Source organism: Bubalus kerabau, chromosome 8, assembly GCF_029407905.1.
Source record: "Bubalus kerabau isolate K-KA32 ecotype Philippines breed swamp buffalo chromosome 8, PCC_UOA_SB_1v2, whole genome shotgun sequence".
Classification (NCBI taxonomy): domain Eukaryota; kingdom Metazoa; phylum Chordata; class Mammalia; order Artiodactyla; family Bovidae; genus Bubalus; species Bubalus kerabau.
In genome coordinates this window covers 37,842,808-37,986,986 of record NC_073631.1, presented here as the reverse complement: position 1 = coordinate 37,986,986, position 144,179 = coordinate 37,842,808, and the positions used below count along the sequence as shown (strand labels likewise).

Genomic DNA, 144,179 nt, shown 5'->3' with positions numbered 1-144,179 from the left:
ACTTCCAGATGTTCAAGCTGGATTTAGAAAAGTCAGAGGAACCAGAGATCAAATTACCAACATCTGCTGGATCATAGAAAAAGCAAGAGAATTCCAGAAAAGCATCTACTTCTGCTTCATTGACTATGCTAAAAGCCCTTGACTATGTGGATCACAGCAAACTGGAAAATTCTTCAAGGAATGGGAATTCCAGACCACCTTATCTGTCTCCTGTGAAACCTGTGAGCAGGTCAAGAAGCAACAATTAGAATCGGACATGAAACAATGGACTGGTTGCAAATTGGGAAAAGAGTATGTCAGGGCTATTTATTGTCACCCTGTTTGTTTATCTTTTATGCAGAATACGTCATGTGAAATACCAGGCTGGATGATTTACAAGCTGTAGTCAGGATTGCTGGGGAAAAAAAAATCAATAACCTCAAATATACAGATGGCACCACCCTAACAGCACAAAACAAAGAGGTATTAATGAGCCTCTTGATGAAGATGAAAGAGGAGGGTGAAAATGTTGGCTTAAACTCAACATTTTAAAAACAAAGATCTGGCATCTGGTCCCATCACTTCGTGGCAAATAGATAGGATAACAATGGAAACAATGACAGACTATTTTCTTGGGCTCCAAAATCACTGCAGATGGTGACTGCAGTCATGAAATTAAAAGATGCTTGCTCCTTGGAACAAAAGCTATGACAAATGTAGACAGCATATTACAAATCAGACACATTATTTGACAACAAAGGTCCATATAGTCAAAGCTATGTTTCTTCTAGTAGTCACATACAGATGTGAGGGCTGGACAATAAAAAAGGCTGAGTGCTGAAGAATTGATGCCTTCAAACTGTGGTGCTGAAGAAGACTCCTGAGAGTCTCTTGGACAGCAAGAAGATCAAACCAGTCAATCCCAAAGGAAATAAGTCCTGAATATTCATTGGAAGGACTGATGCTGAAGCTGAAGCTCCAATACTTTGGCCATTGAAGCAAAGAGCTGACTCATTAAAAAATACCCTGATGCTGGGAAAAGTTGAAGGCAGAAGTAGGGGCAACAGAGGACAAGATGGCTGGATGGCATCACCAACTCAGTGGAGATGAGTTTGAGCAAACTCCTGGAAATAGTGAAGGGCAGGGAAGCCCTGCGTGCTGCAGTCCATGGGGTCACCAAGAGTCAGACACGACTGAGCAACTGAACAACAAGAACAAATTGTTCTATTATAACAATATATCAGAAGATGTTAAAAATGATCTCTCTGATATGTATTTATATGTATTTTATAAATTTCATTTATTTTGTATATGAATAAGACTCAGTTCAGTTCAGTCACTCAGTCATGTCTGACTCTTTGGGCCCTCATGACATGCAGAATGCCAGGCCTCCCTGTCCATCACCATCTCCTGGAGTTCACTCAAACTCATGTCCATCTAGTTGGTGATGCCATCCAGCCATCTTATCCTCTGTTGTCCCCTTTTCCTCCTGCCCCCAACCCCTCCCAGCATCAGAGTCTTTTCCAATGAGTCAACTCTTCACATGAGGTGGCCAAAGTACTGGAGTTTCAGCTTTAGCATCATTCCTTCCAAAGAACACCCAGGGCTGATCTCCTTCAGAATGGACTGGTTGGATCTCCTTGCAGTCCAAGGGACTCTCAAGATTATATTCATATAAAATATACTGTGGGAGAGGTTTTTAATTTTTTTTATTCGGTTGTAAATAAAGGTAAACTTTAAGTCCTTTCTCTTGTAATCACAAGACAATTTTACCTTAACAGAAAAAGAATTAATCTTTTTGATGATGTTAAAATGACCCTATCATTAAAACTAAATCGTAAGAAACACTGAAAGAAAGTACATGAAAATAATTAAATGCTGTATAAGTCAGTAAGTTTTAATAGGGGTAATGGTCTCAACAGAGTTTTTGAGGACTTAATGATCTCTTTTTATATCAATTGACATAATAAGAGATAGTATTAAAATTGATAACTGCTATTGTTGAAAACTTCAAAAGTTGAATATCTATATGCAAGCAAAAGTGAAAGTGTTAGTCAGTCAGTCGTGCCGACTATATGATCTCATAGGCTCCAGCCCACCAGGCTCCTTTGTCTATGGGATTTTACAGGCAAGGATTCTGCAGTGGTTTACCATTTCCTTCTCCAGAGGATCTTTCCCACACAGGGATGGAACCTGGGTCTCCTGCACTGCAAGCAGATTCTTTACCAACTGAGCTAGCAGGGAAATCAATGCAAGGCTGTAGTTAAAACTGAATGTTCCTGTATATCAAATTTACTTGTCCTTTATCCATTTACAAAAGTTAGCATTTGTAAACAGATTCTTCAACTTTGGCTCTCAATTTTTTTTCATTAGCATAGGATTAACGCTATTTCAAAATGTTTTTTCCTGACCATGTATATTGGCAATGTGATGTGCTAGGTGAACTTCTAACAGTTGGCTGCTTTCAAGCCTTGCCTAATGTGCTGTTTTTGAAAGTGCAGTTCAGTTCAGTTGCTCAGTCGTGTCCGACTCTGCGACCCCATGAATCGCAGCACGCCAGGCCTCCCTGTCCATCACCATCTCCTGGAGTTCACTCAAACTCACGTCCATCGAGTCGGTGATGCCATCCAGCCATCTCATCCTCTGTCGTCCCCTTCTCCTCCTGCCCCCAATCCCTCCCAGTATCAGGGTCTTTTCCAATGAGTCAACTCTTTGCATGAGGTGGCCAAAGTATTGGAGTTTCAGCTTTAGCATCAGTCCTTCCAAAGAATACCCAGGACTGATCTCCTCTAGAATGGACTGGTTGGATCTCCTTGCAGTCCAAGGGACTCTCAAGAGTCTTCTCCAACACCACAGTTCAAAAGCATCAATTCTTTGGTGCCCAGCTTTCTTCACAGCCCAACTCTCACATCCATACATGACCACTGGAAAAACCATAGCCTTGACTAGATGGACCTTTGTTGGCAAAGTAATGTCTCTGCTTTTGAATATGCTGTCTAGGTTGGTCATAACTTTCCTTCCAAGGAGTAAGTGTCTTTTAATTTCATGGCTGCAATCACCATCTGCAGTGATTTTGGAGCCCCCCAAAATAAAGTCTGACACTGTTTCCCCATCTATTTCCCATAAAGTGATGGGACCAGATGCCATGATCTTCGTTTTCTGAATGTTGAGCTTTAAGCCAACTTTTTCACTCTCCACTTTCACTTTCATCAAGAAGCTTTTTAGTTCCTCTTCACTTTCTTCCGTAAGAGTGGTGTCATCTGCATATCTGAGGTTATTGATATTTCTCCCAGCAATCTTGATTCCAGCTTGTGCTTCTTCCAGCCCAGCACTTCTCATGATGTCCTCTGCATAGAAGTTAAATAAGCAGGGTGACAATATACAGCAGTACTGCAAAATTTTGATCTTTGTTGATTTACCTAGTTATAATAGGTAGCTAATCTTAAAAAGGTGGCTGTTATTTACTGTGATGTTTATATTCTTTTAAGATGTTCAGTATTACATTACAGTCTTCTTAAATGCACTCAGATAAACTCCAACAACTTCAAAAGAAAAAAAAAAAAGGCAAAAAAACTCTGAAGTTTTCACGCAGAGTAGTGTGCAATAATCTTGGCTGTTTTTCCAGTAGTATGTTTGTTTCTAACTACTTATAAAACAGCTCTCTTCCTGTGCTCTAAGGGAATTTGATCTTTCACTGAGGTAAGTATTGCCGGAAGGGTTTAGAGAAGATTGAAAGAATTTAGAAACCTCAAAGTTGGCTTCCATGAACACCTGGTCAATTATTTGAGACAATAAATGGGAAGTATGGCAACTTATAAAATACTTAATTCATTTCCAGATTACCCATGTATATGTGCTTTTGCTTGTTTTCCTGCTTGAATACTTGGAATGACTTTATGGAAGATGTTCCTGCAGACTCTGGCTTGATTATCTAATTTTACATTAGAAAGAATATGATTATTTACCAATCTTTAAACCATATACCTGAAAAGCTACCAGATAATTATGGTTAAAAGTCAAAGTACTTGGAGAGTTAGGGAGAATTTGGAGAACTCCTCTTTGAAATTAATCTTATGAATTCCTTTAACTTTGCGTATATATGTGATTTTTTTAGTGCTGTGGAAATACATTTGGCTTTGGGCCTCAGCTAAATCTCTGTATTTTAGCTGTTATTGTGGTTATTTTTGTTCAGTGAGAGATTAGTATAACTGTCCTTTTGTCTTTCACAGTAAAATTAATAATCATGAATAAAATGGATAAAATATGCTATTTTATGATATTAATCTTTCCAAAAACATGCTGATTTTACCATCATCATCATCATTATTATTACTACAATTTTACTGATTAGAAAGTTTAGGCTTACAGTAGTCAAACAATTAGTTGTCCAGGGTGACTCAGTTTGCTGGTAGCAAAAATAGAATTCAAAGTCCAATGTGATTACTTCAGATTTTGAATTCTATATATTGAATAATTTTTCTATATTAAGAGATCCTATCTCACAATTATTTTTGCAATTTATGCACAGTCAAAAACAAAAACACTCCAGTGGAAAAAATATGAGTTCTCTTTTTCTGTATTATGGCCTCTTTCCTTTGTGCTTGCTAAGACTTTCCTGAAAAGTAAAAGGCTTATTTTAGGAGGGTATTTCCAATAAACTGGAGAGATTTGTATATGTTACATTATTACTAACAGAGAGCTCAGTGATGTGCAAGGCTTCACATATTGAGATATTTAGTTTCCACTTGGTAAATAGTTCATAGTTTGTTTCCAAATACTCATGAGACTTGAAAATGGGTCTTATCCATGGGAAAAAATAAGTAAGTTCTTATATATAAAATTGATTTCAGAGGTTCCAAGAGAGAGATTCTGCACCTTCCTTCCCTCTTCAAACTCCCTACTCCCCCATTATCAAATGCTGTACCCTCTCATGAAAATCTGAACTACCAGGATGGACAAATCCTCAGTGGGGAAAATGTTGATAGATGGAGGAGACTGTAGGTTTGGAACTTGAATTGATTCTCTCTCTACCCCTATCCACAGAGTATGGGAGAGGACTGTCATTCACTAAGTTAAGTTTATAACAAAGGAGAAAATAAAACTACTATGATATTCTTTCATCAATATCATTTTAGAATCTCATAATGAGCTCGATGAACATTAAAAATCTAGCCTGACCATCTGCATATTATTTTAAGAATAATATTCAATGTCCTACATTAATTTTTTGTTTTAAATTCTCAAGAAAATTCAAAAAATATGTATTTTTAATACTGTTATTATAAATTCTCTACTTTTATTTTGCCTCCATTCCAAAAACATATCCAAGTAATTCATATGGTAAATTACAAAAGAAGCCACAATTTTTACTTTCTGTATAGACTTACTTTTCAATATCACTTTTTCTCAAATTGTAATAAGAACATTTAACATGGTATCTACCTTTTTAAGAAAAGTTTTAAGTATACAATATTGTGTTGTTAACATAGGCACTACGCTGTACATCAGATTTCCAAAACACATTTGTCTTGCAAAACTGAAACTTTATGTAAGTTGAAACACAGTATCTCATTTCCCCCTTTTTTCCAGACCCTGGCTGCTGCTGCTAAGTCTCTTCAGTCGCATCCGACTCTGTGCGACCCCAGAGACGGCAGCCCACCAGCCTCCCCCAACCCTGGGATTCTCAAGTACTACTAATTCCTGCTTCTTTTGGTTTGACTCTTAAATATCTCATGTAAGTACAATCATGTACTTGTCCTTCTGTGATTGGCTTATTTCACTTATGTCTTCTAGGTTCATCCATGTTGTTACATATGACAGGATTTCCTTTAAGACTGAAAGATATTCTACTGAATATGCTGTTCAGTTCAGTTCAGTTCAGTTGCTCAGTCGTGTTCAACTCTTTGCAACCCCATGAATTGCAGCACGCCAGGTCTCCCTGTCCATCACCAGCTCCCAGAGTTCACCCAAACTCATGTCCATCGAGTCGGTGATGCCATCCAACCATCTCATCCTCTGTTGTCCCCTTCTCCTTTTGCCCCCAATCCCTCCCAGCATCAGGGTCTTTTCCAATGAGTCAACTCTTCGCATGAGGTGGCCAAAGTATTGGAGTTTCAGCTTCAGCATCAGTCCTTCCAATGAACACCCAGGACTGATCTCCTTTAGAATGGACTAGCTGGATCTTCTTGCAGTCCAAGGGACTCTCAAGAGTCTTCTCCAACACCACAGTTCAAAAGCATCAATTCTTTGGATCCCAGCTTTCTTCACAGTCCAACTCTCACATCCATACATGACCACTGGAAAAACCATAGCCTTGACTAGACGGACCTTTGTTGGCAAAGTAAGCTCTCTACTTTTGAATACGCTATCTAGGTTGCTCATAACTTTCCTTCCAAGGAGTAAGTGTCTTTTAATTTCATGGCTTCAATCACCATCTGCAGTGATTTTGGAGCCCCCCAATATAAATATAATAAATATTCTTTATTCATCTGTCATTGGACATTTAGGTTGTATACATATCTTAAATATTGTGAATAATGTAATAAAGATGGTAGTGGAAATTAATCTTTTAAACCTTCATTTCAATTCTTTTGGATATATACTCAAAAGTGGGATTGCTTAGTTGTATATCAGCTTTAATTTTTTGAAGAACCCACATACTGTTTTTTACAATGACTGTCAGTCAGTTCAGTCACTCAGTTTTGTCCAACTCTTTGTGAACCCATGGACTGCAGCACACCAGGCTTCCCTGTCCATCACCAACTCCCACAGCTTGCTCAAATTCATGTCTATCAAGTCGGTGATGCCATCCAACAATCTCCTCTGTCATCCCCTTCTCCTGCCTTCAATCTTCCCCAGCATCAGGATCTTTTCCATTTAGTCTGCTCAGTTGTGTCCGACTCTTTTTGACCCCATGGACTGCAGCATGCAGGGCTTCCCTGCCCGTCACTATTTCCAGAAGTTTGCTCAAACTCATCTCCACTGAGTTGGTGATGCCATCCAACCATCTTGTCCTCTGTTGTCCCATACTTCTGCCTTCAACTTTTCCCAGCACCGGGGTATTTTCTAATGAGTCGGCTCTTTGCATCAGGTGGCCAAAGTATTGGAGCTTCAGCATCAGTCCTTCCAATGAACATTCAGGACTGATTTCCTTTGGGATTGACTGGTTTGATCTTGCAGTCCAAGGGACTCTCAAGAGTCTTCTTCAACACCACAGTTGCAAAGTATCAATTCTTTGGTGCTCAGCTTTCTTTATGGTCCAACTCTCACATCCATACATGACTATTGGAAAAACCAAAACTTTGATTAGATGGAACTTAGTTGGCAAACTAATGTCTTTGCTTTTTAATATCCTGTCTGGGTTGGTCATAGCTTTTCTTCCAAGGAGCAAGCATCTTTTAATTTCATGGCTGCAGTCACCATCTGCAGTAATTTTGGAGCCTAAGAAAATAAAGTCTGTTACTGTTTCCTCTGTTTCCCCATCTATTTGCCATGAAATGATGGGACCAGATGCCATGATCTTAGCTTTCTGAATGTTGAGTTTTAAGCCAGGTTTTTCACCCTCCTCTTTAATTTTCATCAAGAGGCTCTTTAGTTTCTCTTCACTTTCTGCCTTAAGGGTGGTGTCATCTGCATATCTGAGGTTATTGGTATTTCTTGCGGCAATTTTGATTCCAGTTTGTGCTTCATCCAGTCTGGCATTTCACATGATGTACTGTGCATATAAGATAAACAAGCAGGGTGACAGTATACAACCTTGATGTATTACTTTCCAAATTTTGAACCAGTCTGTTGTTCCATGTCTGGTGCTAACTGTTGTTTCTTGACCTGCACACAGGTTTCTTAAGAGGCAGGTAAGGTGATCTGGTATTCCCATCACTTTAAGAATTTTACAGTTTGTTGTGATCCACACAATCAAAAGTTTTAGTGTAGTCAATGAAGAAAAAGTAGATATTTTTCTGGAATCCTCTTGCTTTTTGTATGATCCAATGGATGTTGGCAATGAACACTGGTTTGTCTGCCTTTTCAAAATCAAGCTTGAACATTTGGAAGTTTTCAGTTCACATACTGTTGAAGCCTAGCTTGGAGAGTTTTGGGCATTACTTTACTAGAATGTGAGATGAGTGCAATTGTGCAGTAGTTTGAACATTCTTTGGCATTGCCTTTCTATGGGCATTGGGATTGGAATGATAACTGAACTTTTCCAGTCTGGTGGCAACTATTGAGTTTTCCAAATTTGCTGGCATATTGAGTGCAGCACTTTCACAGCATCATCTTTTAGCATTTGAAATATTTAGCATTTGAAATTCCAGTGTAACTGGAATTCCATCATCTCCACTAGCTTTGCTCATAGTGATGCTTTCTAAGACACACTTGACTTTGCACTCCAGGATGTCTGGCTCCAGGTGAGTGATCACACCATCATGGTCATCTGGGTCATTAGATCTTTTTAGCATGGTTCTTCTGTGTATTATTGCCACCTCTTCTTAATCTCTTCTGCTTCTGTTAGGTTCATACTGTTTCTGTCCTTTATTGTGCCCATATATGCCTGAAGTATTCCTTTTTTATCTCTCATTTCCTTGAATGGATCTCTAGTCTTTCCCATTCTGTTGATTTGTCTATTTTTTTTTTTTGCATTGATCACTTAGGAAGACTTTCTTATCTCTCCTTTGGAATTCTGCATTCCGATTGGTATATCTTTCCTTTGCCTTTTGTTTCTTTTCTCAGCTATTTGTAAGGCCTCCTTAGACACCATTTTGCCTTTTTGCATTCCTTTTTCTTGGGGATGGTTTGGATCACAGCCTCCTGTACAATGTTATGAACCTCCACCCATAGTTCTTCAGGTGCTCTATCAGATCTAATCCCTTGAATATATTTATCATTTCCACTGTATAATCATAAGGGATTTAATTTAGGTCATACCTGAATGGTCTAGTGGTTTTCCCTACTTTCTTCAATTTAAGTCTAAATTTTGCAATAAGTCAAAAATTTTGCAATTTTGCTTATGATTTGAGCCACAGTCAGCTCCCGGTCTTGTTTTTGCTAACTGTATAGAGCTTCTCCATCTTCGGCTGTAAAGAATGTAATCAATCTGATTTTGGTATTGACCATTTGGTGATGTCCATATGTAGAGTCGTCTCTTGTATTGTTGGAAGAGGGTGTTTGCTATGGCCAGTGCGTTCTCTTGGAAAAATTCTGTTAGCCTTTGCCCTGCTTCTTTTTGTACTCGAAGATCAAACTTGCCTGTTATTCCAGATATCTCTTGACTTTCTACTTTTGCATTCCAGTCCCCTATGATGAAAAGGACATCTTTTATTTGGTGTTAGCTCTAGAAAGTCTTGTATGTCTTCATAGAGCCGTTCAACTTCAGCTTCTTTGGCATTAGTGGTTGGGGCATAGACTTGGATTACTGTGATATTGAAAGGTTAGCCTTGGAAACAGAGGTTATTCTGTTGTTTCTGAAATTTCACCCAAGTACTGCATTTTGGACTCTTTTGTTGACTATGAGGGCTACTCCATTTCTTCTAAGGGATTCTTGCCCACAGTAGTAGATATAACGGTCATCTGAATTAAATTTGCCCATTCCCATTTTAGTTCATTGCTCCCTAAAATGTTAATGTTCATTGTTGCCATCTTCTATTTGACCACTTCCAATTTACCTTGATACATGGACCTAACATTCCAAATTCTTATGCAAGATTGTTCTTTACAGTACTGGACTTTACTTCCATCACCAGTCATTTCCATATCTGGTTGTTGCTTTTACTTAGGCTCAACCTCTTCATTCTTTCCTGAGCTATTTCTCCTCTCTTTTCCAGTAGTATATTGGGCACCTACCGACCTGGGGAGTTCATCTTTCAGTGTCATATCATTTTGCCTTTTTACTGTTCATGGGGTTCTCAAGGCAAGAATCGTGAAGTGGTATGCCCTTCTCTTCCTCAGTGGGCCATGTTTTGTCAGAACTCTCCACTATGTCCCGTCCATCCTGGGTGGCCTTACAGGGCATGTCCCATAGTTTCATTGAGTTAGACAAGGCTATGTTCCATGTGATCAGTTTGGTACATAATTAGTGTACCAATTGCATTCTCACCGGAAGCATACAAACATTTAATTTCTCCACACACTTCACCTATATTTACCTGTTTTGTGCTTTTTTGATAATAACCATTATAACAAGTGTAAGATGATATTTGATATTGGGCACCTTTTCCTACTTCTGTTGGCTTTTTGTATGTCATCTTTTGAGATATGTCTGTTAAATTCCTTTGCCCATTTTAATATCTTGTTTTTGTTATTTTATTATTATTAAATTGCAGATGTTCTTTATATATTTTTGAGATTAACCTTCCATCAAATTTAGGGCTTGCAAATGTTTTCTCCTGTTCTAGTTAGTTTCTTCTTTCTGTGGTTTCCTTTCCTTTCCTTCCTGTGGAAGCTTTTTAGTAAGATGTAGTCCAGTGTCTGTTGTTGGGTTTGAGGCCTGTGCTTCTGTGTGGTAGCCAAGATATCATTGCCAAGATCTGCATCAAAAAGCTTTTCCCTTGTATTTTCTTCCAAGACTTTTACAGTGTCAGGAACGGTGATAGACTTGTACACTTAAAACTATAAACCATTGATTAAAAGAAATAAAGAAGACAAATAAATAGAAAAATATCCTATTAGATCATAATACTTCATATTGTTAAAATGTGTATACTAGCCAAAGTGATATTTAAATTCAATGCTCTCCCTATCAAAACCCTGATGGTATTTTTTATAGAAATAGGAAACAATCCTAAAATTAATCAGATCAGATCAGTCACTCAGTCGTGTCCGACTCTTTGCGACCCCATAAATATGAAACCACAAAAGATTCCAAATAATTAAAGCAATCTTGAGAATGCTTTAACTAATGACAATGGTTTCAAAATCTATTACAAAACCACAGTAATCAAAGCAGAGTGGTACAGACATAAAGACAGACATACAGAAAAATTAAACAAAATAGAAAGTCCAGGAATAAATTCACATATATTCTGTCAACTGATCTTCAAAAAGGGTGACAGGGATACACATTGAGAAAAAGGTAGGCTGTTCAACAAAAGATATTGGAAAAACTGGATCCACATGCAAAAAAATGAAATTGGACCTTACTTTACACCATAAAAATCAACTCAAAATGCAATGTTAAATCTCTCCTAATTTGCAATTCTTCTATTAAGGGAGTCAGTTTTCCATCCTTTGATTCTTGCTTTGTTCATATGACTTGCTTTGAGCAATGCGATATTAGCAAATGTGATACAAATAAACACTTGGAAACTATTTAGTCACTGGATCTTGCTCTCTTGCTGTTCTTTGGAATCCTGGTACCACCATGTGCCAGAAGATGAAGGTAGCCCAAATCTTCCCTGAATGAGGACTCGGTAGATCAACCAACTTCGTAACTGTCAGACGTGAGTGAGACTGTTCTAATACAATTATGTAAAGTTCAAAAATAAAATAAAATTAAAAAAAAAAAAATAAATCCTCAAGCTTTGCTTAAATATGCCTAGAGAGGAAGAACTACCTAAGCAATATAAAGAACTGTGAGAAGTAATAAATGTTTATTGTTTTAAGCCAAAAAATTTTAGGGTAGCTTGTTATACTGCAAACACTACTTGGTATGTCACTTAGTTTTCTTTGGTGGTTGTTGTAGATATAGATCTTATAGAAAGCCTAGCTAGTACCTCCTGGTATAAAGAAAATATCTGGGAATGTAAAAATATTCACACTATTCCGTTATTCTAGGAAAGAATCTAATAGCTCTGTTTAGAAACACAATGAATGTCACCGCTGTGTTCACAGTGGAAAGCTAGTTCTCATTGTGTTGGAATACTGTATTTGAGGAAAACGAGAAGTACAGTTATGTTTATGTTGACATGTCTTCATTTCAAGGTTAAGCATTTGATTTGTTTATACTTTACCCCATTTCCCTGGTTCAGCTGCACTGTCTGGGTTTTAACAAGCTTCAGTATCCCCTCATTTGGTAAGACAGTGTCTGAGTTAAGGATTAACATTTGTATAATGAAACATAAATGCTCATGAATTGTATATAATATTTTAGCAAAAGCTTATTTAGTTTTACCACTTTCACAAATTTTTGGTTTAGCAAGCAGCCTTTTCTTATTGCCTTAGAAGTTCAATCTGATGGATGCTGGAAATGCAATAAGAAAAGTGGAGGGTTTTTTTTTTTTTCCCTTGGTGAGTGAATATAATAGATAGCTGGTCTGTCCTATAATTGAAGAAAACAACTTTCAAATTTTACTTTATTTTTTCTGACTTTCCCCTATCCTTTCCAACTGCTGCCTTAACAAATGAATCTAAAAGGCATTTTTAATACTATATTGAAATAAGTGTATAACCTGACCAGATTAAGTAAAAAAGTGCTTGAAAAGTTTTTTTTAAAAAGACACATAAAATTCTATATGACTATAACACTATTTTGATACCTTGTATATGTAAGTTAGATTTTAAAATCGTGTGTTGTTCTATTTTTCCCTTCTCCTAGTCTCCTGAAGATCTCCCCAGCCCCAGGATTCCAATGATTTTTAAGATATTTAAATGTCAAATATATACATTAACTATATTAATATATTTAAAATATTTATATTAGAGCCGGAAGAAAATTTGAAGTAATCTAGAATCTTTGTTTTGAATATATTTTACTCCTATTCAGAGTTAGACATACATGTAAATGTATGTTCATCTATAGACATATAAACTTTAAGCAAATTTCTTAAATTATTTATTCTTAATATACCTATACCTTCAATTCTATTTTACTCCATTTCCATTCTCTTCTATTATGGTCTCTTCCTGTTTGGGTTTTCTTTCTTTTTTTTTATTTTAATCTTGGTCACTGCTTACTAAATTGATTTCACCTTTTATACTTGACTTTTCACCTACTAGTGGGAAAACTCCATCGTAAACTAGAAGAGAGAAAATATTTTACAGCTTATAATGCCTATTATTGTTGTAATTCTTCTCCTTTTTCTCTGCTTTCTCCTTGCAAAGCAGAACTCTCTTCTAACCCCTCCTGGAGCCAAAGGAGTTTCTGTCCCTGCAGACCATGGCCAGAGGCATCCCCTAAGTCTTCTGTCCTACATCTTTTTTTCTATGATTTCATGTTTATCACTTTTGACTTCTGAATTGATTTACAGGTTGTTTCATCTTTTCCAAAGTACTATCTCTGTCATTCCTTAACACCCCTAAGAACATACATCATTTTCCACCAACTTTTCAGTTTTCTTTCCTAGATTCATTTTTCTATTTCAGATGACCCTGCCTCATTCACTTGCTCTTGGACATGACTCCTCATGATCAAAGACCTTATCATTGTAATTTTGTGGGGCCCCAAACTCTAAAAGCAATGATTAGAATTACTGGGATCTTGTAAGAACAGCAAAAATGACTTTCAAAGAGGAAGAAGTTAAAAAAAAAAAAAAAAAAAAAAAGGCATGAGAAATGGGTCCCTCTACTGGTCTAAGAAAATAATGAAGATTTTATTAACTAACTTCTGCCCTTAAATAGTTTCGTCACTTTTAAATAAATATTGGACAGTTAAGTTTCATTTTCACTTCAAGTAAATAACTTAAAGTTTGAGAACATTTCCTCATTGAGAAGCAAGTCATTATTCTCATATTTAACCTGGAGACCACTCACCCATGCTTCCTAGAGCCATGGCTGTAAAGGGCAGCTCTTCCTGCTTCTAGGTCTGCTCACTTAGACACCCTTATGGTTATGGACTTTCCTAGCTTCCACTCTCTGTTGTGTTTCTCACACCAGATTTTCCAATTAATCATTCCCCTCACTTATCTCTTCCACTACTTTTTTTTTTTAATTTTATTTTATTTTTAAACTTTACATAATTGTATTAGTTTTGCCAAATATCAGAAAGAATCCACCACAGGTATACATGTGTTCCCCATCCTGAACCCTCCTCCCTCCTCCCTCCCCATACCATCCCTCTGGGTCGTCCCAGTGCACCAGCCCCAAGCATCCAGTATTGTGCAACGAACCTGGACTGGCAACTCATTTCATACATGATATTTTACATGTTTCAATGCCATTCTCCCAAATCTTCCCACCCTCTCCCTCTCCAACAGAGTCCATAAGACTGTTCTATACATCAGTGTCTCTTTTGCTGTCTCGTACACAGGGTTATTGTTACCATCTTTCTAAATTCCATATATATGCGTTAGTATACTGTATTGGTGTTTTTCTTTCTGGCTTACTTCACTCTGTATAATAGGCTCCAGTTTCATCCACCTCATTAGAACTGATTCAAATGTATTCTTTTTAATGGCTGAGTAATACTCCATTGTGTATATATTTATTATTGATACTTTCACACCAAAAAGTAACAATCCTTGCCAGACATATTAATTTAATGTAGGGTACGTACTGGTAGAAGCACAAACTGGAATCAAGATTGCCGGGAGAAATATCAATAACCTCAGATATGCAGATGACACCACCCTTATGGCAGAAAGTGAAGAGGAACTAAAAAGCTTCTTGTTGAAAGAGAAGTGTGAAAAAGTTGGCTTAAAGTTCAACATTCAGAAAACTAAGATCATGGCATCTGGTCCCATCACTTCATGGGAAATAGATGGGGAAACAGGGTAAACAGTGGCTGACTTTTTATTTTGGGGGGCTCCAAAATCACTGCAGATGGTGATTGCAGCCATGAAATTAAAAGACACTTACTCTTTGGAAGGAAAGTTATGACCAACCTAGATAGCATAATAAAAAGCAGAGACATTACTTTGCCAACAAAGGTCCGTCTAGTCAAGGCTATGGTTTTTCCAGTGGTCATGTATGGATGTGAGAGTTGGACTGTGAAGAAAGCTGGGAGCCAAAGAATTGATGCTTTTGAACTGTGGTGTTGGAGAAGACTCTTGAGAGTCCCTTGGACTGCAAGAAGATCCAGCTAGTCCATTCTAAAGGAGATCAGTCCTGGGTGTTCATTGGAAGGACTGATGCTGAAGCTGAAACTCCAATACTTTGGCCACCTCATGCGAAGAGTTGACTCATTGGAAAAGACCCTGATGCTGGGAGGGATTGGGGGCAAAAGAAGAAGGGGACAACAGAGGATGAGATGGTTGGATGGCATCACCGACTCGATGGACATGAGTTTGGGTGAACTCCGGGAGTTGGTGATGGACAGGGAGGCCTGGTGTGCTTCAGTTCATGGGGTCACAGAGTTGAACACGACTAAGCAATTGAACTGAACTGAACAGGTGCTTTCCACCATGACTTACAGAACTAGTTGTAAGATAGGGTTATATTCATACTACACAAAGCCATCACTGGGGTATTTGATCTGTCTCTGTCCTTCTCTGAGGATCCAAATCATCTCCTGTTACTTTTTCTTTTCCTCCTCACAGCCTGAATTTCCAGGTGCTCAGTGTATGTTGATCTCAACTAGGTGTACATAGGAAGCAAAGTACAGAGTCAAAGATCTGTGTTGGAGGTCTTAGAGGAGTATATAGTTACTTATATTTCTAATTGGTGGGTTTCAATGGGGAGGCAAGTAATCCAACCTGTTGTGAAAAAATATGTGAGGGACAATAATCTTACTTGACATTTGATAGTCACCACATGTCCTCTCTATATTACCTTTTTGTTAGGCTGATTGAGCTTTGACTTTTTTTATCACTTTGTTTTATAGCAGAATGAATCACTTGGTAATCTGTTATTTCTCCCTAATATATGAGTGTCTTTGTGTGTGTGTGTGTGTCTGTTTTAATCTTCTTATCCTGGGAACTAGCTGAAAATTTTAATGTGAGGGGGAAAAGCAAAAAGTAGAATCTGCTCTTGAATAGAAGAGTAACTGAATATTCTTTAGTCTGTAAGATTTCAACCAATGGAAATAGACATTGAAGATGACAAAAGCAGTCTAAATACAAATGTTGCCAGATAACATTTTCTAGACAAGATTTGTAAGGACCAGTATATCCAGTGCAAAATTAAAGAGAGGGTCCATGTTTACAAAGTATTTGAAATTTCAATATGGCAATAGGAGAGCATTAAATTAAGTTCACACACTTCTATTATATATATATATATGTGTGTGTGTGTGTGTGTGTGTGTGTAGGGCTTCCTTGTTAACTCAGGGAAAGACTTCTAATAAAGAATTCACCTGCCAATGCAGGAGACCCAGGTTCAAACCCTGGGTCAGGAAGATCCCCTGGAGAAGGAAATGGCAACCCACTCTGATATTCTTGCTTGGGAAATCCCATTGACAGGGGAGTCTGGTGGTCTACAGTCCTTGGGGTCACAAAAGAGTCAGATACAGCTTAGCAACTAAACAGCAATAACAATGTATGTATCCCACATTTTCTTGTCCATTTTTCTATTGATAAACACTTAGATTGTTTCTATGTCTTGGCTATCATAAATAATGCTGCTATGAACATAGACGGCATAAATCTTTGAATTAACATTTTCATAGTCTTTGGATAAACACCCAGAAGTGGGACAGCTAGATGTATGACACTTCTACTCTTAAGATTTTGAGGATTTCTGTACTGTTTTCCATTCCCTGCACCAATTTATGTTCTCGTCAACAGTGTACTAGGGTCCTCTTTTGTCTCCATCTTTGCCAACACATTATTTCTTGCCTTTTTGATAACAGTCATTCTAAAAGATGTGAGGAGATATCTCATTGTAATTTCGAGTTACATTTTCCTAATAATTAGTGATGTTGGACTTTTTTTCATGTGCCGGTTGGCCATCTGTTTGCCTTCTTTGAAAAATGTGTATTCTGGTCCTATATCCATTGTTTTATTTGAAGTATAGTTGATATATAATACTATATAAGTTCAGTTCAGTTCAGTCACTTAGTCATGTCCAATTCTTTGTGACCCCATGAATCATGCACGCCAAGCCTCACTGTCCATCACCAACTCCCAGGAGTTCACTCAAACTCACGTCAATCAAGTTGGTGATGCCATCCAGCCATCTCATCCTCTGTCGTCCCCTTTCCCCCTGCCCCCAATCCCTCCCAGCATCAGAGTCTTTTCCAATAAGTCAACTCTTTGCATGAGGTGTCCAAAGTACTGAAGTTTCAGTTATAGGTATACAATATAGTGATATTCTGATCCTTTATCCATTTTTTTATTTGCAGTATAATTGATGTATAATATTATAGAAGTCTTATATTATATATGAGAAGACTCTACACATGGACATCACCAGATAGTCAACACCAAAATCAGATTGATTATATTCTTTGCAGCCAAAGATGGAAAAGCTCTATACAGTCAGCAAAAACAAGACCAGGAGCTGACTGTGGCTCAGATCATGAACTCCTTATTTCCAAATTCAGATTTAAATTGAAGAAAGTGGGGAAAACCACTAGACCATTCAGGTATGACCTAAATCGAATCCCTTATGATTATACAGTGGAAGTGAGAAATAGATTTAAGGGACTAGATCTGATAGACAGAGTGCCTGATGAACTATGGACGGAGGTTCATGACATTGTACAGGAGACAGGGATCAAGACCATCCCCATGGAAAAGAAATGCAAAAAAGCAAAAAGGCTGCTGGGGAGGCCTTACAAATAGCTGTGAAAACAAGAGAAGTGAAAAGCAAAGGAGAAAAGGAAAGATATAAGCATCTGAATGCAGAGTTCCAAAGAATAGCAAGGGGAGATAAGAAAGACTTCCTTAGTGATCAATGCAAAGAAATAGAGGAAAACAACAGAATGGGAAAGACTAGAGATCTCTTCAAGAAAATTAGAGATACCAGGGGAACATTTCATGCAAAGATGGGCTCGATAAAGGACAGAAATGGTATGGACTTAACAGAAACAGAAGATATTAAGAAGAGGTGGCAAGAATACACAGAAGAACTGTACAAAAAAGATCTTCACGACCCAGATAATCACAATGGTGTGATCACTCACCTAGAGCCAGATATCCTGGAATGTGAAGTCAAGTGGGCCTTAGAAAACATCACTACGAACAAAGCTAGCAGAGGTGATGGAATTCCAGTTGAACTATTTCAAATCCTGACAGATGATGCTGTGAAAGTGATGGACTCTATATGCCAGCAAATTTGGAAAACTCAGCAGTGGCCACAGGACTGGAAAAGGTCAGTTTTCATTCCAATCCCAAAGAAAGGCAATGCCAAGGAATGCTCAAACTACCGCACATTGCACTCATCTCACACGCTAGTAAAGAAATGCTCAAAATTCTCCAAGCCAGGCTTCAGCAATATGTGAACCGTGAACTTCCAGATATTCAAGCTGGTTTTAGAAAAGGCAGAGGAACCAGAGGTCAAATTGCGAACATCCACTGGATCATGGAAAAAGCAAGAGAGTTCCAGAAAAACATCTATTTCTGCTTTATTAACTATGCCAAAGCCTTTGACTGTGTGGATCACAATAAACTGTGGAAAATTCTTCAAGAGATGGGAATACCAGACCACCTGACCTGCCTCTTGAGAAACCTATATGCAGGTCAGGAAGCAATAATTAGAAGTGGACATGGAACAATGGACTGGTTCCAAATAGGAAAAGGAGTACGTCAAGGCTGTATATTGTCACTCTGCTTATTTAACTTCTATGCAGAGTACATCATGAGAAACGCGGGACTGGAAGAAGCACAAGCTGGAATCAAGATTGCCGGGAGAAATATCAATAACCTCAGATATGGAGATGACACCACCCTTATGGCAGAAAGTGAAGAGGAACTAAAAAGCCTCTTGATGAAAGTGAAAGAGGAGAGTGAAAAAGTTGGCTTAAAGCTCAACATTCAGAAAACGAAGATCATGGCATCTGGTCCCATCACTTCTTGGGAAATAGATGGGGAAACAGTGTCAGACTTTATGTTTTTTTGTTCCAAAATCACTGCAGATGATGATTGCAGCCATGAAATTAAAGGATGCTTACTCTTTGGAAGGAAAGTTATGACCAACCTAGATAGCATATTGAAAAGCAAAGATATTACCTTGCCAACAAAGGTCCATCTAGTCAAGGCTATGGGTTTTCCAGTGGTCATGTATGGATGTGAGAGTTGGACTGTGAAGAAAGCTGAGGACTGAAGAATTGATGCTTTTGAACTGTGGTGTTGGAGAAGACTCCTGAGAGTCCCTTGGATTGCAATGAGATCCAACCAGTCCATCCTAAAGGAGATCAGTCCTAGGTGTTAATTGGAAGGACTGATGCTGAAGCTGACACTCCAATACTTTGGCCACCTCATGTGAAGTGTGGACTCATTGGAAAAGACCCTGATGCTGGGAGGGATTGGGGGCAGGAGGAGAAGGGGACGACAGAGGATGAAATGGCTGGATGCCATCACCAACTCGATGGACATGAGTTTGAGTGAACTCTGGGAGTTGGTGATGGACAGAGAGGCCTGGCATGCTGTGATTCATGGGGTCGCAAAGAGTCAGACATGACTGAGTCACTGAACTGAACTGATTATGTAAGTTACAGGTATACAATATGCTGCTGCTGCTAAGTCACTTCAATAGTGTCCGACTCTCTGTGACCCCATAGACGGCAGCCCACCAGGCTCCCCCGTCCGTGGGATTCTCCAGGCAAGAACACTGGAATGGCTTGCCATTTCCTTCTCCAATTCATGAAAGTGAAAAGTGAAAGTGAAGTTGCTCAGTCGTGTATGACTCATAGGGACCCCCATGGACTGCAGCCTACCAGGCTCCACCATCCATGGGATTTTCCAGGCAAGAGTACTGGAGTGGGGTGCCATTGCCTTCTCCTCAGGTATACAATATAGTTATTTATAATTTTTAAAAGTTATTGTTTGTAATTATTTAAATTTATTATACAATGTTGTCTATATTCCCCCATGTTGTACAAGATATCCTTGTATGATGTAATTTTTCATGCTGTTAATACTGTTCATGAGGTTCTCAAGGCAAGAATACTGCAGTGGTTTGCCATTCCTTTCTCCAGTAGACCACATTTTGTCAGAACTCTCCATCATGACCCGGCCATTTGGGTGGCCCTAGATGGCATGGCTCATAGTTTTATTGAGCTAGACAGGACTGTGATCTAGTCATTAGTTTGGTTAGCTTTCTGTAATTGTGATTTCCATTCTGCATGCTCTCTTGGATAAGGATGGATAAGGATGGATAAGGATAAGAGGCTCGTGGGAGCTTCTGATGGAAAGAACTGGCTGTTCGGGGAATCTGGATCTTGTGCTGATGGGCGGGGCCATGCTCAGTAAATCTTTAGTCCAATTTTCTGTTGATGGATGGGGCTTTGTTCCATCCCTGTAGTTTGGCCTGAGGTGACCTCTTTCAAAAGGACTTATGTCAGGACTGCTGTATTCAATGCCCCTGATCCCACAGCAGGCCACTGTTGACCCACACCTCTGCCAGAAACCCTGGATACTCACAGGCAGGTCTGGTTCAGTCTATTGTAGGGTCAGTTCTCTTTCTCCTGAGTCCTGATGCACACAAGGTCTTGTTTGTGCCCTTCAAGAGTCTGTTTCCCCAGTCCTGTGGAAGTTCTGTAATCAAATCCCACTGGCTACCAAAGTCAAATTCCCTGGGGGTTCTCAGTCCCTTTGTCAGATCCCTGGGTTGTGAAATATGTTGTGAGCCCTAGAACTTTCACAACAGTGTGAGAACTTATTTGGGATAATTATTCTTCAACTTGTGGTTGTCTGCTTTGTGGCTCTATAGTGGGACTCACATGCTGTGCCTCCCAGGTCTGCTTCAGCAAGAGCCCCTGGCCCCACTGGAGCCCCTGGCCCCATGCAGGCCAGTGCTGACCCATTCCTTCACAGAAGACACTCAAAAACTCAAAGGCAGGTCTGGCTCAGTCTCTTGTGGGGTCCCTGGGTCCTGGTATGCACAAAGTTTTGTTTGAGCCCTCCAAGCATCTCTGGCAGGTATGGGATTTGATTCTAAATGTGATTTTGCCCCTCCTACCATCTTGTTGGGGCTTCTCCTTTGCCCTTGGACATAGGATATCTTTTATGGTGGGATCCAACATTTTCCTGTCGATGACTGTTCAGCTGCTGCTGCTGCTGCTAAGTCACTTCAGTCATGTTCAACTCAGTGCAACCAGTTAGATGCAATTCTGGAGTGCTCACAGGAGATGAGTGTATGTCTTTCTACTCTGCCATTTTGTGGGAACCTCATGAACAGTATGAAAAGGCAAAATGATATGACACTGAAAGACGAACTCCCCAAGTTAATAGGTGCCTAATATGTTACTGGAGAAAAGTGGAGAAATAGCTCAGGAAAGAATGAAGAAGGCTGAGCCAAAGCAAATACAGCACCCAGTTGCATACGTGACTGGTGATGGACATAAAGTCTGATGCTGTAAAGAACAATATAGCATAGGAACCTGGAATGATAGGTCCATGAATCAAGGTAAATGGAAGTGATCAAACAGAAGATAGCAAGAGTGAACATAGATATTTTAGGAATCAATGAACTAAAGTGGACCAGAATGGGCAAATTTAATTCAGATGACCGTTATATCAACTACTGTTGGCAAGAAACCCTTAGAAGAAATGGAGTAGCCCTCATAGTCAACAAAAGAGTCTAAAATGCAGTACTTGGGTGCAATCTCAAAAACAACAGAATAGCCTCTGTTTCCAAGGTAAACCATTCAATATCACAGTAATCCAAGTCTATGCCCCAACCACTAATGCCAAAGATGCTCAAGGTGAATGGCTCTCTGAAGACCTACAAGACCTTCTAGAACTAACACCAAAAAAAAAAAAAAAAAAAAAGATGTCCTTTTCATCATAGGGAATAAGAATGCTAAAGTAGGAAGTCAAGAGATATCTGGAATAACAGGCAAGTTTGGCCTCAGAGTACAAAATGAAGCAGGGCAAAGGCTAGCAGAATTTTTCCAAGGGAATGCACTGGTCATAGCAAACACCCTCTTTGAACAACACATAAAACAACTGTACAAATGGACATCACTAGATGGTCAATACTGAAATCAGATTGATTATATTCTTTGCAGCTAAAGATGGAGAAGCTCTATAAAGTCAGCAAAAACAAGACCAGGAGCTGACTGTGGCTCAGATCGTGAATTCTTTATTGCCAAATTCAGACTTAAATTGAAGAAAGTAGGTAAAACCACTAGACCATTCAGGTATGACCTGAATCAAATCCCTTATGATTATACAGTGGAAGTGACAAATAGATTCAAGGAATTCGATCTGATAGATAAAGTGCCTGAAGAACTATGGGCAGAGGTTTGTAAAATTGTACAGGAGGCGGTGTTTAAAACCACCTCCCAAAAGAAGAAATGCAAAAAGGCAAAATGGTTGTCTGAGGACGCCTTACAAATTACTGAGAAGAGGAAAGAACAAAAGGCAAAGGAGAAAAGGAAATATAGACCCATTTGAATGCAGAGTTCCAAAGAAGAGCAAGGAGAGATAAGAAAGCCTTCCTAAGTGATCAATACAAAGGATAAATGAAAACAATGCAGTGGGAAAGACTAGGAATCTCTTCAAAGAAATTAGAGAAACAAAGGGAACATTTCATGCAAAGATGGGCATAATAACTGACAGAAACGATATGGACTTCACAGAGGCAGAAGATATTAAGAAGAGGTGGCAAGAATACATAGAACAATACAAAAAAGATCTTAATGACCCAGATAACCACAATGGTGTGATCACTCAGCTAGAGCCAGACATCTTGGAAAGCAAAGTCAAGTGGGCCTTAGGAAACATCACTAAGAACAAGGCTAGTGGAAGTGATGGAATTCCAGTTCAGCTATCTCAAATCCGGAAAGATGATGCTGTGAAAGTGCTGCACTCAATATGCCAGCAAATTTGGAAAACTCAGCAGTGGCCACAGGACTGTAAAAGGTCAGTTTTCATTCCAATCCCCAAAATGGCAATGCCAAAGAATGTTCAAACTACCGCACAATTGCACTCATCTCATGTGCTAGCAAAGTAATGCTCAAAATTCTCCAAGCTAGGCTTCTACAGTACCTGAGCCAAGAACTTCCAGATGTTCCAGCTGGATTTCAAAAAAGCAGAGGAGCAAGAGATCAAATTACCAACATACATTGCATTATAGAAAAAGCAAGAGAATTTCAGAAAAACATCTACTTTTTATTCATTGACTACACTAAAGCCTTTGACTGTGTGGATCACAACAAACTGTGGAAAATTCTTAAAGTGATGGGAATACCAGACCATCTTAGCAGACTCCTGAGAAACCTGTATGCAGGTCAAGAAGCAACAATAAGAGCCAGACATGGAACAATGGACTGGTTCCAAATTGGTAGAGGAGAAACAATGGAAACTGTGACAGACTTAATTTTCTTGGCCTCCAAAATCATTGCAGATGGTGACTGCAGCCATGAAATTTAAAGACACTTGTTCCTTGGAAGAAAGGCTATGACAAACCTAGATAGCATGTTAAAAAGCAAAGACATTAATTTGTCTGCTGACAAATGTCGTTGTAGTCAAAGCTATGGTTTTTCCAGTAGTCATTTATGGATGTAAGAGTTGGACAATAAAGAAAGCTGAGCACCGAAGAATTGATGCTTTTAAACTGTGGTGTTGGAGAAGACTCTTGAGAGTCCCTTGGAGGGCAAGGAGATCAAACCAGTCTATCCTAAAGGAAATCAGTCTGAATTTTCACTGGAAGGACTGATGCTGAAGTTGAAACTCCAATACCTTGGCCACCTGATTCAAAGAACTGACTCATAGGAAAAGACCCTGATGCTGGGAAAGATTGAAGGCAGGAGGAGAATGGGATGACAGAGGATTAGATGGTTGGATGGTATCACTGGCTTGATGGAAATGAGTTTGACCAAGCTCCAAGAGTTGTTGATGGACAGGATAACCTGGCATGCTGCAGTCCATGAGGTCACAAAGAGTTAGACATGACTGAGCAGCTGAACTGACCTATTATGTACCTAATAGTGTGTACCTTTAATTTACTACCTCTATCTTGCCCTCCCCTCTTTCATCACCCTCCTTGTAACTACTAGTTTTTTTTTTTTCTGTATCTGTGAGTCTTTTTTTTTTTTTTTACATTAAGTAGTTTGCTGTTTATTAGATTTTCATTAAAGTGACAGAGCATTTGTCTTTCTCTGATTTAGTTCACTTATCACAATGTCCTCTAAATCCATCCATGTTACTGAAAATGACAGAATTTCATTCTTTTTACATGACTGAATTGGTTTCCATTATATATATATATATATATATATATATATATATATATATGCCACATCTTCTTAATCCATTTATCTGTTGATGAACACTTTGGTTGCTTCCATGTCTTGACAGTTGTAAATAATGCTGCTATGAACATTGGGGTGCCTGAGTCTTATCAAATTAGTGTTTTTGTTTTTTCCAGACTTATGCCCATTAGTGAAACTGCTTGCCATTTGTGACAATATGGATGACTCTTGAGTGTATTATGCTAAGTGAAATAAGTCAGATGGAGAAAAATACTGTATGATGTCTCTTATACGTGGAATATAAAACTAGCAATCAAGTACACAAAAATAAATAAATTTACATGTGGAATGAAACAGAAATGAATATGTGGATACAGAGAGCAGAGTAATGGTTACCAGGTAGGAAAGGGTGGAGAGGAGGGAGAAATGAGTAAAAGGGATCAACGTGTATGGTGACAGATGGAAACTAAATTTTGGGTGGTGAACACATCATAGGGTATAGAGATATAAAAACATAATGTTGTACACATGAACCTTATATACTGTTATAAGCCTTATATACTATTATAAACCAATGTCACACGTGCACGCTTACTAAGTCACTTCAGTTGTGTCTGACTCTGTGTATCCCTGTGGACAGTAGCCGGCCGGGCTCCTCTGTCCATGGGATTCTCCAGGCAAGAATACTGGAGTGGGTTGCCATGCCCTCCTCCAGGGAATCTTCCCAACCCAGGTACTGAGCCTGTGTCTCTTACATCTCCTGCATTGGCAGGCAAGTTCTTTGCCACTAGCACCATCTGGGAATCTCATAAACCAATGCCACCTGAATATAAATATAAATATAAATTACAAAAAGAAATCAGGCCCTTCTAGACATGGGTCTCTGCAACTGTACAGGACATGAAGCCATCCTTGTCCATACAAGTTTTCCTGTAAGTGTCTACTGAAAGTTTTCAGTCCCTCCCCAACTGCCTCCATTGCATTCACTAGCGTTTCTGTTTCCTAGACAGACTTGTGAAATAGCAGTCTGACTGCTAACAAATAGTACTGGGAAAACTGTGTGTGTGTTTCTGTATATATATATTTGTGTGTGGGTATATACTGAGTTGCTTCAGTCGTGTCTGACTCTTTGTGACCCTATGGATTGTAGTTCACCAGGGTCCTCTGTACATGGGATTCTCCAGGCACAAATACTGAAGTGGGTTGCCATGCCCTCCTCCAGGGAATCTTTTCTGACCCAATAATCACATCTGTGTCTCCTGTATCTTTTAATTTGCAGGCAGATTCTTTATCACTAAGCCATCAGGAAGCCCCATATATATGCATTCACACATATAAAATAGTAAAATGAACTTTCTAACTTCACATTGTTAAATAAATGGTTCTAAGTGGATTCAAGACTGAACTGTGAAAGGCAAAGTATAAAAGTTTTAAAAACTTTTAGAAAACAGTAGAGATTTTGACGTCAGATCAGGAAAATATGTTTTGAAGAAGATATCTAGAATAAACAAAAAAGTAAAGATTCATGCATTATCTATATTAATTTTTTTTAAAAATCATACTTTAAGTTCAAAGATGCTTTAATCAAAATGTAAAGATAAGCTGTAGCCTGAGAAAGTTATGTCATATGTATAGCTGATGAAGGATTATCATCAGGATATCCAAAAAAATCCTTTATAAAAGGCAATAATAAATTTTAAAAATACAACAGAAAAAAATGAGTAAGCTTAAATGGTCAATAAACCTATATGAAAGTTGCTTATTATCAGAACATGTTGAGGTCTCATTTCACACCTCATACTCAACATCCTCATCTTTCCACAAGTGCATATATGCCAGCAGCCTTGGGCACAGTCACAAAGCTTCTGATTCATTAGGGATTGGGTGTGGTCTTGGAAAATCACCTTTGAAAAAGCCCTCTGAGGGTTTCTGATGTGTACCATGGTTGAGACATAATTTCCTGCATTTTTACAAATCCTTGTCCAAAGCAATCATCATATCCTAAAATTGTTACCTCTAAACAGCTTTTCAACTTGTCATTTCCTCTCTGTTACCTTGTTTCAGACAGGTTTAGAAATGGACTTTGGTATGTGAAAAGAATATAGTCTTGAAGGCCATTCAGCGATGTATTCCAGTTGTATAGGAGGTGCAAAGGCCATTAGCCAGATTCCATAACCATATGAAAAATGATTAGGATGGTGTTGATGAATCTTCATCCACTTTTCTATTTCTTATATGTCAATCATTTCTTCCACAACATTTCACTCTAATTGTACATTTTATCAGAGAGATCTGCATCTCCAAATCTTCCCCAGTACTCTGTCTCAATTTCTCTTCTTTTGTTCCCAATTGATGGAGGGAAGGAAATGCTGTTCATGTCTCAGGGGAAAAGCAGGGAGGAATAACTTCAGAAAGGCTTCATCCAGGACACTGATCTTATGTTAAATCTGAAAAGGTGATTAGTTGTTCTGTAGTGGGACCAGCAAAAAGCAAGAACTTCTGTATCACTTGGGTCAGAAACAACAAAAACTCTACATGGTGTTTCACAGAAGTACACATTGGCTAATCTCTCTAATATTAACATATTTAAATATTTAGAAATATTGTTTAAATATTAAGAAATAAAAGATATAAAGCATATAGAAAGTGGGCAAAGCACATGAATAGAATTTAACACAGGGAAATATTCATAAAACATCTGAAAATATGCATTATTTTAGTCAATAAAATGCAAACTAAAGCTATACTGAGATTACCATTTCTCACTTTTTATTATTATTTTTTTTAATTAGGTAATTTCTTTATTTTTTTAAATTTTTTATTATTATTTTTATTTTTTTACTTTACAATATTGCATTGGTTTTGCCATACATCAACATGCATCTGCCATGGGTGTACACGTGTTCCCCATTCTGAACCCCCCTCCCACCTCCTTCCCCAAACCATCCCTCTGGGTCATCCCAGTGCACCAGCCCCAAGCTTCTTGTATCCTGCATTGAACCTGGACTGGCGATTCATTTCTTATATGATATTATACATGTTTTAATGCCAATCTCCCAAATCATTTCCCCTCCCTCTCCCACAGAGTCCAAAAAACTGTTCTATACATTTCTGTCTCTTTTTCTGTCTCGCATACAGGGTTGTCGTTACCATCTTTCTAAATTCCGTATATATGCATTAGTATACTGTATTAGTGTTTTTCTTTTTGGCTTACTTCACTTATAATAGGCTCCAGTTTCATCCACCTCATTAGAACTCATTCAAATATATTCTTTTTAATGGCTGAGTAATACTCCATTGTGTATATGTACCACAGCTCTCTTATCCATTCATCTGCTGATGGACATCTAGGTTGCTTCCATGTCCTGGCTGTTATAAACAGTGATGTGATGAACATTGGGGTACACGTGTCTCTTTCAATTCTGGTTTCCTCAGTGTGTATGCCCAGCAGTGGGATTACTGGGTCATAAGGCAGTTCTATTTCCAGTTTTTTAAGGAATCTCCACACTGTTCTCCATAGTGGCTGTACTAGTTTGCATTCCCATCAACAGTGTAAGAGGGTTCCCTTTTCTCCACACCCTCTCCAGCTTTTATTGCTTGTAGACTTTTGGATCACAGCCATTCTAAATGGCGTGAAATGATACCTCATTGTGGTTTTGATTTGCCTTTCTCTGATAATGAGTGATGTTGAGCATCTTTTCATGTGTTTGTTAGCCATCTGTATATCTTCTTTGGAGAAATGTCTATTTAGTTCTTCAGCCCATTTTTTGATTGGGTCGTTTATTTTTCCAGAATTGAGCTGCAGGAGTTGCTTGTATATTTTTGAGATTGGTTGTTTGTCAGTTGCTTCATTTGCTATTATTTTCTCCCATTCTGAAGGCTGTCTTTTCACCTTGCTTATAGTTTCTTTTGTTGTGTAGAAGCTTTTAATTTTAATTAGATCCCATTTGTTTATTTTTATCAAAGAGGACACTAATAGATGGAGAAATATACCATGTTCATGGATTGGAAGAACCAATATAGTGAAAATGAGTATACTACCCAAAGCAATCTATAGATTCAATGCAATCCCTATCAAGCTACCAACGGTATTTTTCACAGAACTAGAACAAATAATTTCACAATTTGTATGGAAATACAAAAAACCTTGAATAGCCAAAGCAATCTTGAGAAAGAAGAATGGAACTGGAGGAATGAACCTGCCTGACTTCAGGCTCTACTACAAAGCCACAGTCATCAAGACAGTATGGTACTGGCACAAAGACAAAAATATAGATCAATGGAACAAAATAGAAGGCCCAGAGATAAACCCACACACCTATGGACACCTTATCTTTGACAAAGGAGGCAAGAATATACAATAGAGAAAAGACAATCTCTTTAACAAGTGGTGCTGGGAAAACTGGTCAACCACTTGTAAAAGAATGAAACTAGAACACTTTCTAACTCCATACACAAAAATAAACTCAAAATGCATTAAAGATCTAAACGTACGACCAGAAGCTATAAAACTCCTAGAGGAGAACATAGGCAAAACATTTCTCACTTTTTAGACTGGAAAACTTCAAAAACTTCATAACATACTCTGCACCTGGACCTTTTGGGAATAGGGCACTCTGACTTTTTGCAAAATGGTCAAGCTCTTTGGAGGGAATTTTGGCAGTATTCAATAAAATCCTTGTATACATTTTCCCCTTTGACCTGAAAATCTCACTTTTGGGAAATTACCCTGCAGATAGGCCTTCCAAAATACAAAACAATATATGCAAAAGGTTACTAGTTATGAGCAAAATTTGGGAACCCAAATGCCATCCATAAGAGACTGGTTAAATAAGCTATAGCATATCTGTAAAAAGAAGTGCTAAGTAGTAATTAGAAAGAATGAGAAAATTTTGTATAAATTGATAGGTGATATCCAGCACCTATTTTTATGGGTAAAAAAAAAAAAAAGCAAGGTACAAAAAATTTAATAGGTTAATATTCTTTCATTTGTGCAAAAAGGTAATGCATTTTTTTTTCTTTAAATGAGCCAGAAACTTATGACTTCTGAGACAATTGGGAATATATAGACAATTACAATTATTTGTGGCTTAGAAGATAATGAATCTGCCTGCAATGCAGGAGACCTAGGTTTGAGTCCTTGGGTTAGAAGATTTCCTGGAGAAGGAAATAAATGGCAACCTACTCAAGTATTTTTGCTGGGAGAATTTCACGGAAAGAGGAGCCTGGTGGGCTGCGGTCCATAGGGTCACAAAAAGTCCAACTCAACTGAGCGACTAACACATGAAATAATAATTTTAGATCTGATAATGATATTTTGATTATGTAGAATGTCTTTATTTTTGGAAAGTGCATGCTGACATATTAATGGAGAATCTTTATACTTTCAGTCTACTTTTCAAATGGTTAAAGTACGTGTATAAATATATATAGAGATAAACCAGTGACAGAAGATATAAACACTTGGTGACTCTAAGTGAAGGGTTTACAGTTATTCATTGTGGTACTTTTGTTCAGTTCTCTATAAAATAGAAATTTTAAAAAACAAAGTTGGTAGTGATGGGTAAAGCAATTTCTTCTATTTTTACTTTCTTCAAGTCATGTTCTGCAAGCAATATTCCTGTTCTCCACAAACTGTACCAAAACTCCCTCATTAAGCAATCAAGCTACGGCAACAACAGCCACACCACTGCACCCTAAAAGCAGATGAGTTTTGCCCATTGCCCTCTCCTTTAAGATGGGCAAGAGCTATTTGTTGTTCTTCCTAACTTTCCCTACACTGTCTCTACAAGAAAGAAATCCAGCTAAACAATTCACAAAATTTACATTAACACACCATGATACTTAATTCTAGTTTCAGGGTAAGACATTTTCATTATTTCTGTTGCTGTTATTTTTGCCCATTCACGTGTGTTATTTTTTTTTTCCCCCAGAATAAAGGAACCCTATAACAATTGAGATTATATTTTCCAGATTTAGGAACATTACCATTACCTAAAATCCTTAAATGACTCCCATATATGAATGTGCTACATTACATAAGGTTGGAAGATGTCATTGCAAAAATTTCCTTTAGGTAGATATTCACCTCCTGCAATAGTCATCACAGTTGTAATTCTTTCTTCACAGTCAGTCTTCTCTCTTGAATTACATCTGATGGTGCCTAGAACCTACTAATTGCCTGATGAATATATGATGAATAAATCAGTGCATGTATAGGTCACCTGGAAACTTGGAGATCAATAACAATAATAGATCAATCTTTGTGCATGAAGGAGATCTTCAAAGGAGGTGAATTGAGAGAACAGAAAATAAATCAAAGAGGAAAACAGGAAAAGACAAGGAGAAAGAGTAAAGGAATAGATAAAAGAGATGGTGGTGACATTGGGTAGCATAATTAGAGGAGAACATTTCTTTTATATTCTTTAATATTCTCCTGGCTACATTTCAATTGACTAATCACTAGTCAAGCTTGGCACATGGACAGTGAAGCTTATAGAAAATTTCCATTATTATAGAAATTTTTGTGGGACATAATTGGTAGAGAAAATATCGAGAAGGGCCAAGAAGTAAAATCTGAAGAAGCCCAGTATTTATTGGTTAGAAAAGAGTGTGAAAGAATGGTTAAGTAAAAATAAGCAACCAGAAAAGGAGTCCAGGAAAATATGATAACAAGGGAACCTAGGGAAGGAATATAATCAGGAGTGTTCTTAACTTGTCAGCCTCCCTGATCATTTTTTACTTGCTGCTCTAAAGAGATAACTGAGTAGGTCACAGAAGTCTATCACAAAAGTAACACTTTCAATGAATATTCACGTATATGAAAGGTCTGAAAATATTTATGCTTCTGGTTTTATATTCTGCTAACACACCATTAGGTTTGGTTTCCAATGTATCCTTGCTTTAATATTTCCAACTGATGCTATAGTAAATAATCCACATTAACTTAAAAATATTAAAGACCCCTAAAACCATACCTTCCAAAATAGTATGTGCTACATATAAAATCATCATTGTTGTAGCAAATGTTTTAAAAGCTAAATTCAAGGCAATGCAAAGACGTGTGATGGAAAATAGAGGGGGAGTTAACTCAAGAAGCGACAATTTAGGAAGTGCCCTAAACACAAACTCTATTTTGGTTTTCTTGAGCCTGTCCACGCTTCCCACTTGCGTTAGTCACCATCCCACAGTTTCCTTTCATGTCACTGAAAGTGAGTTAACTCAGAAAATAAAGAGTCATCTGTCTTTATGCTCTCACTGCTCTAAAAACAACTCCCATTGCCCACTACTGAAGCATTCAAGTCTTGCCAGACTTACTTTATTCAAGTACCTTCCACTGTCTTCTCAGAATAAACACTATTGGAAAAATTTACTATAGTAATCTTATGTGAGTTGTTTCCCCCTCCTTGAACTCAAAACATTTCTTATATATGTGAGAAGGGAAAACTCAATCCTTATGCTCAATAAGACTTTACTGAATCCTCTGACAGTTCATATAAACTACTAAATGAATGTTTATTATAAGCGTGCATGCAAACTGTTGGTTATAGGGAGAAACCTACTTGAAACAATTATTCTACCTGTAAACATAGTTTGCCTAGATAGATTTTATTTTATTCCTAGAAAAATGTCATGGGTTAGGTGGAAAATTAAAGGATATGTCATCATGATTTGGTTTGGCTGACTCTGCATCTTGTGTAACCAAGAATGTCTGTTCCCATAGATTTTGATTTTGGTCCAAGTGAAAATTTGACAACAGACTATGCATTCTGCTCTTTCTAAACATCATAATCCATGAAAAACCCACCCCATCAGCTTCAGTGGTTACAGGAGATGAGGGAAGATGATATATATTATCATTTAAATTGTATTATTTTACATTATGTTGCATAGCAGACCTAGAAGCTCCCATAAATAATGTGCTTCCCATGAACGTGTCTCAAGATTTATTAATGTCATTGTTATTAAACCAAAGGATAGCTGTAACTCACCTATATTTTCAACGAGTGAGTGAGTGAAGTCGCTCAGTCATGTCCGACTCTTTGTGACCCCATGGACTGTAGCCTGCCAGGCTCCTCCATCCATGGGATTCTTCAGGCTGGAGAATATTGGAGTGGGTTGCCATTTCCTTCTCCAGGGGATCTTCCTGAACCAGGGATCGAACTCAGGTCTCCCACATTGCAGGCAGACACTTTACCCTCTGAGCCACCAGGGAAGCCCATAGTTCTAGTAAAAAGTATAACACTATGGATAATTCCATGGACAGAAAGAAGAGCCTGGTGGACTGCAGTCCATGGGGTTGCAAAGAGTTGGATGCAAAGAGTGACTGAGCATGTATCACTATCACCATCTATATGATAACTTTGACCACTTTGAAATTTATTATCTTTTTATTATCCACTATTATCTACTAATATTATTATCTACTATTCCAATCAATAGAATAGTAGAATAAGTTCTAATTAAAATCTGAATTATTAAAGAATCTTAATTTCTAATCATCTCGAAAAATAGCATAGCTAAGTTGAAAACCATAGCCGTAGAATAATATGGAGTCAAGGTGGAATTTATAAGATGTTATACTGAAGAAAACCAGTTCAGTATTCTTGCCTCGAGAACCCAGTGAACAGTATGAAAAGGCAAAATGATAGGATACTGAAAGAGGAACTCCCCAGGTTGGTAGGTGCCCATTATGCTACTGGAGATCAGTGGAGAAAAAAACTCCAGAAAGAATGAAGGGATGAAGCCAAAGCGAAAACAATACCTAGTTGTGGATGTGACTGGTGATAGAAGCAAGGTCCAATGCTGTTAAGAGCAATATTGCATAGGAACCTGGAATGTCCGGTGTATAAATTAAGGCAGATTGGAAGTGGTCAAACAGGAGATGGCAAGAGTGAACGTCAATACTCTAGGAATCAGCGAACTAAAATGGACTGGAATGGATGAATTTAACTCAGGTGACCATTATATCTACTACTGTGGGCACCAATCCCTTAGAAGAAATGGAGTAGCCATCATAGTCAACAAAAGAGTCCGAAATGCAGTACTTGGATGCAATCTCAAAAACGACAGAATGATCTCTGTTCATTTCCAAGGCAAACCATTGAATATCACGAATCCAAGCCAATGCCCCAACCAGTAATGCTGAAGAAGTTGAAGTTGAATGGTTCTATGAAGACCTACAAGACCTTTTAGAACTAACACCCAAAAAAGATGTCCTTTTCATTATAGGGGACTGGAATGCAAAAGTAGGAAGTCAAGAAACACCTGGAGTAACAGGCAAATTTGGCCTTGGAATACAGAATGAAGCAGGGCAAAGGCTAATAGAGTTTTGTCAAAAGAATGCACTGGTCATAACAAACACCCTCTTGCAACAACACAAGAGAAGACTCTACACATGGACATCACCAGATGGTCAACACCAAAATCGGATTACTTATATTCTTTGCAGCCAAAAATGGAGAAGCTCTAAACAGTCAGCAAAAACAAGACCAGGAGCTGACTGTGGCTCAGATCATGAACTCCTTATTGCCAGATTCAGGCTTAAATTGAATAAAGTAGAGAAAATCACTAGACCATTCAGGTATGACCGAAATCAAGTCCCTTATGACTGTACAGTGGAAGTGAGAAATAGATTTAAGGGCCTAGATCTGATAGAGTGCCTGATGAACTATGGAATGAGGTTTGTGACACTGTACTGGAGACAGAGATCAAGACCATCCCCATGGAAAAGAAATGCAAAAAAGCAAAATGGCTGTCTGGGGAGGCCTTACAAATAGCTGTGAAAAGAAGAGAAGCAAAAAACAAAGGAGAAAAGGAAAGATATAAACATCTGAATGCAGAGTTCCAAAGAATAGCAAGGAGAGATAAGAAAGCCTTCTTCAGTGATCAATGCAAAGAAATAGAGGAAAACAACAGAATGGGAAAGACTAGAGATCTCTTCAAGAAAATCAGAGATACCAAAGGAATATTTAATGCAAAGATGGGCTTGATAAAGGACAGAAATGATATGGACCTAACAGAAGCAGAAGATATTAAGAAGAGGTGGCAAGAATACACAGAAGAACTGTACAAAAAAGATCTTCACGACCCAGATAATCACGATGGTGTGATCACTCACCTAGAGCCAGACATCCTGGAATGTGAAGTCAAATGGGCCTTAGAAAGCATCACTACGAACAAAGCTAGTGGAGGTGATGGAATTCCAGCTGAGCTATTCCAAATCCTGAAAGATGATGCTGTGAAAGTGCTGCACTCAATATGCCAGCAAATTTGGAAAACTCAGCAGTGGCCACAGGACTGGAAAAGGTCAGTTTTCATTCCAATCCCAAAGAAAGGCAATGCCAAAGAATGCTCAAACTACCACACAATTGCACTCATCTCACACGCTAGTAAAGTAATACTCAAAATTCTCCAAGCCAGGCTTCAGCAATATGTGAACCGTGAACTTCCAGATGTTCAAGCTGGTTTTAGAAAAGGCACAGGAACCAGAGATCAAATTGACAACATCTGCTGGATCATGGAAAAAGCAAGAGAGTTCCAGAAAAACATCTATTTCTGCTTTATTGACTATGCCAAAGCCTTTGACTGTGTGGATCACAATAAAGTGTGGAAAATTCTTCAAGAGATGGGAATACCAGACAACCTGACCTGCCTCCTGAGAAACCTTTATGCAGGTCAGGAAGCAACAGTTAGAACTGGACGTGGAACAACAGACTGGTTCCAAATAGGAACAGGAGTACGTCAAGGCTGTATATTGTCACCCTGTTTATTTAACTTATATGCAGAGTCCATCATGAGAAACGGTGGGCTGGAAGAAACACAAGCTGGAATCAAGATTGCCGGCAGAAATATCAATAACCTCAGATATGCAGATGACACCACCCTTATGGCAGAAAGTGAAGAGGAACTAAAAAGCCTCTTGTTGAAAGCGAAAGAGGAGCGTGAAAAAGTTGGTTTAAAGCTCAACATTCAGAAAATGAAGATCTTGGCATCTGGTCCCATCACTTCGTGGCAAATAGATGGGGAAACAGTGGAAACAGTGTCAGACTTTATTTTTTTTTGCTCCAAAATCACTGCAGATGGTGATTGCAGCCATGAAATTAAAAGACACTTACTCCTTGGAAGGAAAGTTATGACCAACCTAGATAGCATTTTCAAAAGCAGAGACATTACTTTGCCAACAAAGGTCCATCTAGTCAGGGCTATGGTTTTCCAGTGGTCATGTATGGATGTGAGAGTTGGACTGTGAAGAAAGCTGAGCGCCAAAGAATTGATGCTTTTGAACTGTGGTGTTGGAGAAGACTCTTGAGAGTCCCTTGGACTGCAAGGAGATCCAACCAGTCCATTCTAAAGGATATCAGTCCTGGGTGTTCACTGGAAGGACTGATGCTGAAGCTGAAACTCCAGTACTTTGGCCACCTCATGCGAAGTGTTGACTTATTGGAAAAGACTCTGATGCTGGGAGGTATTGGGGGCATGAGGAGAAGGGGACAACAGAGGATGAGACGGCTGGATGGCATCACCGATTCGATGGATGTGAGTTTGAGTGAACTCCGGGAGTTGGTGATGGACAGGGAGGCCTGGTGTGCTGCAATTCATGGGGTCACGAATGGTCAGACGCGACTAGTGACTGAACTGAGCTGATACTGAACATTGGACATTCTCAGATGATTCAAGACTCGAAGTATTCATCATAATATTATACCAATGTCATGTGTACATTTTAAATTTATGACTTCTTTTGTTAAAGTTTGATTTTTAAAAAATGCACTATGTGCAAAATAGTACATTTTTTCAGGTAGCATGAAGTATTTGAATTAAACAAAAATTTCCTTTGTGTCAGTATCCAAAAGAAAAAGTCCAAGTGACTCATGTCACCAAAATGAACAGGAAAGAAGTATTCTTTAAACGCCTACTCACAGCTGTTACCATAAATTGTTTAGGCTTATGAACACATAAGATGGAAAAACAACCATCAAATATCTTTATTGACTTCATTTTAATTTCCTTTCCCTTGGGAATGTGACCCCTGTCCAGTGAGGTTTTTTTTTTTTATTTTTTTAAGTGCAGGTGTTAAGGAAAGTAGGTTTTGATGTTTTAGTTGAGTTACTGTCCTTCTATAAAGATTCTCTAAAATATATGATATTTTCATATATTACTTTCTCAAACTAAATTATTATATTTTAATAAAGATAAAATTAAATAATTTTGAAATCATAGAGAATGAAATAAACCTTTATGTTTGGGATATATATACAGATCCATCCCCCATTGGTTCCCTTTCTCTGGAGGAATCTAATTAATATAGTAGTCACACATTACATATTTAGGATTTTGTTTGGTACTTAATAGCAATTAGATAAGTAAATGAGGAACAATCAGTCTTCTAAATTGTGTTAAATTTTATTTAGCACAATGTTGCAGAAGAGTGCAAGGATATAATTAAGACATTAATAATAAAGTTCAGAATACAGAATATGATTCCATTGTGTTTGAATAGTTTGCTTACTATTAACTTGTTAAGCAGATTTTATGACAAAAATTAAATGGTGATATTATATATTACCCTAAAACAGTAGCACAGCAGCTTATACATATTGCACAAAATAAATATTTGGTTCATATTGATGTACTTTGAGCAAAAATGCCTCAGTTAATTCCATTTAAGTTAAAAGTTCTATTTTATAAAGCTAATTTATTTTTTTTCAGCTAAGGGGCATCAATGACAGCTTAATGCTACCATGCTAAGGCCGTGTTTTCACAGTGGCCTCAGTGAGAGTGCTAGTTTTTTCCTTTTCTGAAAGCTGCAGCATGGGATCTACTACACTTCCCAAAGAGGGTGCTGTGCTCTGATTGGCAGTGCTGAGTTGGAAGGGGGTCCTGCTTAGACCACGACCACACGGATTGCCTTCTCCAGACTTGTGGTCATGAAATTGGAAGCCACCTTTCGTGAAGCAAAAAGCCTCAAGGTAATTGCTATGCGCTGTAACCTTCTCTCTCGTTGGAAAACAGAAATAAGCAGTACATTTTCCTTATGAACCTACTGTATTTACCAATATCATTCATGGGGTATATTTTGCCAGTTGACATTCTTTAGTAAACTTACTATTATATGGTCAACACCTGCCCCATAAATATAGAATAGAGAAGTTATATTATATTTGTGTTTGGTGAAATGAAGTGTTACCCAAACTCTGATGTGGTGAAGACCTTTGGTGCTCTCTATATTTATGGAAGCTACATGCCACTTAACATATACCAAATTGGGTAGGCAGCCATGCTTGACTCAAAGTTCAACTTTACATGATCTCTGTGACCGGAGGTTGGGTCATTTGGTTTCTAATGTATAGTTTCAACTAAGAATTCTAAATATGTTTTAAAATTTAAAGTTAGCATTTTAGATTTTCTTATTAAATAGCTGCACATTGACTAATAGGAAGACTTGTCCACTATGTCGATGGATATTTCTCTTATTAGCATACAAAACCATCAAAAGTTTACTTCAAAATTAGATAGTACTTAAGAACATATAATTAGAAAGTACAGAGCCTTATCTTTTTCTGAAGTAGCATGATGTAATGACACAGTGGTGAGAGAAACCAAAGCCAGAGGAATCTGGACTTGTATCTCAGCTACTCTCTACAGCTGTGTGTTCTTAGATAATTCACTTTAATTCTATGAATCCTAATTCCATTATTTAAATAATGGGCCCTATCCTATGATGTCTATTTATATGTTTAGAAATAAAGGACCTTTTATGTAAAAGGTCAAACTATCTCTGGTATTAAAAATTGTTTTGTTATTGCCATTTTTACTAATACTGTTGCACTTTTAGTAAAGTATTTTTATAGTTATTCTGATACTAAACTCATTTTTCACTTGCCTTATTGCAAAGACAGCAGTAAAAATACTGTCATCACCACCAACAACAAAGACATATTAAATGTCTGCTGTATCCACTTGTTCAACAACAGAGTTATAAAAAATACAAGATAAATACAACCTTCCAGCCTCTTTCTTCAAGTCAGTTTTCATTGCTATTGAAAAGAAATTTAGTTAGGACCTTCTACAAGAAGTTATGGCCCTAGAACTGGTGGGCAGATCTCTTGAATTAGTTAAAAGTAATTTCTTTATCTTGCAGATGAACATTTGAGGCCTATGGAAATGAAGTGAAATAGAAAATAACTTGATATATATTTTTTAAATGTATAAATCTTTTTGTTGTTGTTCAGTCACTCAGTTGTGTCCAACACTTTGTGACTCCATGGACTGCAGCATGCCAGGCTGCCCTGTCCTTCACCATCTCCCAGAGCTCACTCATCTCCATTGAGTCAGTGATGCCACCCAACCATTTCATCCTCTGTCATCCCCTTCTCTTGCCTTCAATCTTTCCCAGCATCAGGGTCTTTTCCAATGAGTTGGCTCTTAGCATCAGGTGGCCAAAGTATTGGAGCTTCAGCTTTAGCATTAGTCCTTCCAATGAATATTCAGGGTTGATTTCCTTTAGAATTGACTGGTTTGATCTCCTTGCAGTCCAAGGGACTCTCAGAGTTTTCTCAAGCACCACACTTCAAAAGCATCAATTCTTCGGCACTTAGTCTTTATGATCCAACTCTCACATCCATACATGACTACTGGAAAAACCATAGCTTTGACTAGACTAGATCTTTTAATCTCATGGCTTCAGTCACCATCTGCAGTGATTTTGGAGCTTGAGAAAATAAAGTCTGTCACTGTTTGCATTGTTTTCCCATCTATTTGCCATGAATTGATGGGACCAGATGCCATGATCTTCATTTTTTGAATGTTGAGTTTTAAGCCAGCTTTTTCACTGTCCTCTTTTACTTTCATTGATAGGTTCCTTAGTTCCTCTTCGCTTTCTGCCATAAGGATGGTGTCGTCTGCTATCTGAGGCTATCGCTATTTCTCCCAGCAATCTTGATGAAGCTTGTGCTTCATCCAGCTTGGCATTTCATGTGGTGTATGCTATATCACCAAGTTACAAAGCACTAAGCAAATATTCAACCTAGAGTTCCCGTAAGTAAAGCATAGCCATTGTCCTCTGTTCTTAGAGTGGAAGAACCAATGTTACCAGAAAAAAAAAAATGTAGAAAATGGCTATCCCATCAAGGAAACCGAACATGTGAGTTGGAAGATAAAGCAGAATAATACCCTTTAAGGAGTTCATTCTACAATGAGAAATATGGTCAGGTTACTAGTTTATGCAGATGAATTCAATGTTCATGGTCCTCCTTTTACTTGGAAGCGAAACTTGCTGTTATAAAGAAGCTGCAGTCAATTTCCTTGAACGGACATCTTAACACATGTGTGGAGATGTGTTGTAAGATACATTCATGGAAATGAAATAACTGGGTTGGAGAAAATACAATTTCTAAAAAATTTTGATAGTAAAAAATTGTTTTCCATTGCATTTTTTCCCTATTTACACAGCTGCAAATCATGCTTGTAAGTCTATTCATCAGTATGAGTTGAGATAGTCATACTTCTATACAATGGAATGTGCTGCAGCCATTTGAAAAACTGAGGCAACTCTATATAAATTAAAGTGAATTAAAACATGTTGTTAAGGGATTAGAGCAAAGTTTAGAATTAATATATAATTTTACCATTGTCTTATTCTATTAGTTTATTTAATTACATTTTTATTGTGGTAGAAAACACATTATCATGAAATTTACCATCAGTTCAGTTCAGTTCTGTTCAGTCTTCCAGTTGTGTCTGACTCTTTGTGACCCCATGAATCACAGCACGCCAGGCCTCCCTGTCCATCACCAACACCCAGAGTTCATTCAAACTCACATCCATCGAGTCGGTGATGCCACCCAGCCATCTCAGCCTCTGTCATCCCCTTCTCCTCCTGCCTCCAAACCCTGCAACCATCAGAATCTTTTCTAATGAGTCAACTCTTCGCATGAGGTAGCCAAAGTACTGGAGTTTCAGCTTTAGCATCATTCCTTCCAAAGAACACCCAGGACTGATTTCCTTTAGAGAGTCTTTTCCAACACCACACTTCAAAAGCATCAATTCTTCAGTGCTCAGCTTTCTTCATCGGAGAAGGCAATGGCACCCCACTCCAGTACTCTTGCCTGGAAAATCCCATGGATGGAGGAGCCTGGTGGGCTTCTGCCCTTGGGGTCGCTAAGAGTTGGAATATGACTGAGCGACTTCACTTTCACTTTTCACTTTCATGCATTGGAGAAGGAAATGGCAACCCACTCCAGTGTTCTTGCCTGGAGAATCCCAGGGACGGGGGGAGCCTGATGGGCTGCCATCTATGGGGTTTCACAGAGTCGAACATGACTGAAGCGACTTAGCAGCAGCAGCTTTCTTCACAGTCCAACTCTCACATCCATACATGACCACTGGAAAAACCATAGCCTTGACTAGATGGACCTTTGTTGGCAAAGTAATGTCTCTGCTTTTGAATATGCTCTCTAGGTTGGGCATAACTTTCCTTCCAAGGAGGAAGCGCCTTTAATTTCATGGCTGCAATCACCATCTGCAGTGATTTTGGAGCAAAAAAAAAATAAAGTCTGACACTGTTTCCACTGTTTCCCCATCTATTTCCCATAAAGTGATGGGACCAGATGCCATGCTCTCAGTTTTCTGAATGTTGAGCTTTAAGCCAACTTTTTCACTCTCCTCTTTCACTTTCACCAAGAGGCTTTTGAGTTCCTCTTCACTTTCTTCCGTAAGGGTGGTGTCATCTGCATATCTGAGGTTATTGATATTTCTCCTGGCAATCTTGATTCCAGCTTGTGCTTATTCCAGCCCAGCGTTTCTCATGATGGACTCTGCATAGAAGTTAAATAAGCAGGGTGACAGTTTACAGCCTTGACATACTCCTTTTCCTATTTGGAACCAGTCTGTTGTTCCATGTCCAGTTCTTACTGTTGCTTTCTGACCTGCATATAGGTTTCTCAAGAGGCAGGTCAGGTTGTCTGGTATTCCCATCTCTTGAAGAATTTTCCACAGTTTATTGTGATCCACACAGTCAAAGACTTTGGCATAGTCAATAAAGCAGAAATAGATGTTTTTCTGGAACTCTCTTGCTTTTTCCATGATCCAGTGGATGTTGGCAATTTGATCTCTGGTTCCTCTGCCTTTTCTAAAACCACCTTGAACATCTGGAAGTTCAGAGTAAGTTTATAATTTGAAAGTGTTAACTATATTCTGTTGTTGTGAAATGGATCAACAGAACTTTTTACCTTGAAAATATGAAAGTCTGTGTCAACAACTCCCTTTTCAACTTTTCCTTACTCCAGCCATCGGAAATCATGATTCTACTTTCTATAAATTTGACTACTTTAGATATTCATATAAGTGGAGTCATGCAGGACTTATCTTTTTTGGGGACTTGTTTCATTTATATAATGGCCTCAAGGTTCATCAGTGTTGTATCTTATGATGGAATTTCCTTCCTTTTTAAGGCTAAATAATAGTTCATCATTTGTATATATCACATTTTATTTATCCATTCATTTATTAATGGACATTGAGTTCTTCCATACCTTGGCTAATTTATTTTTTACTTGAATATGTATATATATATATATGTGTGTATGTAATTAATATATGCATTTGTGTGTGTGTGTGTGTGTATGTGCTTCCCAGGTAGCACCAGTAGTAAAGAATCCACCTTCAATGCAGGAGACACAAGAGACATGGGGTTCAATCCCTGGGTAGGGGAGATCCCCTGGAATAGGAAATAGCAACCAGCAACCCACTTCAGTATTCTTGCCTGGAAAATTCTATGAACAGAGGAACCTGGTGGGCTACAGTCCATGGATTGCAAAGAGTCAGATACAACTGAATGCACATATATACATGTGTATATATATATATATATATATATATATATATATATATATACACATATACATATATCGGAAAAGGCAATGGCACCGCACTCCAGTACTCTTGCCTGGAAAATCCCATGGACAGAGGAGCCTGGTAGGCTGCAGTCCATGGGGTCACTAAGAGTTGGACACGACTGAGTGACTTCACTTTCACTTTTCACTTTCATGCACTGGAGAAGGAAATGGCAACCCACTTCAGTGTTCTTGCCTGGAGAGTCTCAGGGACGGGGGAGCCTGGTAGGCTGCTGTCTATGGGGTCGCACAGAGTCGGACACGACTAAAGTGACTTAGCAGCAGCATAAATATATATGTATATAATGATGCATACATATAATTGAGTGTTTATGATATTATAATACATATAGGGGAATATTATTTCTCACAATATATAACCACTTACCAGCTCAGTATATATACCAATGATATTTTACATAATTTTTCAAATGTATCAGTTTAGTTCAGTTGCTCAGTCATATCCGACTTTTTCGGTCCCATGAACCGCAGTACGCCAGGCCTCCCTGTCCATCACCAACTCCCGGAGTCTACCCAAACCCATGTCCATTGAGTTGGTGATGCCATCCAACCATCTCATCCTCTGTCGTCCCCTTCTCCTCATGCCTTCAATCTTTCCCAGCATCAGGGTCTTTTCAAATGAATCAGCTCTTCCCATCAGGTGGCCAAAATATTGGAGTTTCAGCTTCAACATCAGTCCTTCCAATGAACACCCAGGACTGATATCCTTTATTTTTTTTTTTTAATTTTATTTTATTTTTAAACTTTACATAATTGTATTAGTTTTGCCAAATATCAAAATGAATCCGCCACAGGTATACATGTGTTCCCCATCCTGTACCCTCCTCCATCCTCCCTCCCCATACCATCCCTCTGGGTCGTCCCAGTGCACTAGCCCCAAGCATCCAGTATCGTGCATCAAACCTGGACTGGCAACTCGTTTCATACATGATATTTTACATGTTTCAATGCTATTCTCCCAAATCTTCCCACCCTCTCCCTCTCCAACAGAGTCCATAAGACTGTTCTATACATCAGTGTCTCTTTTGCTGTCTCGTACACAGGGTTATTGTTACCATCTTTCTAAATTCCATATATATGTGTTAGTATACTGTATTGGTGTTTTTCTTTCTGGCTTACTTCACTCTGTATAATAGGCTCCAGTTTCATCCACCTCATTAGAACTGATTCAAATGTATTCTTTTTAATGGCTGAGTAATACTCCATTGTGTATATGTACCAAAGCTTTCTTATCCATTCATCTGCTGATGGACATCTAGGTTGCTTCCATGTCCTGGCTATTATAAACAGTGCTGCGATGAACATTGGGGTACACGTGTTTCTTTCCCTTCTGGTTTCCTCAGTGTGTATGCCCAGCAGTGGGATTGCTGGGTCATAAGGCAGTTCTATTTCCAGTTTTTTAAGGAATCTCCATAGTGGCTGTACTAGTTTGCATTCCCACCAACAGTGTAAGAGGGTTCCCTTTTCTCCACACCCTCTCCAGCATTTATTATTTGTAGACTTTTGGATCGCAGCCATTCTGAGTGGCATGAAATGGTACCTCATAGTGGTTTTGATTTGCATTTCTCTGATAATGAGTGATGTTGAGCATCTTTTCATGTGTTTGTTAGCCATCTGTATGTCTTCTTTGGAGAAATGTCTGTTTAATTCTTTGGCCCATTTTTTGATTGGGTCATTTATTTTTCTGGAGTTGAGCTGTAGGAGTTGCTTGTATATTTTTGAGATTAGTTGTTTGTCAGTTGCTTCATTTGCTATTATTTTCTCCCATTCTGAAGGCTGTCTTTTCACCTTGCTAATAGTTTCCTTTGATGTGCAGAAGCTTTTAAGGTTAATTAGGTCCCATTTGTTTATTTTTGCTTTTATTTCCAATAATCTGGGAGGTGGGTCATAGAGGATCCTGCTGTGATGTATGTCAGAGAGTGTTTTGCCTATGTTCTCCTCTAGGAGTTTTATAGTTTCTGGTCTTACGTTTAGATCTTTAATCCATTTTGAGTTTATTTTTGTGTATGGTGTTAGAAAGTGTTCTAGATATCCTTTAGAATGGACTGGTTGGATCTCCTTGCAGTCCAAGGGACTCTCAAGAGTCTTCTCCAACACCACACTTCAAAAGCATCAATTCTTTGGCGCTCAGCTTTCTTTATAGTCCAACTCTCACATCCATACATGAATACTGGAAAAACCATAGCCTTGACTAGACGGACCTTTGTTGGCAAAGTAATGTCTCTGCTTTTGAATATGCTATCTAGGTTGGTCATAACTTTCCTTCCAAGGAGTAAGTGTCTTTTAATTTCATGGCTGCAATTACCATCTGCAGTGATTTTAGAGCCCCCCAAAATAAAGTCAGCCACTGTTTCCACTGTTTCCCCATCTATTTGCCATGAAGTGATGGGACCAGATGCCATGATCTTAGTTTTCTAAAAGTTGAGCTTTACAAATGTATATGTATATATAAAAGTTGAGCTATGTTTTGTGATATTATATTATTCTGCTATTTTCTTTTTAAATGTGGCTCTATTTGGAGTTAAATTTGTGTCCGTAAGTAGAACTCTACCTCATTCATTTTATCTGTGAATTAAATATATGATTATACATGATTATGTAGAATACTTCTAGTAACAGCATGGATTTTAGCAAATTTTGAATTTTAATACACATACCAATCAGCCTTTCCAGTCAATCCTCAGAAGTAACCACTTTCCTAACTTCTAAGAGCACAGGTTTGCTTTGCTTCTTTTTGTAGTTTATGTAAACAGAATCATACAGGACATTCTTTTTATGTGTCTGTTTTTTTTCATTCAAGGTTACCTTTGCAATTTTTATCCAAACGTCTGTCAGTAGTGGCAGTTTTTTTCATTTTTGTTGCCATACATGACATTGTAATAATATAACACAATTTATTCTACTTCTGTTTTTTTTTAGGTCTCTCTCAAAATTTATTCATCTATTTAATACCCAGTTCAGTTCAGTTCAGTTCAACTTTTTATAAGCTCTTTTTTTTTTTTTTTTTTTTTACAAATAGTGATGCTATGAGCAATATCATTTGTGTCTTTTGGTGTTTGTGAATACACATTTCTGTTGGCTCTCTATACCTGCAAGTGGAATTGTTGATTCATAGGGTATCTATGGACTTCCCTGGTGGCTCAGTAGTGAAGACTTTTCTTGCCAATGCAGGAGATATACATTCAATCCCTGGGTCAGAATGATACCCTGGAGAAGGAAATGGCATCCAGTCCAGTATTCTTGCCTGGGAAATCCCACGGACAGAGGAGCCTGGTGGGCTACAGTCCAGGGGGTTGCAAAAGAGTCGGGCGTGACTTAGTAACTAAACAACAAGAATATACATCAATTTACTTTAGCTGATCCTGACAAGTCATTTTTCCAAGGCACCTCTACTAATTTACATCCTATTCAGTTGTGTATAAATAAACTGTTTCTTCACTTTATTGTCACACTTGGAATTTTCAATTATTTTCATTATAGTTCTGATGGGTAGACAGCAGTATCACATTATGACAGACATGAATGTGCTATTATTTATATAGACAATTTCTGGAAATATATGTAGAACTTTAATGATTGCCCCTGGTGAAGGAACTAGAATTTGAGTGTCAAGAAAATAGAAACAAACAATACCTCTCACTGCATTGTTTAATTTTTTTTTTTTTTTTTGCCATATGCCTCTATTACCTCTTTAAAGCACTATTTTCTTTCATTTCTTTTTTTCATTTTTAAGAGAAAACTCTTTAAGCCTAGAGTCTTAAAGCTTATAATCTTCATATGCAAAACAATTCAGTTTTGATACCAAGGCTACTGGGAGTAGGACAATCATGTACCTCATGGATATTTTTGCCAGCCCTTAAGAAGGGAATAGATCAGGGCGATGAGAAACAGATCCCAGAATAAGTTTGAAACCCTGAAGGAATATGAAGGAATATCCAGAATCCTCTGAAATAATACTTATTATTCTCTCCTCTACCTGATTATATGTGTGTGTATTGTGTGTGTGTGTATATATATATATATATATATATGTAATATAATGGCATGCACCATCCTCCCATTCACCATCCCCAGGGTTCCAGCCTAGAAGTGTGGAGGTGAATGGACTCATATGTCTCCACTCCTCCATCCTGGCATATAAATTAATACTGACCTGAGAGGGATGCCAGGAGGAAAGCCATTAAACTGAATATAGGGTCTTGCCTAGAATCCACAGTGTTGGTTACAGAAAATGCAAGGGCATAGTAGAGATATAAGAAGCATAACATGGCAAGATTTTGTTTTTGATTACTAATGAGTAGAACTACCCTGAATGACAACTGATCGATGACTAGGATTTTAAGATAAGTGTATTGTTAGGAAAACCCATGCTTTGTAATTAGCCACCTGTGGTTGCCCCAAAAGCCTGCAGGACCAAGACTAATACCATTCTTATATACTGTTTATGTTGCAGAGCCTTGCATGAAGGCACAGTGTGTTCCCTTGTCCTCTCAGGAGCGTGGTAATGGAGACCCATGGACAAGCGATAGCCCCACAGTGGGTCAAAGCAATTATTTTACACCAGTAACAGACAAGAATAAACTTGTGATTATTCCTTTCTTGCTTTTCAAATAGGAGTATTTTTTTGTACTGTTGCTCTTTTTCCTAACATTGTCTGTTGAGTAAGATGGAAATGGTTCTATTTATAGTTAGAATTGTGTTGTGGTACTGTGACGACTCACATCTGGACTTGATTTAGAAAAATGCATTTTACCCAAAAAGACCAGCTTTGGAACAGGATGACTTAATATTGCTATGGGTTGTGCCCTTTAGAGAGAGGATAAGTACGTTTTTAAGTGAAATAATGACACTGTTATAGGTGAAGTCATTCATTGAATTGGTTATAGGTGTGCTAACTGAGCAGCTAAAGGTTGAAGTGAGGTGAACAGAATTTTGATACCCTTGTTTACCCACATTTCATGTATTAACAGCCAACTCCATCCTTTTGGGGGAATCGAGTCTTATCTACTGCTTGTCATTCTGGTGGGACCAGTGTCATGCCTGCCCTCCTATCTTTCTTTTCTCTCTGTAGCCAGAGGAGTGGCTGATCTAGGTCTGGCTTACATTACCCATCACTTTAATCACAATCATTGACCCAGTGATGGGATTTAACATGTAGATGCTAGAGTGGAGAAATACAGTCCTTTGAGATCACTAAGCTTTGTTAAAAGACTAGGGCCTTGTGTGGACCTAGTATTACTATATCCTCTCACATAGAGAAATTTTCCCTATGGGAAAACCAAATGACCAACACAGAGAAAAAAGAGTAGAGCTGAGAAAGACAGGGAACAGAGTAACTCCCAAGATCATTGAAGTTACGGAGCTTCTAAGTACCTTCATGGTGGAGAGTTTTGACAAAAGGTAGTCCACTGGAAAAGGGAACGACAAATCAGTTCAGTATTCTTGCCTTGAGAACCCCATGAATTGTATGAGGAGACTGAAACATATAACACTGGAAGACGGACCCCTCCAGATTGGTAGGTGTCCAATATGCTACTGGAGAAGAGCAGAGACTAGCTCCAGGAAAAAAAATGAAGACACTGACCCAAAAGGAAAACAACTCCCTTTAGTGGGTGTGTCTGGTGATGAAAGTAAAGTCTGATGCTGTAGAGAACAATATTGCATAGGAACATGGAATGTTAGGTCCATGAATCAAGGTAAATTGCATGTGGTCAAATGGGAGATGGCAAGATTAAACATCACCATTTTAGAAGTCAGTGAACTAAAATTGACAGTTATGGGTGAATTTAAATCAGATGTAGCCCTCATTGTCAACAAAAGAATCTGAAATGCAGTACTTGGGTGCAATCTCAAAACTTACAGAATGTCCTCAGTTCATTTCCTATGCAAAGCATTTAACATTTCAGTAATCCAAGTCTTTGCCCCAACCACTAATGCCAAAGAAGCTGAAGTCAAATGGTTCTATGAAGACCTCCAAGACCTAGAGCGAACACCAAAAAAGGATGTCCTTTTCATCATAGGGAATTTGAATGCAAAAGTAGGAAGTCAAGAAAATACCTGGAGTAACAGGCAAGTTTGGCCTTGGATTACAAAATGAAACAGGACAAAGGCTAATAGAGCTTGGCCAGGAGAAGACACTGGTCATAGCAAACACCTTGTTCCAACAACACACAAGATGACTCTTCATATGGACATCACCAGATGGTCAATACCAAAATTAGATTAATTATGTTCTTTGCAGCTGAAGATGCAGAAGCGCAATACAGTCAACAAAAATATGACCTGGAGTTTACTGTGGCTCAGAGTATGAACTCCTTACTGCAAATATTGAAGAAAGTAGGTAAAACCTCTAAGCCATTCTGGTATGACCTAAATAAAGTCCCTTTTAATTATACAGGGGAAGTGACAAATAAATTGAAGGGATTAGATCTGATAGAGTGCCTGAAGAACAATGGACAGAGGTTTGTAACATTGTACAGGAGGCAGTGACCAAAACCATTCAAAGAAAAAGAAATGCAAGAAGGCAAAATGATTGTCTGAGGAGGCCTTACAAATAGCTGGGAAAATAAGAGAAGTGAAAGGCAAAGGAAAAAGGGAACTGAATGTAGAGTTCTAAAAAATAGCAAGGAGAGATAAGAAAGCCCTCCTATATGAACAATGCTAAGAAATAGAGGAAAACAATAGAATGGGAAAGACTAGAGATCTCTTCAAGAAAATTAGAAATACCAAGGAAACATTTCATGCAAAGATGGGCACAATATAGGACAGAAAAGGCAAGGACCTAACAGAAGCAGAAGAGATTAAGAAGAGCTGGCAAGAATACACAAAAGAACTGTACAAAAAAGGTCTGATTGACCAGATAACTATAATGGTATGGTCACTCACCTGGAGCCAGACATCTTGGAGTATGAAGTCAAGTGGGACTTAAGAAGCATTAACACAAGCAAAGCTAGTGGAGGTGATGGAATTACAGCTGAGCTATTTCAAATCTTAAAAGATGATGTTGTTAAAATGCTGCATTCAATATGCCAGGAAATTTGGACTTAGCAATGGCCAGAGGACTGGAAAAGATCAGTTTTCATTCCAATCCTAAAGAAGGGTGATGACAAAGAATGTTCAAACTATCATATAAATGCTCTCATTTCACATGCTAGAAGGGTAATGCTCAAAATCCTTCAAGCCAGGCTTTAGCAGAATATGAACCGAGGGCTTCCAGATGTACAAGCAGGATTTAGAAAAGGCAGAGGAACCAAAGATCAAATTGCTAATATCAGCTGGATCATTGAAAAAGCAAGAGAATTCCAGAAAAACATCTACTTCTGCTTCATTGACTACACTAATACCTTTGACTGTGTGGGTCACAACAAACTGAGGAAAATTCTTAAAGAGATGGGAATACCAGATCACCTGACCTGCCTCCTGAGAAATCTGTATGCCGGTCAAGAAGCAACAGTTAGAACTGGATATGGGACACGGACTGGTTCAAAATTGGGAAAGGAGTACATCAAGTCTGTATATTGTCATCCTCCTTATTTCATGTATATGTAGAGTAATCATGAGAAATGCCAGGCTGGATGAAGCACAAGCTGGAATCAAGATTCCCAGGAGAAATGTCAACAACCTCAGATAGGCAGATGGTACAACCTTAATGGTAAAAAGCTAAGAGGAACTAAAGAGCCTCTCAATGAAGTTGAAAGAGAAGAATGAAAAAGCTGGCTTAAAACTCAACATTAAAAAGTTAAGATCATGGCATCCGGTCACATTACTTCATGTCATAAAGATGGGGGGGTGGAATGGAAACAGTGACAGATTTTATTTTCTTGGGCTCCAAAATCACTGCAGATGGTGACTACAGCCATGGAAGTAAAAATATCCTTGCTTCTTGGAAGAAAAGCTATTAACAAACCTAGACAGCATATTAATAAGTAGAGACATTGCTTTGCCAACAAAGAAAGACTATATGGATAGTCAAAGCTCTGCTTTTTCCAGTAGTCATGTGCTAATGTAAGAGTTGGACCATAACGAAAGCTGAGCACTGAAGAATTGATGCTTTTGAACTGTGGTGTTGGAGAAGACTCCTGGGAGTCCCTTGGACTGCAACAAAATCAAACCAGTCAATCCTAAAGGAAATCAATTCTGAATTTTCATTGGAAGAACTCATGGTATAACTGAAGATATAGTACTTGGGCCACCTGATGCAAACAGCTCGCTCATTGGAAAAGACCCTGATACTGGGAAAAATTGAAGGCAGGAGGAGAAGTTGGTGACAGAGGATAGGATGGTTGGATGGCATCACTGACTCAGTGGATGTGAGTCTGAGCAAACTCCAGGAGATAGTGAAGGTCACGGAAGCCTGGCGTTCTGCAGTCCACGGGGTCACAAAGAGTTGGACACAACTTAGCGACTGAATAAAAACATGTACCTTCTTAGTACTTGGAAGAACATTCTACAATTCCACAGCAATGTAAGAACTAATCAAATAAAGAAATCAAGGGTGAGATGCAAGGTTATTACGTGATATAAACCTAACTCAGTCAACTTGAGTCATCTGCATTTTAGCAGTTTGTCATGGGTCTTTGTAAGATCACAGTCACAATCGATCTGCAAACTCTTTTTGTGTGTAAGGAAAAATGTTTAACTTGTCACTCTAAAATTCATGTTTCCTTTTATGAAGATGAATATTTATATAGGCACATATGCAACTTTGTATATTGCTTGCTTGATATATGGTTTTTTACCCAGTTTGCCCTTGGCCTAGAAATCAAACATGTTTTGAGAGAATATTGAATAGTTGAATAATTGATAAATATTTAAAATTAATAAGAAAATGTAATAAATATATGATTGCTTCTTCATCAAAAGAGCAATTTATATTTAAGAAATAGAATATCCATAATATACAAAATATGATTATGACTGTTACAGGTAAAACAGAAATATGTTCTCTTGCGAAGCACTTAGCATTACCTAAACATACATAGAAAGATAAATACCCAGGAGGAAAAAGAGATTTATGTTCCATGGCTATAAAAACAGAAATTTGTATTTTATTTAAGATTGAATCTTACACTGATATTAAAAATGTACATAATGGTAACAGTATGAATTGAATTCTTACTGTATTAAGCCAGTTTCATGAGTAAAAATAATTCAGTACTTTATCACTTTTCTGAGGAACCAGAAATCAGACTGCTGTAATAATGGTGTGTAACATGAAGTCCAGTAAAAATCGTATACCTTCCCTATATTGCTTTTTCCATTTTCTCAGCTGAAATGACAAAATCAGTGTTTCTGGTCTATGTTTTGAGTGAGTTACGATCAACAGCCTTCTGTGCTCAGCTAACAGACTGTGCCCAGAGCAAATAGGTGTGAAAGGAAACTGAATGTGACTCAATATTTACCTAGACTTCAAAAGACTGTCTTTTCTCTTACATGCATTCGCGATCGGATGTATTATGTCATAAAGCTGTATTTTTCATGACAGCCTGTTTTAATGTTGACCTGTGACATAGTGGCAGACAGGAACAACTATGCATTGGTTACTTTTTGCCCATTGCTAATGGGGAGGAAGAAACTACTTGCATAAGCACTGTCATTTGCAGTTTTTAGGATTATTTGCTAAAGGATAAGTCACAGTGGGCTTCAAAGATTGTATTATTTTCAATACAGTATGCATATTTTCATTGCTTGACTCATAAGCTGCTTGAGGCTATTTACTTATTACCTCACTAAACTGTCCATGATGAGGGGCCTATTACATTTATTGTAATACATATATTTAAATAAATATTCTTTAAGGAATATGATATTAATGTCCTTTAATTCCCTTCTTTCAAATGCTGAGTGGTTAAATAATTGACACAATTATAAATTGCTCAAGCGTAGTAAAATATGTATGAACCAAACATGGGATTTATAAATTTTTTGACTGTTACTTTTATCAAGAACTTAGACTCTCAAGTTTTATTATCATGAGGAAGGCAAAGTTTGAGCTGTCTGTATGTTGAAAATAATGTAGGGTGGGGTATTATTCAAGACAGTTAAAATTAGTGTTGCTTTACCTAACAACAAACCAGAAATTAATGAGCTAAGATTATACTGAGGGAATTTTAGTAAAATAGAACATTGAAGGTTTTTTGTTGTTTTTTACTAAAAAGTTATACAAATTAATGATGCAAGTCATCTCAAAATATTTTTAAATGTGAATCTGTAGTGAGATATTAGATAGCCTCTCCCCAAGATATTTAAATTAAAACTCTGCTTGGAAAGAGGTTAGATAAACTTTGGAGGACCCTTCAGGTTCTTGAGTCAATCATTCTGTGATGTAAGCAAATAAGACAGTATGGATTTGAAGTGGATATGTTCTAGCCAAGTCTTTCTAGAAGCCAAACTAGTCATCTGGTTTTAATGAGGCCCTTTGGAATGTAAAAATTTTAATGTTTTGCTTGGGGGCACTGCAGTTTTAATTACTTGAATTTGACATGTGTGGAGCAACAACTAGCAATTAACCAAAGACAGCATTTTGTGCAGTACTAGCCTCATTTAGGCTGAAGTGTACAACAGTTGCGTCTTTCAGGTAAAACAGGATAAAGTATTAAAATGATAGGGCATTGGTATTCCCAATAAAACTTCAAAATAACCTAAGGTTAGCATGACCTTCTGTCCAGTTTTTTGGTAAGTATTTAGTTCTTTCCAAATACATTAAAAAAAAAAGTCTGGATTATGTAACTTTACATGAGAGGATTATGAATATTTGATCCTAACCAGATGTTTCTAATCTCCACTAACTACAGACAAAAGGGCAGAAGATTAGATTTCATCAGTTAAGGACAGTTACTTCATTAAGATGGAGTAAATTAGTACCTAAACTTTTTCAAGTCTGATGACCTGGTTTTTAATGTCAAAATGTTTTGCAGATATTCATAAGGTAATAGTGATACTGTTAGTAACTTCTGATCAGGAAAATGTGTAACAGTCAGAAACTATGATAAGGTCAGTGATATTTTAAAGTAAATTTATATTTTGTAAATTATAATAATATTTATAGGTACTTGAAAATAAGTATGAATATGAAAAATACTATTTAATGAATCTACAAAAATGTTTATAAAAGATTTTGAGATCCTTTATTTTTACTCTAAAAACTCACTGAAGCTTCCTTTGTCTTAAGAGTCTCGGTCTAATTATTATATTAGAAATTAACTTTTAATACAAATTTAATATTTAAAAAGAAGTCCTCAGCATCTAAACTTAAGAACACATATAAAACTACACAAATATAAATAAGCAAATAAATTGATAAGTCAGAAAAAGTGAATATATTTCAAAATATATTGGGGATATAATCATTAAGTTGGTTTATCCTTTATATTATGATAATGCAGAATATGAACTGCTAACCTATATTGGAAGAAATTTTAGACTCTGTTATATGTAGAGAGAGTTCTAAAGCTTGATTCCTTAGATGCAAAAATGTCTTTCACAATTTTTATTAGCTGTAAAGTCTTTTTCTTATAATGTTAGTTTCACTTTTTCTCTGTCTACAGCACTGATGAGAAATGCTTAAACTAGATAACTATGCTCTTAAGAGGTTGAGTTAAATTGATTTACTTATGCATGATTTTATTTTTCAGTGATACTAATATTTTAAACAGGTAAACTGTACCTTTTACTGGTTTTATTCATACATGTAAGCAAAAAGGAATGAACAGAATTATCAGGTGTAAATCTATCATTGAAAAATGAAAGTGTTAGTCATTCTGTTGTGTCCAGCTCTTTGCGACCCCATGGATTATAGCTCACCAGACTCCTCTGTCTGTGAAATTCTCTAGTCTAGAATAAAGGAGAGTAGCCATTCCCTTCTCCAGGGGATCTTTCCAAGGGATCAAACCTGGGTTCCCTGCATTGCAGTCAGATTCTTTACCATCTGAGCCACCAGAGAAGAAAGACGTTGCTTCTTACACAAAGGTTAGTTTCTGATTTCAGCATCTAAAACAGAGATTAAAGCAGTGATATGAGGCATAGTACTGTTTTTCAAAACCAAGAGGAACAGCGTTCAGATTTATTATATTCTCAACTATTGCCACCAGTATTCTAAGTTCTGATATGGGGGCTACGAGAGAGAAAATGTGAAAGGTCGTTGAATGTGTATAAGTTAAAGTCTATGTCGTAAGACTGCATCTAAGTTGTTTTCTAGCAAGAAAGGAATAGTTTTGCTATGCTACTGTATAGGCACTGCCACAGCTTTTATATATTCAATTGCATTAACATCACAAACTAGATTATACTTCATACATCGCATATGAGATTGTACATCACTGTATGAACACAGACTGGAAGGTTTTACATTGACCATTTTCTTTTTCTCTTATGTTCAACCAACTCATTTTCTTAAAACACTCTGTGAAACACCATTAGAAGCAGAAGTAATAAATATTAGACTTCATGCTCACAGGTGTTGATCAATTGGGTAGAGTGAATATTTAGAGTTGGCTGATTCTTTGGCAATATAGGCAAAACGTAACTTGATTACTGCTAGATGATTCAATGTTGAATAGGAGAATCTGAATTGTTATAATATGCTTCCGTCTGTTTCTTATGATTTCTTGAGATTACAGAGAGTGAATAGAAAGAAAAAAAAATCACCGTGAACAGTACGTTCATAAATTCTCTAGGCAAAATTAAGTATCTGTTTTCTGGTCACACTTCATTTAGTAAATGATAACCTCATTCTACCAAAACTCTGATGTTATCTCTGACAATTGTCCTCTTACACCATATATCAAATTCATCAGCAAATTTTCTTATCTCTAGATAAAAAATGTGCACAAAATCTACATCTTCTCATAATCTGTACATTTATTATCTTGTTAACGTACCACAATATTTCACTGGAAATAGAACAGTAACTTCCTAATTGATGGATGAAATGTTGAATATAGTATATTCCTAGCCTGTAAGAAAATCACAATGTAGTGTTTGAGACAGAAAAAAAAAATGATTAAAGTGGTAAAAGACTATATAAGTGTGTGCATGCTAAGTTGCTTCAGGCCTGTCTGACTCTTTGTGACTCTGGACTGTAGACTGCCAGGCTCCTCTGTCCATAGGATTCTCCAGGCAAAAATACTGGAGTGGGTTGCCATTTTCTACTCCAGGGGATCTTCCTGACCCACGAATTGAACCCACAACTCTTATGTCTCCTACATTGGCAGGCAGGCAGGTTCTTTACCACTGGCACCATCTGGGAAGCCCAAATAAGTATGTATAAATACATGAATTTATGTATTTATAGATATGTATGTTTATCAGGTATGCATTTATTTTAGATACACCTAACTTTAAAAAATAGAGAATAAAACAAAAAACTCTAATATCATACAAATCATACATATGATGAAATTGCTCTTAAAAATACATATATATGTGTGTGTGTGTATATATATACACACACATATATATATATATATATATATTCATCAGTGATTCTCAGTGCTGCTGTATCTCTCATGATCTGCAGTGATTCAGTGTTTTCTTCCAAATCCACAAAATTTGATTATCAGAGCTTCTTAAGTCCAAGTGCTTACTTAGCTGGTTTAGGTATCAACCTCTAATCTTGTCTGCTGCTGCTACTGCTGCTGCTGCTAAGTCGCTTCAGTCATGTCCGACTCTGTGCGACCCCATGGACTGCAGCCTACCAGGCTCCTCCGCCCATGGGATTTTCCAGGCAAGAGTACTAGAGTGGGGTGCCATTGCCTTCTCTGAATCTTGTCTATGGTGATTCATAAATGCTGCATCTCATTTTTAGAACAGAGTATATTATTTAATCTCACTAAGATAAAATCATTAATTTAACAAAAAATGAATACACCAATTCAAGATTTTTAATTTCTAACTTAAAAAATTGAAGAAAATTGTTTTATTGGACTAATAATTACAGTCAACTAAGAAATACATCAGAACTGTTACACATTCAAATGTGGTGGATGGAATTTTCATTCATTTTTTTAGGTTTCTCCTGGTTTCCTGGCACTGTGCTCCATCCAGGAATTCAGTGGTGAATAAGACCCCTAACTCACAATTCACACACCACTGTCCATGAGATAACAAGAAAAATGGTCCTTGCTGTGTATCTGTGATGTTTTGGGTCTGTTTGGAAGAATGTAAGTAACATCTGCCTAATTACTAATATCGGAGAAGGCGGTGGCACCCCACTCCAGTACTCTTGCCTGGAAAACCCCATGGACGGAGGAGCCTGGTGGGCTGCAGTCCATGGGGTCGCGAAGAGTCGGACACGACTGAGCGACTTCACTTCCACTTTTCACTTTCATGCCTTGGAGAAGGAAATGGCAACCCACTCCAGTGTTCTTGCCTGGAGAATCCCAGGGACGGGGAAGCCCTGTGGGCTACCGTCTATGGGGTTGCACAGAGGGACACGACTGAAGCGACTTAGCAGCAGCAGTCACTTAAAATGATATAAAACTTTGATGTGTTTCATGTAGTTTCTTTGTAAGCTATTTATAAATATAAAATGATAAGCTATTTGATAAAATCAGCTTATGGAAATTGTTAATTGTGTGCCACATGTTACAATTTGTAATATCTGCTGAATGCTTATAAGTTTATTAGTGCTGTTAAATATAATCAGTGTTTGTTTTACCTAACACAGTTCAATAGAATTCTTGATATATTTTATAATAACCTAACTGTGGTTTACCATAGATTTTTCCCTTCATGTTATTCAAAAACAAGTTTTACAAAGTAAGACAAATGACATTTATTGTGATATATGTATTATTAGTAATTGCTTATTGTCATTTTATATACAATCTGCTAAGTACCAAGTTTATATTTACCAGGAAAATATCTAGTTTGGTGACTTAAGCCATATGTTCTTCATTTTCTGCTCATGGTTGGCAGTAAGTGTGGGCGTCTGTCTGGGCCACTTGCCCAGCGGGACCAGTGCTTCCCTTTCACTTCCTTTCCCTGACTCAGCAGCAGGCCTGAGTGACAGGACGGTCACCAGTCTTCTAGACAAAAAATAGCTTGACAAGGGTAAATGTTTCCACTACTTGAGTCATCTGGGACTCCTCTCTGTGGTCAGTACCTGTACAGAAAAAGAATGGAAATTGTGTTTTCACTGATAACATCCCTTCAAATATATTATATTTTGTTTCGGAGAACACCAAACCACAAGGATGGTTCCAGTCAGACATCCAAATGTTTACTCTGAGTCATACAGTAGTTAACACACTGGAGTGAGGGATTCCCTAAGTAGGTATCTGGGTTTTCTCTAGTCACTAGAGGCTGTTAGATATATGGATTTAAGTGGCTAAATTTTATTTACTTTGCTGACTTTTAAATTTTATGCAGTGACCATTTTTTTGGTCTTTTTTTTGTGTAAGAATCAGAGAAATGTCCTATAATAGAAAGTGGAATAGAGAAGAATTCCCAGCACAATAAGGTAAAGCATAGATATGTCAGATGAATGTTAGGAAAATATAAAAATAGTTACACCACCAGATAGATGATGATTAGCATCTGAAAAGAGGGTTTAGGGGGGTTAGAGGAAAAGGGGATCATATCTGTCTGGAAATATCCAGAATTCACACAGATAGTAACCTTGATATGTTTTGTGAAACTGCAGAATTGTAATGCTGAGGAAGAAGGGGACTTTTTAGGAGAAGGAGCCAGACTTTTGTTTCAGAAGAGTGATCCATCTGGATTGGTCTACTGGATCCATGTAGGGAATTATTAAGATTAACAGCTGAAAACTAAATCAGGCTTTGATTTTGAATCACAATTTAAGAAAACTGTATTTAGTTTGGTAGACATTATTTTTCAATGTAATAACGTGATTGAAATATAATTTAGAAAATTAACCTGAAGTCTTAATCATAATAAATGGCTTCAGGAAAGACTAAAGAAATGAGATCAGTGAAGAAATAGGAGAGAAAAGGACACAATATGAGGTAGAGAAAAGGAACCAGGAAGGAAGAGAGGAATGTGTGGACAAAGTAGAAATTATATGATTAACTGATCATATAAAAAATTTGATAGAGGTCCCTAAAAAATTCTATTATTTTGGCATTAGCCTAATATAACCCCAGTATTTTTCACAGGTAGAGAAATTTGTAAATGGATTTAGCTTCTCACCCTATTGATTGTGAATTCCCAGGTATTTCTATAGTAGAAACTTGAAAGTAGGGAGCAAGAAGTCCAGAGAAGATTATAAATCATTCAATTAGAAGTAATTACAAAGGTTGTTAAATGCCAAATGAGGGATATTTATTTTCTTGGAGGTGCTGCTGCTGCTGCTAAGTCGCTTCAGTCGTGTCCGACTCTGTGCGACCCCATAGACGGCAACCCACCAGGCTCCCCCGTCCCTGGGATTCTCCAGGCAAGAACACTGGAGTGGGCTGCCATTTCCTTCTCCAATGCATGAAAGTGAAAAGTGGAAGTGAAGTCGCTCAGTCGTGTCCGACTCTCCGCGACCCCATGGACTGCAGCTGATGCCTTAATGTGTCGTATGGTTAGTTTTGTGTCACAGTCATTTCCAGTGACTTCTCCTGAATTTGCTGTATGCATTGACTCTAGCTGGAAATTGTTGGTTGTGCAATGGCTGGGGGAGATGGTCACATTGTCCATGTCCATTTATTCTTTCTCTTTTTCCTTCAATGTGATACAAAGTTTAATGAAAAAGATTTCTTGCCCTCAAGAGACTAAGTTTGGTTGAGGAGTAGGAAGCCATTGCTAGCAAGTCTGATTTTAGAATCATCAGTTCAAAATTTCCATTATGTTGATAAGTTTGTGGTCAAGGCTCACTTAGATATCAGAAACAATCAGCAAAATTATTTGTTAGAAAACCATTTAGCAAGTGGACATTACCAGAGAAAATTATTTAGAAGTCTGTATTCGTGAGAAATCATATTTTGGCAATAATTGCCCTTCTTCAAAAAATCATCTTCCTTTTCAGTTTGGCATGAAAAATATTTGGATAGTGTGATTGTTTATAATAAAAGTGAAGTTTATACTATTTAAATCATATTTCTAATTCTTGAACTTCATGTGCTACTGTCTAAATTTGTTTCCTATGTCAAGTTAGATTTATTTCATTTGGCCTGTGGAAGCTGACTGTCATCTTGCCAGATATTTACTTGTACGCCTTTCTTTTGCCTTTTCCCTTTCTTTTTAATTTTTTTTTTCTTCTTCAGTTTGCTTTGCTTTTGTTCTATTTGCTTTATTGCTTCTTTTATTTTTAATCGCTAAGTGAGTTAGGAGGCTGTGACTGTCTGCATGTGTAAACAGGCATATAGTCCTTATGACACTTACGGTACAGTTTATGTTGCACTGAATTCAGCATAGTCTTGCTGGTGGTTGTTCAGTTGCTTGGTTGTGTCTGATTCTTTGTGACCCCATGGACTGCAGCACACCAGTCTTCCCACGCCTTCACCATCTCCCAGAACTTGCTCAAACTCATGTGCATTGAGTCAGTGATGCCATCCAACCATCTCATCCTCTGTTGTCCCCTTCTCCTCTTGCCTTCAATCTTTCCCAGCATCAGGATCTTTTCTAATGAGTTGGCTCTTCGCATCAGCTGGCCAAAGTACTGGAGCTTCAGCTTCAGCATCAGTCTTTCCAATGAATATTTAGGGTTGATTTCCTTTAGGATTGACTGGTTTAATCTAGGGATCTCAAGAGTCTGTCCATGCCATAGTTCAAAGGCATCTATTCTTCAATTCTCAGCCTTTTTTTATTGTCCAACTCTCACATCTGCTATTGACTACTGGAAGAAACATAGCTTTGTCTGTACTGATTTTGGTTGGCAAAGTAATGTCTCTGCTTTTTAATATACTGTCTAGGTTTGTCATAACTTTTCTTTCAAGAAGCAGTCTTCTTTTAATTTCATAGCTGCAGTCACCATCTGAAGGTATTTTGAAGCCCAAGAAAATAAAGTCCGTTACTGTTTCCACTGTTTCCCCATCTATTTGCCATGAAGTGATGGGACCAGATACTGTGATCTGTTTTTTGAATATTGAATTTTAAGCCAGCTTTCACCTTCATCAAGAGGTTCTTTAGTTCTCTTCACTTTCTGCCATAAAGGTGGTGTCATCTGCGTATCTGAGGTTATTGACATTTCTCCCAGCAATCTTGATTCCAGATTGTGACTCATCTAGCCTGGCATTTCACATGATGTACTCTACATATAAGTTAAATAAGCACAGTGAAAATATACAGCCTTGACATACTCCTTTCCCAATTTGGACCCAGTCCATTGTTCCATGTCTGGTTTTAACTGTTGCTTCTTGACCTTCATACAGATTTCTCAAGAGGCAGGTAAGGTGGTCTGGTATCCCTATCTCTTAAAGAATTTTCCACTGTTTGTTGTGATCCACACAGTCAAGGGCTTTAGCATAGTCCATGAAGCAGAAGCATATGTTTTTCTGGAAACTTCTTGCTTTTTCTATTATCCAACAGATGTTAGCAATTTGATCCCTGGTTCCTCTGCCTTTCCTAAATCCAGCTTGAATATCTGGGAGTTCTCAGTTCATATACTGTTGAAGCCTAGCTTGGAGAATTTTGAGCATTACTTTGCTAGCATGTGAAATGAGTGCAAATTGTGCAGTAGTTTGAACGTTCGTTGGCATTGTCCTTCTTTGGGACTGGAGTGAAAAGACCTTTCCAGTCCTGTGGCTGCTGCTGAGTTTTCCAAATTTGCCGGACATTGAGGGCAGCACTTTAACAGCATCATCTCTTAGGGTTTGAAGTAGCTCAGCTGAAATTATGTCACCTCCACTAGCTTTGTTCATAGTGATGCTTCCTAAAACCCTCTTGACTTTGTAGTCTAAGATGTCTGGCTCTAGGTGACTGATCACACTATCGTGGTTATCTGGGTCATTAAGATCTTTTTTGTATAGTTTTGTGTATTCTTGCCACCTCTTCTTAATATCTTCTGCTTCTGTTAGGTTTGTACCATTTCTGTCCTTCATTGTGTCCATCTTGGCATGAATTGTTCTTGTTAGACAGCAGTATTTTGATAGAATTCTGCACTTCTTGGCAATTTAGTTATACTTCATCAAATAAGGCTAGGTCTATCAAGTTTGTTACCTGAAATGATCATGTTACTCAAGCAATATGAGCAATGTTGCAAGCCGCCAGAAATAAGGTATGCTTTCTGTAGTCTTAAGAATACAGAAACTTTTAGAAATGTTTTTGAGCTTTTGAAAAACCTTTTCTTAATTCCAGAGTTTCTTGTCAACTTATATAATGTTTACCTGAGCACATTATTTGTTACTGTTAAAGTTTAATTTCTTCTCGATTATAGTTTAGGGGAAAAAATGAAAAATCACCAAATAATGCAATAAATTATTCTCTGAACATGCCATCTCTACCTGAAAAATAATACATTGGGCATAAGACAGGACATTACATTTTATCTTGTACTTGGTCAACTTTACCTGTCTGGATTATCTGTGCATGTAAGAAAAACTGGAATTTTAAGAAAAGGCACTACTGACAACATTAAGAAAAAATCTATATATACAGATCCTGCCATTACATGACTTTTAAGAAAGGCTTATTTGAGAGTTAGGACATACCAGTATCTCTCTATCTCCTTCACAGTCCTCACTAATTAGGTTGTTTAGGAGCTATCACTAAATTGTTGGTATTTTTATTAGTTGTAGTGTCAAAACAAGCAAACAAACAAACAAAAACACCTCTGAGAAGGGATCACATCACAGAAATTGAAATAGCAGAGAAAATTTCCATTGACTTTGACTATTTGGAGTAATCTGGAGTAGGTGCAGAGTATCATTTCTCTGTAAATGTCTTGAGTAGCACCTGTAATTAAGCATTTTCAAGTATTTTCTGTACACATAGCATTGCATAATTGCATGCTCTAACTACTTCCTCATGTATAGATCAAAGTTTTTGAAAATACAATACTTTATTTTTACTGGACTTACTTTTATCCTCCTCTTTTCCCACTTTGTCCATTGGGGATACATTCTCCAAAGTTGTTTAAAAAGGAAAAGAAAACACCTTTAGATCTTTGGATTTCGTTATTTAGCCAAGGAAAACATTGAATATGAATCAAATGCTCCAGTAACATTTCCATGATCTGTCATTAAACTATTTTCTTTTGAATTTCCTTTTAAAAATTGTTAAAATCTATGAAAGACCATGGTCCCCCCAAAGTTAACAATTTGCTTTGAACTAAAGTTTTGACTAATTGAATTCCAATACATTTTTTTTTTCAAGATTGGTAAGGAAACTTTAATAATTATTCAGTTCAGTCGCTCAATGTGTCCGACTCTTTGTGACCCCATGAATTGCAGCACGCCAGGCCTCCCTGTCCATCACCAACTTCTGGAGTCCACCCAAACCCATGTCCATTGAGTCAGTGAAGCCATCCAACCATCTCATCCTCTGCCATCCCCTTCTCCACCTGCCCTCTATCTTTCCCAGCTTCAGGGTCTTTTCAAATGAGTCAGCTCTTTGCATCAGGTGGCCAAAGTATTGGAGTTTCAGCCTCAACATCAGTCCTTCCAATGAACACCCAGGACTGATCTGCTTTAGGATGGACTGGTTAGATCTCCTTGCAGTCCAGGAGACTTGAGTTTTCTCCAACACCACAGCTCAAAAGCATCAATTCTTCTGCGGTATCCAATATAATATCAGTGTTCATGTGTTGTGAAAGTGCCAAAAGTTATGAAGGTAAATGGTACTAAAGATTTTTATAGGAATTTCAGATTTTTATCAATATAAACATGTATAATGGGATAAACATATGGCTGAAAATAGCCTTCATACCTTATTAAAACATTTTCCATGGAAATGAATTTTTTCTACCCTTTTAAAGAATTTATTAAGATTAAAATGCTAAATTATTATACTTTCCTTGTACTCTGTTTTAAAATTAACTACAAGTTAAGACTGACGCGACTTAGCAGCAGTAGCAGCAGCAAGAATTGAAAGCTTGTTCATTATATATATAAAACCAAAAGGTTAAAAATCTTTCAGAAACTAAGCCTATTTTCTTATTTAATTGACATATTCAGGATTTTTGAGTAGTAACTCTTTATTTAACTAGCATATTTAGCATCTAATATGCTAAATCTATTAGTGGGCTTGAGAAAGACAAAGGTGAATAATATAATTGGTTATGCCTTGGAAAGTTTCACTCAAGTTTTGAGGGAAAGTATATTATTTCAAGAATGAAATAGCAGGATTCCATGAACAAATGTTCACAGACATGAGTAATTTTATCTCTTAGTAATCTAATCATTATGATTTCACTAGCACTATTGAATTGAGTTAATGCTTTAATTATAAATAAGTTAATATTTTAAAATATTCTACATTTTTGTTCAGATTCAGTTCTTTTTTTATATGGTACTATGTGTCTTTAACTGGTAACCATGTGTCAAATTCCGTGACTCTTATACTTGAGTATAAAACTAAAGATTATATAACATTTGCTCTGTACTTATCCTTAAACTGTATTTCAGTATAATGTATCAAAATTTGCTCAGCTGAATGTACCTATTAGAAAAAGTAAATGTTTAATTTAAATACCATTGTGAAAGAACAATTGCCCACTTCTGAAGGGTAAAAAGTTTCAAAAGAATGAATTAACTTTGTGTTTTTAACTTTGCCATCATTTTGCCTTTATTCTTGGCATAGAATAACATGAAGATTAAAGATGATTTTCTTTTCTTTACATTTAGCAGTTATTTAGCTACAGTTTGCTCTCTCTCTCTCTTTTGACAACTGACCATGTTGGAACATTACATAAACTATCTTAGGTTTTGTATTTCTCAACTCTAAAATTTCCATCTGGTTCTTTCTAAATGTCTTCCTTTCTTTTTGAGATTTCTTATTTTTTATTATAAGCGTATTTTCCTTTGTGTCCACAAACACAAATGCTGCTTTACAATCCTTGTTTACTGATTCTAACATCTGGGTCATCTCAATTGGTTTATTGAATATGGGTCAAATTTTCAATCATATCCTGATCATTGTGAAAGAGGGTATTACAGAGATTTCAGTTTTGATTACAATATATTCCTCAAAAGACTACTCCTTTTTGTTTGTGTTAGTACACAGTTAGCCAGGTTAAACTCAAAGCTGCCTTTGCTGATGCGGGCAGCTTCAGAAAGCTGTTTAATTATTTTAGCCTTACCTGGGCAGTTTGAAGTTTACCATCTGCATACATAATTCATTCTGTTAGCAGAGATGTGTTAGCCAGAGATGTGGACAGAATTTATTTGCAGAATTTGAGGCTTTCTAAATGAGGATCTCTCCTTTCTTGTATTTCCTCTTACATTTCCACTGGCTGTAGTAGCTCTAAACTCTTTCCTGTGGTTCTTCAAAGCAGTAAGGCTCTAAATTTCCATCTGAGTTTTTGCCACTTCACATGTCACAGACTGGAGTCTAATATCAGGTTAAAACTATTTTTTAAAAAAGGAAACTTCATCCAATGCTGTTTCTGATTCCAAAGAGTGACTCCTCCTTAGTATATTCTACCTGCTTTTGGTGATTCTCCAGCACCTCTAGATAACTAACTGCTCAATTCATATTTTTGTACCCCAGAAACTATAATTATTATCTATATGGGAATTAAAAGACACTTGCTCCTTGAAAGGAAAGCTATGACAAACCTAGACAGTGTATTATAAGGCAGAGACATCATTTTGCCAACAAAGGTCCATATAGTCAAAGCTATGGTTTTTCCATTAGTCATGTACAGATGTGAGAGTTGGACAGAAGAAGGCTGAGCACAGAAGAATTGATGCTTTGAACTGTGGTGCTGGAGAAGACTCCTGAAAGTCCCTTGGACAGCAAAGAGATCAAACCAGTCAATCCTAAAGGAAATCAACCCTGAATATTCATTGAGAGGACTGATGCTGAAGCTGAAATTCCAATACTTTGGCTAGCTGATGCGAAGAGCCAACTCATTAGAAATGACCCCTGATGTGGGAAAGATGGAAGTTAAGAGGAGAAGGGGACAACAGAGGATGAGATGGTTGGATGGCATCACTGACTCAATGAATATGAGTTTGAGCAAACTCTGGGAGATAGTGAAGGACAGGGAAGCCTGGCGTTCTGCAGTACGTGTGGTTGAAAAAGGACGATACTACTTAGTGACTGAACAACAAGAAACAACAAAGAGGACAGACCTTCATGTTATTAGTAGAAGCAGAATTTTCTCCAGAAATTTTCATATCTAACTTTCTGACAAAATTATCTCTAGCAAAGAATAATTGTTTCATTAATTTTCATGACATATGGATCACTTTTAAGAATGGTTTTATTCAAAACATCTTCCTAATACTGCCTAGTATATACATATATCATAAAGAAGACATATATCTTATTAGTTATAATTACTGTTAAAATGTCTGCATCCTATAACAATATGCAGTTGCTATTAATATTTGCTGGATTTCATGATATCACTTCCAGATAAAACTGTGTAGATATGACCATTTTAACACTAAAATCTGAAGTACATATCATATCAAAATACATATAATCTACGAACACATGGCTTCCCTGGTGGCTCAGATGGTAAAGCGTCAGCTTGCAATGCAGGAGACCTGGGTTCAAACCCTGGGTCAGGAAGATCCCCTGGAGAAGGAAATGGCAATCCACTCCAGCACTCTTGCCTGGAAAATCCCATGGACGGAGGAGCCTGATAGGCTACAGTCTATGGTCAAAGAGTCGGACACGACTGAGCGACTTCACTTCACTTCACTTCACTTCACCAATACATAGTTAAAAAATTACTTAGAAGATAGACCATATGTTACATTTTAACACTTATTGTCTTATGATTCATGCTTTTTATTTATAATGATTGGCAGCATTTTTGAATATTTTTGTAGCAACACACAATAATGAGGCCTATATCTGATGATATTTTGATTTGCAGAAATGATGTAAAATACATTTTCACATATTGAAGAAATTACAAACTGATGTTGTAGAAAATACACCTTTTGTATTTTTAGACTTATTAATAAAATATATACTTTAATAAAAATGAACCATAGTATATTTTTATTTTATTTACCTTACTGCCATCTTCTTAAAATATGTTATACAATGAAAATTACTGACAAAAGCTATTTTCCCTGGTTGCTACCATGAGTATGTCTCTGTGTATAAAAGCAGAAAAACAAACCTAAGATTAACAGTAAAATAGCGTCTTCTACAATGACAGAAATTAACACTATGCTATAAAATCAAGGTCTCAATGCTAGGAGTAAACCCCACCCCCCCCCCAAAAAAAAGATATGATTTTCATGTAGGTTATAAAATAAGGTATAAGTATCATCATATTTCCTGACGAATATCAAAAGTTTCACTTGTAAAAATTAATGATAAAGCAAAAAACTTACTAAAATATATTTTTTAAATGTGTTTTAAAACTAGGCATTTGGCCACTTGTGATTATTGTCTAATTCTACAAATATGTTTTAAAGCCAAGCATGTCAAGTGAACTTAAACAGAATTACCAGAATTATGAAATCTTCTGTAGAGATAACCATCCTTGGATTTCTGGAGATTTTCTTGTATTAAGTCCTGTATGGTAGCCAAAGAAAGTCAAAAGAGTCTCTGTTCAGATTTCCTTCATTTGGTCTTCTCACCACAATTTTAACATTAGAAAGATATTAACTCTGGATGCTACAGAGCCTATGTATTTAACTTATTTATTTACATTTTCCAGTTGTGTGGAAGAGGAAGAGATTGAACTCTTGATGTGCTTTTGGAAATATAGGTGGGCCTACAAAACAGGGCTTGGAGAAAGAGAAGAAATGTATGAGATTAAAGATTAAAAATAAGTAAAGAAGCATATAGATACTTCAGTAACATCGATAAAAATTAGATTTGGGTACCAAGGAATATCTTTCCTTTTCTCCTTTGATTTTTGCTTCTCTTCTCTTCACAGCTATTTGTAAGGCCTCCTCAGATAGCCATTTTGCCTTTTTGCATTTCTTTTTCTTGGGGATAGTCTTGATTCCTGTGCCCTATACAATGTCACGAACCTCTATTAGCCTTTGCCCTGCTTCATTTGTACCCCAAGGCCAAATTTGCCTGTTACTCCAGGTGTTTCTTGACTTCTTACTTTTGCATTCCAGTCCCCTATAATGAAAAGGACATATTTTTTGGGTGTTAGTTGTAGAAGGTTTGTAGGTCTTCAAGGAATCATTCAGCTTCTTCAGCGTTACTGGTCGGGGCATAGACTTGGACTACCGTAATATTGAATGGTTTGCCTTGGAAACAAACAGAGATAATTCTGTTGTTGTTGAGATTGCACTCAAGTACTGCATTTCGGACTCTTTTGTTGACTATGATGGCTACTTCATTTCTTCTAAGAGATTGGTGCCCACAGTAGTAGATATAATGGTCATCTGAGTTAAATTCACCCATTCCAGTCCATCTTAGTTCACTGATTCCTAGAATGTCGATGTTCACTCTTGCCACCTCCTGTTGGACCACTTTCAATTTACTTTGATTCATGGATCTAACATTCCAGGTTCCTATGCAATAATGCCCTTTACAACATCGAACCTTGCTTCTATCACCAGTCAAATCCACAACTGGGTGCTGTTTTTGCTTTCACTCCATCCCTTCATTCTTTCTGGAGTTATTTCTCCACTGATGTCCAGTAGCATATTGGGCACCTACCGACTTGGGGACTTATTTTTTTAACTTATATGCAGAGTACATCATGAGAAATGCTGGGCTGGAGGAAGCACAAGCTGGAATCAAGATTGTCGAGAGAAATATCTATCACTTCAGATATGCAGATGACACTACCCTTATGGCAGAAAGTGAAGAACTAAAGAGCCTCTAGATGAAAGTGAAAGATGAGAGTGAAAAAGTTGGATTAAAGCTCAACATTCAGAAAACTAAGATCATGGCATCCAGTCCCATCACTTCATGGCAAATAGATAGGGAAACAGTGGAAATAGTGGCTGACTTTATTTTTCTGGGCTCCAAAATCACTGCAGATGATGATTGCAGCCATGAAATTAAAAGACACTTACTCCTTGGAAGGAAAGTTATGATTAAACTAGACAGCATATTAAAAAGCAGAGACATCACTTTACTGGCAAAGGTCCATCTTTTTCCAGTGGCCATGTATGAATGTGAGAGTTGAGCCATAAAGAAAGCTGAGCACTGAAGAATTGATGCTTTTGAACTGTGGTGTTGGAGAAGACTCTTGAGAGTCCCTTGGACTGCAAAGAGATCCAACCAGTCCATCCTAAATGAGATCAGTCCTGAATATTCATTAGAAGGACTGATGCAGAACCTGAAATTCCAATACTTTGGCAACCTGATGGGAAGAATCAACTCATTGGAAAAGACCCTGATGCTGAGAAAGATTGAAGGTGGGAGGAGAAGAGGATGACAAAGGATGAGATGGTTGGATGGCATCAGTGATGTGATGGACATGAGTTTGGGTAGGCTCTGAGGGTTGGTGATGAACAGGAAACCTGCATGCTGCAGTCCATGGGGTCACAAATAGTCAGACACAACTGAGTGACTGAACTGCAGACTGACCTTTCTTGTGGTAATGATTTTTTTTTCTTCTTCCTGTAGTTTGTCTTTTGGAAATTTCTTTCATGACAGACTTGAAGTTGTAAACTTTTTCAATTTAAATGGTCTCTATACTTTCTCATTCTTTGTAGTTCAGATGAAAATATAATTCTAGTTGGTTCAGTTCAGTTCAGTTGCTTAGTCATGTCCAATTCTTTGGGACCCCATGAATTTCAGCATGCCAGGCCTCCCTGTCTATCACCAACTCCCGGAGTTCACTCAAACTCACGTCCATTGAGTTGGTGATGCCATCCAGCCATCTCATCCTCTGTCGTCCCCTTCTCCTCCTGCCCCCAATCCCTCCCAGGATCAGAGTCTTTTCCAATGAGTCAACTCTCCACATGAGGTGGCCAAAGAATTGGAGTTTCAGCTTTAGCATCATTCCTTCCAAAAAACACCTAGGGCTGATCTCCTTTAGAATGGACTGGTTGGATCTCCTTGAAGTCCAAGGGACTCTCAAGGGTCTTCTCCAATACCACAGTTCAAAAGCATCAATTCTTTGGTGCTCAGCTTTCTTCACAGTCCAACTCTCACATCCATACATGACCACTGGAAAATCCGTAGCCTTGACTAGATGGACCTTTGTTGGCAAAGTAATATCTTTGCTTTTCAATATACTATCTAGGTTGGTCATAACTTTCCTTCCAAGGAGTAAGCGTCTTTTAATTTCATGGCTGCAATCACCATCTGCAGTGATTTTGGAACCCCCCAAAATAAAGTCTGACATTGTTTCCATTGTTTCCCCATCTATTTGCCATGAAGTGATGGGACCAGATGTCATGATCTTAGTTTTCTGAATGTTAAGCTTTAAGCCAACTTGATCACTCTCCTCTTTCACTTTCATCAAGAGGCTTTTGAGTTCCTCTTCACTTTCTGCCATAAGGGTGGTGTCATCTGCATATCTGAGGTTATTGATATTTCTCTCAGCAATCATGAGTCCATCCTGTGCTTCTTCCAGCCCAGCCTTTCTCATGATGTACTCTGCATATAAGTTAAATAAGCAGAGTGACAATATACAGGCTTGACATACTCCTTTTCCTATTTGGAAACAGTCTGTTGTTCCATGTCCAGTTCTAACTGTTGCTTCCTGACCTGCATACAGGTTTCTCAAGAGGCAGGTCAGGTTGTCTGGTATTCCCATCTCTTTAGAATTTTCCACAGTTTCTTGTGACCCACACGGTCAAAGGCTTTGGCATAGTCAATAAAGCAGAAGTAGATGTTTTTCTGGAACTCTCTTGCTTTTTCCATGATCCAGCGGATGTTGGCAATTTGATCTCTGGTTCCTTTGCTTTTTCTAAAACCAGCTTGAACATCTGAAAGTTCACGGTTCATGTATTGCTGAAGCCTGGCTTGGAGAATTTTGAGCATTACTTTACTAGCGTGTGAGATGAGTGCAATTGTGCAGTAGTTTTGAGCATTCTTTGGCATTGCCTTTCTTTGGGATTGGAATGAAAACTGACCTTTTACAGTCCTGTGACCACTGCTGAGGTTTCTACATTTGCTGGCATACTGAGTGCAGCACTTTCACAGCATCATCTTTCAGGATTTGAAAGAGCTCAGCTGGAATTCCATCACCTCCACTAGCTTTGTTCGTAGTGATGCTTTCTAAGGCCCACTTGACTTCACATTCCAGGATGTCTGGCTCTAGGTGAGTAATCACACCATCGTGTGACCATGAAGATCTTTTTTGTACAGTTCTTCTGTGTATTCTTGCCACCTCTTCTTAATATCTTCTGCTTCTGTTAGGTCCATACCATTTGTGTCCTTTATGGAGCCCATCTTTGCATGAAATGTTCCCTGCTGCTACTGCTAAGTCACTTCAGTCATGTCCGACTCTGTGCGACCCCATAGATGGCAGCCCACCAGGCTCTGCCATCACTGGGATTCTTCAGGCAAAAACACTGGAGTGGGTTGCCATTTCCTTCTCCAATGCATGAAAGTGAAAAGTGAAAATGAAGTCGCTCAGTCGTGTCTGACTCTTCACGACCTCCTCCATCCATGGGATTTTCCAGGCAAGAGTACTGGAGTGGGGTGTCATTGCTTTCTCCAATATATTCTCTTGGTATCTCTAATTTTCTTGAAGATATCTTTAGTCTTTCCCATTCTGTTGTTTTCCTCTATTAACTGGCATTGATCGCTGAGGAAGGCTTTCTTATCTCCCATTGCTATTCTTTGGAACTCTGCATTCAGATGCTTATATCTTTCCTTTTCTCCTTTGCTTTTCGCTTCTCATCTAGTTAGTTAGTCATCATTAATTTTTCTTACAGTATATCAATGGATATCTTTTTATTATACCAGTTGGTATATGTTATACTTTCTTTTTTTTTTTTTAATTATTTATTTGGCTTTGCCATTTCTTAGTTGTGGCACATGGGATCTTTAGCTTCAGCATGTAGGCTCTTGTTCCATGACAAGGGATTGAATCTGGGCACCCTGCATTGGGAGCATGGAGTCTTAACCATGTGATCACAGGGAAATCCCTGTTATACTTTCTTTATCTATGAATTTGTGAGTTTTTTTTATCAGTTCTTAAAAATTTCAGTCATGTTTCATTTATATTGCCTCACCTCCATTTTTCTTTATTACCTACATGTTTAGATGTAAGCAGGTCCTTGCTTAGGTTTAGCTCATAATATGCTCAAGATAAGTATACACACACAGCATTGTGCATATGTTTGTGTGTGTGTGTGCATTTTCTTCTTATAACTATTAAAAAATTGATTTAGCCCTCTGTTTTGGTTACAATTAGCCATAACATTTATCTTAGGAAGAGGAGATTATTTACTTGTATAGTTTTGACATTATATATGACTGGTTCTAACATATCAACCAGATATTAGTCTACATGCAGCAAAATTACTAAGAATAATAGGTATTTAAATTATTTTTTTTTTCAGTCCAACTTGGGTGGTTGTGTTAATTTATTAAATTTGTCTCTAGAATTATTCAGAACAAATGGTACTTTGCATTTTTTAATTATTCAGCATAATGTGGGAAAATTAATGCTTCTTTTTTATGGAATTTTTAGATCTATTTCATTGTGAGGATTACTAGGTTGAGACACCAAAATTAAATAATGTTTGAAGAAAGCAGCATTCATACAAATGTGTAACTTTCTCTTTTATTATAACATGTTAATTTTTTGCTTTATCTGAGTTTTAAAGTTTATAGCCTAAATTATTCAGTCTTTCAAGTTAGCTGTTTCTCAGAATATGCATTTTTTGAATCATTTAGTTATCTGGGCTTTTAGATTCTAGGTTGATGTGGGTTTGTCTATCAATTTTTGCACCAGCTATTTGGACACTTTTTTAGATGCCTACATGTCCAGATGTGTTGTGTCTTCTTGAAGAATTCACCACTTTATTATTATCAAGATTCCTCTTCATGACTGATAATCTTTCTCATTCTGAATTATATTTTGTCTGAAATTAGTATAGATACTCCAGCCTTGTTTTAATTTGTGTTCAGTTCAGTCACTCAGTCGTGTCCAACTCTTTGCGACCCCATGAATCGCAGCACACCAGGCCTCCCTGTCCATCACCATCTCCCAGAGTTCACTCAAACTCACATCCATCGAGTCAGTGATGCCATCCAGCCATCCATCCCCTTTTCCTCTTGCCCCCAATCCCTCCCAGCATCAGAGTCTTTTCAAATGAGTCAACTCTTCACATGAGGTAGCCAAAGTACTGGAGCTTCAGCTTTAACATCATTCCTTCCAAAGAACACCCAGGGCTGATCTCCTTCAGAATGGACTGGTTGGATCTCCTTGCAGTCCAAGGGACTCTCAAGAGTCTTCTCCAACACCACAGTTCAAAAGCATCAATTCTTCAGTGCTCAGCTTTCTTCACAGTCCAACTCTCGCATCCATGCATGACCACTGGAAAAACCATAGGCTTGACTAAATGGACCTTTGTTGGCAAAGTAATGTCTCTGCTTTTGAATATGCTATCTAGGTTTGTCATAACTTTTCTTCCAAGGAGTAAGTATCTTTTAATTTCATGGCTGCAGTCACTATCTGCAGTGATTTTGGAGCCCAAAAAGATAAAGTCTGACACTGTTTCCACTGTTGACCCATCTATTACCATGAATTTGTGTTAGCATGGTGTATTTTTCTCTATTCCTTTCCTTTTAACCTATCTTTGTCTTTATATTTAAAATGAATTTCTTAATACAATTGGGCGATTTTTCTTTCTTATCATAAATCTCTATATTTTAGTTGGTGTTATTTATATCACTCTTACTTAAAGTAATTATTGATAAAGTTGAATTCATATTTACCATGTTTTCAGCTGCTCCTGTTCATTCCAATTTTCTATTTTCCCCCTTTTTCCCTCCTCTAGTTTTGAGTATTTTATTAATTTACAGTTCCATTTTTATCTCCTTTCTTCTTTTATCTCCCTTCTTATACTTCTTTAAATGTTTCTTTAGTAGTTGTCCTAGAGTTTACCATACTCTGTACATTTTAAACTGGCCTGGATTCAACTTCACATAACATTATACCATTCCATAAGTCGGAGAAGGCAATGGCACCCCACTCCAGTACTCTTGCCTGGAAAATCCCATGGACGGAGGAGCCTGGTAGGCTGCAGTCCATGGGGTCGCTGAGTCGGATACTACTGAGCGACTTCACTTTCACTTTTCACTTTCATGCCTTGGAGAAGGAAATGGCAACCCACTCCAGTGTTCTTGCCTGGAGAATCCTAGGGACGGGGGAGCCTGATGGGCTGCCGTCTATGGGGTCGCACAAATTCGGACACGACTGAAGTGACTTAGCAGTAGCAGTATTCCATAAGTAGTACAGATACAATAAAAAAGTATTTTCAGTTTCTTCCTCCCATCATCTGTGATACTGCTGTCATTCATTTCACTAACCATATGCTATAGCCACCCAAAATATTAGCTACAGTTATTTATTTGAACAGTTATTTTTAACGTCAGTTAAGAATAAGGAAAAAAGGGAAGAGATTTAATCTTCATTTTTCTGTTCTCCAACACTTTTTTTTTAATAGGTCCAGTTTTCTAACATACACTGTCTTTCTTTTGTCTGGAGAATTTCTTTTAATTTCTTTTCTGCAGGTGTAGGTCTGCTGGTAATTAATTCCTTCAGCTTTATTTTGGCTGAGAAAGTCATTTCTCTTTCAATTTTGAAGGATCATGTCTCTGAACATCGACTTTGAGGCAAAGATCTTTCCAAACTTTAAATATTTCACTTCACTTTCTTCTAGATTCATGGTTTCTGAAAAGACTCCAGTATAATTTAACTTACTGTTCCTATATAGGTAAAGTGTTTCTATTTCTCTGGATTCTTTCAATTTTTTCTCTTTGTTTTTTTTTTATTTTTAATTTTACATGTGGAGGTTGTGTTTCTTTTTTTCTTTTTTTCCTGCTCATGTTCTCCAAACTGGTTTGTGGATCTATGGTTTTGTATCTGTTATGATTTTGGAAAATTCTTGATTTTTATTTCTTCAAATATCTCTCTTTTGTTCTCTCTTTTCTTTACAGTACTCCAATTACACACATATTATACTTTTTGAAAATTTCCCACATTACTCCAATGTTATATTCTGGGGTTTTTTTTTTCCTACTTTTTTCTCCTTGCATTTCAGTTTGGGACATTTTTATTAATCTTTCTTTATGTTCACTGGATTCAGCTGTGTCACATTTACTGATGAGCCCATCAAAGGCATTCTTCATTTATGTTATTGTATTTTTTTACTTCTAGAAGTTCCTTTTGATTCTTTCCATCTTTCTGCTTACATTACCCATATGTACTTTCATTGTATCTATTTATTCCATTAGAATTCATAATGCTCTAATCACAGTTAGTTTAAATTCTCTGATTAACCCAACATCTGTGTCACATGTGAGTCTGGTTCTGCTGATTGCTTTTCCAATCTGATTGCTTCTTCAGATTCTGTTTTGTTTTCTGATGGGGGTCCTGTTGCTGTGTTTTGTTTATATTTGTTGAAAGCTGGGACATGATTTGTCAGGTAATAGAAACTGGGATAAATAGGCTCTTAATATGATGATTGATATTAATCAGCCTAGAAACTGGGATGTGTTTCCTGTTTGTTGTAGCTGTAGATACCATCAACTTCCAATTCTTCTTGTGCCTTATTTTTGTGTCCTCTCTTGATCTTAGGCTTCCCTACTTCAGAGAGAGTCTGTGTCTTTTAGCGCTTTACCTGTATCTACTATTATTATGCTGGAGCCTTTGTGGTAATATGTGGAGGAAAGTGATTTTTCTACACTTTTATTCAGCTCATCCTTTTAGTGTCTGTGTCTCAGGACTGTGACACCATTTCCTGCCCCTCTCCCCTTGCTCACCCACACATACCTGTTATGTGTATGTGTATGTTTGTGTCTTTGTGTGTGTGTTTTCATTTTAGGTGAGGCACAAGAGGTAGAGGGGACTAGAATGGGGAGGACTTACCTCCCCTAATTGGAATAAGAATCCAGGATTATGCTATGGCAAAGTCCTTTCCCCTGAAGAGAAGGTCTCTTTCTGGGGAAGGCTCTGGATATATTTCTTAATGTTCTTGGCATCTCCAGCCCCATATCCTCACATGAGGAGATCCTTGAGAGACCTTCACCTTGAGAACCTGGTGGCATTTCTGGAGGGAAAGATAAAAATATGCATGAGTGGGGGAATCCTAAGACTGCAATCCCAGGAATTTGTCATTCTCTTGCTACTCGTATTCAGCCTCTGGTTGTGGTTGTTGTTGTCCAGTTGCTAAGTCGTGTCCAACTCTTTGAAACCCCATGGACTCAGCACTCCAGGCCTCTCTGTCCCTTACCATCCCCTAGAGTTCGCCCAAGTTCATGTCCAGTGTATCAGTGATGCTATCTAACCGTCTCATCCTCTGCCACCTCTGGCAGTTTTCCAAAATTAGTGTCTAAATGTTCTTATCAGGTATGGTTCCAATGGCTTTGCTCCATGGAAGGTAAAACTTGGGTGCTGTATCTCTCTGGATGTGGCTGTCTTATCAGATTCTTAGGGGTTGCTTTGTTCTTAAACCTCTTTTTTCTGATACGTTAAAGAAAAGTAATTGAGTTTGCTTGTCCAACTTTTTCTTGTTTAAAGAATAGGAGTGACGCCTTCCAAGAACTTTCATGATGAAGCCGAAACCAGAAGTCCCCAAGTGGTCTTATTTAAGACAGTAAAATCACATATCTGTCATTATCTATCAAGCATCATGCAGTCCATCTTCATCTTGATCTTTTCTGTGCTGAGTACTAACACCTAACCCATGTTCTTTCGTAGCATTGGCATGAATTGTAAACATCAGTCCCCAATCCACCTTTCTAATTATACTTCTGACCTCTAAAACTCTGTGTTAAGAATACCCTCTCCACTTTCTGCTATCATTCATCTAAACCCTCTAGTCATTCTGTACCTAAAGTAATTTCTTCTTAAATATCAAGCAATCTGATATCACAGTTGCTGCACTCTGGTACAGTTTTTGGAAAATTTTTTCCTTTTTTAATGTATTTTTCCTAAACTTCTAATTTTCTTTTATTTGTTCAACAAAAGTATATACTCAACAACATGCTGTTGGCTGTGCCTTCACCATTTTCCCTCATTCCAAATTCTGTACTACCAAAATGCATACATACTCTAAGTTTAAAATTCTTGACCTCTTTTGGAATTGATTTCAAGTACTATGCCTTTTTTTTTTTTTTTTTTTCAGTTTTCAGAATAATGCCTTTCGTGATACTGTTCTGGATTCTCTACTGTAACCCCTATATAGTCATATAACTTTTATCACAGCAAAGACATTCTGAAAAATTCCTATAGAATATTGATTTCATATTGATCTCTTTGTTTTGGTATACCCAGAGGTTTAGTGAGAGTGTTCACACCTTAGAGACAAATCCTTTCATGTGTCCAACCTCTAAAAATTAATTAATATAATCCATTCTATCAGAAGAATAAAAAATAAAATCACATGATAATATCAGTATGTACCAAAAAAGTATTTGACAGAATACAGCACCTATTCATGATAAAAAAAAAAAAGGAAACTAGGAATAGAGGGAAATATTTTCAACTTGATGAAGACTACCTACATAAACTTTTATACTAACACCATATTTAATGGTGATCAATTCAAAGCCTTCCCACAAGTATCAGATAAAAGGTGAGGATGCCCCCTCTTGCCACTCCTTTTCAACATCACACTGAAAGTCCTTGCTAAAGCAACAAATAAGAAAAGAAAATAAAAAGAATAGATTGGACAAAAATGCATAAAACTGTTCACAAATGACATGATTTTCTATGTGGATAAATCCTCCTGGATCTAATAAATGATTATAAGAAAATTTCAGGATACAAGGTTATATACAGAAGTCTATTGTTTTCCTACATACCAACTATGAACAAGTGGATATTGAAATTAAAAATACAATACCATTAAATATAACACTGAAATAAATAACATATTTAGGTATAAATCTAACAAAATATGTACAGAATCTAAACTAGGAACAGGTAAAAAACTCTAATGAATGAAGTAAAAAAAAAAGAGCTAAATAGATGAAAAAAGTGTTCCGTATTCTAGTAAAGAAGATTCAATATAATCAAGATGTCATTTCTCACCAAATTAATCTGTAGATTCAACGCCATTCCAATCTAAATCCCAACTGGTTATTTTATAGATATCAACAGTCTGATACTAAATTTTACAGGGAGAGGAATAAGACCCCAAATAACCAGCACAGTATTTAAGGAAAAGGACAAAGATAGAGGACTGGCACTATTTAACTTCAAAAAAGGTCTTAATGACATGGATAACCAAGATGGCATCTAGGAGTGTGAAATCAAGTGGGTCTTAGGAAGCATTACTGCAAATAAAGCTAGGAGAGGTGATGGAATTCCAGCTGAGCTATTTTAAATCTAAAAGATGATGCTGTTAAAGTGCTGCACTCAATATATCAGCAAATTTAGAAAACTCAGCAATGGCCACAGAATTGGAAAAGGTCAGTTTTCATTTCAGTCCCAAAGAAGGGCTATGCCAAAGAATGTTCAAGCTACCACACAATTTTCTGGAGAAGGAAATGGCAACCCACTCCAGTATTCTTGCTTGGAAAATCCCATGGACAGAGGAGCCAGGTGGGCTACAGTTCATGGGGTCTCAAAGATATGGACATGACTGAGTGACTGAGCACAAGGCACAATTTTGCTCATCTCACGTGCAGCAAGGTAATGCTCAAAATCCTCCAAGCTAGGCTTTAACAGTACATGAACTGAGAACTTCCAGTTGTACAAGCTGGATTTAGAAAAGGCAGAGGAACCAAAGATCAAATTGCTAACATCTGTTGAATCAAGTATGCTAAATCCTTCATGTGGATCAAAACAGACTATGGAAAATTCTTCAAGAAATGTGAATACCAGACCACCTTCCCTGACTCCTGTGAAACCTATATGCAGGTCAAGAAGCAACAGTTAGAATCAGACATGGAACAATAGTGAAAGTGAAAAGTAAAAGTCACTCAGTCGTGCCCAACTCTGCGACCCCATGGACTATACAGTCCATAGAATTCTCCGGGCCAGAATACTGGAGTGGGTAGCCTTTCCCTTCTCCAGGGGATATTCCCAACCCAGAGATCAGACCCAGGTCTCCCACATTGCAGGCAGATTCTTTAACAGCTGAGTCACAAGGGAAACATGAACAAATGAGTACATCAAGGCTGTATATTGTCACCCTACTTATTTAACTTATATGCAGAGTGTATCTTTTGAAATGACAGGCTGGATGAAGCACAAGCTGGAATCAAGATTGCCGGGAGAAATATCAACAACCTCAAAGGTGCAGATGATACAATCCTAATGAAAGAAAAAGAAGAGGAACTAAAGAACCTCTTGATGAAGGTGAAAGAGGAGAGTGAAAAAGCTGGTTTAAAAATCAGCATTTACAAACTAAGCTCATAGCATCTGGTCCATCACTTCATGGCAAATAAATGTGGAAACAATGGAAATGGTGACAGATTTTATTTTCTTGGGCTTCAAAATCACTATGGACAGTGACTGCAGCTATGAAATTAAAAGACATTTGCAAAAAAAAAAAAAAAAAAAAAGACATTTGCTCCTGTGAAAGAAAGCTATGACAAACCTAGACAGTGTGTTGAACAGCAAAGACATTACTTTGCCGACAAAGATCCACATAGTCAAAGCTTTGTTTTTCCCAGTAGTCATGTGCAGGTGTAAGAGTTAGACCATTAAGAAGGCTGAGTGCAAAAGAATTGATATTTTCAAACTGTATTGCTGGAGAAAACTTTTGAGAGTCCCTTGGACTGCAAGGAGATCAAACCAGTCAATCCTAAACGAAATCAGTCCTGAATATTCATTGGAAGGACTGATGCTGAAGCTCCAATACTTTGGCCACCAAATGGACAGAGCCAACTAGTTGGAAAAGACCCTGATGCTGGGAAAGATTGAAGACAGGAGAAGGGGGCTACAGAGGATTATATAGTTGGATGGCATCATCGACTCAGTGCACAAGAGTTTGAGCAAAACTCTGAAAGATAGTGAATGAAATGGAAGCCTGGCATGCTGCAGTCTATGGGTTCGCAATGAGTCGGACACTACTGAGAGACTGAATAACAGCAATTCAATGTCAAGACTTACCATAAAGCTACTGTAATCAAGCCTGTGTGGTACTGGCAAAAGAACAGTGAAATTGATGAAACAGAATAGAGAGTCCAGAAATAGATTTCTGTAAATAATGTCAACTGATCATTGACAAAGGAGAAAAGCTAATACAATGGAATAAAGATAGCCTGTTAACAAATGGGGCTAGAACAAGTGAACATTTACTTCAAATAAGTAAATCTAGATACAGACCTTAGACCCTTCACAAAATTGAGTGCAAAAGGTATCACAGATATAAATGTAAAATTCAAAATTATAAACATCCTAGAATGATTATATAGAAGAAACCCTATGGTACTGCCTTTTTAGATATAACATCAAAGACATGATCCATGAAAGAAATAATTGACCAGTTGTAGATCATTAAAATTAAAAACTTCATCTCTATGAGAGACAATCTCAAGAAAATTATAAGACAAGCCACAGACTGATAAAGAATACTTGCAAAAGAGACATGTGATAAAGGACTGTTAATGCAAAATAAAATGCAAAACACTATTAAAACTGAAAAATAAGAAAACAAACAACCTGATCAAAAAAATGAGCCAAAGTAGTTAACAGACACTTGAGCAAAGAAGATGTATAGGTGACTGATAAATATATGAAAAGATGTTCCACATCATATGTCATAGTTCAGTTCAGTCACTCAGTCATGTCCAACTCTTTGCCACCCCATGAATCGCAGCACGCCAGGCCGCCCTGTCCATCAGAAACTCCTGGAGTTCACTCAGACTCACGTCCATAGAGTCAGTGATGCCATCCAGCCATCTCATCCTCTGTCGTCCCCTTCTCCTCCTGCCCCCAATCCCTCCCAGCATCAGAGTCTTTTCCAATGAATCAACTCTTCGCATGAGGTGGCCAAAGTACTGGAGTTTCAGCTTTAGCATCATTCCTTCCAAAGAATAGCCAGGGCTGATCTCCTTTAGAATGGACTGGTTGGATCTCCTTGCAGTCCAAGGGACTCTCAAAAAGTCTTCTCCAACACCACAGTTCAAAAACATCAATTCTTTGGCACTCAGCTTTCTTCACAGTCCAACTCTCGCATCCATGCATGACCACTGGAAAAACCATAGGCTTGACTAAATGGACCTTTGTTGGCAAAGTAATGTCTCTGCTTTTCAATATGCTATCTAGGTTTGTCATAACTTTTCTTCCAAGGAGTAAGTATCTTTTAATTTCATGGCTGTGGTCACCATCTGCAGTGATTTTGGAGTCCAAAAAGATAAAGTCTGACATTGTTTCCACTGTTTCCCCATCTATTTCCCAAGAAGTGATGGGACTGGATGCCATATCTTCGTTTTCTGAATGTTGAGCTTTAAGCCAACTTTTTCACTCTCCACTTTCACTTTCATCAAGAGGCTTTTGAGTTCCTCTTCACTTTCTGCCATAAGGGTGGTGTCATCTGCATATCTGAGGTTACTGATATTTCTCCCGGCAATCTTGATTCCAGCTTCTGTTTCTTCCAGTCCAGCGTTTCTCATGATGTACTCTGCATATAAGTTAAATAAGCAGGGTGACAATATACAGCTTTGATGTAGTCCTTTTCCTATTTGGAACCAGTCTGTTGTTCCATGTCCAGTTCTAACTGTTGCTTCCTGACCTGCATATGTCATAAGAGAAATATAAATAAAACAAAGAGACACCTCTATACACCTATTAGAATCACCCAAATTTAGCACTGACAATAGCAAATTTGGCAAGGATGTGGAAAATAGGAAATTTTATTCATTGCTTATGGGAATGCGATATGTTACAACCATTTTATAAGACAGTTTGTTGTTTCATACAAAATTAACATACTTTTTGGCATAAGATCTAGCAATCACACTTCTTGGTGTTTTATTGGAAGGATTTGAAAACATGCCCATGCAGAAACCTGCATATGGATGTTTCTAATGCCTTTATCTGTAGTTGCCAAAACTTGGAAGCAACCAGGATGTCTTTCAGTAGGTGATGGATAAATAATCCAGGGTATAAATAATCCAGAGTCCCTTAGATAGCAAGGAGATCCAACCAGTCCATCCTAAAGAAATCAGTCCTGAATATTCATTGGAAGGACTGACGCTGACACTGAAACTCCAATACTTTGGCCACCTTATGTGAAGAACTGACTCATTTGAAAAGACCCTGATGCTGGGAAAGATTGAAGGTGGGAGAAGGGGAAGACAGAGGATGAGATTGTTGGATGGCATCACGGACTCAATGGACACGAGTTTTAGTGAGCTGTGGGAGTTGGTGATGGACAGGGAGGCTTGGCATGCTGTAGTCCATGTCTGACAAAGAGTTGGACATGACTGAGCAACTGAACTGAACTGATATACAAATAATGGAGTATAATTTAGCAATAAAAGGAAATGGGCTTTCAAGCCATGAAGATGTGAATAAACTTTAAATGTATATTACTAAGCAAAAGAAGCCAATCTGAAAAGGCTACACACTATATGATTTCAATTATATGATATTCTGGAAAAGGCAAAACTCTGAAGACAATAAAAGGATTAATGGTTAGCTGAGATCAGGAAGAAGAGGGAGAAATGAATACATAGAGCACAAACAATTTTTAGGGCACTGAAAATAAACTCTGTATAGAATAATGATGGATATATGTCATTGTGCATTTGTTCAAACCTGTACAGTGTACAACACCAAAAGTGAATCCTTGGGTAAATTTTGAAATTTGGGTGATTATATGTATCAGTATAGTTTCATCCTTGGTAAAAAAAAAAAAAAAGTACCATCCTGGTGAGTGATGTTGATAATGGGGTAATATATTAATAAAAAGTATTGGGTTGGCAAAGGGTTTTGTTTGAGTTTTTCCAAAAGGTGTTATGGAAAGATCCAAACAAACTGGTTGGCCAACCCAATACATGGGAAATATCTGTACCTTCATCTCAATTTTGGTGTAAACATAAAACTTCTAAAAAGAAATAAAGTCTTTTAAAGATATAAAAAAGAAACTAAAGAAGTGAGTTAATTGAATATTTTGTACTTGTCAATATCTTAAGTGCTGAAAACATATAAAAGAGTATGACAAACACTATTCAAAAGTAATTTGCATTCAGTTGCCAGAGAAAAATATGTATTAAAATAAATGTATAAATATATAATGTAATAAATGATTCATTTTGATATTTGGCAAAACTAATACAATTATGTAAAGTTTAAAAATAAAATAAAATTAAAAAAAGAAAAAAAACAATGTAATGATATATAATTTAATAAACTGTTTTAGGTTATAAAATACTTTCTTTTACAAAGTTAATTAGTTACAGAGGAAAAATCAATAAAAATATAAGAATGGTCTGACACTAAAATCTGAGAAATCCATGTGAATACTCTTGTAATCAGACTTGTGATCTGGGAAAAGCAACTATTCCTTTGGGTTTTACATAGAAAATGTTTGCTTTTTCTTTCTTATGTGCTTTTGCTGTATTTTTTATACAGACTTCTCCATTAAACATAAGATCCAAAGTTTCCTGTAAAATTTTTCTTTATTTTTTTAAAGATGTTTAGAAAAGTTAATTTGTCATGTAAAGACATTTTAAGAGTTTACTATTAATTAAATTGAAATATAGAAAATATAAACTCACATATACTCATAATATTAAAAAAACTGTATTAAATCAACAGTAAACATACTTCTTTTTAGAGAGTAAAATAAATATAGAGTCCAAATCTCAAACTCAATTACTAGAAAGAACAAAACTAATTCTAATTGTTTTTGGAACACATAGAATACTTTATACTTTAAAAATGAACAAATAAGCTAGCTTTCCAACCCCTGCAGGACTCACATATCTAAATTATTCATAGAATATTAAATATGTATTCTAAGCAAAAGAATGCCTCCTTCCACAAGGGATGGCACACAAATAATTAACCTTTATATGGGACTTTTACTTGAATTTTTGAATATATAATTTGTTCTATTTGGAACAGTAATGTTTAGATGGGCCACTCTGGCAGCAAGAAAACAATTGCATTCATTCCCTTTTAGAAAAACCACAGATGGAATAATTTTCTTTAAATAAAAACTAAACTGCAAACTTTCATAAGAAAATATAAGGTTATTTCAAAATTCATGGTAACTTGTCATTTTCCTGTATCTTATATGTGATATTTATGGTTGGGATATGAAGAATGACAGAGAGTGTTGTGGATTATAAAAGGTATAGTTCTTGAAAGTGATTATCTTTAATAATGTTGTATAGCATAGTTCAGATAGTAAGTTAGGATCCTGGAGCATGTGATTATATGTTTGACTATACAACTAGTTAGCTACTAAGCAGATGTGGTCAGTTTCTTAATATCTCTAGACCTCATTTTCTTCATGTATCACTCAAGCTATAAGTCAAAATATATAACAAAACACTGCTAAGAATTTAAAGGCAGATATCAAGTAATTGATAATTTTTATTCAAAGTGTTGAAAAGGGATGTACATTTTTCAATTATGTCATACATGTATTTTTTTTTTAAATGCATCTAGTTAATAGAAATACAGGCATAAGTTGTATTATTGGAGAAGGAAATGGCAATCCACTCCAGTGTTCTTGCCTGGAGAATCCCAGGGACGGGGGAGCCTGGTGGGCTGCCGTCTATGGGGTCGCGCAGAGTCGGACACGACTAAAGCAACTTAGCAGCATAAGTTGTATTTGAATAGAAATACAGGTTCCACTTAAGTAAATATATTAGACTTAGATTAAATCAAAGTTTTGTGGCAACGTTTGCCAAAGGAATCCAGAAATGCATGTGCCTCAGAACACTGGTGTTAAAGTTTTGGCATCATTATTGGAAAATCATTCTGAAAATTAAGCTGATTTTTAAGTTGATTTGTTACAATAATACACACATGTCTTAGAAGGATTTAGAAATAATCCAGTTATCTTTTAATTATTTATCATACATAGCAACAAAATCTAAATAAGCCCAAATTTGCAGAGCTACCATTTGATATATACAAGCTATATATAATTCCTATGATCTTTAGTGATTAATTTTCTGAAGCCAAGGAAATTTAGTAGTAAGAGTTTACTGGAACTCAAATCCAATAAATACATTGACTTGCAATGTATTAAACTGGAAATATATGACTGCACAATTTTGGAAGCTCAAACATTTGTGTGACACATTACTGGATTTATTTAGAAAAACTAATAAATAATACCCTATAATAATGGCATTTTATTTGTTTTTTAAATGGATCTACCTCCAGAATTTATAAGCCTGTATATTTGATTCTTTACTACTACCTTATATTAGATCATGTTGGCAGAAAGAGCAGCATACAGAAATGGGGTGGGCTTAAATACTATCAGTGAAGAAAAGTCTATTGTATTTACTAGTACATGCACTATACTAAAATGTGTTACTTTTTCATAAACATAAGATGTCAATTTATGATTTTATAACTCATAATAAAACTGAGAGACCTAGATTTTTAATTTATAAGAAACGTTACATTTCCCAATAGACAAATATACCTAAGAAGCTAAATTTTAATTGTAATAGGACATGAAATGTTTGAAATAAGAGAAAAGGTAGTTATTACAATGTGGAAACAAATTGCTTATGCTTTTCTATCATAGCGGTTATGATAATTATAAGTACATGCTCAGTCGTTCAGTTGTGTCTGACTCTTTGCAGCCCCATGGACTGCAGCCCACCAGGTTCCTCTGTCCATGGGATTCTTCAGGTAAGAATACTGGAGTGGGTTTGCTATTTCCTTCTCCTGGGGATCTTACCAACCCAGAAATTGAACTCATGTTTTCTGCATTGACAGGCAGATTCTTTACCACTAAGCCACCTAGGAAGCCCTTTATAACTACAATTACATGTGTATTTATTTGTGTCTGTCTACTTAATAACTTTTTTATTTACTAAATCATACATTTCGCAAGAGCCATGTCTGTATTTCTGCTGGGGCTGCTGCTAAGCCACTTCAGTCATGTCCGACTCTGTACGATCCCATAGACGGCAGCCCACCAGACTCCCTCCTCCCTGGGATTCTCCAGGCAAGAAACACTGGGTTGCCATTTCCTTCTCCAATGCATGAAAGTGAAAAGTGAAAGTGAAGTTGCTCAGTCATGTCTGATTCTTCGCGACCCCATGGACTGCAGCCTACCAGGCTCCTCCATCCATGGGATTTTCCAGGCAAGAGTACTGGAGTGGGGTGCCATCTTCTTCTCCCATCTGTATTTCTATTCAGGATTTAAAGTGCTCAATATGTGGAATGACCAGATAAATGACTGGCCAGTAATACCTAGGTGTGCCTTTAGAGATTTTTTATTTTATTTTATTTTTACTTTACATTATTCTATTGGTTTTGCCATACATCAACATGCATCTGCCATGGGTGTACACGTGTTCCCCATCCTGAACCCTCATCCCACCTCCCTCCCAATACCATCCCTCTGGGTCATCCCAGTGTACCAGCCCCAAGCTTCCTGAATCCTGCATCGAACCTGGACTGGCGATTCGTTTCTTATATGATATTATACATGTTTTAATGCCATTCTCCCAGATCATCCCTCCCCTCCCTCTCCCACAGAATCTAAAAGACTATTCTATACATCTGTGTCTCTTTTGCTGTCTCGCATACAGGGTTGTCATTACCATCTTTCTAAATTCCATATATATGTGTTAGCATACTGTATTGGTGTTTTTCTTTCTGGCTTACTTCACACTGTATAATAGGCTCCAGTTTCATCCACCTCATTAGAACTGATTCAAATGTATTCTTTTTAATGGCTGAGTAATACTCCATTGTGTATATGTACCACTGCTTTCTTATCCATTCATCTGCTGATGGACATCTAGGTTGCTTCCATGTCCTGGCTATTATAAACAGTGCTGCAATGAACATTGGGGTACATGTGTCTCTTTCCCTTCTGGTTTCCTCAGTGTGTATGCCCAGCAGTGGGATTGCTGGGTCATATGGCAGTTCTATTTCCAGTTTTTAAAGGAATCTCCACACTGTTCTCCATAGTGGCTATACTAGTTTGCATTCCCACCAACAGTGTAAGAGGGGTTCCCTTTTCTCCACATCCTCTCCAACATTTATTGCTTGTAGACTTTTGGATCGCAGCCATTCTTACTGGCATGAAATGGTACCTCATTGTGGTTTTGATTTGCATTTCTCTGAGAATGAGTGATGTTGAGCATCTTTTCATGTGTTTGTTAGCCATCTGTATGTCTTCTTTGGAGAAATGTCTATTTAGTTCTTTGGTCCATTTTTTGATTGGGTTGTTTATTTTTCTGGAATTGAGCTGTAGGAGTTGCTTGTATATTTTTGAGATTAGTTGTTTGTCAGTTGCTTCATTTGCTATTATTTTCTCCCATTCTGAAGGCTGTCTTTTCACTTTGCTTATAGTTTATTTTGTTGTGCAGAAGCTTTTAATTTTAATTAGATCCCATTTGTTTATTTTTGCTTTTATTTCCAATAATCTGGGAGGTGGGTCATAGAGGATCCTGCTGTGATGTATGTCAGAGAGTGTTTTGCCTATGTTCTCCTCTAAGATTTTTATAGTTTCTGGTCTTATGTTTAGATCTTTAATCCATTTTGAGTTTATTTTTGTGTATGGTGTTAGAAAGTGTTCTAGTTTCATTCTTTTACAAGTGGTTGACCAGATTTCCCAGCACCACTTGTTGAAGAGATTGTCTTTAATCCATTGTATATTCTTGCCTCCTTTGTCAAAGATAAGGTGTCCATATGTGCGTGGATTTATCTCTGGGCTTTCTATTTTGTTCCATTGATCTATATTTCTGTCTTTGTGCCAGTACCATACTGTCTTGATGACTGTGGCTTTGTAGTAGAACCTGAAGTCAGGCAGGTTGATTCCTCCAGTTCCATCTTCCTTCTCAAGATTGCTTTGGTTATTCAAGGTTTTTTTGTATTTCCATACAAATTGTGAAATTATTTGTTCTAGCTCTGTGAAAAATACCGTTGGTAGCTTGATAGGGATTGCATTGAATCTATAGATTGCTTTGGGTAGTATACTCATTTTCACTATATTGATTCTTCCGATCCATGAACATGGTATATTTCTCCATCTATTAGTGTCCTCTTTGATTTCTTTCATCAGTGTTTTATAGTTTTCTATATATAGGTCTTAGTTTCTTTAGGTAGATATATTCCCAAGTATTTTATTCTTTTCGTTGCAATGGTGAATGAAATTGTTTCCTTAATTTCTCTTTCTATTTTCTCATTATAAGTGTATAGGAAATGCAAGTGATTTCTGTATGTTGATTTTATATCCTGCAGCTTTACTATATTCATTGATTAGCTCTAGTAATTTTCTGGTGGAGTCTTTAGGGTTTGCTATGTAGAGGATCATGTCATCTGCAAACAGTGAGAGTTTTACTTTTTCTTTTCCAATTTGGATTCCTTTTATTTCTTTTTCTGCTCTGATTGCTGTGGCCAAAACTTCCAAAACTATTTTGAATAGTAGTGGTGAGAGTGGGCACCCTTGTCTTGCTCCTGACTTTAGGGGAAATGCTTTGAATTTTTCACCATTGAGGATAATGTTTGCTGTGGGTTTGTCATATATAGTTTTTATTATGTTGAGGTATGTTCCTTCTATTCCTGCTTTATGGAGAGTTTTAATCATAAATGGATGTTGAATTTTATCAAAGGCTTTCTCTGCATCTATTGAGATAATCATATGGCTTTTATTTTTCAATTTGTTAATGTGGTGTATAAGATTGATTGATTTGTGGATATTGAAGAATCCTTGAATCCATGGGATAAAGCCCACTTGGTCATGGTGTATGATCTTTTTAATGTGTTGTTGGATTCAGATTGCTAGAATTTTATTAAGGATTTTTTTAAGTTGTATTTGAAACTTTAACTACCAAACGAAAGTAACTTCATTTTTAAGAGTATTTTCAAGTTAGTAGAAAAAAGAGGAAACAAATTTCACTCTCAGCCTCTCTTTTCTCCAAAATCAGTTAAATGTATATTACCTCTTTCTTTTAAGATTGAGTCTGGTTATAATTCTAGTTTATTTATATTAACATATTATGCTATATATGTTATACTATATTATACTATATATGTTAATATACTGCTACTGCTAAGTCACTTCAGTTGTGTCCAACTCTGTGTGACCCCATAGACGTCAGCCCACCAGGCTCTCCCACCCCTGGGATTCTCCAGGCAAGAACACTGGAGTGGGTTGCCATTTCCTTCTCCAGTGCATGAAAATGAAAAGTGAAAGTGAAGTCGCTCAGTCATATCCGACTCTTAGTGACCCCATGACTGCAGCCTACCAGGCTCCTCCATCCATGGGATTTTCCAGGCAAGAGTACAGGAGTGGGGTGCCATTGCCTTTTCCGATATGTTAATATAATTATGTTTATATACATATATAGGAAATCTCAATACAAAATGCAACCAAGTAAAACGAAAAATAGAAACCACGAAGCACTAAGAATAGAACTATTCTAAAATGTTTATGCACAACTCTCTTCAACATAAATATTATACATACTAAAATAATTATACACATATTTATAGAAATAATTATATATATATATATTCATTTATATGGGCTTCCCAGGTAGCGCTAGTGGTAAAGAACCAGCCTGCCAACACAGGAGATATAAGAGATGCAGCTTCGATCCCTGGATTGGAAAGATCCCCTGAAAGAGGACATGGCTACTCACTCTAGTATTCTTGCTTGGAGAATCCCCATGGACAGAGGAGCCTGGTGGGGTACAGCCCACAGGGTCACAAAGAATTGGACATGACTAAAGTAACAACGCATGCACACACACACACACACATACACGCACACATGCACACACACACATATATATACAATTTCAAGAAAACTGCAACCAAGTAAAAGGAAAAAGTAAAAACCCCAGCCACTGAGCATAGAAATAGTTTTTGAATGTTTATTTATGACAGTCTTCAATAAAAGGCCTCATTATTCCCATACACAAGTGTGTACAGTTTTCTGTCAAAGAAAAAGAGAAATATAGATTGTCTTTTCTGCAAAGAAAAGATTAATTTAGCCGTCAACAATTGGTCTGAAATTTACTTATCTGTGCTTTGCATGGTTGGAATGCCTTGCCAACTTATAGTGGACAGAGTTACATGGTTTTTTACAAGCAAATAAATGAATGTAATCTTATACTAAGGGAAGAGGGAAGGTTGGAAAGAATTCTGTTGTATAAGCACCAAGTCTTTTTGCCATGTGGTATGTTTCCAGTGTGATAAAGAATACTGAATTCTAGGCTAATATAAATGTTTTGTGTATATGTATATATGTGTATATATATATATATATATATATATATATATATGGCATATTTCTGTGCCAGTACTCAGGAGTACAGTTAGATCTGGAGGAGGAAGCCCAAGTGAGAGTGAGGGTGTGAAATCCCAAAGCACCATTTTCAGGAGCATTATTGCATTGTCAGCAGTATTCTCTTCAGCTGGAAGGACTACTTTCTGTGCATTTGTGCATGTTTGTGATTATGTGGCCACACACATATAATGTGTATATGTCACTAGGGCTAAACAGACATGTGGATGCCCCAGGCAAGCTAATAAATCGTCAGTCCTTCAAAGCAATATGCTTTTGGTGTTTATTATATTCTAGTAGAAGGTTGACTACTTTGTAGCAGAAAAGGAAGGAAGGCGGCTAATTGGAGGGTGTGATCAGTCTCTTCCCATTTTCTCAAACAAGTCTCCCCTACTCCCACATTGTACTTGGCAAAGCAAATAATCCTGTAGTTAATGGGGTCCATTTCTTAGAAGGCAGTTTAATGATGCTCAATTGATACTTGGTGCCTTCCCAGTTGTTTACTCCCATGCTTTAATAAATTATCAAAGAATTCCCCAGCCTCATATAATTCTTCTACCTAAAAAGGATCTGGTAAGCATAGTCTCTCTTCGTTTACATTTGAGTGATTTTAAGGCCCCTTTTTGGATTTGGATCCTGAGCAATGGCCTGAATGGTTTGACACTTAAAACAATGTATTAAACCACTAATCTGTACCACCTGGTTCAACCACAGGGCGATTGGAAGCAGTACTTAAGCTTCCATCAAAAAAACCTCTGTCAGCACCAACTGTCTCCACCACTTTTCACTTTCTTACTTTTCCTGGAGCCTCTTGTTCTTTTCTAATTCCTCTCATTTCAATTCTGTTCTCAGAAAAAAAGCTCATACCAGCAACTTGTGTACATTGGACTGTGTGATTAGTAATTTCTCCTCTAATACTCTCCTGGTTCATATATTCTAAATGAATAAAAAAACTTTGTTTCTTTGCAAATGTAATGTAAAAAATCAAAAGACAAGTAAGGAAATAATTCTGTGAGTGGTACAGAACAGCTGACTATAGTCATATCACCTATATACTTTAAAGAGTGAGTTCAGTGACCAAGGCATAATTTAGAGTAATGTTGGTAGCTTAATTTTTAAACACAAATAAATGGATGCTAGCTTTCATGTATTTCTGGTAGAGAAACTGTTGGATTGTAAGTGTATGTAAATGGACACACAGGAATATGCATACTATCAACAATCTATATTGGCTAATGGGGGACAAGAACATTTTGTAAATAGTATATGTTGATTGCTTTCCCTGAGACACACACATACACATGCACACAAAATTAAAAATCACGCCGGAATTAAAAAAATTATTCTTTAGTTAACTATGATAGGCATAAAGGTTTTTTATTTTGAAGCATAACTCAAAGAAAGTTGCATAAATAGTGCAGATTTTCATATACTCTTTATCCACCTTTCCCAGTAGAGGCATATTACACAGCTGTTGTATAACATCAAAACCAAGAAATGGCACATCACTGCTAACCAGAATAGTCTTTTCACCATTTTAAAATCTGCATTAATTTCTCATCACACACACATACACACTCTACCTGGCCCCTGGCAATCATGAATATGTTCTCCATCTTTACATTGTTTTTCCATTTCAAGAATGTTATATAATGAGACAGTACACCATGAAGCATTTTGAGACTGACATTTTTCACTAAGAATAATTTTCCAGGTCCATTCAGGTTGTTAGACTTATTTGATATTTTATTGTTTTTTAGTGGTGTGTGGTGTTCCATGTATAGAATATATGGATTCCAGGTATGGAAATATCAGAGTTTGTCCATACATTCACCAAAGGAAGGACATGTGGGCTATTGTTAGAGCTTTTCTATTATAAATAAAGTTGCTAATACATTCATGTATTGGTATTTTCCCATGTATTGTGTCAGTGTAAGTTTTCATATCTCTGTAATAAATGGCCATGTGTGTGATTGCTGATTCATATAGTAAGAGCTGAGAAAGTGCTGTAAACATTCTATAAGTGTCTGTACCATTTTAGGGGCTTCCCTGGTGGCTCAGACAGTAAAGAATCTGCCTGCAATGAGGGAGAGTTGGGTTCAATCCCTGGATTGGGAAGATCCCCTGGAAAAGGGAATGGTTACCCACTCCAGTATTCTTGCCTGGAGAATTCCATGGATGGAGGAGTCTGGCACACTACAGTCCATGGGGTTGCAAAGAGTCAGACATGACTGAGCAACTAACATACACACATACACACACACACCATTGTATATTCCCATCAGCAATGTAAGAAGGATCAAAGAGTTCAAATTTACTTCAGGCTCTTTGGAAAACTGAAAAAAACTAATTAATTATGATATATATACCTTGCATGGTAAATTGTTGCAGTCCTGTCCAACTCTGTGTGATGCTATGGACAGCCATTGCCAGGCTCCTCTGTCCATGGGTTCTCCAGGTAAGAACTCTGGAGTGCGTTGCCATGCCCTCCTCCAAGGGGATCTTTCTAACCCAATGATAGAATCTGCGTCTCTTATGCCTACCTGCATTGGCTGGTGGGTTCTTTACCACTAGCGCCACCTGGGAAGCCCTTATGAGCCATCAATTCCCTCTTAAGTATAGGTCTTCAAGTGTAAGACTGAATCACTGCATACGTGTTCCAGGAGTCATGTACAAAAACCTGCAGTGTGCTCATAATAATGAATGACTGACAGTGCTCCCAAAGCTGCTGCTGCTGCTGCTGCTGCTAAGTCGCTTCGGTCGTGTCCGACTCTGTGCGACCCCATAGACGGCAGCCCACCAGGCTTCCCGTCCCTGGGATTCTCCAGGCAAGAACACTGGAGTGGGTTGCCATTTCCGTCTCCAATGCATGAAAGTGAAAAGTGAAAGTGAGGTCGCTCAGTCGTGTCGGACTCTAGCGACCCCACGGACTGCAGCCTACCAGGCTCCTCCGTCCATGGGATTTTCTAGGCAAAAGTACTGGAGTGGGGTGCCATTGCCCAAAGCTGGCAACAGCCAAAAAAACCAACCAACAATCATCAGTTCAGTATATTGATATAAATGACTTGCTGTACAATCTCACATTGGATTAACATTCAACAGTGAAAAGAATAAACTGCAACTAAATGGATGATCTGGATGAATCTCAAAAATGTAATAAAGAGGGAAATAAAAAGAATGTATACAAAATAATCCCATTCATTGAAATTGAAAAATTAAAAAACAGATAAACAATAGTTTTTTAAGGAAATATATATACATAATATTATAGAAAAACAAAGAATTGATTAACAAAATATTCAAGAGTATACTGGAAAATGATCAAATTCTATTACAGAGGACCATAAGGACTTCTCTGGTATTGGCAAAATTCTAGTTTTTGAGTGGTAGTTATCTGGGTTATTATTATTATTTAAATTGTATGTATATATAACATTTTTTACATGTGCTATATTCCCCAGTACAATAAAATAAAAAATATAAAAAATGGTACCGCTCCATTTTATTTTACTTTAATTACTTACTCTAGTCTTTTTGGTCTGGCATGACACACACAGATACACACACACACACACACACACACACAAATCCCATTTGCTCTTTGTTTCATGTCTTTCACAACTTAGCTTTGTGTCTGATTAGCCTGTAATTGAACAAAAAGAGTAATGTGTTTTTTACCTCTGTACAATTTTTTCAACACTGATGCATCATAATTATATTTCTTGTACTCCACATATGATGAATATATTTAACTATTGTGAGAATTTCCTGTTGGGGTTGGGGACAGGACACATCTTAAAGCTTTTGAAACATTTTTTAAAAGCTTCTGGGGATTTTATAAAATCTGGAATTTATTATACTTAAAGAAAGCTTTTTTACTATCTTTCTTAAGGATTAAGTAGTCAGCAATAGAAAGAGAAAGAAATTTAACTGCTCTCTATGTTAATAGTGCACCTTATTCATTTGATACGTGAACAAATCAAATTTAATTTTTTACTTATCCCATAGGAAAATAAACCCAGAGAAACATTTAACTTAAAAATATAACTCAATAAACCTTATTTTATTAATAAGTTCCTTAAAGAAAGAACTTTAAATTTATAAGTATGGGCACTAAAAATGGCAATCTATTAAATGAAGATATAGGTATAAATACTAATCCAATATGTTCAACAATATATTAAATAAACATTAAATATTTTTAGGTTTAACCTGTTAGAAAATTAAGCAGTATTTTTCACACAAAATTAGACTTTTAAGTTATTAGTAAGAGCCCTTCTTTTATGTAGAGATACAATCAGCTGGGTGGTTTTATTTATACAAGTCATCTTTATGTCTCCATATGCTAGTTAAGCTCTTTTTCATATTATTGTAACTAGTATGAAACACTTAACCAAATTCTGAAAACACCCAGACATTTTTCAGGATAAAAATATGTCCTGCTTTCTTTTTAGGAGTTGGATTTCTTTTTCTAATCATGAATTAACATCTTCTCTTGTAATTCATTGAATTTTAATATAACTTTCCCTGGGTTGGGTCCCAAACAATCCAAAATCTGTCACTAAGACTTAATTGGTATTGAGGCCAGCTGAACATGTCCTAGAATATTACTAAAGTTAATATCCATCCAATCCTTCATGTACTTGCTGACAATAGAAAAGCGCTTATATATTTGATTTCAAGGACAATCAGAATAACAACTGTAACATTTGTTTGGAATACTTTGCAGTTCACAATGTGATTTAAAATACATTATTATAATTCATCCTTAGACAAATAAATGTCTTGTACTACTGTTTTACAGATTACCAAGCTCAGAAGGATTAAGTGATACACTAAAGCTCCACAACTAGTGAGTTTGTGTGATGGTTCTCTATGACTTTGTCAGTTTTGTTTGGTTTGCAAGTCAAGACCCTAACTGCCTTTTGCCTCTGGACCATTGTTTTAAGAACATTTGTATGTAGAATAACTTTAAGAAATTGAGTGCCTCCTCCAGAGTAAAGGTCAGGCAAATTTGTTTGCAATTCATAGTAAAACTTTTGAGTTCTTTGAATTTAATACTTCTGAAATCCCATGGATGGAGGAGCCTGGTAAGCTGCAGTCCATGCGGTCGCTAAGAGTCGGACATGACTGAGCGACTTCCCTTTCACTTTTCACTTTCATGCATTGGAGAAGGAAATGGCAACCCACTCCAGTGTTCTTGCCTGCAGAATCCCAGGGACGGGGGAGCCTGGTGGGCTGCCATCTATGGGGTCACACAGAGTCGGACATGACTGAAGTGACTTAGCAACAGCAGCAAGCTGTAATGCAAAGCTACTTTGTGGCCACTTCCACCTAGGTCTTTGTACATTGGCCCCTTGGGAACTTGGAACAGTGGGAACTGACATAAAAATTAAGTTGTCTCTGATCCAAGAGTCTCATGTTTTCTGGCAGTACCCATAAAACTGGCCAACTGCTTGGCTTGCGTGTATGGTAAAGCCTCAGACTTATCACAGATCTTGGAAGCCAGTTGTGATTTCTTGGAAGCCAGACAGTGATTTCTTTAGTCTCATGGTTCAGTATGCATTTTGTACACTACTATGAGTCCCCAAACACCAAATTAATATACTCAGATCTCCAGTATTATTTTACACATGAAAAAAGGAAGATGCATGTTGTTGCCTCCTAATTGTGCTAAATATCTCATGCACAGTCATTTTGATTTTACATATGTTTGCATGTATAGGATATACACATGCCTCGAAGAGGGGTAAACCACTGATCACAGTGGCAACATCTGGCAAAGGGAACTCATACTTCAGGAGGGAAATTTTCCTTTTACCCATATACATATTCATACTTACTGAATGGTGTCCTTTGTGGAAGGCAGTTACTATAGCAATCAATAAAATCAAGTTATCTAGGGTCATATTCTTAACTGACTATATTACATTGATAAATTTCCTTAACATTTATTTCTATATACTTCAATTTTCTTGTTGTTAAAATTGTGCAGTTATAATAACCACCTTATACATTATGAGGATGAAAATAATGTGACAGTGTGCTCAATTGCTCAGTCGTGTCTTGACTATTTGCAACCGCATGGACTGTAGCCCACCAGGTTCCTCTGTCATGGGATTGTCCCGGCCAGAATACTGGGGAAGACAGTCATTTCCTCCTCCAGGGGAGCTTCCCAACCCAGGGATCCAAACAGTGTCTCCTGAATCTCCTGCATGGCAAGCAGATTCTTTACCTCTGAGACACAGGGGAAGCTTGAGGATTAAACAAGTTGCTAGCTTAAAGGTTTTAATATAGTGCCTTAGAATAGGCATTCAATGTGTTAGTAATAATGATTCAAAATACTTTTCAAGTGATTTTCGTATGTTAATATCCTGCTATCAGTAAATTAATTTTAAAAGACATACTATTTCATGAGTACAAGGTACTACATAAAATGAAAATATATAGCTTTTAGTTGAGACTGAGATGCAAATTACTGATGTGAGAACATATACTTTGAATCTGTTTTGATAGGGAAGAGGTTAAGAGAAGAAAACTGGATGCCTTAGCAAAGGTCTTATGATGCCATAAATATGGTAAGAAAATCTCAGGAGGAAATTTCAGTGGTGAAAACAGTCTCTTTACTAGACAAATTCATCCCTTAAAGGAGTACAGCTTCAGTAATGGTTACTGAATCATACTTTAAATCATCCCTAGATGGGGAACACATGTATACCTGTGGCGGATTCATTTTGATATTTGGCAAAACTAATACAGTTATGTAAAGTTTAAAAATAAAATAAAATTAAAAAAAATAAATCATCCCTAGATTGCTTTTAATATTGATACCTGTGTTGTGTAATATGCTAAGTTGCTTCAGTCATGTCTGACTCTTTGTGACCCCATGGACTGCAGCCCCTCATGCTCTTCAGTCCATGGGATTCTCCAGGCAAGAACACTGGAGTGGGTTGTCATTCCCTCCTCCAGGGCATCTTCCTGATTCAGGGATCGAGCCCATGTCTCATGTCTCTGCATTGGCAAGAGGGTTTATTTTTTACCACTAATGCTACCTGGGAAGCCATGTTAATACCTAATACAATGTAAAGGCTATTTATAATAAATAGTTGTAAATACAATGTAAATGTTATGTAAACAGTTGCCATGAATGAAAGATTCAAATTTTAATTTTTGGAAGTTTCTGGGATTATTTTTTCAAATATTTTCAGTTTGCAGTTGGTTGAATCTGCAAATACAGAACCAACAGATACAGAGGGCAGACTGTATCAGAAACTTAGCTATGATTATAGCAATTCTTTGAACAAAAACAAGATCAGTGATGTTCTATGTCAGGCTGGGTGTTGCTGGTTAAGTCCCATTCTTGATTAACTGTGTACTCTTATGTTAACCAGCTATACCTACCAGATACCCATTATATTTGAGAAATATGCACGGTTTATCAAGACCTGCTTCAAGTTAAAAATGGAAGGCAACAACGTTGAAGGGTGAGAGATGAAATCTGCCAAGACATTTCTAGTAAAGGGGAAGAGCTCAGAAATTCCCAACCTGCATCCTTTTTAGGTTCGGTTCAGTTCAGTTCAGTCGCTCAGTTGTGTTTGACTCTTTGCAACCCCATGGACTGCAGCATGCCAGGTTTCCCTGTCCATCACCAACTCCCAGAGCCTACTCAAACTCATGTCCATTGAGTCAGTGATACCATCCAACCATCTCATCCTCTGTTGTCCCCTTCTCCTCCTGCCTTCAATCTTTCCCAGCATCAGGGTCTTTTCCAGTGAGTCAGTTCTTCACATCAGGTGGCCAAAGTATTGGAGTTTCAGCTTCAGCATCAGTCCTTCTAGTGAATATTCAGGATTGATTTACTTTAGGATGGACTGGTTGGATCTCCTTGCAGTCCAAGGGACTCTCAAGAGTCTTCTCCAACACCACAGTTCAAAAGCATCAATTCCTTGGCACTCAGCTTTCTTTATAGTCCAACTCTCACATCCATACATAACTACTGGAAAAATCATAGCTTTGACTAGATGGACCTTTGTTGGCAAAGTAATGTCTCTGCTTTTTAATATGCTGTCTAGGTTGGTCATAACTTTCCTTCCAAGGAGCAAGAGTCTTTTAATTTCATGGTGCTTTTTAGGTAATTCACTGCATTTCCAAATGCCTAAATGTCACTATATCTGTTTGTCTGTCATAGACAGAATTATGACCTAAGATTCCCAGTCTCTTGAAAATACATGTCTTCTACCAGTCAATCTAACTCAAGTAAGAATGCGACTGTGTTAAGACTTTTCAGAATGTAGTTATGGTCCCAAATCAATTGATGTTATACAGGGAGAATGTCCTGCCAGAGACTAATCCAATCCTGTGAGCCCTTAAAAGGATCTTGGCTTTTCCCAGCTAAAAACATTTGAAGTGTGAGAGGAGATTCTTCATTGCTGGTTTTGAAGAAGGAGAGAGCATGTGAACTCTCAGAGATGAAAGTGATGTCCATCTCACAATAGGCAATGCAATAGGGACCTGACTCTGACAACCATAAGGAACTAATTTGTGCCATCAAACTGAAAGAAGACTGCAAGATTCTACTGAGAATGTGGCTGCTTGACATCTTGATTTTCAACCTGTGGGACCTTAAGCAGGGACTCCAGTAACACTGTGTCCACACTTCTGACCTACAGAACTGTGAGCTAATAAACAGGTATTGTTTTAAAGCCATTAAATGTGTTGTGGTTTCTTAGCCAGCAAAAGAAAACTAATAAGCAATGTGATTGTGCTTTGAATGCATTTTTATTGCATTATTTGCTTTTTAGAATTTTGTCTTATAATTTTCACACCATTACCTGGATAATTGTACCAGCATAAATATTCCAATAAGCAATGTGTTATATCACAAAAGTGAAAGAGTTTGAATACAAAGGTACCAATGTGATAAATGTTTCCTGCCAACATTCAGAAGAACTGTTTCTGAATCTTTGTCTTAGTACACATATTTCCATGACATTGAACAGATATTTGCCTAATTGCAACAGAAACAAAGGCTTTTTATCCTCCTTCTATTAGGATCCCAGGAACTATACTTGGTTTTTCCTTTGTACTTTTTAACTACATGAAAGACTTAGGGGTCCAAAACCACAGATACACCAAGATTGAGTTACTTTTATCTTTTAAACCATCTACCACTTCAAGAGAAGTTTCCATCAAGCTTTCCATGACGTTCTTTCATTGATTTGTCAGATTCCAAGACATTTTATGTATGTATATTTCCTTAATGCGTTTAAACCACACTTTAAAACCCTCCCTACCCTGGCAACAGCTCTGCTTCCTGGTAAATATTCACGTGTTTTAAAGTCAACTCTGGGTTGTATAGCCTGCATTATACCCTGAAAACGTCATGGTCTGAAGTTGTTCCAGAGGTCTGAAGGCTTGCCTTTGCTCTGCTGGAGCAATTTAATGTCATTTAGGTGCTCAGAGAAGGATAATGAAAACTTGTATGCCTTGGGAATCAGGACTCTCTCCCCACCCTGCACCTCCACCCATCTACTCCCTCCCTTACTGTGCTCATCCTTTCACCTTTATCTCTCTTTACTCTGCTGGGTGATCATATAGGCAGATCCTTACATGTGGTCAGTTTACTTTCAAAAGTCACAGTTAATCATTCCAGGTTTCAGAGTCTAAATGGTGGCTGGTGAGGATTAGTTGAGCCATCTTGCTCTGTGGAATGATCTTCCATCTAATTGGTTCTCTCTTCCACTTTAGGAAAGGAAAAAAGAAAACTTTGTAGAAGAGAGTTACAGCTACAGAAACAACTTCTTTTTTCTTTTTGTCTTTTTGTTGTTGCACCAGATATAGCATTTCACCTATCTAAAATACTGTAAGTCGTGAATGCATGTTATTTTTTAAAAAGAAAAGCAAATACTGCCAGTTAAGCCATGGTGCAATGCTTTCTTAACTTTTAGAATTTTATGGTAATTGAGAGAATTATTTTGGATTTAATTATGCAGAATTTTCTGAAAAATTATAAATCACCATTTTTTTATGTATAAGTGAATAAAAATAAGCCAGTTAAATTGATTATGGTGTTTCTAAATTTCACATTCAAAGTACAATTTTTTCAATAATTTTTAAATTCAGTGTCATTGACATCTGTTTTTTATCCAGATGCTCCAAAGCACTGATGATAGAGAATTTTTTAAAAGAATCATTTTGTTTTAAATTACTAGTACTGGGCTCTTGCACTTACATAATATAGGACAAACCTACTTTTAGCTCTTGTATTTTGAAAATTTTTTCACAACATTCAATCCCCTATCCTCTGATTATCTGTTCCTTATGCTTTAAGAGGTATCTTTCAAACAACTAAAACCCTTTTTCCTGAATTTTAATGGTTGTACTTTGGACACATGTGCAGACTATTGGAAGAACTGGCTCTTTAGGAGAGAACAAGTATAAAATGTTATAGATGTTAAGATGCATCCATATTTCAGAGATGTTGGAAAGTGAAAAGACACCATTTAAAACTGACATTAAATGTCTCAGTATAATAGAGTCCTGCTGCCATTGTTCTTCTCTGGGAGACTTTTAGACACTAACTGTTTTTAAAATTACATTGCAAACAAATTGCATTATGAGAACTTTCTCTTATTAAATTAGCACTGGACACAGCAAATCAATTATCTTTTCCTATTTTGTGGGTGTTTTCCTGTTTTGTTTCTATTTTTTCTGATGGCTACAAGGAAGGTGCAACTTGTCCTGCCATACCTAGCCCATCCTTTCTTTAAGACCCTTCAAAATGTGAAGCAATTGCCGATATAAAACAAACATGATGACCTTTCAAATTTTCTTCACATATAATGCTGAAAGATTATCCATTTTATATTTTAATACTATATATTCCTCCAAGTATCTAAATAAATAATATGTATTTTTATCTATGTAACACACATTGCATTCTAATAAAACATTTTATTTCCAGTTTTGGTTATACTGCTGTTTTGCATCATAAATTTGACTGCCTATCATACAATAAATTTGATGTTCCCCCAAACCTTATACACAACATATTCAAAGTTGAATTCATATTATATTCCTTAAAACATATTTGTCAATTTCTTGTCTCCACACCTTCTATTTCTGTGGGAAAACTAGGAATTGCATCTATTGCACCCTCCTTCCTCCCTTCATCATTGCATCAACTATTTAATCATATAGATTCCTCCTTCCTATTATTTCCTGAAAGTGGCTCCCTTTCTCTTTTCCAAGATTATTTCTTCCCATCACCACTTCTATCCTGGATTAGTATGATAACTTCTTCACTGGTCTCCCTTTAACCAATCCATCTTCACTCACTCCAATATCCTTTCAGAGAAACTTAAAATATATAAATATAATTATGTGTTCAAGTGCTTAAAAGACTTTTAAGTCCTTCCTAAAACTTAAAGGAAAAACATGTATCAGTTGTTCCACTGAACACAAAAGGCCCTTGATGATCTGATTCTCCAATTATTACATATATAATACTCTTGCTGCTGCTGCTGTGTCGCTTCAGTCGTGTCCAACTCTGTGTGATCCCATAGACGGCAGCCCACTAGGCTCCTCTGTCCCTGGGATTCTCCAGGCAAGAACACTGGAGTGGGTTGCCATTTCCTTCTCCAATGCATGAAAGTGAAAAGTGAAAATGAAGTCACTCAGTTGTGCCTGACTTTTAGCGACCCCATGGACTGCAGCCCACCAGGCTCCTCTGTCCATGGGAGGAGGAGGCAAGAGTACTGGAGTGGGTTTCCATTGCCTTCTCCGGCAATACTCTTAATTTCTATTATATTAAATTTTATATATAAAAAAATAAAAAAAAACAATACTCTTAATTTCTATTATAAATTATTTTTTTTACTCTGAGCATGTCAAGTAATTCTATGTATTCATACATTGCACATGCTGACCTATATGCATAAATGCTTTCCTCCTTAGCAAGTTAATGCCTGCTTGTCCCTCAGAACTTAAGTCTAAATTTATAATTTTTGGTAAAAGTTTTCAAGCCTCTTAGTCTAGTTTATGTGACCTCCTCTCTGTGTTTTCATGAAGCTCTGTACATCATAATTCTGTCATTACACTTAACTCCTTGTACTGTAATAATTAAATCATTCCTTCGGAAGTACCAGGAGTTAAGTGTAATGACAGAAGTGTGATGGTTCAATCCCTGGGTTGGGAGGATCACCTGAGAAGGGAATGGCTACCCACTCCAGTATTATTTCCTGGAGAATTCCATGGACAGAGGAGGCTGGCGGGTACAGTCCATGGGGTTGCAAAGAATTGGACATTATTGAGTGACTAACACTTTCTTCTTCTTGTTCTATACTATAAGCTACCAGAGAGAATCAACTAATTTCTTGTTGGAATGTTTAGTTATGTTGTTATTTGTTCTTTTGTTTACTTTAATTTTATATTTTCACAAAAACCACTAAGTGTTAAGCATTTATAAATATTTACTGAGCAAATTAGAAATTCGTTCTATTATAGTTAGTGAGAAACACATCTGTTAGTTACCAAACAGTGGCTTTTGATACTTCACTCTGCCAAGTCCTGAGAATTCCGTGGATGTAATATAGGGCACCTCTTAAGAACAAAAAGATCTTTTTAAGAACTTCTTGAGGTATTTTTGGAGTTTATTTAGTGTTTTAAAGTGTGTATGAATGGATAAGGCTTCCATGAAGATTAAAATTATTATATAATATAAAGTGAGTAGCCAATTGCATAGGTATATCTGGCAAAATCCATTTTCCCAACTATCAGTGGGAAGAAGAGCAATTTACTTTGGTGTTCAAATGTGATGACTTAACCCAACCTAATAAGATTGCCAGGATATTACATCAGCTGTGAGGCTTTCTTTTATAAATACTCCATGGATACCCCTTACCAAGATTGCTCAGGAAATTAGATTTATCCTTCAAGGTTGATTTCTAAAGTTTAAATTTTTTTTTTTTTTTACTTCACAGACTCCTGTTTGAAGTCACGGTTTCTTATGTTGCCGTGTTTGCTATAGTTGGGGACCTTTTATTTCCAAGAACTGTGCTGTTTGTTGTAAGACTCTGTTTTCCCCAGAAATTTCTCAGTATTTGAGAAATGATGTCCTACTAAAAGCTATGAAACATGGAGGTCCAACATAGTTTCCCGTTTACCACATGGATTATCAAGGTATAGATACCAAGGTGGCCTTGAATTTTAGTATAAAGTTCTCAGGGTATTGTAACCTTAGATCTGTGAATAGATTTCAGAGGGTCCTTGGAATTGTATGGGTAGGATTATGGATTTATATTCACTAATCTCTAATTAAATTCAGCATTCTCTTCAGTTATTAAGGTAGGAAACACAGTTTAGTAGGGTTAGCAGTACCTCTGATTTTTCACTTAAAAAATCACAAGCTTAATAACTCTTAACACTAAATCTATCAGCTTTTACACATTAATTTTCCTTACAAAATCAAGTCAAAGCACACATTTCACTACTTTAGAAGGTAAATTGCACATGAGAAATAGACATTTTTCTAGGTGAATTTGTAGAAAGTCAGTTTGTGTCTGTGTGTGTGTTAGCTGCTCATTTGTGTCCAATTCTTTGTGACCCCATGCATGAACTGTATGTAGCCCACCAGGCTCTTCTGTCCATGGGATTCTCCAGGCAAGAATACTGGAATGGGTTTCCATTCCCTTCTCCAGGGTATCTTCCTAATCCAGAGATCGAACCCAGGTCTCGTACATTGGCAAGGAGATTCTTTACCATCTGAGCCACCAGAGAAGCCCCAGAAAATCAGTTTACTACCTGACTATTTGCCAAAAGTCAAAGAATTAATTTAATGAATTTATCCATTTTTAAAACTTGTTTTAAAATCTTTGAAAATGATTGTTTAGATATAGTTGGTCAATTTTTGTTTTTAACTTTAAGAAATATAAAATATTTCTGAATTGAAGAGCCAAGGAGTGCTTAGCTGGTGTATGTAACAATCATACATATGTATTTCATTAGTAACTTCATTTCATTATCATGACCCTGTTGGATTCAGTCAGTCTTCCAGAAAAATCACATGTGATGATTTAAACAGAGGCAGAGAGAAATCTCTATGATTCAGCACTCAGTGAAAAACTGGGAAAGATCTGTGGAAAATCAACCAGATTAAAGATAACAGCATAAATATGAGTCAGGAGGCAAGGTAGAGGCTACCTAGTCAGGGCTCAGCAGCAAGAGCTTCACATACGTTATGGTCAATAAATTTATGAATCCTAGGCTGAATGGTTGGATTTTAACATAAAGTTCAAAGTCTCAAAGCTCTATACACAGATTACTCTTGACTTACTAGGCACTGGATAGATGTTCTTCCTCTGTTGTGGTAGATATTAAGTGCAGTCATACACCATACCTGCTTTCTGGCATTCTAAAATGATGATGATTCATTCCCAGATTAACTTCTTCAGTATTGACCACTTCTCTGAACTTCATGTTTTTTTTTAATATTTAAGAGCTTAACATTTCCATGTGTATTTTTAATAGGTAATACACACTTAAAAAATGAATAAAAAATTAGAACTGTTAACTTCTACCACCATCCTGAGCCTGCTTGTCACTGTCATTCCCATTTTAAGAAAATAGCAACAGCACCAAATAAACACCTGGAAGGTTTCCTAGATGATTTGCTATGTCTCAGCACCCATATTTAACCTATCAGCAAGTCCTGAAACTATCCAAGATCTAGCCACATCTCCCCATATCTACTATGATCATCTCTACTCAGGGCTACTATCTTTTATTGTTATGACTATTTAATTTGCTTTCTTTTTTGAATAAAATCCTCTACTGAACTTTCATAATCCATTCCCCAATCTTCAATTTTTTTAAGTATGAATCAAGTTAAATCACTTATCAATCAATTATATCACTTATTGGAGAATTTTTTAAACTCTCAAATGACTTTCAGTAAAATCCTAGCCTCTGTATGACCTGACCCCTGACTACCTCTGCAACTTCACTCCTTCCACTTTCTAACTTGTTCCTGTGTTTTGGCCTCAAAATAATTTTTCTGTGCCTTAATAATGGGTGCCCACCATCATGTCTTCCCATCAGACAGGTTGTTTTTGTCTGTCACATTCTTGCCATTGATTTTTCCTTGATTACCAACTCTTTGCCATTCAAATCTGTTTATGGTCATCGTTTGTGAACACTGAAACCTATTTTCAATTTCTATATAGGAACAATCAAGCTAATTTCTTGTTTGTGTATTGTTTTTATCTGTTGCAACATAAACTTTATGGAAAGAAAGTTTCTTATTCACTATCACATTCTTGGTGCCAGTATATACTGATGGTGCTCAGTCAGTCAGTTGTATCTGACTTTGCGACCTATGGACAAGGCCTGCCAGGCTCCTCTGTCCATGGGATTCTTCAAGCAAGAATACTCCATTTTCTCCTGGAGGAGATCTTCTTGACTTAGGAATCCAACCTGTGTCTCCTGCATTGGCAGGCAGTTTCTATACCAGTGAGCCACCTGGGAAGCCCGCCAGTGTATATAAAACATAGTACAAACTTAATAGGAATTTTGGAAATAGAATTAGTGACTTAATATAACTGTTTAAATAAGTATTATTTCAACCCTGAATTATTTGACAAAATTGTGACAGGATCAATTAGAATGCAAAGGATTAAAACTGAAAGCTCAAAAATTGTTTGAACAATGCTAATTTACATGATACTTATGAGAAATTATTGTTTCACTACTGTTACTCCTTCTTAATATACATTTTGCCTTTCGTTTTGGGGGAATAAACTATGACATGATGATACTATTATATCATGAGTTTAAAGCATAAGTCACATCTTTGTAAGATTTTATTGAAACTCCTGTCATTGCTACATTGTTTGGAGGAAATTTCAGATGCATAATTTTTTTTTCTTACAATACTTTAGTTGAAGTGGCAGCCTAAATTCAGCTTGTTTCTCTGCCAAGAATCAAACATCTTTCCATAAAGGCATTGTACTCTTCTTGCTTAAGAATTTTTTATTGACTTCATTTAGTTTGCTCTTAGGCAAGAATGAAAATATGACAAACTTTCACAAGCTGGTCTTATATAGTAACTCATACAAAATTGTGGCAATCTTCATAACAATAAACTTCCACAGAAACCTTGCCAAACTTGTTGGAGTCTATGGAGAAATCTCTCTCTCTCTCTCTCTCTCTCTACATATATATATATATATATATATATATATATATATAAAATGAGTAACAAAATAAACACTCATAAACACCCATTTTCATTATAATAAACCTAGTGTGGGTCTTTTTTTTTCTGTTTCAGTACTCTATTAAGTAAGAATTTTTATTGAAAATTTAAGTAAACCAGTAGAAATAAATATAGCCTTTTGGATGTTGAAAATGCTGCTCAGTGTAGCAAATTCCAAAAATAATGAAAATTATATATAAATATGAAATATCCACTATTACTTTGAATGATATAAATAAATTTATAATAGATGAGCAACACCATGCCATTTTGATCTTGATAGAAATTTAAGATGTAAAATTTATTTAATAATAAATTTTAACAGTGTTATCGGCCATTTATTACATACCTATTGTGTTCTAGGATCTTCCCTGGTGGCTCAGAAGGTAAAACGTCTGCCTGAAATGCAGGAGACCTGGGTTCGATCCCTGAGTCAGGAAGATCCCCTAGAGAAGGAAATGGCAACCCACTCCAGTACTCTTGCCTGGAAAATCCCATGGACAGAGGAGCCTGGTAGGCTATAGTTCATGGGGTCACAGAATCAGACACAACTGAGCTACTTCACTTACTCACTTATTGTGTTCCAGGGACACTACCAAGCATTTTATATAAATTCTTTAATCTAATTATCACAATCCCCATAGTAGCCAGCCTAAACTATTTGAAATTGACAAATGAAGTAACTAAGGCTCTGAGAAGTGACTTGAAAACTTGGAAGTTCAAAATTAGGTCCATCTGTCTGACTATAAAGTTCTCCAGGCATAGCATGTGTGATTGACTTGGCCAGAATTGTTAGGGAAGTGAATTTGTTTTTAACTGGCTATTATGGTTGAAGTTTATAAACATTCAGGGCAAAAACTATGAAATGCCATTTAGGCCCAGGAGCAGAAGTTTAAATGGCCCAAAACTTCTCTCAGTTCTCATTAAGCGGACACATATAGCATTTTGTATTCAAGGTAACAATTTAGGAAGGAAATGAACCTAAGAGTTTATATTTTTCAAGAGTGGAGACTCATTTTCAGGAGGTGCAAAATATAAAGCAACTGAAATTCCTGGGTTGATTCTCCAATGCACTCTTCTGTTTCAGCACCTGATCCTGCATGTCCAACAGAGCAGTACTTTTTGAACCAGCCTCTCTATCTCAGGTCCTCCCTGTTCAGTCCCCAAGCACAGGTGGAGGATCAGTTCTTCTAAAGCATTAAGGCAAAGGTAAGCTCTTTGAGGAGAAGGCAATGGCACCCCACTCCAGTACTCTTGCCTGAAAAATCTCATGGACAGAGGAGCCTGGTAGGCTGCAGTCCATGGGGTCTAGGAGTCTGACACGACTGAGCGACTTCACTCTCACTTTTCACTTTCATGCATTGGAGAAGGAAATGGCAACCCACTCCAGTGTTCTTGCCTGGAGAATGTCAGGGACGGGGGAGCCTGGTAGGCTGCCGTCTATGGGATCACACAGAGTCAGACACGACTGAAGTGACTTAGCAGCAGCAGCAAGCTCTTTGAAGATATACCTAGATTCCTAATCATGCATTGTATATGAGAGCCACTAAGTAATTAGGTGTGATCTCTTCCAGACCTCAGGGTCTCTTCCTTCTCTCTTTCCAGGAAAAAATAGTGTGGGGGCAAGGATCATGTAGGCTGTCAGTCAATTGTTTATTCCACAGCAGGCTGGTAGTCTCAGCAACATCTAAGTCAAACTCCTTTTAGTATCATGTTGTATACGTGACATATCATATGCATGTTAATATATGATATATGTTTCACATGTGTTTTCGTTTTCTATATGATATTATACATATACATTGTCTTTAAAAGTGCACTGGGAGAATGACTAAATGAAAATTACATACCATAATAAGTACTGGTGAAGATATAGAGTGACCAAAATTTTCATCACAATTAGGGAAAGTATAAATTAGTACAACCACTTTGAAAAATGGTTTGGCAGCATTTACTAAGTATGTAACTTAATATATGCATGCTATATACCCAGTAGAAATGCACACATATGTGTGTCAAAGGATATGTACTATAATATTCATAGAAATACTATTCATAACAGTTTCAAATTGGATGAAATTTGCATGATACAATGAGATGTGTGGCATGATTATGAATAAGAACTACATGGCTGGAACTTCATAAATATTATGTTGATTAAAATTAACCAGGCACAGAAATATATACACTACAATCATATAAAGTTCAATGAAATACAAAGCTCATCTGTGGTTTTAGAAAACAAGATATGGTTACATAGAAGTAGTAATGGAGAAGTTAGTATTAGGTAACCATTAGGTTCTAGTTATGTTCTATTCCTTAATCTTATTGTTGGTTACTTAGGTGCATTTGTTTTGTAAAAATAAAAAAAACAAATCATCAATCCATTCGATTTGATCTGTGTACTTTTCCACATGCATGCTAGAATTCAATACAATTTAAAAAGTTTTCAAAAATCCACTTTTCTTTTTGGAATATGGGATTTGAAACACGTTTAGCTGACACATGCATTTTTAAAATCTATTGCATAAAATTTCCTTGTTTATCCATATGGGCTAATCCATATAGTCCATTTCTCTTAAGTTACTGGAATGGAAAGGTCAAAAATGCTTATCTTCTTGTGAGTCACACCAAGTCTCATTTAGTTTAATCCTGCCGCACTTCTGGTGTGACTTTAGGGTCTACTGAGAAAGAGCAGTTGTCTCTACAGACACCATCCCCATTTACTCAGTGTGGATTGGAATTCCATTCTGGGTCTTTGTCCTGTTGTAAGTTTTTATGTTTTAATGAACTTTCACCTAATGGAGTAATATTTTGACTAATTTATATTAAAAAGTATTATCTAAGAATCAGCATGAGGTTCACTAGGACAGAAAGTAGGAATGATACTTATGAAAGAGAAGTATGGAAAACTCATAGAATGGAAATGTGAATGCTTCTCCAGTATCAGAATTGGGCCCAGGGATTACAGTCTGCCTCCTAACAGGATGGAAGTAGAGGAGATTTCTGAGTTAAATTAATAGTATCCATCTTATCTTTAATGTACATGTGTCAATCTACTAGTAACTTGAGGACTGTGCTTCAAAATCTGCACTATTCAATAGAGCTGAAAAAGAGCAGAGCTGTCTGTATCAACACTTTTTCCTCCCCCCATCAAGCCTAAACTTCTTTCTTCAACAAAGGAGCTAGAAGGTAAATAGCATGTATTTCAAAACATTTTTTATATTAGAGTTACTCTAGATGAAGAATTCACAAAATTTTAATTAAACTGCAAAATAATTTTTATTAAAAAGTCATAGATTTTTACTGCCATATTCTCTTTGTTTCTCTTATTTCAATCAATGTATATGTGATTACATTGCATATTTATACTCTTGAACAAGATATGTGACATATAATATGGAAACATGTAGATATATCTATTTAGATATACTTTTATTTAGGAGAAAAAAGTAAAAATAAACTTCCATGAGTCCAATGCAAATAGAAAGGACCTCCCCAATCACCATCGCCTTCTCATATACTTCTTGCCTTCTCCACTCCCACCACCCTAATTTTTAAGTTACTGCTGAACACCAACTCTCCATGTTCTACAAACTTCTACAGTCATTCTGCTGACACATGTTCTGCAAAAAAAAAAAAAAAAAAAATCATGAATGACCAGGGACAGTGGGGAAGGGTTGCTAGTATAGCATATTCTGCCATCTCTGACCCTTCATTCATAGGTTTTGGGGATAAGAGACACAGGATAAAAAAGAAAAATGTTTCAGTTGCTACATATATATCCAAACCAATTTTTGAAACAGATTTAAGCTTCCTACTAGTTTGATAAATGATATGATTTCACTGTTGAATAATCCTGAAGAATTGACACTAGTCCATCTCTATCTCAGATTCTATTTTTATCCTTCCTTTTTCATACATTTTTAGAACATAAAACATTGTATACATATGTGTGCAAGCTGGAGAATCCCCCCAAAAATAAACAGCCATGAGAATATATACTAAAGGATCTCACAATTAAATGGCCTCAGTTCAGTTCAGTCGCTCAGTCATGTCCGACCCTTTGCGACCCCATGAATTGCAGCACGACAGGCCTCCCTGTCCATCACCAACTCCTGGAGTTCACTGAGACTCACGTCCATCGAGTCAGTGATGCCATCCAGCCATCTCATCCTCTGTCATCCCCTTCTCCTCCTGCCCCCAATCCCTCCCAGCATTAGAGTCTTTTCCAATGAGTCAACTCTTCACATGAGGTGGCCAAAGTACTGGAGTTTCAGCTTTAACATCATTCCTTCCAAAGAAATCCCAGGGCTGATCTCCTTCAGAATGGACTGGTTGGATCTCCTTGCAGTCCAAGGGACTCTCAAGAGTCTTCTCCAACACCACACCTCAAAAGCCTATTTGATCCTAAATGACAGATCAGAGAAGAGTCATGTTAAAAGGCCAATCAGTAATTCTCATCTTCCTGAAAACTTGGACTACACTAGACTTAGGACTTCTCAGGTGGTGCTAGTGGTAAAGAACCCACTTGCCAGTGCAAATAGATGTAAGAGATGCAGGTTCGATCCCTGGGTTGGAAAGATCCCCTGGAGGAAGACATGGCAACCCATTCCTCTAGTGTGACTCTGGCGTGCCTTCAGGGTCTACTGAGAAAAACTAAGTGTCTCTACAAACACCATCCCCATTTACTTGGTCTGAATCGGAATTCCATTCTGGGTCTTTTTTCTGTTGTTAAACTTTTATGTTTTAATGAACTTTCACCTAATGCAGTAATATTTTGACTTATTTATAGTAAAAAGCATTATCTAAGAATCAGAATGTTCACTAAGATATTATTCTTAGTGACAGGTTCATTAAGAACCACTCCAGTATTCTTGCCTGGAGAATCCCCATGGACAGAGAGCCTGGCGGGCTACAGTTCCATGGTGTCGTGAAGAGGTGGACATGACTGAAGCGACTTGGCATGCACCCTTGCTCACTAGGTTTAACACAGTGTCTTTCACAAATGACAACCATATACTCTTTCTTGAAGTACAATAAGGAAGATAATAGTAAGAGATCTTAAAGCAGTTAGGAATTCCTTTTTTTTCCCTCCTAAATAGAGCTTTAAATTAAATGCAAATGCATTTGCTAGTAATAGCCATAATCTGCAGTTTGCAAGGGCTTCCCCGGTGGCTCAGGCAGTAAAGCAGCAGTTTGAAAAATTATTCTTCCATATACATACTGCCACCTGCTGGTAGTTGAGTGTATATCTGCCCACAAGAAGTCATAAATGCAAACTTTTCAGGATGAGGTTGTTTTAGAACTCAAAGATCAGGCTTTAGATTTCAAATTAATTTTTATATTTCGTATTAGAAAGATGCATTTTATCAGCCTCTAGATGCAAGGAAACACTTCTGAACACAATTGCTTGCTTGCTTGCTAAGTCGCTTCAGTCGTGTCCGACTCTGTGCGACCCCATAGACGGCAGCCCACCAGGCTTCCCCGTCCCTGGGACTCTCCAGGCAGGAACACTGGAGTGGGTTGCCATTTCCTTCTCCAATGCATGAAAGTGAAAAGTGAAAGTGAAGCCGCTCAGTCGTGTCCGACTCTAGCGACCCCATGGACTTTTAAATACAGATTTTGTACTTCAAGTAAATCCATTTTTTTTACAGTATACAGCAATACTAGTGACATATATGGTCAGCTTTACATAATGCATTGTACCTGATCACTCTACATTGTACATGAATTCTAGTCATTTGTATGATTTTTAATTTACAAATTCATTAAAATTAAAACTATCTGAAACTTTTAATAGTAACTATCATTAATGTGGAGAATGAAAAAAATTACATCTCTTTTAAATCTTATAACAATATTATGAGGCATTTACAGAAATGTCCCCATCTCAAAAATAAGTTCAAGGACACAAAACTGATGTAGAAATAGATTAATGAATATTATGAAACTTTAGACAAAGCACTTTTAAATTAAGCTAGTTCTTTAAAATTGTTCATCTGGACTTTGATCAGTTGTGTCCATGCAGAAGCTGCAAATAATTTTATTCTTTAGTAATAAAACTCATTATGATTATACATTAATTCTAAAGAGCTCTATGTGGAGAAAATACACACAAAGCTCTCTGGCTTGCTTAAAAACAGAGGATTAAGCAAGATGCATAGTCATTTAATAGTATATATAGCCAGTATAGGCCTAAAAAAGAAAATTTAGACATTTTTTTAAAAGGTCATGTACTATGGATTTAGATATAGAAAACAAAAAATATTAAAAAGCCTGTCTATGATGGTATCTGTGTTATTAACAGAAATATATATTTTTCCAGATAGATTGTGGTGATTAAATTATTAGTAGAATAGCAGGAAAATTCTTAGAATGTACATTTAGGGGACTAGGTAATTTCTAACAAAGATATATTAATCCATTTTTTTTAAAGTTTGCCACAAATACTGAGTGTTGTCCCCTCTTGTGCATCCACTTACACTGATTTGAGAGACACAGATGGTATTAAAAGGTTGAAAACCTGATTTATTTCACCATGCTGCCCCAGAAGGCACAGCTTTAGACGTAACATATTTATAGTAACCATATGCTCTTTATATTATGGGATAGTCAGGACATCATATAATTATATACATTTCAATAAAGATTATCACTTAAATTTATAACTGATATGATTTTACTTTTATGCCCTTCGAATACATTATTTACATGCACTCAATTTATATTTGGTCAATGTAAGTATTCTTTATGTTATTAAGCTGATTTAAGACCAAGGATTTTATTTTAGTTGTATTAAAGAACAAGCATCCTGAATTAGGACCTTGCCTTTTTCATTACATCTGGAAACATCCCACATAATGAAATGATGTAAAATGTGGCTATCTCTCTGCAGTAGGTTTTATTACCAATTGAAAATCTGCTCTGCAGTTGCCCTTTAAGTAGCTCACTAAGTTGTTACTCCACATTTAGGTGTTTATTCTTTTATTCAGAGTGAACATAAGCTTTATCTTCTTACAATTGGATTACTCTGTAGTAATCTATGTCTATTCTGAGTGTTTGTATAGGGGACTTACAACATTTCATACATTCATGTTTTATGAATCTTGGGAAGACAAAGTGATTCTGAAGGGTGAAACTGAGGCACACTTCATCTACATTACTATTATGCCTATGTACATGATGTGATGCCATTTTTTTCTCAAGTGGACCCAAGGTAAAGCTCGTTTCCCATGCTTTCTAGATGATTCCATAAGCCATACATTTGCAGACTCCAGTTCCAGATTACTGCAAGATAAAGCAAACTCTGTATTAAAAAGCTTATTTTTCCCTCCACAATGTTGACATTTAAGTTTAACAGCTGTACCAACTTTATAACACATTCCACATATGAGTTATTACTTCTTTTCTCAAACTTAACTATCACCACATCCACATATAACTCAAGCTAAGCTCTCAAAAGTGAACTCCAAACCACTTTTCCAACTGTGTGCAGAATGTTTGTCTCTGATTATCTGTTAAATTAACCCACATTTCTTATGGAACTTCAGTGAGACCACCACCCATTGCCACCACTAAATGCTGCACTCCTGCCAAAAGAGGACACATATATGGATAAGACACATATATGGCTGTACCCTGCAAAAACTTACAGTCTGAGATGCAGAGAGTTACACATAAAGATGTGTTGATAGATGTTTAACAACTAGCTCTTCAGGGAAAGAGAAAGCCTGATAAGAAGCATTTGCCAATTTCTATGGTGTAAATGCTCCTACCATGACTGGTTTCAAACTGTCAACTTGTGTCACTGAACTGGGGCTAAGGAAAAAAAAAAATGTGCACACTTAATGTATGCAAGCTGGTAAAAGCCAGCCATAGCCAAATGTTGGTGATGCAGTGGTCTTTTCTAGCACCGTGTGTTAAGTGATTTGATTGAGGCATGTCATAGTGCTGAGGAAACACAAGAGAGTTGGGGGGTGGGAAGTTACTGTCAACCAGAACCAGACAAGGCTTCATTAACCCAAACTCTGCATCATCTTAGTACCTCTTCAGCTTGATTCTCATCCTGATCTGCTTGCTCATTTAATACATGAGTATTTTTTCCAATTACTTAGAAGACACAAAATCTTAGATGTACTATTATTTATTATTCTTTTTCCCACAAACATACGTTCAGTTTTGAAGCCCTTTACTTCTGCCTTTCTTAAAAAGTTGATATAGGTTCCACAACTTTGATTCCCACTGACACAACCCTTCCACCCTGGTTCAAGACATCTTTTATTACCAATATCAATCAAACATATAGTTTCAACCGACTGAAAGAGATTTTTTTGCCTCCATCTTGCCATCTCTTATATATTTATATTTTCATTTTAATTATTTATCTATCATTATGAATCTTCCTTCAATCACAATTTGCCTGAAGACAAACAGTATCTTTGGCTTCCCCACATTGTGCTAGTGGTGAAAGAACTCACCTGTCAATGCAAGAGACATAAGAGACCTCAGTTCTTCCCTGTGTCGGGAAGATCCCCTGGAGCAAGGCACGGCAACTCACTCCAGCATTCTTGCCTGGAGAATCACCTGGACAGAGGAGCCTGGCGGCTACAGTGCATGGGGTCTCAAAGAGTCAGACACGACTGAGGTGACCTAGCACACATGCACAAGGTCTTACTCTTCACCGTACCCATAGGACCTAGTAAAGCATCTCACATTATGTTATTCCCAGTAGATATCTGCTGAATAAATGAATTTCTAGATAAATATGTTTATTTACATAAGGAATGAGTGCTTGTTCTTTATTTATTCTTTAACTATCGTTCCCTTTCATTTCTACTTCAGTTTTTCTTTCCCACAGCAGATACTACAACATTCATCCCCATCCTACTCACAAATTCTAACTAACAAATATACATACTAAAAGTGGCAATGTCACTTGTAGCTAAAAGACTATATTCGTTAGCCAATTTGTGTCTCAGAGTGGCTATGTGACTAGTTGCATGCGGTGACATGTAATTAGAAATGTTCATGGAGTCATTCCAGGAGGTCTCCTTAAAATGATAATGGACTTTCTTCTCACTTTCTGTTTTCTTTTGCTGGAATGAAAATGTAAGGGTTGAAATTCCAACAGCCACTTGAGAAACAAGGATCAGGGAGTAGCGAGACAGAGTCTGTCTTCATGACCTAATTGAGCCAGCATATTAGACAGGAATTCAGTTTTTCAGGAATTATTTTGTTGGAGAAAGAAAAAAACCTAAATTCTCCTATAACTGCTCTTCTCTTAAGCAATTCTTTTGTCATATAAAGCAGAAATTAATACTAATAAATATTGTTTACAACCTTGCTTATTTCCAAGGTTCATTTTATTTCCTCTGGTAATCATCTGTATCCTCCAGGTACTGTAGCTTTGGCTGGAATGATCGTATGTGGTTATTGTTTTTCTCTGACTTTTTAAGTAGCCCTCAGCCATATTCCTTAAACAGCTCAGATTCTTTAAGCCATAAAAGCTCATCCATTATCTTGAAGATGAGTCATTGTGAGAAGACCATTTAGCAGAATTTATCTTTGGAATGTATCTTTTTTTTTTTTTTTCTGGGTTCAGTCTTCTTTTGATATATCTCACTGGAGTTCATGATTATGTAGAAATATGAAGAATCTGTATTATTCATTTTAGAAAAGTTGGGAGTTTTGGTTCACCTTGTTAAGACTTGCCCCTAAATATTATGGTATGGGTAGTTTCTTGTCATCACAGATGTGAAATGGAAATTGATTATGTGTATATAGTTTAGTCTAGTCAAGGCTATGGTTTTTCCAGTAGTCATGTATGGATGTGAGAGTTATACTATAAAGAAAGCTGAGCACCAAAGAATTGATGCTTTTGAACTGTAGTGTTGGAGACGACTCTTGAGAGTCTCTTGGACTGCAAGGAGATCCAACCAGTCCATCCTAAAGGAGATCAGTCCTGGTGTTCTTTGGAAGGACTGATGCTGAAGCTGAAACTCCAATACTTTGGCCACCTGATTCAAAGAGCTGACTCATTTGAAAAGACCCTGAAGCTGGGAAAGATTGAGGGCAGGAGGAAAAGGGGATGACAGAGGATGGGATGGTTGGATGGCATCACTGACTCAATGGACATGAGTCTGAGTAGACTCCGGGAGTTGGTGATGGACAGGGAGGCCTGGCATGCTGCGGTTCATGGGGTCACAAAGAGTCGGACACGACTGAATGACTGAACTGAACTGAACTGATATAGTTGTTTATAGTGTACAAAATGTTTGCAATTATCTAATTGGAACCTCACAAACACTGCTTATATATTGCACATCAAAAGACTGAGACACAGGGGACTTCCTCAAAGAAATTAGATGTATTTGAATTCCAGACAGGTGTTTTTGATTCCAAGATTCTTGATACTCCCTCTTTAGTATTTCCTCAGAGTGTTATTGAGCTATATTTGAACTTGCAACAAATATGTTAAAAAGGAATTAGTAAAGTTTGCATTGGAACATTGAAAGAAGATTATTAATCCCCAAATTTCTGTTAACTGCTTTAATCATGAGTATGGGCTAAGATATGTTGCAGTCACTAACTGGCCAAATATGTTAGTGGCTTAAAACTACAAAAGTTTATTTATTTATTGCTTGCAATCACATACAGAACAGATTAGCCAGGCTAATCTGATCATTAAATCAACCAGAGACCTAAGTTGATTTAGGCATCGTCATTTTTTTAATAGTTGCTTTTGTGTTAGTTTCTGCTGTACAGCAGAGTGAATCAGCCGCACATATACATATATCCTCTCTTCCTTGGATTGCCTTTCCATTTAGGTCACCGCAGACCATTATGTGGGCTTCCCTGGTGGCTCAGATGGTAAAGAATCTGCCTGCAATGCAAGACATCTGGGTTCGATCCCTGTGTCAGGAAGATCCCCTGGAGGAGGGAATAGCAACCCACTCCAGTATTCTTGCCTGGAGAATTCCATGGACATAGCAGCTTAGCAGGCTATGCTCCAGGGTCTTGCAAAGAGTTGGACATGACTGAGTGACTAACACACACACACACACACACACACAAAGTATTGAGTAGAGTTTCCTGTGCTATACAAACATCTACTTCTGCTTCATTGACTACGCTAAAGCCTTTGTGTGGATCACAACAAACTGTGGGATATTCTTAACTAGATGGGAATACCAGAACACATTACCTGCCTCCTGAGAAACCTGTGTGCAGGACAAGAAGCAGCAGTTAGAACTGGACATGGAATAACAAACTGGTTCAAAATTGGGAAAGGAGTATATATCAAGGCTGTATACTGTCATGCTGCTTATTTAACTTACATGCAGATGTATCATGCAAAATGCAAGGCTGGATGAATCACAAATTGGAATCAAGATTGATGGGAGAAATACAAACAACCTCAGATATCCAGATGATACCACTTAAATGGCAGAAAGTGAAGAGGAGCTAACACATGTATACCTGTGGCGGATTCATTTTGATATTTGGCAAATCTAATACAGTTATGTAAAGTTTAAAAATAAAATAAAATTTAAAAAAAAAAATCCAAAAAAAAAATAAAATAAAAAAAAATAAAAAGAGCCTCTTGATGAAGGTGAAAAAGGAGAGTGAAAAAGCTGGCTTATGCAACATTCAGAAAATGAAGATAATGGCATCTGGTTTAATCACTTTGTGGCAAATAGATGGGGAAAATGTGAAACAGTGTCAGATTTAATTTCCTTGGGCTGCAAAATCAATGTGGATGGTGACTGCAGCCACGAAATTGAAGGATGCTTGCTCCTTGGAAGAATAGCTATGACAAACCTAGACAGTGTATTAAAAAGCAGAGACGTCACTTTGCCAACCAAGGTCCATATAGTCAAAGCTACGGTTTTTCCAGTAGTCATGTACATATGTGAGAGCTGGACCATAAAGAAGACTGAGCTTTGAAGAATTTATGCTTTTGAACTGTGGTGTTGGAGAAGATTCTTGAGAATCCCTTGGACTGCAAGGAGATCCAACCAGTCAATCCTAAAGGAAATCAGCACTGAATATTCATTAGAAGGACTAATGCTGAAACCTAAGCTCCAATACCTGGGCCACCTGATGCAAAGAGTCGACTGACTGGAGAATTCTGGGAAAGATTGAGGGCAAGAGGAGAAGGGGTTGAGAGAGCATGAGATGGTTGGATGGCATCACTGACTCAATGGACATGAGTTTGAGCAAACTCCAGGAGATAGTGAAGGACAGGGAAGCCTGATGTGCTGCAGTTCATGAGATCACAGAGTTTTGACTCATGTGACTGACTCAGTGACTGAACAACAATATTCAACTTGATTCATGCTTTCACAATCACTCAGGCAAGGAGAGTGCCACAGTGCCCTATACTGGTAACTAGGTGTATTCACTTGAAAGATACTCATCTTTTATGCTCACATTTTACCTGCCAAAGCAAGTCACATGGACCCAAGGAAGGTTTTTGATTTCCTAGGGCTGCTGTACAGATTATCATAAGCTTAGTGGGTTAAAAAAAAACAAACAAAAAATGTGTTCTGTCACAGTTTGGGAGGCTAGACATCTGAAATCAAAGTGTAGATAGGGTCACGTTTCCCCTGAAGGCTCTTGTGAAGGCTTCTTCCTTGTCCCTTCTGGGTTCTAGTGACTCCAAGTATTTCTTAGACCACCATTCAACTCCCACACTAGGCATGTGTCTCATGCCCCATTTCAAATATTGTTAAAGACAATTATGATAAAAGAAAAACTTCCCAGAAGGCTGCATCAGAAGCTGGGGAAAACTGATCAAGTAAGATACATATCAGTTCAGTTCAGTTCAGTTCAGTTCAGTCACTCAGTTGTGTCCGACTCTTTGCGACCCCATGAATTGCAGCATGCCAGGCCTCTCTGTCCATCACCAACTCCCTGAGTTCACTCAGACTCATGTCCATCGAGTCAGTGATGCCATCCAGCCATCTCATCCTCTGTCATCCCCTTCTCCTCCTGCCCCCAATCCCTCCCAGCATCAGAGTCTTTTCCAATGAGTTAACTCTTCGCAGGAGTTGGCCAAAGTACTGGAGTTTCAGCTTTAGCATCATTCCTTCCAAAGAAATCCCAGGACTGATCTCCTTCACAATGGACTGGTTGGATCTCCTTGCAGTCCAAGGGACTCTCAAGAGTCTTCTCCAAAACCACAGTTCAAAAGCATCAAGTCTTGGGCCTCAGCTTTAGTTACAGTCCAACTCTCACATCCATACATGACCACTGGAAAAACCATAGCCTTGACTAAACAGACCTTTGTTGGCAACGTAATGCCTCTGCTTTTGAATACGCTATCTAGGTTGGTCATAAGTTTCCTTCCAAGGAGTAAGCGTCTTTTAATTTCATGGCTGCAGTCACCATCTGCAGTGATTTTGGAGCCCCAAAAAATAAAGTCTGACACTGTTTCCACTGTTTTCCCATCTATTTCCCATGAAGTGATGGGACCAGATGCCATGATCTTCGTTTTCTGAATGTTGAATTTTAAGCCAACTTTTTCACTCTCCTCTTCTACCTTCATCAAGAAGCTTTTTAGTTCCTCTTCACTTTCTGCCATAAGGGTGGTGTCATCTGCATATCTGAGGTGATTGATATTTCTCCCAGCAATCTTGATTCCAGCTTGTGCTTCTTCCAGCCCAGCATTTCTATGATGTACTCTGCTTATAAGTTAAATAAACAGGGTGACAATATACAGGCTTGACGTACTCCTTTTCCTATTTGGAACCAGTCTGTTGTTCCATGTCCAGTTCTAACTGTTGCTTCCTGACCTGCATACAAATTTCTCAAGAGGCAGATCAGGTGGTCTGGTATTCCCATCTCTTTCAGAATTTTCCACACTTTATTGTGATCCACAGAGTCAAAGACTTTGGCATAGTCAATAAAGTGGAAAAAATGTTTTTCTGGAACTCTCTTGCTTTTTCGATGATCCAGTGGATGTTGGCAATTTGGTCTCTGGTTCCTCTGCCTTTTCTAAAACCATCTTGAACAAGTGGAAGTTCATGGTTCATGTATTGCTGAAGCCTGGCTTGGAGACTTTTGAGCATTACTTTACTAGTATGTGAGATGAGTGCAATTGTGCGGTAGTTTGAGCATTCCTTGGCATTGCTTTTCTTTGGGATTGGAATAAAAACTGACCTTTTCCAGTCCTGTGGCCATACAGGGAATGGAAATAGGGCAAGGTATATTGCCCATTTCTGGAGAAGGGTACTGTTGGAATATTGACCCAGAGGAATCTCAGGAGTGGTAAATATCAGAGTCTGCCAGTTGACTCACATTCTGTCATTCTGAAATATGCCATTATTGTGAACCTGTTGTATCTCTGCAAGATGGATGTGTGGGGAGCTGACAATTTATCTTATGTTCATATGCCTCTGGATCTAAGGAAGTCACAGCTGAGTGAGATAAAGAGACTACTGTACATCATCCCTAATGTAGAGATTGTCACATGCCACCCAGAGACCCCACACTGTGTGCTTGTGCCTTAACTCTTGTATTTTGGGATTTCCTTCCTTGGAGGACAGAATAAATTTATATTGCATTCTGAAAGATTGATATACTTATTTGGGGACCAGCAGGGAATACTGTAATGCATGTGTGTGTGCTCAGTCATTAAGTTATGTCTGACTCTTGTGGTCCCATAGACTGTGGGCCACAAGGTTCCTCTGTCCATGGAATTTCCCAGACAAGAATACTGGAGTGGGTTGCCATTTCCTTCTCCAGGGGATCTTCCTGACCCAGGAATCAAACTTGCATCTCCTGTGGCATCTCCTGCATTGCAGTCAGATTCTTTACTGCTGAGTCACCTGGGGAGGCCAACACTGTGATAGACAGTGGTCTCAGTCACTGAAGTATGTTACAGTTGCCTTTCTGCATATAGTAGAAATGCCCCCTTTCACCCACTTGAAGTTATGCTTGACCATGTCTTATATGGCTAATGAAATGTGACCAGAATTGCCATGTAAGAGTTTCAAGAGTCTTTAAAGACCATATATCTTTCTTCTTTCATAGCAACCGATCCTAATCAGAATGTCTCAAAAGCAATTCAGGAAAATGTAAAAGTGTCTGAAATACTTTTAAGTATTTATAGCCTTTATTTTTCATTAGTAAATATGCTTTTGTTTGTAGGGAAGTTCTATCTTGTGTATGTCACTATCTAACCAAACATTTTGGCTTTGATTCTTCTTTATTATTTATGAATTCAGAGCCCAGAAGGATGTTACAAAAGTACTGATGGAAACCTAATTGTGTCTGTCTAACTGCTCCTCAAAAGTTCAGGTTCTAAGCTGCTTCAGTTGTATCCGATTCTGTGTGACCCTAGGGACTGTAGCCCACCAGGCTCCTCTGTCCTTGGGATTCTCCAGGCAAGAATACTGGAGTGATTTGCCCTGCCCTCCTCCAGGGGCTCTTCCCAACCCAGGAATTGAACCCTCATCTCTTATATCTACTTGCATCGACAAGCGGATTCTTTACCACTAGCGCCACCTGGGAAGCCTCCCCCTCAATAGTAAGCTTATAGAAAATAAATTGTTTAGTGTGGTAGGCAACACCAGACCAAAACATATATCATAAGAATATCTTTGATTAAACACCATTCAGGGCCAAATAATGGCCCTGTCTATACTTTTCCTATACCAAAGTTATTTTTTTGGTGGATATCTTTTCATAAAGTGATGAAATGAACAGTACTAGAATGAATAAAAATATTTAAATTCTAGAGTTCTGGAGTTCATATTAGCAAAAGCAACTCAAATTTGCCATAATGGCATCTGAATTAAGTAAAAAATATTTAAAAAACAATAATGAATATACTGTTTTAAAGTTAAAGTAACCTCATATAAATGTAACCTCATATAACCTCATATAAATTATGTAAATATTTTTAAAAGGTTTTAAAAATTAATTTAAAGTTAATTTTTAAATATTTTTAAAAGGTTTTAAAAATTAATTTAAAAAATTAGTTTTAAAAATTAATTTACCATCTTTAGTTCAAAGCAAAATACAGGAACTGAATTTTGCTTTTGAACTAACTTAAGATGGTAAATTAACAATTTATCATCAGCATCAGTGAACACTCCAAGCACTTGATCTTATCAGTCAAGTCAGACACACTCTACTTCTTCACTTTTATTTAACTGCAGAAACAGTCAGAGAATCTGGCTCACTGAGTGAGACTGTTCTCACTCAGCTCCCAAGCTAACAGAGAGAAGGGACTAATATGGGATCTTCAATATCCTCAGTTCTGTGCTCAAAATTTTGTGAAATAGATGTCATTATCTTCAATTTATCTTTGATGTACCTTGCCCTAAGTATGTAGCCTGGCAATGACAGAGTTAACATTTTAATTCTCATCAGTTGAAATGAAAAAGTCAGTCTGATGTCAAAACCCAAGTTCATACCAATCTATCAAGTAATGCCATTTTCACAGTGGATGAAATACATTTTTCTTTCCTAATCTTGATGCATATATGGTTGATGTGCATGCTTAAATGCTAAGACACTTCAATCATGTCTGATTCTTTTTGACCCCATGGGCTGTAGCCCACCAGACTCCTCTGTCTATGGGATTCTCCAGACCAAAAATTACTGGAGTGGGTTGCCATGCCCTTCTCCAGGCTTCTTCCTGACCCAGAAATCAAACCTAAGTTTCACGAGCCTCCTATATTGGCAGGCGGATTCTTTACCACTGCAGCACCTGGTGTTGTTTATAAGTTGTTAAATTTATGACAATTTGTTGCATAGCAATAGAAAACTAAAGCATAGAACATGGTACTTTCTATGCTTACTAAAGTTTGGATATCAGTCCAAATTCTAAAAGATGTTGCTATGAAAGTGCTGTACTCAATATGTCAGCAAATTTGGAAAACTCAGCAGTGGCCACAGGGCTGGGAAAAGGTCAGTTTTTCATTACAATCCCAAAGAGAGGTACTGCCAAAGAAAGTTCAAACTACCACACAGTTGCACTCATCTCACACACTAGCAAAGTAATACTCAAAATTCTCCAAGCTAGGCTTCCAGAGTACATGAACCGTGAACTTCCTGATGTTCAAGCTGTATTTAGAAAAGGCAGAGGAACCAGAGATCAAATTTCCAATATCTGTTGGATCATAGAAAAAGCAAGAGAATTTCAGAAAAACATCTGCTTCATTGATGATGCTAAAGTTTGTCTGTATGGATCACAACAAACTGTGGAAAATTCTGAAAGAGATGGGAATACCAGACGACCTTACCTGCATCCTGAGAAATCTGTATGCAGGTCAAGAAGCAACACTTAAAACCAGACAAGGAGCAGCGTACCCAAATTGGGAAAGGAGTACCCAAAGGCTGTATTGTGTCACCTTGCTTATTTAACTTATATGCAGAGTACATTATGCAAAATGCTGGGCTGGATAAAGCACAAGCTGTAATCAAGATTGCCAGGAGAAATATAAAATACTTCAGATATGCAAATGACATCACGCTTATGGCAGAAAGCAAAGAGGAGAAAGAATCTCCTGAAGAAAGTGGAAGAGGAGAGTAAAAAAGCTGGCTTAAAACTCAGTTCATAAAACTAAAATCATGGCATCCGGTCCCATCACTTCATGGCAAATAGATGGGGAAACAATGGAAACTGACAGACTTTTCTTGGACTCCAAAATCACTGCAGATGGTGACTGCAGCCATGAGATTAAAAGGCACTTGCTCCTTAGAAGAAAAGCTACAACAAACCTAGACGGCATATTAAAAGCAGAGACATTACTTTGCCAACAAAGGTCCGTATAGTCAAAACAATGTTTTCTCTAGTAGTCATGAATGGATGTGGGAGTTGTACCATAAAGAAAGCTGATTGCCAAAGAATTGATGCTTTTGAGTTGTGGTGTTGGAGAAGACTCCTGAGGGTCCCTTGGACTTCAAGATCAAACCAGTCAATCACAAAGTAAAACAGTCTTGAATATTCATCGGAAGGACTGATGCCGAAGCTGAAGCTCCAATACTTCGGCTACCTGATGCAAAGAACTGACTCATTGGAAAAGACCCTGATGCTGGGAAATATTGAAGGCAGAAGAAGGGGATGACAGAGGATGAGATGGTTGGATGGCATCACTGACTCAATGGACATGAGTTTGAGCAAGCTCCAGGAGTTGGTGATGGACTGGGAAGTGTGGCGTGCTGCATGCAGTCCATAGGGTTGCAAAGAGTCAGATATGACTGAGCAACTGAACTGAACTGAAACAAGGACACCATCACACATCTCTTTGTCCTAATAAAGTACAAAAATTACAGCTTAGAATTTCTATCCACCAAGTTATAATGCCCTATAAATATTGAAAGCTAAGTTATAGTAAGCTTAAACATGTCTCATCCCTTTGCACTCTGCTATTTTTTTTTCTGAAGGTCAGCTTTTGTGACCTTAAGCCACTTATTTCCAGCTATCTAATTTATGGCTTCCTCTTCTTTGCCTGTTTCCATTGATGAGATTCCTATTTGGCCACAGCTGTGTCAAACATGGTCTTCCCAGGTGATGCTAGTGTTAAAGAACCTGCCTGGCAGTGCAGGAGACATAAGAGTCATGGATTTGATCCCTGGGTCGGGAAAGATTCTCTGGAGGAGAAAATGGCAATCCATTCCAGTATTCTTGCCTGGAGAATCCCATGGACAGAGGAGCCTTGTGGGCTACGCTCCATAGGGTGGCAAAGAATCGAACATGACTGAAGCAACTTAGCATGAACAAACATTGTTAAATGGATTAAAATTTCCAGTATTTTAAGAGGTTAATAAAACTGCCACTCTAAGTTGGTTATTACCATCAGTAAGATTTCTAATAGCAGATTCCTCTAAATAGAAAAGAAATGATGGTTATAGATTGCTGCTGCTGCTGCTAAGTCACTTCAGTCATGTCTGACTCTGTGCGACTCCATAGACCGCAGCCCACCAGGCTCCCCCGTCCCTGGAATTCTCCAGGCAAGAACACTGGAGTGGGTTGCCATTTCCTTCTCCAAGGCATGAAAGTGAAAAGTGAAAATGAAGTCTCAGTCATGTCCGACCCTTAGCATGGACTGCAGCCTCCCAGGCTCCTCCGTCCATGGGATTTTCCAGGCAAGAGTACTGGAGTGGAGTGCCATTGCCTTCTCTGGTTATAGATTATGAAAAGTCAATTATAATACATAGCAGACAACTTTATATTTTCTAACCTTTTAAAAAATTGTTGCTTAAAGCCATGTTTAGCTTTCATTGAGTTTTGTATCTCTGATATATAGCTATTTCCTCCTTTGATTTCATTGTGTTAACTTCTAAATATTGCCTTTCGGAATCTTGGCTGCATTCAAGTGTATTTATATAACGTATAATCCTCTCAAATTATTCTTTAAAATATGCATAGTTTTTGAATTCCTTTAAACCCATCTGTACTGCGCACCTCTGTATATCATGTCAGTGGTAGAAAGTTCATCCCGAGAACAGAGATGATGAACAGGACACCACAGCAGGGAAATTTAAAATAAAATTAAAAAAAAAAAACATATTTATTGGCATGAGCTGTAAGAGGAAGAAAGATATATACAGTTTAGAAGACTTTCTGCCAACTCCTCATTGTTAACTCCCAACAGCCCTCATCCAGAATAGAAAGAATTCCTCCCCATTTGACGTAAATTCCTTTGCACTAGAAGCATCTGCATTGGACACAAGGGAAGAGATAGGCATGCTTTCAAAAATCCACAAAGGTTAACAGGAAATCAGGAAAGACAAATGGCAGTCAAAGAGTGGAGTAACTGTATCTTAGAAACCTGTGGAATAAATCCAGAACAAGAAAGGACACTTTAAAAACTAGAGCAGTCAAGTCTCTGATAAATCTGATTTAAATTAAAAATACATGTCTCTTCCATTTTTAAAGTGAGGATTTGCTTTGTAACCAACAACAAACAACACAGTAGAAATCTGGCAGCTTAGCCGCTAAACTGGAGTTTGGCCCTGTGTTCGACTTAATCTGTAGCCTTGAGTAAGTCACTAAACTGTCCAAGCCATTGGATTGCAGATGTTTAAGTGACTGAAATAATATTTATGTAACTCAAAGGAGTACTTCGAAGGTTTCATTCATTCTTATTTGCAAAGTGTCTTATTCTCTTTAAGACCTTTAAGTGAAAAGTACTGAGATATATGAAGTAGTATTATCATTTTCCTTCTAATTGATTGTAAAATATGGTACTATGCTAGTTTTCACCAGTAAGAGTCAAGTCAAAATCTAAAACTGATTATGTCTTAAATTTTAAACTTTTTTCCTTGATAAATGTCCCAGGCTAAATGTACAATGTATCTTAAATACATGGCAAAAAAGAGGTAAATACAAGTCCACATGCACATTTATCTTACTATATTCAGTGACAGCCATTGGTCTCAAGGTAATGGATAGTCATTATCTCAAATATTTGAGATTAAAACCACACTTAGTTTAAAAAAAAGTTATATGCCCTTGTGGTTTAGTGAATTGTGTCTTTAATTATAGAGTGAGTCAGACATCTCAGTATAGGAGTCTTTTATACTTTTCCTATTTAATAACTTCCAAACTACTCTCTCTCATACACACACAGAAACACAAAAATATAAAGTATAAATATAAATATATGGCTTATGTATTAGCAGCTATTTTACATAAGTGTTATACATATTACTACACCTTTTATTTTAAAACAATACTAGGATCAAGATTTTTCTTTTTTCAAGATCGATATTATTTCCATGTAGAAACTGAGACTCAGGTTAAGAAACTAGATTGGCACCAGAGTCTAAGTAGATGTGGGACTGCCAGTGGCATATGTATAGTGAGGAGTCTGGGCTGGCTGGAGCAAGGGGAACAGGTGCAGAATGAGGAAGATAAGACTAGATAAAAAGGTTATGTTTATATCTGGAAGACGTTTCTTCTTGAGAACTCAGGTTCACTGTTAAATGAGCACACAGAATGTCTTCTATGAAAGTAGAGTTTGACTTTTCAGCATTGTGTTATTATTTCTGGTAGACCCCTATCACTGTTTTAACTTGGTTGATATGAGTGTAATGTAGCCTGGGGCAGTAGCTGATACTTTTATATTTTATGTTTTTGGTGTTTTGGTTTTTTTTTCTTTTTTTTTTTTGCCACCCATCATCTATTAATTGTACTTACAACATTAGCTTCAAGTTTCCACTTGAATATCCATAACTTTGTTCAGTCTCAGTCAGTGGGTGTCTGCTGATAGTAATTCTGATAGAAAGGATGGCACATGACTTCAGCCTTATTACCTCCTGGGACAGTGACTAGATTAATAATAGACCCAGGCCTTCAGCCAAACCAATAAAGCCAAGGACAATAAATTCAGACTTTTATTTGGATTTGGGGAAAAGATACATTCTTTAGTACAGAACTTGCTAAGGATATGGGTTAAAGATGCTGCTGCATCCACATTGACAGATTAAATGAAATAGAACTGAGGGAATCCAAGAGATTAGGAAGAAAATATAGTTCTGATGATATGTTAGTCACTCAGTTGTGATCTGTGTGATCCCATCTACCGTAACCAGCCCAGCTCCATGGGGATTCTCCAGGCAAGAATACTGGAGTGGGTTACCATGCCCTCCTCTAGGGGATCTTCCCAACCCAGGGATCAAACCCAGGTGTCCCACATTGCAAGCAGATTCTTTACTGTCTGAGCCACTAGGGAAGCCCAAGAATACTGGAGTGGGTAGCCTATGCCTTCTCCAGGGGATCTTCCTGACCCAGGAATAGAAACAGGGTCTCCTGAATTGCAGGTCTGAAGATATAATTTATGTAAACATTATTGATAAAGCTGTATCTGAAACTGATGCTATTCACTATGCATTTTAGGAATATGATTGTCAAAGACAGAAAAACACTTTCTCAGTATATCCAGGTCCTTGAAATCGATAAATCTGTCAGGTTACATAGCACAGGGAAATTAGGGTTGCTCATAAAAGTAAGGTTGCTAATCATCTGACTTTAAAATAGAAATAATTCTAGATTATCTGGTGGGACTAATGTAATTGCAAGAGTTTTTAATAATAGAAAAGGGAGGAAGAAGTGAAGACTAAGAGGCAGATGTGACTCTGGAAGAATGGTCACAAAGTGGTAACATTGCTTGCTTTGAAGATGGAGGAGAGGGGCCATCACCCAAGAAATGTGGACAGCCGTAGAGGCCAAAAAAGTCAAGAAAACAGATTCTGTCCTAGAGCCTCCAGAAAGAAATGCAGCTTGCTGACAGCTTGATTTTAGCCCAGTGAGATGTATGCCCATTGACTAACCCACAGAGCTGTAAGATGATAAATTTGCATTTTTTTTAAGCCAGCAAGTTTGAAGAAATGTGTTACAGCAATACAAGCTACAATAACAGATAAATGACCTGCCTGCCCCACTCCCACTTTTCTTTTCAAAAGGTAGAGTCAAGTTTTCTTTAACTTGTAGCAAAATAATATACTTGGTTAAGATGAGAAACTATTTAAAAATCTTAGGAATTTGAATAGGCTTAGGGCTTTGTGCCATGGCTGAGAAACTATATGAAACATCCACAATTCAGCAGCTTTGTCATCAGTCTGAAAAACTCTAAAAAACTGAAAAAAACCCCACATTTCTGGAATGGGCTAATTCTTTGGAAAATTGGTGTTGAATATGCTTATGTCCAGAAAATATAGTGAGTTATTAGATAAATTTTACATTGTTATCTATTTTACTTCAAAGCTTTTATTTTATTTGTTGTTCATTCGTCCAGTCATGTCTGATTCTTTGCAACCCCATGGACTGCAGCACTCCAGGCCTCCCTGTCTCTCACCATCTCCTGAAGTTTGCCCAAGTTCACATCCATTGTATTGATGATGCCATCCAACCATCTCACTCTCTGAAACCCTCTTCTCTTTCTGCCCTCAATCCTTCCCAGCAGAAAGTGCCAGGGACTTTTCCAGTGAGTTGGCTGTTCACATCGGGTGACCAAAATACTGGAGCTTCAGCTTCAGCCTCAGTCCTTCCAATGAGTATTCAGGGATAGTTTCTCTTAGGATTGACTGTTTTGATCTCCTTGTTGTTCAAGAGACTCTCAGGAATCTTCTCCAGCACCACAGTGTGAAGGCATCAGTTCTTTGGCTCTCTGCCTTCTTTTATTTTATGTATGTATAAACTTCCCTTATGGCTCAAGCAGTAAAGAATTCACCAGCAATACAGGAAAAACGGAGTTGTGGGTTCAATTCCTGGGTCAGGAAGATCTCCTGGAGGAGGAAATGGCAATCCACTCCAGTACTCTTGCTTGGAAAATCCCATGGACTGAGGAGCCTGACAGATTAACAGTCCATGGGGTCAGAAAGAGTTGGATATGACTGGGCACACAGGCATGATGATGTAGGAATACACACACACACACACACACACATACATATATGTAGATATGTTATAATTATACATATATAATTATTTCCAATGGTGATACCTTTCAAAAGAAACTTTATGAGATTTATTGTTGAAAGTAATAGATTTAATTTAACATAATCAAGCAATGTAATTCCAATAAAGTTAGTTTTCTATACCTAATCAGGAAAAAGTTGTCTCAGTTTAGAGCAAAATAGAGGAATTCAGTATTGCATCTCATGAATTATTACTATAAAGTATCTGGTTTATTTGCTATTTATAAAACTGTATTGCTCATGAAACATGGTTACTCTTTGTGACCCTATGGACTATAGTCCTCCAGGCTCCTCTGTCTATGGGATTCTGCAGGCAAGAATACTGGCGTGTGTTGCCATGCTCTCCTATAGGGGATCTTTCCGACTCAGAGATAGAACCCACATCTCTTATGTCTCCTGCATTGGCAGACAGATTCTTTACCACTAGTGCCACCTGGGAAGCCCCCTCGTATGTCCTAGAAAAAAACAAAACAAAATCCTACCTTATGTAGAAATAATGCAGCCACCTCATTAAAAAAATATCAGCCACATAGCTTTTTAACTGTTCCTAAATCACAGTGTGTTATTGGATTATAGGATCCCAACATGAGTTTTTTATTAAGCTCTGGTTTGGTGCCTTGGAGGAGCTCTGCAACTGAATTAGATAATTTGGGGTTGAAATGTGTGTATGTGTGTCTTCCTTTCTTTTTAAAAGTTTCATAGTTTGTGTATATGCACTGGTACTCACAAGGGCAGTCATGCAAATTAAAGATCATGAATTAATTTAAACTTTATTTGTACACTTAAGATAACCTTATTTATGACAGTAAATTCATAATTGTGGCTAAAAACAAAAGTGAATACACTATGTGAACAAAAAAATTGTTGTGGACAGAAAACCAGGCTTGTAACTAGATTGGACAAACTCAAGTGCACTTTATGATTCTAACCCAGAAGACCACCAAGAAAGTTATGTGACTCTCTTGAAGCCATTTATTCTATGAGGCATGTAGGAAAGCAGTGAGAAAGTAGTTACTGCAGAAGGCTCATTTGGCTTCAATATGACCTGTTAATAGTGGAAGCAAAGAAACCATAGAAAACTAAAGATCTAGGCAAGTCTCCAGTTTCTGAATAATACAATGAACAAAATATAGTCATGCTCTGAACTAAATAAAGCAATCCTTATTAAAGTGTTAAGAACTGACAAGTCAATATCTTAAAAGCAGAAAAAGATTAGGAAGAACCTGGCCAAATTTCTGGCCAAATACAGGTATTCCCTTTTTTTTGAAATTTTACTGGGCTTTTCTGGAAGACCTGAACTAGCACCATCTGCCTTCCATGTCCATGGGTTCCACATCTGCAGATCCAACCAACAGCAGATAGAAAATATTTTTTTAAAAATCTTCCAGAAAGTTCCAAAAAGCAAAATTTGAATTTGCTGTATATTGGCAACTATTTACACATTTTGCTATTGTATTCAGTATTATAAGTTATCTAGAGATGACTAAAGTGGAAGGGAGGATGTGTGTAGGCTATATTGCAAATACATCATTTTATATAATGGACTTGATCATTCATGAATTTTGGGTATCCAAGGTGGGTCCTGGACCCTATTCTCCATGGATACCAAGGGATAACTATGTCTGTTTTCACTAAATGAAAGAAATCTGAAGAAGATTTTCACTTTTACCAAAAAAAAAAAAAAAGGCAAGAAGCAAAACATAGGGTTTGGTGTTTGTTTTGCAGAGTGTGGCCGTTATGGAGGCAGCATGCACCCCTGCAGGGAGAGTGGCACCCTAAGCTCTTTCCCAGAACTACAAACAGCATCTCAGCATCAAGCCGCTGTGGCTTTGAGCAGTGTCTGTGGGCATCTGTGTTTTATCTCAATTTACTCTGTGTATCCATTAACACAAAATATTTTGTCTGTCCCAAGATAATTGTTTCTTTGCTTTAAGCCATTTCAATGTAGAAAAAGTTTCCTAGGAACACTGTATTTTCAGATAGCAGGGGAAGCCTGTGCTTAAATAATGCATTAAGTCAAGTATTTACTTTCTTCACTTAAATATTCTTTCTTCCACTCTAAAGAGAGAATTAATGTCTCTTAATGTTATGAAGTGATAAGCTCACAGTATAGCATTTTGAAAACACTTATAAGATTTTAATTATGGTTATACCTCTGGAGGCTATTTTCTGTAGGTAACTATAAGAGACAAATCATTTATGATCAAATCTTTGTTCCATTATGGGTTCTTTGGGCATATATTTTTAGGCAGGAGAAATCTTCATAGGGCTGTCTGTACAGGTAAGAGAAATATTACTTGGCTCTCTGAACCATCAAGTTTTCCTTGCTTCCCTGCAAATATTTGTTACATGTTTGCAGATATTTCCTGCTCTAAGCACTTAGAATTTAAGTATAAAAGCCAGCATAAGGAGAGAGACGCTATTTTATTGCTGGAAGAAACTTTAACAGTATGCTGAATCAATTATATTTTTGGAAACCATTCGATATGATTCTGTTGCCCAGGATATATTGGCACATTCATTTCTGGCTTACCACATAGAAAAAAAAAATGAATGTTTACTGATTTCAGCATTCCTTTTTGTGCAAAGATGAGTGAAGCAATTAAGTTTGGCTCTATCCAAGTCCAAGAAAAAAACAGTATTCCATTTATTATGATAAACAGATCACATAAGTAAGACAAAGCCAGTAATGAATATGAGAGAGAAAACATTCTCTTAGAGCTGCCCTTAGTAAGCCGCTGATACTTACTAAATTTTATAAGAGGAAAAAAAAAAAAAACTCAAGGAAATAATTTGCTACAGTAAAAACAATAATAAAATAAACATTTACCCAATATAGATTTTCTCTAATCTGTCATTTCCTTTTCATCCTTATTATGTTGCCCTAATTTTTATATTTTATTTCCTAGATTGATTGTCTCCCTCCCAACGCAGCTGGAATATTCTAACTGAAATGTAAGACAAACCACATAATTTCCCTGCTAAAATATTTTCAGTGGATCTCAAATGTCCAAATTTATTACTTGACCTTTACACTGGTCATTTTACCTCTTGCTCCTCCTTTTTATGATTTAATAATACAGATTATACTCAGTAGAGTATGCATTCTCACATGCCTCCTTGACTTATTCATTTCCTCTGCCTATGGTTTTTCCAGTGGTCATGTATGGATGTGAGCGTTGGACTATGAAGAAAGCTGAGCGCCGAAGAATTGATGCTTTTGAACTGTGGTGTTGGAGAAGACTCTTGAGAGTCCCTTGGACTGCAAGGAGATCCAACCAGTCCATTCTGAAGGAGATCAGCCCTGGGATTTCTTTGGAAGAAATGATGCTAAAGCTGAAACTCCAATACTTTGGCCACTTCATATGAAGAGTTGACTCATTGGAAGAGACCCTGATGCTTGGAGGGATTGGGGGCAGGAGGAGAAGGGGATGACAGAGGATGAGATGGCTGGATGGCATCACTGACTCAATGGACATGAGTTTGAGTGAATTCCAGGAGTTGGTGATGGAAAGGGAGGCCTGGCATGCTACGATTCATGGGGTCGCAAAGAGTCGGTCACGACCGAGCAACTGAACTGAACTGAACTGAAGTGGCCTTTATACTTTTCACCTGGATGATTTTAATTTATCCTTTATTGAACTGGCTGAACTGGAACTGATTTAAGTTTATCATTCTGCTTGAGTCAAATATTCTTATGGTCTTTAGAATCTGCTCCCTTACCTATATCTACCACAGTGTTTATCAAATTATTTTGACACTTTTTATTCCTTGTCTCTCCTTTTAGACTCTATAAATTAACTGAAACCATTTTGTATCCTCAAAAATGAGTATAATGCCTGACATATAATTCGGTTGAGTTCAGTCGTTCAGTCATGTCTGACTCTTTGCAACCACCAGGACTGCAGCACGCCAGGCCTCCCAGTCCATCACCAACTCGTGGAGTTACTCAAACTCATGTCCATTGAGTCAGTGATGCCATCCAACAATCTCATCCTCTGTCATCCCCTTCTTCTCCTGCCCTCAATCTTTCCCAGCATCAGGGTCTTTTCAAATGAGTCAATTCTTTGCATCAGGTGCCCAAAAGATTGGAGTTTCAGCTTCAACATCAGTCCTTCCAATGAACACTCAGCAATGATCTTTAGGATAGACTGGTTAGATCCCCTTGCAGTCCAAGGGACTCTCAGTGTCTTCTCCAAGACCACAGTTCAACAGCATTAATTCTTTGATGCTCAGCTTTCTTTATAGTCCAACTCTCACATCTATACATGACTACTGGAAAAACCATAGCCTTAACTAGACAGACCTTTGTTGCCAAAGTAATAACTCTGCTTTTAATATGCTGTTTAGGTTGGTCATAACTTTTCTTCCAAGGAGTAAGTGTCTTTTAATTTCATGGCTGCAGTCACCATCTGCAATGATTTTGGAGTCCAAAATAATTGTCACTGTTTCTACTGTTTCCCCATCTATTTGCCATGAAGTGATGGGACTGGATGCCATGATCTTAGTTTTCTGAATGTTGAGTTTTAAGCCAACTTTTTCACCTTCCTCGTTCACTTTCACCAAGAGGCTCTTTAGTTCTTCTTACTTTCTGCCATAAGGGTGGTGTCATCTGCATATCTGAGGTTATTGATATTTCTCCTGGCAATCTTTATTCCAGCTTGTGCTTCATCTAGCCCAGTGTTTCCATGATTTACTCTGCATATAAGTTAAATAAGCAGGATAATGATATACAGCCTTGATGTACTCCTTTCCCTATTTGGTACCCATCTGTTGTTCCATGTGCAGTTCCATAAGGAGTTCCAAGGCCTCCTCAGACAGCCATTTTGCTTTTTTGCATTTCTTTTTCTTGAGGATGGTCTTGATCCCCATCTCCCATACAGTGTCACGAACCTCTGTACATAGTTAATCAGGCACTCTATCAGATCTAATCCCTTGAATCTATTTCTCACTTCCACTGTTTAATTGGAAGGGATTTGATTTAGGTCATACCTTAATGGTCCAATGGTTTTTCCTACTTTCTTCAATTTAAGTCTGAATTTGGCAATAAGGAGTTCATGATCTGAGCCACAGTCAGCTCCTGGTCTTGTTTTTGCTGACTGTATGGAGCTTCTCCGTCTTTGGCTGCAAAGAATATAATCAATCCAATTTCAGTGTTGACCATCTGGTGATGTCCATGTGTAGAGTCTTCCCTTGTGTTGTTGGAAGAGTGTGTTTGCTATGACAAGTGCGTTCTCTTGGCAAAACTCTGTTAGCCTTTGTCCTTCATTCTGTACTCCAAGGCCAAATTTGCCTGTTACTCCAGGTGTTTCTTGACTTCCTACTTTTGCATTACAGTCCCCTATGATGCAAAGGACATATTTTTTGGGTGTTAGTTCTAGAAGGTATTCATAGAACTGTTCAACTTCAGCTTCTTCAACATTACTGGTTGGGGCATAGACCTGGATTACCATGATATTGAATGGTTTGCCTTGGAAACGAACAGAGATCATTCTGTTGTTTTTAGATTGCATCCAAGTACTGCATTTTGAACTCTTTTCTTGACTATGATGGCTACTCCATGTATTCTAAGGGATTCTTGCCCACAGTAGTAGATATAATGGTCATCTGAGTTAAATTCACCCATTCCAGTCCACTTTAGTTCGCTGATTCCTAAAATGTCAACATTCATTCTTGCCATCTCCTGTTTGACCACTTCCCATTTGCCTTGATTCACGGACCTAACATTCCAGGTTCTGTGCAATACTGCTGTTTACAGCATTGGACTTTGCTTCTATCACCAGTCACATCCACAGCTAGATGTTATTTTTGCTTTGGCTCCATCCCTTCATTCTTTCTGGAGTTATTTCTCCACTGATCTCCAGTAGCATATTGGGCACCTACCCACCTGAGGAGTTCATCTTTCAGTGTCCTATCTTTTTGCATTTTCATACTGTTCATGGGATTCTCAAGGCAGGAATACTGAAGTGGTTTGCCATTCCCTTCTCCAGTGGACCACATTTTGTCAGAATTTTCCACCATGACCCATCTGTCTTGGGTGGCCCTGCATGGCATGGCTTGTAGGTTCACTGAGTTAGACAAGGCTCTGGTCCATGTGATCAGATTGGTTAGTCTTCTGTGACTGTGGTTTTCAGTCTGTCTGCCCTCTGATGGAGGATAAGAGGCTTTATGGAAGCTTCCTGATGGGAGAGACTGACTGAGGGGGAAACTGGGTCTTGTTCTGATGGGCAGGGCCATGCTCAGTAAATCTTTAATTCAATTTTCTACTGATGGGTGGAGCTGTGTTCCCTCCCTGCTATTTACCTGGAGCCAAATTATGGTGGAAGTAATGAAGATAATGGCGACCTCCTTCAAAAGATCCTATGCATGCACTGCTACACTCAGTGCCCCAACCCTGCAGCAGCCACCACTGACCCATGCCTCTGCTGGAGATGTGGACACTCCCAGGCAAGTCTGATTCAGTCTCTTTTTGGGTCACTGCTCCTTTCTCCTGGGTCCTGGTGCTCACAAGTTTCTGTTGTGCCCTATAAGAGTCTATTTCCCAGTCCTGTGTAAGTTCTGGCAGCTCTATGCTGGGGTTAATGGTGATTTCCTCCAAGAAGACTTATGCCATACCCAAGTCTGCTGCACCCAGAGCCCCTGTCCCTGCAGCAGTCCACTGCTGACCTGTACCTCCACAGGAAATGCTCAGAGATCTGTCTTGGTCTCTGTGGGGTCGCTGGGTCCTGGTGTGCACAAGATTTGTTTGAGCCCTCTGAGCATCTCTGATGGGAATGGGATTTTATTCTAAACATGAATCTGCCCATCCTACCATCTTGCTGAGGCTTTTTCTTTGCCCTTGGACATAGAGTATCTCCTCACCCACACTCCAGCGAAGTGTAGCTGCAGCTTCTGACCTTGGACTTGGGGTATCTCATCACGGCCGCTCCAGCGCCATGCAGCTGCCACTCCAGCGCCAGTGCAGCAGCCTCACACAGTCACTTACTTGAACTCAGATCCTTAGCACAAAAGGATTTTTATTCATCATCTTGTTTGAAAGGCATTATGTTACACGTAGTGATTAATCTTCTTAGGCTTTAAGGTTAGACAGATTTGGTCTAGACCTAAGGTCAGTCTCTGTTTCTAATTGTGTGCTCTTGGATACATTTCCTAAGTTTATAAGCCTTGGTTTCTCATCTCATATCTATGTCATATCTGCATTGTCCAATAAAGTATTCACTAGTCACATTTGACAACTAGACACTTGAAACATGGCTAGTCCAAGTTCAAATGTTCTGTAGGTGCAAAAATATACACTTCTGGGAAATTTAATATAAAAATGTAGAACATCTCAATAGTCTCATTAAATACTGAATATATGTTAAAATGGTAGCATTTTCAGTGCAGTGCAGTGCAGTTCAGTCGCTAAGTAGTGTCTGACTCTTTGCAACCACATGAACCACAGTAGAAAGGGCCTCCCTGTCCATCACCAACTCCCGGAGTCTACCTAAACTCATGTCCACTGAGTTGGTGATGCCATCCAACCATCTCATCCTCTGTGATCCACTTCTCCTCTTGCACTCAATCTTTCCCAACATCAGAGTCTTCTCCAATGAGTCAGCTCTTTGCATCAGGTGGTCAAAGTATTGGAGTTCCAGCTTCAACATCAGTCCTTCCAATGAACACCCAGGACTGATCTTTACAATGGCCTGGTTGGATCTCCTTGCAGTCCAAGGGACTCTCAAGAGTCTTCTCCAACACCACAGTTCAAAAGCATCAATTCTTCGGTGCTCAGCTTTCTTTATCACATCCATACATGACCACTGGAAAAACCATAGCCTTGACTAGACGGACCTTTGTTGACAAAGTAATGTCTCTGCTTTTTAATGTGCTATCTAGGTTGGTCATAACTTTCCTTCCAAGGAGTAAGCGTCTTTTAACTTCATGGCTGCAATCACCATCTGCAGTGATTTTGGAGCCCAGAAAAATAGTCTTACACTGTTTCCACTGTTTCCCCATCTGTTTGCCATGAAGTGATGGGACCGGATGCCATGATCTTCGTTTTCTGAATGTTGAGCTTTAAGCCAACTTTTTCATTCTCCTCTTTCACTTTCATCAAGAGACTCTTTCATTCTTCTTCGCTTTCTGCCATAATGGTGGTGTCATCTGCATATCTGAGGTTATTGATATTTCTCCTGGCAATCTTGATTCCAGCTTATGCTTCATCCAGCCCAGCATTTCTCATGATGTACTCTGCATATAAGTTAAATAAGCAGGGTGACAATATACAGCCTTGAATTAGATCATGAACTCCCTATTGCAAAATTCAGACATAAATTGAGGAAAGTAGATAAAACCACTAGGCCATTCAGATATGACCTAAATCAAATCCCTTATGATTATACAGTGGAAGTGACAAATAGATTCAAGGGATTAGAGCTGATAAACAGACTGCCTGAAGAACTATGGACAGTGATCCCTAACACTGTACAAGCGGTGGTGACCAAAACTGTTCCCAAGAAAAAGAAATGCAAAAAGGATAAATGGGAGGCCTTACAAATATCTGAGAAAAGAAGAGAAGTGAGAGGCAAAGGAGAAAAGGAAAGACATACCCATCTGAATGTAGAAGTCCAAAGAATAGCAAAGAGGGATAAGAAAGCCTTCCTAAGTGATCAAATCAAAGAAATGAAGGAAACAATAGAATGGGAAAGACTAGAGATCTCTTAAAGGAATTTAGAGATATTAAGGGAATATTTCATGCAAAGATGGGCACAATAAAGGACAGAGATATTAGGGACCTAACAGAAGCAGAAGATATTAAGAAGAATGGAAAGCACACGCAGAAGATCTATACAAAAGAAATCTTAATGACCCAGCAAACCATGATGGTGTGATCACTCACCTAGAGTCAGATATCCTGGACTGTGAAGTCAAATGGGCCTTTGGAAGCATCACTACGAACAAAGCTAGTGGAGGTGATAGAATTCCAGCTGAGCTATTTCAAATCCTAAAAGAGGATGCTGTGAAAGTGCTATACTCAACATACCAGCAAATTTGGAAATCTCAGCAGTGGCCATGGGACTGGAAAAGGTCTGTTTTCATTCCAATCCCAAAGAAAGGTAGTGCCAAAGAATGTTCAAACTACTGCACAAATGCACTCATCTCACACACTAGCAAAGTAATGCTCAAAATTCTCCAGGCTAGACTTCAACAGCAGGTGAACTGAAAACTTCCATATGTTCAAGTTGGAGTTAGAAAAGGCAGAGGAATTGGAGATCAAATTGCCATCTGCTGGATCATCGAAAAAGCAAGCGAATTCCAGGACAACATCTACTTCTGTTTCATTGACTATGCTAAAGCCTTTGACTGTCTGGATCACAACTGTGGAAAATTCTTCAAGAGACGATATATGAGACCACCTTACCTGACTTCTGAGAAACCTGTATGCAGGTCAAGAATCATCAGTTAGAATTGTACATGGAACAATGGAATGGTTCCAAATTGAGATAGGAGTATGTCAAGACTGTATATTGTCACCTGGCTTATTTAACTTGATATGCAGAGTACATCATACAAAATGCTGGGCTGGATGAAACATAAGCTGGAATCAAGATTGCTGGGAGAAATGTAAATAACCTCAGATATGCAGATAACATCACTCTTATGGCAGAAAGTGAAGAGGAACTACAGAACCTCTTGATGAAGGTGAAAGAGGAGAGTGAAAAAGCTGGTTTTAAACTCAACATTCAAGAAACTAAGATCATGGAAACTGATCCCATCACTTCATGGCAAATACGTGGGGAAATAATGGAAACCATAACAGGCTTTATTTTCTTGGGCTCCAAAATCACTGCAGATGTTGACTTCAGCCATGAAATTAAAAGACACTTTCTCCTTGGAAGAAAAGCTATGACCAACCTAGACAGCATATTAAAAAGCAAAGACATTACTTAGCTGACAAAGGTCCATATAATCAAAGTAATAGTTTTTCCAGTAATCATGTATGGATGTGGGAGTTGGGCCATAAAGAAGACTGAGCACCAAAGGATTGATGCTTTTTAACTGTGGTGTTGGAGAAGACTCTTGAGAGTCCCTTGGACTGCAAGGAATTAAAACCAGTCAATCCTAAATGAAATCACTCCTGAATATTCATTGGAAGGACTGATGCTGAAGCTGAAGCACCAATACTTTGCCCACCTGATGGAAGAGTCAACTCATTAGAAAAGATCCTGATGCTGGGAAAGATTGAAGGAAGGAGGAGAAGGGGATGACAGAGGACGAGATGTTTGGATCACATCACTGACTCAGTGGATATGAGTCTAAGCAAGCTCTGGGTGATGGTAAAGGACAAGGAAGCCTGGCATGCTGCAGTCCTTGGGGTTGCAAAGAGTTAGACAGGACTGAGTGACTGAACAACAACAATTACGATGAAAATTAAGAAAATGTAAAGTTATTAACAAAGAGTTATACATAGTGAAAATTCAATAGATATTAGCCATTTTCTCAATTTTTAATGAACAATATACATTAATATAATTGTGAATTGAGAAGTATATATCCAAAGTATTTAGCTTAAATTTTCAATTGATCTTGAGAAGTTAAGCCATGTTATTTTTCAACTGTGTTTACTTTAATATTGGACCATAAATTACAAAGGTAAAATATAGCTTAATTTAGTGAATTGCTTATGAACATTTTATAAATATCTATGAGATAATCATTGCCACTTTCTGAAAATAGTTCCTTCAGATAATAAAGAACACTGTTCAATGTGACAATAAACTAAACTCTGTTTTTATAGTTTATTAAGGAAACTGAGAATCTAAATTCACACTCTTTTAAATTTCCACCATGGTCCTTGGGAGCTAAGGAATAATTAAGCTACATATGGAGCATGGGCTATAGTCCAGGGTGATTTTATTGCCTTAACATTTCCATATTCATTTTTCCTCTTTCTCCTTCTCCCTCTCCGACTCAGTTTGAAAGGGATTAAATTGAAAAACAGGAGGAAAAATAAAGGAATTTCCCCAAACCCAATCAATTCTTTAATTAACTTGATCATCTAGCTGTATAATAGTGATAAAACAGTATGAGTTCTTATAGGATTAATCCAAGTGTGGCTGTCTTTTCAAAGAAGGAGTTCATTGGTTGTCTCTGTTCGTTGGAGTTAATCCAGAAGATTAAGGTTTCTCAATTGAATGTGTGTGTTAGTTTATTTTCTCCTTTTTCAGTCTTCAGGAATTAATACAAGTTAACTTGATTTTGTTGTCATTTTATTTAATTAAAACAAGTAAACTTGATTTTATTGTCATTTTCATGAATATATGTGGGAGTCATTGAAGTTGGACTCTTAAGGCTCAGGAAGATGCCTTAGGCATGATTTCAAGCAAAAGGCAAAACACAGACATTGTTAGTTAGCAGTGGCGCATTCCTGTGGGGGCTCTGATTTGTGCTCTATCATTTATGGACTGTAATGGTGGCCAGGTACATCCAATGAATCCATTTTTTCATTTATAAACTAGCACCTATATTATGGATTTTTAATAATGATTACACAAAATAATTTTTAAAAGTCTTTTTTAAAAAAATTATGATTCCTGGAATATAAAGCATATTCAGTGCATCTTAATTGCTTTTGTTATTATAGTTGCTATCATTTGGCAAATATGTTGAAGTCAGTGCTTTCCATATTTTAAGTGGCTGATTTTAGGTAATTTAATTGGAAGACAGTGGAATTCAGAGTTAAAAAAAAAAAGGATGAGTTGAGTTCACCTAATTTATTAACGTTTGATCTTTTGCAAGTTACTTAATCTCTGAGAATTATAAAGTGAGGCTAACAATACTTGTCTCTTAGCAATAAATGAGAATTATGATGGGGGTGCTTAGGGCAGCTATAATAAAAGCTCAGTGAATGATAACATTTTCTTTTTTAAAATTTTATTCAATTTGCTACCTGAAAAAGATGTTGTTTCTTATCTGTAGGCCTTTATATAATGACTGTGTGACAAAACTTGGTCTCATGTACTTGAAGATAAATGACACTTTTATAAAAAAATAAGATTGATAGAGCCTCATGAATATTTTTAAAAATTAATACAGATAGATTTTTCAACAAATAAAATCCTGAAAATTTTATGGAAATAATAACTGTTGTAAGCATGTCATTTTTTTCTCAAGTTCACAGTGCAATTGAAACTAGGATAAGTATCTGAGTTTCCTAAATTCTGCTCATTATTTTCTTCACACAATTTTAGGGCAAATAATAATATTCATCAGTGATACTGCTTCATGACATTCACATTCTTAACCTGAATTATCTGATTCTCCCTTAAAAGTTAAAATGTCTCAGTATTGATTTTGGGTTCGAAAATATTTACAATTCAAATTACTTCCTTCCAGTAATTTCTCTTAGGCTTCTGAATGAGTTTGGATGGACTAGAACAAAATTATCACAAAGAGTATATTCCACCCATGATTAAACATAGTGAAAATTTACTTTGAAATTTAGAGGATTAAATATTGATTTTCCATTTTAAACAGATGAAGATTTGACACAATGTCAAATAACTCACTGGTTTGTTTTAAGATTGGAAAATAAAAGTTTTATTTTGCAAAATTTTTCAGTAGGATATGTGAAATATGATATATATAAATTATACAGGGAATATGCCTTTTCCTTATTTCTTTTGTAAATCTGTTAAGCTCAGACAATCTTTCCAAATAATCTGACCTGTAATATATAATACTCATGATTTAACTATTAGATACATAGGCAGATAAAAAGGAAAAGAAAATAAGTTCAAGCTGAACTTTCTTAAGGAAGGATTTAGTAGTTTTATACTGCAGTGCTTTAAGCATAATAATAATTATAAACCAGTTAATTATAGGCTACTTCAAATATTTTACACTTTTTTTTTTCCAAAAAATATTGGTTGAGTTTGTACTGTGGCTTTGCATTTGGCCTTCCCTTTTGGCTCAGTTGGTAAAGAATCCACCTGCAAGGCGGGAGGCCTGGGTTTGATCCCTGGGTTGGGAAGATTCCTGGTAGAAGGGAAAGGCTACCCACTCCAGTATTCTGGTCTGGAGAATTCCATGGACTGTATAGTCCTCGGGGTCGAAAAGAGCAGACAACACTGAGCAACTTTCATTCACAGAAAGCTTAGTGTTCAAAATGTGTAATTAAAATAAAAACAAGGTTTAGATGAAATAACCTTCCAAAATTTCTTAAAATATCCATAAAGCATAAAAAGTATATGTGTTTTCTTGCCAAAAATGTTATATAATAACAATGTTTGGAGTGGATTTAAACTTCCTGATTCATAGTCACTAAAGTTGCATGAATGGCTGTTGAGTGGAATAGCAGTCTCTCTTTCTCTCTCTCTCCCTCTCTGGCAATAGCTCTAGTGCTGTTTTCTATTTTGTGCCATTCTAGTTGATACTGAAAGGTTATGAATCAAAATTTATACCAAATATCAGAAAGCACAATAAAATTTTAAAGTAGATTTAAAAGAACATAGCTTTGTGTTCCCCTTCAAGATCTTAGCCATAATTTTGACACCCCTGATGGTCTGCCAGAAGCTGAAAGTATGTTGCCAGGGATAAGATTTACATTCTTAGCTTTATAAAAATATCTTTGCTTGTTCAAAAATTGTATTTAGTTGATATTAACATTTGTGACCTGTCATGTATGGATGTGAGAGTTGGACTGTGAAGAAGGCTGAGCGCTGAAGAATTGATGCTTTTGAACTCTGGTGTTGGAGAAGACTCTTGAGAGTCCCTCAGACCGCAAGGAGATCCAACCAGTCCATTCTGAAGGAGATCAGCCCTGGGATTTCTTTGGAAGGAATGATGTTAAAGCTGAAACTCCAGTACTTTGGCCACCTCATGTGAAGAGTTGACTCATTGGAAAAGACTCTGATGCTGGGAGGGATTGGGGGCAGGAGGAGAAGGGGACACCAGAGGATGAGATGGCTGGATGGCATCACTGACTTGATGGACGTGAGTCTGAGTGAACTCCGGGAGTTGGTGATGGACAGGGAGGCCTGGCGTGCTGCGATTCATGGGGTCGCAAAGAGTCGGACACGACTGAGCGACTGATCTGATTTGATCTGATTCAGCTGTTGAAAGTACCAGATGAGTCTGTTCATTGAAGTACAATATTAATAAGATTTTGTTCTTTTGCATTATGTAGTGGAATAAGCACTTTATAATGCTCTTTCCTCATTCATCGGTAATGATGACACAAAGAAAGCATCTAAGACAATGTAAACTGAAGTGGTGTGTGTGTGTGTGTGTGTGTGTGGATCATCAGTGTCTGCCCATAAATATAACCCTTTCTCTGAGAGGTCTTTTCTCTGTACCCTATTTAAAATTGCTTCATCCAGGCACTCTCAGATTTCTTTTTCAGACATTTTCTCTTATCAGTAAGCACAAGTGGTCTTTTAAAGTTGGGGGTGCAACATGTTACAACTGATGGTGTTCTATTCCCGGCTATCTACCTATTCTAAGCAAAGAAACAGAGTTCAACTTCGAAGAAGTACTTTTCTAATGACATTTATATGCCAGGCACTTAAGGATGCTAGAAATTTGGCAGTGAATAAGATAAAGTAGGAAGAACAGACCAAAAGCAAGGCAATTATACATGTAAAAATCAACACTGATTAAAATTCTGTTTGTGACTTCATTACGTGCACCATTATGAAGATATGGATGACATTTATAATGGCTGAATGTAATATTTCACTTTATATGGTACTATAGATGCAAAGCTCTAATTTAGACACGAGGAAACAATAAGAAAGAAAAGAAAACGATAAAGAAGAAGTGAATGGAGAAGAAATAAAATAAAGAGGAAAAAGAACAAGGAAAAGGAGGGGAAG

The 144,179-nt window shown here is 37.4% G+C and overlaps 1 protein-coding gene and 1 long non-coding RNA gene across 2 annotated transcripts; one reads left to right on the top strand and one right to left on the bottom strand.

The window, feature by feature from the left end:
* Positions 1-53,937: 53,937 nt before the first annotated feature.
* LOC129659049 (uncharacterized) lies at positions 53,938-117,396 on the top strand. Its single transcript, XR_008717766.1, has 4 exons — positions 53,938-54,024; positions 98,022-98,319; positions 106,970-107,091; positions 117,228-117,396. It is a non-coding gene; the product is annotated as an uncharacterized LOC129659049 (long non-coding RNA).
* LOC129659047 (transmembrane and coiled-coil domain-containing protein 5B-like) lies at positions 109,301-136,491 on the bottom strand. Its single transcript, XM_055590093.1, has 3 exons — positions 136,183-136,491; positions 134,314-134,445; positions 109,301-109,508 (listed from the first exon to the last, which is right to left on the bottom strand). Exons 1-3 carry the CDS (start codon positions 136,236-136,238, stop codon positions 109,445-109,447), a joined length of 252 nt encoding a protein of 83 aa, XP_055446068.1. The 5' UTR covers positions 136,239-136,491; the 3' UTR covers positions 109,301-109,444.
* Positions 136,492-144,179: the final 7,688 nt, after the last annotated feature.

Coding starts and splice junctions, on each gene's coding strand:
- LOC129659047 (XM_055590093.1), bottom strand. CDS start 136,238: ATGAGATACCCCAAGTCCAAGGTCAGAAGCTGCAGCTACACTTCGCTG. Junction 134,446..136,182: donor TACACTTCGCTGGAGTGTGG/GTGAGGAGATAC, acceptor TATTCTTTGCAG/CCAAAGACGGAGAAGCTCCA. Junction 109,509..134,313: donor AAAACCATTGGACCATTAAG/GTATGACCTAAA, acceptor TTTTTTTTGCAG/AACATGTGTCAGCAGAATGA.